The sequence below is a fragment of the Cinclus cinclus genome, chromosome 13 (genome assembly GCF_963662255.1).
Source record: "Cinclus cinclus chromosome 13, bCinCin1.1, whole genome shotgun sequence".
Lineage (NCBI taxonomy): Eukaryota > Metazoa > Chordata > Aves > Passeriformes > Cinclidae > Cinclus > Cinclus cinclus.
In genome coordinates, this window is record NC_085058.1 from 4,295,006 (window position 1) to 4,437,054 (window position 142,049).

The 142,049-nt window shown below is 47.8% G+C and overlaps 4 protein-coding genes and 1 pseudogene across 8 annotated transcripts in view; 1 reads left to right on the top strand and 4 right to left on the bottom strand.

The window, feature by feature from the left end:
• Window positions 1–1,189, bottom strand: part of DUOXA1 (dual oxidase maturation factor 1) — a 5,543-nt gene extending 4,354 nt beyond the window's left edge. Inside the window, exons 1-2 of the mRNA XM_062501506.1 lie at window positions 1,043–1,189; window positions 116–173 (exon numbers count right to left, since the gene is read on the bottom strand). Coding sequence (XP_062357490.1) covers window positions 116–173; window positions 1,043–1,189 — 205 coding nt within the window. The remainder of the gene's footprint in view (window positions 1–115; window positions 174–1,042) is intronic.
• Window positions 1,190–14,527: 13,338 nt separating this feature from the next.
• NMB (neuromedin B) lies at window positions 14,528–16,289 on the bottom strand. The gene is made up of 4 exons (XM_062501481.1): window positions 16,157–16,289; window positions 15,451–15,653; window position 15,224; window positions 14,528–14,598 (listed from the first exon to the last, which is right to left on the bottom strand). Exons 1-4 carry the CDS (start codon window positions 16,287–16,289, stop codon window positions 14,528–14,530), a joined length of 408 nt encoding a protein of 135 aa, XP_062357465.1.
• A 9,515-nt stretch (window positions 16,290–25,804) lies between these two features.
• Window positions 25,805–32,879, bottom strand: SEC11A (SEC11 homolog A, signal peptidase complex subunit). 5 transcript variants are annotated; one of them, XM_062501362.1, is made up of 6 exons: window positions 32,617–32,879; window positions 32,393–32,502; window positions 30,640–30,789; window positions 26,923–27,042; window positions 26,410–26,467; window positions 25,805–26,265 (listed from the first exon to the last, which is right to left on the bottom strand). In XM_062501362.1, the coding sequence occupies exons 1-6, from the start codon at window positions 32,674–32,676 to the stop codon at window positions 26,215–26,217; spliced, it is 549 nt and encodes a 182-aa protein (XP_062357346.1). In that variant the 5' UTR covers window positions 32,677–32,879; the 3' UTR covers window positions 25,805–26,214. The 5 variants fall into 5 exon arrangements, with proteins under 5 accessions (XP_062357346.1, XP_062357349.1, XP_062357348.1 ...); XM_062501365.1 differs by lacking the exon at window positions 30,640–30,789; XM_062501364.1 differs by lacking the exon at window positions 26,923–27,042.
• Window positions 32,880–33,223: 344 nt separating this feature from the next.
• Window positions 33,224–71,715, bottom strand: ZNF592 (zinc finger protein 592). Its single transcript, XM_062501316.1, has 8 exons — window positions 68,927–71,715; window positions 53,978–54,156; window positions 49,467–49,643; window positions 48,523–48,682; window positions 40,971–41,249; window positions 39,834–39,946; window positions 36,256–36,391; window positions 33,224–35,004 (listed from the first exon to the last, which is right to left on the bottom strand). Exons 1-8 carry the CDS (start codon window positions 71,294–71,296, stop codon window positions 34,486–34,488), a joined length of 3,933 nt encoding a protein of 1,310 aa, XP_062357300.1. The 5' UTR covers window positions 71,297–71,715; the 3' UTR covers window positions 33,224–34,485.
• Window positions 71,716–96,396: 24,681 nt separating this feature from the next.
• LOC134049334 (ras GTPase-activating-like protein IQGAP1) lies at window positions 96,397–105,176 on the top strand (annotated as a pseudogene).
• The last annotated feature ends 36,873 nt before the right edge of the window (window positions 105,177–142,049 follow it).

A 142,049-nucleotide genomic window follows, 5' to 3' on the forward strand; every position in this document is an offset into this window, starting at 1 on the left:
ATTAACTCATCCTAAGGGCTGGACTTGGCCTTTGACTGATCTATTCACCCTCCCCCACCTTTCCCCTCCATTTCTTGGGCATCCATGCGTTTCCCCCCAGGACCCCAGTACTCACTGAGGATCACTGCTCCCATGAAAAGTCCCAACACCCACCGGAGGAACCAGAAGAGTCTCTGTGAGGGGTGAGCAGAGTGGAGGGAGAGGTGTCAGCCAGATTTCACCATGGGGACTTCAGCACCAAGCACGTAATTTAGAAACATGCTGAGGAATAGACCTGTGCCCTCCCTGGGGAGTCATCCCATGTGTTTTGTGGGTGGGTGGCCTGGGGTATACCTGTGGCTGGGGCATCCCTGCTGTGGTGTGGGGGGAGACAGCAGGAAGATTGAGACAGAGGAAGAAGATCAAAAGAACCCATTTGAGAAAGTTGTGACATCCCTTTTCTTGGGAAGGAGGGTGGAGACATTCCCTCTAACAGTCTTCAGCTGCAGTTTCCACACTTATCCAAACCTCATGTGTTTAGATGTGTTGACAGCTGGCCACAGCTGTAGGAAAAAGGAGTGGCCAGGCATTTGTAGAGTGACAGAAGCCCCTCAACCAGCCCTGCTGCAAGACCAGGCACACAACAAGCACCTGATGTGGCTCACAGCAGGGTCTGTGGGCCACACAGAGCCCGGTGAGCAGTGCTGGGACATGCCCGGTACACACCTCCTTCTTTTATTGATGTTTCTGGGAAGGTGGGGTGAAATCTTTGAGCCTCACCCTGCTATTCCACTCTGGTGAAATCATTTAGGCTTGTTCACAGAGCAACCCAGCCAAGATCAGATCTAGCTTCCTCAGCAATCTGGGGTGGTGGAGTTTGGTGTCTCTGGGATGAGTGTTCATGGAGCTCAGCCCCATGGCTCTCTAAAGATCCCAGAGCCCCGGCCATGAGCCTGTGGGCAGGTTTGCTTCCCAAGTCCATTATGGAGGCTGGGAAGGAGGAGGAGCATGGAATGCACAGGCAGAGACCAGAGGTCTGAACTGCTCCTACCCCTCCACTTACCCCCCTGCCCGGGATCCCTGGCAGGATGATGATGAACGTGACCAAGATGGAGAGGAATATGGTGACAATAACAGCCCGGGTAGTGTCAAATGGGAAGCAGGCATTGGGTCCAGGGTAGAAGGGGTAGGAGCCATCCCACAGTGTCATCTTGCTGCCTGGAAGGATTCAAAATTGGCACCCAGAGAGACAGTGGTGAGAAAAATCATCTCCACGCATCCACTCCAACCAGCCTTCTCCACAGAACTATCTCCTGCCCCCTTGCCAGCACTCTGCTTGTCCCTGGCATGGCTGTGTGTGCATCCCAGTGGCCGTGGACACAGAAATCCCACACCGGGCATGCACTCAGGTATCTCCCACGGGAGATACCCTTCATCTTCCCAACGTACAGCCCACAGCAAAGATGGGTTAGAGCCACCAGGGTACCTGCTGCAATACTCGGGTCGTCCCCAAAGAGAGACAGGAAGACATGCAAACAAACACCCCGGGGCCACTCACTCCCTTTCTCTGTTTTCCATCCCCGAAGTCTTCCCTGTGCTCCCGACCTCCCTAGTTCAGCTCTTTATCCAACAGCCTGGCCCCGGTGTGGTGCCCGCTGCGCTTGGGGCTCTGGGTGAATCACTGCACAAACACAGGCTGAGCCCTATCGGGCTGCTCCTCGATGAGCCCCGGCGAAGTTAACTCCTCATGGTCCAAGGAAACGGGAATAACCCGGAGGGCACAGAAGAGCTGTCTGTCCCTGGCAGCGGTGTGCCAAGCACTCAGGTGCCAGCTGGGGATAACGCTGGGACGCTGCCTGGGAGACGAGATGCTGTTTTTACCACAGCACTTGACCAACTCACTTTGCTGCTGCGAAAGAGCTGCTCAGCATCCCCCTGGAATGGGGGCCATCCCTGCAGCAGCGGCATAAACACCCACATCCCTTTCCCCACGCCGAGCCTACCTCCGCTGCAGCCGGTCCCGGGCTGGGAGCTGCGGGGAGCGCCGGGATGCACGGGAATGAGCCCTGGTGCTGCCTGCCCGCCTGCTCGCACTTCCAGCCAAGGCTGTGGGCGACGAGCCAGCCTGCCACGGAGTCACGGCTGTGTTTCTCCCAGTGTTTCTTAGAGCGCCTGCCTCCAAAAGTGGTTGGGTCCTCCAGCCTAACCCACAGCGGAGCAGCCGCTCCCGCATTCCCGCAAAGTCCCAGGGCACGCAGGGGAGCTACGGGCTGGCACAGTCCTGGGAAGGGTTTGCCTTCATCCCCTTGGCTTTTCTTGCAGAACAGTAAAACGTCCAGCTCCATATGGCATGAGGACACTGGAGCTGCCAGGCCCTTCTGGATCCTGGTGGGACCAGAGCTCTTCAAATCCTTCATCTGCACTGCCTGGTGAAGGTTCCCATCACTGAGCACGGGGCTGTGGCTGCGTGGCTTCCTTGACGACCCTGCTCCTGACTCCATCCCTGGGGGGGTTTCCCTGAAAAGATCCTGACTGAGCTGTTGGTCACCAGGCAAGGTATCAAGAGGTGCTCCCAGCCCCATAATGCAGAAGATGCTCAGGTTTGTAACCTGGCCATGACATGGAGATCATGAAAATTCAAGCTTTTGGGGTTTGCTCCCGTACTTTGGCTTTTCAGTTGGCTGAAGAAGGTTGTACTGAGAAGGACCAGCGTGACAAAAACACTCCTCTGACCCATGTTTGGAGTCTCCCCTCTGAAACTGGCACAGCCATCCCCTGGATATTTCTTTTTTGCATCCCAGCGAATGGGCTGGCTGGGTACCCACCCCCTTGGCAGAGGGAAACAACAGAAAATAAAGGCATTTTTAGGGCAAAGACTTTGCCATTTCCCCTCAAATCCCAAACTGGTCTGACCCAGTCTGAACACTGAATCCCTTCCCAGGAGCTGTTTAAAAAAAATTAAGGGTGGCAAGGGTGATGTGGCTGGGAAATGTGTGTGCAGAGATGTGCTGTGGAGCTGTCTGGTGGGGACATGGCACCAGCTCCAGCTCTGACAGCCTCTGCAAAGCAGAGGGAGATATGGACTTCACAGTGAATGGAGCAAATCCTTAGGGGTGATCACATGGACACCTGTGGGGCTTTGGACCTGTTGGAAAGGTGGAACCACCTCTCCCTCCAGTGTGGAAGAGGATAACTGAGGAGGTGGCCAGTAAATGACAGGATGAAATTAAGATGGGGAAGATGAAGTGATGTGTGGGATGAGGGCCTAAAGCATCCCTTGTTGCCCTCCCTGGAGCTGGGAGAGGCAGCAGAGGGATGAGCCCTGAACTTGCTTGGATAAACCAATGCGTGGAGTTTGCCTTCAGAAAGGATTGAGGTACGGTGGGTTTGGGGCTATTCAGACAAGCATCACAAACGTGTCCTTTGGGGGGGTACCCTATTCCCAAAATTGAAAACAAGGTGGAAGGAGTTTCCCTTCTCCTCTAAAGGTGACCAGCAATACAAAGGTTTGTGTGCAAGGACGTCAGGGAGCTCCCAGAAATGCTCTGGCTCTTTCACCTGTCCCCAGCAGTGACAGAAATGGGGCATGGTTGTGGCAGTGGGATGCTCCCCTTCCCTGGAGTGCTGATGAGATCATATCCTGGGAAGTGTGAGAAAACTGCTTGATTTACCCCCCCACCCAGCAATCTGCATATAGGAAGAGGATATTATTACAACTGGGTGTTTGTGTTTTCCTCCTTTTTAAATTTTAAATATTCGGAGTATTTCTGCAGGTAGTAAAGGTGTGTATTTCATCACACCGTTTCCAGGGAACATAACACATTCTCCAAGGAGTTTCTTCTCCCACTGTCAGCACTCTGCCCTTGGTGGGGCAGCCCTCTTCCTTGGGCAGCTTCTGCTTCACTCCCCGCGGGGAGATGGATCCCCCGATTAGAGATGAGTCATTTCATCCAGGTCACCGGAGGGAGGTGGGGGCAAGGGGAGGGGCACCCATCACCTCTTGTGCAAGCGGATGTTGAGTACTGCATTAGCTCGCCTCTCTCGGTGTTGGATCAACCACCTCTCCCAGTGCTGGAAAGTGCAGTGAGGAAAGAGTGGGTACATGCCTGGGCAAGGAGGTGATTTTGGGGATGGAGCAGGAAGATTTCTGCCAGACCCACTGAAGCCAGAAAGACAGATGGGATGCTTATATCCAGGAGTCACTCTACCCCGTAGCTGTCCCCATCATCCCTCTGTCTTCTTCCCTGACAGGGACACGATGCTGCAGCTAGGCTTGAACTGGGGCTCTGTTGTGATGAAGCCCATCCTGTGGATCTTTGCCCAGGAATCTTTGCCACAACTGAATGGCCTATGATGGAGGAGCCTGAAGGGAATGACAGGAGGAAGGAAGGAGGGACCCCCTCTGATCTGTTCCACCTTGATGAGCAGAGAGGTTGCTGTGGGGTTGATTTGGGTCTAGATATATTTGCAAGAAGGATCTGTTTTTCCAGGTCTATTTGGAAGTTACACATTTTGAGAGAAGGAGAAGGTGTTGCTACCCACTACACTGACCAGTGGGTTTCATATCTTGTGGTGGAGACAGCTCAGGGTCAAGTGAAAGGACTGCAGGGAGATGGAGGCAAAGCTCAGCAGGAGCCATGTATCATCCTGGTGGGAACTGAAACAGGAGGGGTTTCAGCCACATTTTGAGGAAATCCTCTCCTAAAAATTGTGTTGTGTTCAGCCCTCTGACCCTTCCAAGAGCCAAGACAGGAACAACTCTCTGGATGTGTTCTAGACCTTCTGTAGCACATGACAGGAAGAGCCTCTTGCTTTGGGTACTTGATCATCTCTACTTCTAGTCCCAAACAGCTCCTTTCAACTCCTGCCAGTGTTACAGGTTTCCATGTGTTCTCAGAGATACAGGGGACAGAAACCTAGCTGTCCCATTCCTTCCCTTGCTCCTTCCTGGGGTTACCCAGCTTGGACGAGGGGCTGCAGGACCAGCCCTCCTCTACTGTTGTCAGACCCCAAGTGCCCCTCACAGGCTGCCCTAACACCAGCTCTGCAACAGGGATATGGGGAGGGATCGTGAGAGGGTCTAAGCTGATACCCTGGGAGGTGGGAGGAGAGGGGAAGAATGTCACTTCCCATCTTGCATCTGTTACAGGTGTTTCATCAGAGAGCAGATGGATTTGCCACCTCCCGAAGTGACCCTCCAGACTCATCCCAGAGTGTCTCCCTCATCTAACAGAGCTCTTCTGCCCTGGTGTCAGTCTCGGGAAGTGCATTAGCTGTGGGATGCATTTTATCAGAGATTTTACTGTCCCAGTTTGGGGAACCTTGTCCCCACAGATGACAGCCCTTCCTGCCAGTTTAATGTAACCATCAGGGAGTTGAACTTTTCCCAGCTTTGCTGGGTACTGTGTGGTAATTAGCATTTTCGTCCCTGGTTGCATCTTAGAGAGCTTTCTCTTGTAATCCCTGGCATTAGAGGCAAATTTTAAGCAATAAACGTTTTTCCATGGAAACTCCTCTGTCTTTTATCTCCCTGACAGCCTTGGAAACCCTTCACACCATCTCCTGAGGGGTGTGAGCTTCCAGATCTCAGATCAGCAGAGTGGAATTGTGGTGGAATACATCCAAGGCAGATTAGGGGTTGGCCAGGTCATCTATGTATGTTCTCTACCAGCTCTGGGTTTCTTTGATGGAGGATGGTCTTGGTTCTGGAGATAAATTTCAGGATGAAATGCCCTGGAATGAGTATTTCCTCTAAGGAGAAAGGGCTTCAATAACTCTCTTTTCTTCTGCCAATGAGAGAAATGGATACATGGGCATAAGTGAAAAAAAAAATAGAACTGTTTATTAGCAAAGCAAGATACCCACAAAGTACACACACAAAAAATAAAATTGAATCTCATACCCCCACCTTCATCTCGCTGTGTGGCTGAGAGGCAAAGATGGGTGGCTGCCCTTTGTCTCTGGGAAGGGGGGAGAAAAAGATTCATGCAGCAGCTGGGAACCTGTTGGATTTCTGGCATGGGTCTTCTCACAGCAGCCAAAGTTGGTGGATTTTAAAATCCTTACTCATATTGGTTCAGCTCCTCCAAGGTCCCCTGCTGCCTCACTGGAAGGGCTGAAAAGAAAAACAAACCAAGCTGAAAACAGTTCAAGGGAGGAAAAAAGGCTGAGAGGATTCCTGGTACAGGGGAAGGGAAGGGAAGGGAAGGGAAGGGAAGGGAAGGGAAGGGAAGGGAAGGGAAGGGAAGGGAAGGGAAGGGAAGGGAAGGGAAGGGAAGGGAAGGGAAGGGAAGGGAAGGGAAGGGAAGGGAAGGGAAGGGAAGGGAAGGGAAGGGAAGGGAAGGGAAGGGAAGGGAAGGGAAGGGAAGGGAAGGGAAGGGAAGGGAAGGGAAGGGAAGGGAAGGGAAGGGAAGGGAAGGGAAGGGAAGGGAAGGGAAGGGAAGGGAAGGGAAGGGAAGGGAAGGGAAGGGAAGGGAAGGGAACCTTCTAGCTTCAAGCTAGTTAACAACTAATCCCACAAAAAGAACAACGCAGCATACCTGGTCCACTCCAGAGAGAGTTTGAACCAAAATCACGCAGGCGCCCAAAGCTCACCAGCCCAGCCCCAGGTCCCTCTTAAAGCTAAAGTAGCCATTTCCTGCGCATAAAGCAGTTAGAAAATAAAAAATCATTATAAAATCACCCCAAGACAACGATGCTCATAGTTCTACTCTCCCAGTGGTCCTATCCCACCAAACATTACCCTGGGATGGTGTCTTGTGGCTAGTGACAGTCCTGCTGTGAGTGAGGGGTTGAACCAGAGGCCTTCAGCAGTCCCCCTCCAGAATTTATATGAGATTGAAGGCTCTGTTCCTCCCATCATAGTCTCACAGATCTCCCAGCACAGCTGGTTCCCTGAAATCTTTCAGTATATGTGTCTCCCATCCTTCCAGGGAAAAGACACATGGCAGGGAGTTGGGAAGCTGGCCCTTTATGAAATAACAGGTTCTTCTAAGGTCTAGGTCTGCCATGCAAATGTTCCCAGGCAAGAAAAGCAGTCCCCCTTTTTCCAAATCCCAAGTAAGTATTCCCACAAGTCTTCCTGCCCTGCTGGGAGCTGCCTTATCCCTTTCCATGGCACTTGTATCCAGGTTCTGGAGCAGGTTGCTGCCTCCCACACCAGCAACATGACCACGCTGGAGCTGCTTCTTGTGTCCGTACTGGAGGCTGGTGGTTCTCTTATCAGTGCCACCACCCTGGATCAGTTTTTGCTGGTTTTAACTTGAAAACCTACTTGGAGTAGGTACAAATTCACTCCTTAAGGGAAAGCTGTTCCTTTCATAGCCAAAACATCCTTGTGTTGTTGACATTACTCTTGTGCCAAATACAAACCACAGCACTGGACCAGCTACTGAGAAAAAGAATTTACTCTATCCCAGTAAAACTAGGGCAGTAGCCACCCCTTGCCCATATCACTGATGGTATGCCAGGTTCCACACTTCCCAGGACCCCATCACCTTTCCTGTGCTCTGATGGATATACACACACACACACACACAGATCCCTCCCTCAGTTGATGGACTATGCCTGTAAAAGTCCATTGAGTTCATTTTGACCATGAAATTGGGTTCCAGCTGTCTTTCAGGGCAACAAAATTTGTCCCATGTTAAAGCTAGTTCTTGTTCCATCAGCACTGCATTTGCCCAGTTTCATCAAAGTTCATCCTTTGCTAATGTGATGATCAGAGAGGAGTCAGCTCCAGATCCCCAAATCCAGACAGTGCTGTAAGGTGCCTGGTGGGATGAGGAGTGTATAGAAGTGCTGTACAAGTGGTAATATGCAGCATTACGTACAAACTAACTTCATACAATTGAATTTATTGGTTGTTCTCACCCTAGATCAAATTGCCTTGAGGCACACATTGGGCTTTCCCATCCTCCAGTTTCACCCACAAAGTGCACTCAGGTCCTTGAGTAAAAGGAATCCCACAGATGGGCTTGCCTTTGCCTGAGGCAGGAATAACCCAGATTGTTTTCTCCAGCATATTCTTTATATGCACTGCAGGAACTTTATTCCATTCTACTGCACCTGAAGGTTTGGATCTGCCCAACAGGCAGATTCCCTGTTGTTGACTGAATAGTAGTTGGCCTTGGTTAAATGCATATCCCGATGTTTGAAGGTCCCATCACCCTCTCAGGGTCGTCTTTACGAGTTTGGTTTTTCCAGAGGCTGGTGAGTGATAGGGAAGAGTGAGCTGGTGGGTCATATCATAAGGAAAAGGCCTTTGAATGCCTTGTCACAGGATCATTGAGGTTGGAAAAGTCCTCTAAGATCATTGAGTCCAATATGTGACCAATCCCCACTTTGTCAACCAGACCAGAGCACTGAGTGCCACACTGAGTTGTTCCTTGAACACCTCCAGGGATGGGGACTCCCTCTCCTGAGCAACCCTTTTCAATACCTGACCACCCTTTCCATCAAAAAATTTCTCCTGATGTCCAACCTGAACATCCTCTGACACTGCTTGAAGCCATTTCCTCTTGTCCTGTCCCTTGTTCCTTGGGAGCAGAGCCCAACCCCACCTGGCTGCACGCTCCTGTCAGGGAGTTGTGGAGGGACAGAAGATCTCCGCTGAGCCTCCTTTCCTCCAGCTCCCTTTGCTGCTCCTGGTGCTTCAGCTCCTTCCCCGGTTCCATTCCCTCCTCTGGACATGTTCCAGCCCCCTAATGTCCTTCTTGGAGTGAGGGGCCCAGAGCTTCCCCCCAGGGCTAGAGGTGCTTCAGCAGAGCACAGCACAGACACTGTCCTGGGCTGTGGCCACGCTAGTTTTGCTACAAGTCGGTTGCTGTTGGCCTTTTTGGCCGCTTGGAATCTCTGCATGGCTTGAGATCCTACACTGCATTTAGCCTCACCTCCTCTGCACTAGGATGCTCTTCTCCCTGGAAATCGTTTGGATGCAGTGCCAAGCTCTGGAAACCCACCTCCTCAGGTTGTTCCAGCCTCTGTCCTGGCTGGATTTACCTTGGTCAGGTCAGGGTTTGATGTTCATATCAGGATATGAAGAGCTTTCCCTGGAGGACCATGGGGGATGGCAATGGAATTTGACTATTTTGCTTCCTGATTGCAGCCTGCTCCCTTTCTGCTTCCTTCCCTCCCTTCCTCACTGCCTGGCTTGTGGGTCTCCTGTGGAAGAGATGTCTCCAAGCCCCTCAGAGGAGGGAGCACCCCAATGGGGGGCCTGATGTCTTTGCAAGAACAAAGCAGAAGGGTGTCCTCTGTCAGTGAGCACGACAGGGAGCACTTCAGTAAGCCTGGGACAGCAATGACACCAAATGGTAGCAGTAGACTTTCACTGACATCCCTCTGAGCCAGCTCCTCCTCTGAATCAGTCCCACAACCAAAGACACCAATGTCAATCGTGAAGGTGATTTGTGTCTATTTGTCTTACTTCATGAAATAAAACTTCCAAGTTCTTTTCCCATCCCTGGGGTCATGCCACAGCCTTAGGTTGTGGGGGAAGCCCAGGAACAGCAATGGTCACAGCTGTTAATAAGCTCTCAGGCGTCCAAAGAGACGTTTCACAGGTCTGAACAGCCCAGGAAAGTCATCCCAGTGATCCTGAGGGGCCTTGTGGCATCTCTGCTTGCAGTGCACAGAAACAGCAAGTTCTGCTGTGAGCAAGGACTTCAGCACCTGTGGCAGCGTGGCAGGTTATCCTCAAGCCAGAGGAGCAACAGGAACAAATCAGAGCTGGGGAAAAAAACAAAGTGAAGGATGTACTCATTTTCTAAGCCTGGGCACAAAGCTTTGGTCCTGGAACTTTCCAAGGAACATGACCTGGGAAATGATAGAACATTGCACTGAGCCTATGCATGCTGTAGGTCAGCAGGTAAATGTCAGAAATGTGGATGAAAGGGCAAAGCCAGAAAATTGCAAAAAATTATGAGCTTCCTCAAAAACTTTCCTGACCCTCTCAGTTTGTAATCGAAATTCAAGAGGGAAGAGAGGTTTAGGGCTTGAGTAGTTGTTTGCCTGAGGGAGAAATAGAAACATTGAAAGAGCTGAGCAGTGGACCAGCCCTCATACATGGAGGTTTTCAAGCCCTGAGTAACCCAGTCTGAGCTCAGGGCTCATGTTGCTTTGGGCAGATGGCCGGACTACAGGTCTGATGAGGTTTTCTGCAGCCTGTGCCATCCTGTGCTTGTAGGATGGTGTCCAAGGAAGGTACTGGGCACTCAGGGCTCGGGAGCCCACCATTGCCCCAATCTGTGCAGCAGTTCAGAGGAGGAGGATGAAGAGATGCTCCCCAGTGGAACACGCACTCCTTGAATGGACCACTGCCTGTGGAAGACTCATCCATGAAAGCAGGTATATCCCTCCTGCCTTCAGCTGTTGCTTCTACAAGGGGACTGAGTGTCACCTGCAGTGACAACAGGGAGGAGAAAAGATGCTGAGAGTGAGCCTGGCAAAGGGGAGGGGAGCTGCCTTCCACAGGTGTGAAAATGCTTGGGGGGGTTGTTTCTTCCAAAACCTGAATCAAATACTTAAATTAATTGACAATAAATTAACTTCTATTCCCCAAGGCAAGCCTGTTCTGCCCATGGCAGCAGTCAACAAGTGACCCCACCCTTTTTTATCTCAACCTAGAGGAGAGTGATTCTAGGCTGGGGACACACAGACACAGAGGCAGCTGGACAGGTTCTGGCTGGGTTAGAGGGAGAATGAGGATCTCACCTGGGTACCTCATGGCCAGGAACCTGCTCCCCGCCTCCAGTGAGCTTGACAGAGTGGTCTCAGGACACATCAAGACAGGAATACCATTAGGCTGTCAGTCCCTCACACTGCTGGCTCAGGGGCATCTGGTTTTCTCCAGTGTCAAACACAATTCACAGTGTCATCATTTTTCTTGCTAATAATTAGTTTTAAGTCAAGGCTTTACTCCAGCTAATGAAAAGGTGAGCTGGGGGTCATCCACATTCCAAAACACAGCAATGAGTCTGGGCAAAGGAAGTAGACATCAGAGGAAGGATTCCTGCATCAATGATTGCAGGACAGTGGAAAACCTTTTGAGCAAAGCTGGTGGGTAGGAGACCATGAAGTACTCACAAAGGGAACAGCTACAGATGGGCTGTTCACCACCAGGATGCAGAACCTGGGAGGCTCAAGGTGCTGCTCTTCCGAGGGGCTGCAGCCAAGAAGCTGCCCCAGTGAAGAAGAGGAGGCTTCACATGATCTGAACTATCCTTGAAGGAATAGAGAGCAGGTGGGAACGTCTTCCATGGCTTTGATCCCTCTTCTGGTTATCAGCATTGTCAGATGCTGGATCATCCCTTGGCTTGGTGTGATGTGGCCCTGAGGTTCCTGCTCTTGGGCAAAGGGCTCTCCTCTTGTGGGATCAAAGGATCAGCTTGAATTTATCATCAGAATTGTAGGGAGCAGAATGTGGAAGCTAATAGTTTCATTTATGGCATCACTTTGGGCTCTGCAGCCAGGTTTTGCTCTTCCAGGGGACATGCCCAGGGCCATGGAGATACTCAGAGGAAAGGCTGAGACAGTAGCAATTGCTCAGCTGTGAGGAGAGAAGGCTCAGCAGAGACCTCAGAGCCCCTGCCAATGCCTAAAGGGGCTCCAAGGGAGCTGGAGAGGGACTTGGGGCTATGGCCTGGAGTGACAAGACAAGGGGAAATGGTTTCCCATTGCCAGAGGCAGGTTTAGATGGGATATTGGGAAGGAATTCCTCCCTGAGAGGGGGATGAGGGCCTGGTGCAGGCTGCCAAGAAGTGCTGTAGCTGTGCCATGCCAGCAAATGTCCATGGCCAGGCTGGACAGGGCTTGGAGTAATCTGGGATAGAAGGTATCCCTGCCCCTGGAATATGGCCACAAGGTGTGCTTTCTAACCCAACTCATTCTATGATCCCATGACCCCCACAAGTGGCTGGCAGCCATAGGGTACATCTGTGAGCAGCACTTTCAGAAGGTATAAAACCAGAGTCTACTCATGGGACTATTCCATCAGCCCTTTCAGCTAGGTCCCAGCACCCTTCTTCAGCCATCCTGCACAACAAAGGGCCCTGGGGCTGCACCTCTGTCCCTGTGAGCGTTTGACTGCATGCACAAGGTGAGGGTGCACTAAGCCATCGTCACAGAGCAGCCTCATAATCAGACTGAGTGTTTGATGGCCATGGCAAATGAGCCTGTAGTAAACCTGAGCTGCCACAAGACCAGGACTCTGAGCCAGAAATCCCACCCCTGCCAGGACAAGATTTTGCTGGGAATAGTTGCAGCAAAAAGAGTCACAAAGATGCTTCAGTGGTGAGTGGTGTGATCAGCTCACTTAAGTGTGCTGTTTTATCATGTCAGGGTCTCCTCCAGTGAGCAGAGGCTGCAGGGACTGAATCCAACCCCTCTGAGCTGTTGAGATCCAGGCACCTCCCTCCCCCTTCCCCAGGGTTCTCCCACTTGTCATTCCCGCTGCACAAGCTGTGGGGTTTCTGCCTTCCTACCCCCACATAGGAGTCTCTGCAAAGAGCCAGTTTTATTCACATGGGCACATGAGACGTCAAGAAAACACAAAACATACAGGAACTATACAGGGAGGCTCCACTTTTCACACACACCATCATTATTAACAATATTTCAGAAAAAATAAATAAAAGTGATGTTGCTATAGAAACCCACAAGGTCAATGGTCTCCTCTGTTCATCACACATAGCCGACCTTGCAGACCTCATCCTTCCCAGCTGCACCTCTTCAGTTTGAAAAGTACTTCTCCAGCACCTTCGTTAAAAGCCCTGTCTCCTACAAAACAAGACACAATGGTGAGACGTGAGGTCATGCACACAACCACCACCATCACCACAGATCAGACAAACATCCCATGCTGGAGCATGATGGCACTTTCAGGGATGGCTTGGGATGGCACATGAGAAGGACAGAGCCAGAAGCCTCCCATCCGTGCTCCAACAGCTGAAACACAACTGAGATGTCAGAGGGAAACTTCATCCCAGTGAGGCAGCAGCCACCGGGCTGAGCTTCAGGGGAGAGCCTCATTTAGCAGAGAATGTGAGAAGGCAACGAGAGACAGAGAGAAGGGAAAGAAGGCAGGGAAGAGTCACAGAGGAGTTTGTGGGATTGGCACTGACCACAGGTCCCAGAGCTATGCAGGACAGCACCTGCCTTCAGGCAGAAAGGCTCTCCCCGTACTACTGGAGCTGTTCCATTCCACGCACGTGGTCTCTGCATCCTGGGGAATCAATGCCACATACACAAGGAGATGACAAAGGATGGGAAGGATCCTCCTCTGCCAGCTCAATCTTTGTCAAACCGAGCAACATGACAGCACTGTAAAGTCCCAGTATGCTGAAAGCCAAGTCCTGCCTGCCACACATGGCTGGATAGTTGAGATGGAAACGAGAGATCCTGAGCAGGGCCTGGACCGGGGGTTTCACAGGGCAAAGTTATGAAAAAGCCTGTGAGGAAGGTGGGAACGTGTAGATTAGTTCAGGCTGGGTGCTGACACCTGGTGTCCGACAACAGTCATGCTGAGGGAGAAAGCTGTCAGGGTGGCAGAAGTTGGACTAGCACTGTGACAACCGTAAGAGCAAGAAAAAATAAGGTCACACAGAACAGTATAACATGGACAGCACTCAGAGGCACTGGGAAGAAGCAGTTCTGTAATATCCACAACAGTGCGGATGTGAGGATGCCCTGGGGATGGGTGGGAGAAAGGAGGAGGAGGGCAGGAGTGGGAGAAGTGAGGTGCTCAGAGATGCCCAAGGACCAAAACCAGAAACAGCACCCAGCAAGGTGACCAAGGGGACCAGGGCACTGCCAAAGGAGAGGCTTCAGGCTTTGGGAAGACAAAGTGAGGAGCAGGAGCCATTTACACATCAAGCACTCATGTGGGCACAGAATCCCACCTTGCCCTACAGAGGCACCTGCACGGCACACCCTGCAGCAGCAGAGCTTTGGCACCCAGTGCCATACCTGGCCAGGACCCACCCCTGAGCACTGGCCAGGCTCTGGCACCCAGCTGGAATCCGTAGCACAGTATCAGCACTCAGGGCAGCCTTTGCACAGGCACATCTGCAACACGAGCAGCAATCTATGAAGAGGACAGCCCCAGGGAGCATCTTTACCAAATTCATACTACACGCTCAGAAACAAGGCAGGGCAGCACATCCACCAGCTCTCCCATCCTCTCAACAAGCGTCCTCTTGCACAAAGGTTCTTTGGGCAGCATGGGGAAGGGTCCAGAACCTCCATAGCCCTCATCTCTTTTCCAGCTGCACCTGACAGGCAATCACTGCAGCAGCACAGCACAGCACACTACAGAGAGAGTGGGGTGGGCTGGTGCCTTCAGCCATGCCCAGCTGTATCTGCACTGTGGAAAGCCCTCTACCTAATGGGAACAGCCCTCTGGGATGCATCAGTTTACCTTAATCTGCTGAAAGTGAGTCCAAAAGGGGTTTGAACAATCTGTAGCTCTCAGGCTCCAAGTCTTGCAACTCTGCTCCACCTGTGCCAAAGAGGAGCAAGCCCTGCCTAACCCTGCTTAGCAGAAATAGCTTTACCTGCATGCACTGTTACTGGACAGCTCCTCAGACGTCTGGCTCAGTGGGACAGCACAGGCAGGACTGACTTAAGAGGATTTCATCCTTTTCAGAGTCCCAGTTACTTCCTGAAGTGACTGGAAAGGGCAAGACCCCAGGGAAGTGCGCAGGAGACAACAGACAAGCAGAGCCACACAGACTAATTCCATCTATGAATGCAGAAATTCCATGCCTGGAGTGAGCAATTCCATCTCTGCATCCTGCCTGAGGATCTGTCTGTGCATTGCTCCCAGGGGCAGGTTTTCCACTAGGAGCCAAGTGAGCTCAAAGGTAAAAGCCACAGTAAGGCTGAGGATCTGCTGATACACAGTGGAACCAGTGAAGCTCCTGCCCTCTCCCTGCTCCCCAAAACCTGCTCTGCAGCAGGAGGACAAACACACCCTCTGCAAGGCTTTGTGTCCTCAGCATCAAGGAATCCCAACCACGCTGACACAGAGCCAAAGCACTTTGCTTGACTGATGCCTTTCACTTCACATATTTTGTCCCTCTTGATCTCCTGCTGTGGAAACAAGAAGGAGAAAGGATTTCTCTGTCCTTGGAAAAGGCGACACCATCCTCTTCTTCATCTGAGAAAGACCCAGGTGCTTATTAACAACCCCTGGAGACCACCTCTGTCACAGCTCCATCACAGTGTTACTCACTCATCCTCACACCCTTCCCAAGCACCTGGGACTATTTGTCCCTGCCCAGCTAGACACAAGCCTCAGGACACTTCTCCTCTCTCCCTTTATGGTTGGTCTTAAGAAGTGGTTTAAGGAGGGTTAAAAGGAAGGTAAAGAGGGAAAAGGACCTGTAGCAGCTGCGCAGGTGCTCCCATTTCCAGCACAGCTCCTCCACCTTTCTGCTCTGAGTATCTCCCTCCATCTAAGTCAATATTCACCTGGTCAGTGAGGTCATATTTCCCTTGGTTCTCATCCAATAGCCTTTCTTGCAAGAGGATTTTCAGGAGCTCCCGGGTCAGCAGCTCCATAATGTCCTCCATCAAGGCTCGCAGAGAGGGACTGAAGACCATTGGCATTGCAGGCTCCTCCGGAGTCTCCAGGTGTGGGGAGCCCGTGACGCTCTTCTTCCCCATGAAGTGACCTGCAACACCACACACGGTGTGTCTGGGGGGGACACAGGGCTCCAGCTGAGCTGTCACTCCCCAGCAGGAACCAACAAGAAGCACCAAGTGACCTAATGCCCAAAACGCATGAGTCAAGAGAAACCCAGAATTCCCAAGCCCTCACTCCACATGGGATTTTTGGAAAACTTCCCTCTCTGTTCCTGTTGACAAGATCTCTGGGGTTAGAGATGTCACCCAGGGATGCTGAACCTCACATTCCAGGGATGCCGAACCTCACACTCCAGGGATGCCGAACCTCACACTCCAGGGATGCCATACTGGTCAGCCTGCTGGAGACGTCGGACCCGCTGCACAGGGATGCAGGCGGAGGTGACTTCACGCCTACCTTGGCCTCCCCCTGCCCACGGTGGTGCTGCCAGCATCCCCCTCCCCTCGTGGGAGCGGGGGGCCCCGCACAGGCAGCCACAGGACAGCGCAGGAGGTGGCCGTGCCCTGTCCCGTCCCCGCTCCCGCCCGGTACCTGTGGCCCAGAGGTTGCCGCGGGGGTTGACCTTGATCTTGGCGGCCTGGCTGCGGTGCTCGGCTAAGTCGAGGTGGACGGCAGGTCCCAGCGCGGCTCCGCAGAGCAGCAGCAGGAGGCAGCGCAGCGCCATCGCCGCCGCGGGACCCGCGCCCGCCGCCGCCGCCGCCCGGTTATACCCGCGGGGGCGGGACCCGCTGCAGCCCGCCCGGCCCCGCCCCGGGCTGGCACGGTCCCTTCCTCCGCTCGTGCCCGTCCTGTTCCTCCGAGCGCTCGGGCGGCGCGGGAGACGGGAGCGGTGACGGACTCAGCACTGAGTCTGATCCCCGTTCCCAGATTTCTCCGTCACGGCCTGTCCGTGCTTCCACCTTCTCCGTGCTGTCTTTTGGCGCTGGAGCTCAGCCACGAACTTCATTTCCAGTTTAGCTCAAACCCGTCTCCCAGTACATGTACCTGCGCACCTGATGATCGGGATGGATAATCTGAGGATCCTGTCCTTAAGGACCTGCCAGCTCTGCCCAGCTCCTTCATTTTCCAGAGCAGCTTCCCAGAGGATCCCACTTACTGCAGAGCATGAGCACCGGAGCTCATCACTTCTCACCTTCTCCACTTTTTTTGAGATTTTGCGGACCACTATTTCCTGATTACTACGCCCAAACCTTCCGTGGATAATCGTATTCCCCAAGAGCTCCTCCTTTTCCATTAACGGGATGGAGCTGTGACCAGCCATGCCAGGGACACAGACAGTGGGGGCCTGGGACACAGACAGTGTGTGCTCAGGGCTCAAGTGAAGTGAATTCCAGGTGAAACTGGAAGCATTTGATCAGAGAGCTCCAAGGCACAGGGTTGTGCTGTTTCTTCTTGTCCTTTGCCTGCAGCCCACAGGGATTCCTCCAGGTTCTGTATTTACACAGGGATACTCTCAGGGTCTGGACCACAGTAGGTTGGGGTGAGGTCTGGTGGGATTACCAGGGTCAGACAAACTCCTGGAAGGTCCATAGTGAGGACGAGGGCATGGGGCCTGATGAAGCCAGGCACTGCTGAGCTCCCACAACACAGATGAATGACAGACTACAGGCCCAGGGCTGAGCTCCAGCGCTTCTGGGTCCATGTGGATAGAGGGAAGTCCCGGGTGAGATCCATGAAAGCTAATTAGTGTCCTAAAGGCCCTGACAGCTTCTGCTGGATTTACAATTCCATAACTTTGCAAGGAAGTGCTGGTTTGTGGAGATGAGATGACCCAGTTCTCCTGGGAAATGGCAGAGGGAATTCATTAACAATGCCCTTCTCAGCATGTGCTACTGTTCAGGAGAACAGGGATGGAGGTGACATGTTCCCCTTCAGCAGCAGAGGACTGCAAACTCAACTCTAAGTTTACAGGAAGAAAAAACCATTTCCAAAGTGTTCCTGTGTTACCAGGCATCCTCCCAAACTGTGTTAAGTGTCCCCTTGGGTGGCCAGATCAGCATGGGCTCCCTTACTCTCCCAGAGATGTGCCACAGTGATGGACAAGGTCTTCTCCTCCCTCACCTATCAGGTGTGACACCTCTGCCAGCCTTGTGTCCAGGTGTGCTGGAGGTCCTGGACTCAAAAGGGGATCTCGTTCTGCTCTCTCACCATGCTCCTTCCCTGTGTACAGCAGGAGAATGGCTGAACAGAAAGTGCTCGGCTTGCCACTCAAGGAGGTGACGCTTTAAGGGCCCACAGGGTACATTAATGCAGTGCTCACCCCAGATGTGGCATTTACAGCACTGCAGCTCCAACTCTCACATTCACATCATGGCAGCTTTGTCTCCCCCACTAAATCAGCAGAGAGAGGAGACCTGAGGCCCCTGGTCCCAGTGGTGGTGGTGGCTGGGACCACTGCTTGGGCTCTGGTGTCCCCTCCCAGTACCCACATGCCAGTGCTACATCTGAACAGACAGAAAGACCCCTGTACCTTCACTATTTCCTCTCTCAGTCCGTGTCCCTCCCCCAGTGTCCTGCACTGCCATTGCACTGACAAAACACAGCTTGAAATGGATGGGTATCATCCCAAGCATTTTCTTCAAAACGGTTCTGAATTTAGTCATGGTCAAAGTGATGGAAATTTGGGTGTCTGGAGAAGGTGGGGGATGTAGGAAGGGCAGGAGGAGGAGGAGGAGGAGGATGTGAGGTCTAGAGAAGGCGCTGGATGTGCAGGAAGATCCTGGTGCTGCCCAGCACTGGCACAGCTGAGTCTAGCTTCTCCTTACCCTGGGGAAGGGGTGTTTTTTGGATAGCTGAGCAGCAATTCTCCACTGTGGGGAACAGCAAGCTGAAGGGTTACCTGTAGGATTAGGGAAGATGAGGCCAGGGATGAAGTGATCCCAATTACAGAGGGCAGATAAAAGAGCCATGGGCAATTATGGCATCAACTGAAGCATGACATGGTTAAGTCCCACTCCTTCAGTGCTCCTCACAGACAGGCCCAGGGGACAAGGGATAAGCAGTGGGAAGCTGCAGGGTTTTGAAAAGGATGAAGGCTTTTGCACTGCTCTAATTAGATGTACAACCAAATGCACACAGATCTTCCTTCTTTTTCAGCTGCTGTTATCTCAGCCAAGGTGGGAGCAGAGGATCAGGTATTTTCCATCCCAGCGGCACTGCTAAGCAAGCTTGGGAAAGGCTGGGAAATCAGGGAGCTCCTGCTCTTTTGCAGTGCCACCATAAAACTTCAAAAACTGACGGAATGTCAGATTAATTGCTGAGTAGTAAGATTTGACCTCATGATGTGTGTGTGGGAGATGTGAGCCCATAACTCTGATTTCAAGTCTGTAAAGAGCACCAGAACAGCTACTCAGAGACGTGTTGGAGACTAGAAGTGGGAGCACAGTTCAGGGCAGCCAGTGGGGCTTTATTGGAAAACAACTGGTGAAAGGACCCCAAGCTCAGCACTCACTGAGCAGCAGCAGCAGCAGCAGCGCTGTGATCCAGTCAGGGCTCCAGGAATTCCTGCCTCCACAGCAGCCTTGGTAAATACCAACCCCAGACACCAACAGAGACACCAGTTTTTTTCTGGATTTTCCAGTCTTCATAAAGAAGTTGTGGAAAATAACTGGTACCCAGGACCTGCTTGGGAAGGGCACCAGGACCTGAGCTGCAGAACCTGGTCACCAGCCTGGTGGGGTTTGTGGTAGATTTTCTGCATCTCCCGTTTTCCCACTTTGGTGGGTCAGAGCAAGACACCCAGCCTGGAGCCTGCTGAGACTTGCAGCATTCCAGGTAGGAATTGACACTGCAGTGCTTCTCTGCCACTTGCTCTCCAGCTCAGCAGAGATTCACCTTCCCAGCAGCTACCAGCCACCGAAGAAATCTTCCCAGCTTATGTATCAAAAAAAAAAGCTTTAGAAATTCTACTTTATAAATCAGTTTTGCTAGCAGAGGTCAGCACACCAACTTCCACAGGTGATGCAGGAGATGGGGCTGTTGGCAGGCCCGAAGTGACTCCTTGGAAAACGGCAAGCTGCCGATGGTTACGTCCTCGAGGCAGAGGAGGGATTGCACAGAGCTCCCCCTCCACTCTCTGTAGGATTTACCCTCCGGGGCTGGGTAAGAGGAGCCCTGCATAGCCCTACACCCTCCAGGAATGTCCCTTCCCACCCAAAACAAGTCAAAGCTCCAGGTATCTTCAGCTTCCCCAGATGCTTGCAGCCAGAAGAAGCAGGGGTTGTTTTGTTCTGTTTTCCCTCAGCAATCGATACACACAGTTTACTCTGGATGGCTGCTGACCACAGAACTGACATTTTCACAGCACAATCTGTAACAACCCCGAGGTTTCAGATAGTAACACTTAACTTGGAACCCGTTGTTTTATAAATAGAGTTAAAATTGGTTTTTCTCCCTATGCACCATTTTGTATTTATGTACATTTAAATTTAATCTTTTTTATTACCCAGCCTCTTCCCTCTTCCCTTCTGTTCTTTACCTTTTAGCAAACAATTTCAGGATCTCGCCTCCTGTTCCAGGGCTGCTTCCTTCAGGAGCCTTTGCTGAGGGACCTTGACGAATACCTTTGGGAAATCCAGGTGGATGATCCCTGTGGGTTCACCTTGCCCATAAACCTCCAAATTCCTTCAACAAGTTCCAAGTCTACTCTTAGGGTGTTCTGTTCCTTACCAAACTCCTGTCCAAGTAGGGATGAGATGAGCAATAACAGACCTGTGAAACAGGCACTAGTAGCAAATCCTCTAAATGCACCTGGAGATGAAGCAGGATTTCACCAGATAAAGAAAGGAAATCACAACTAAGGAAAATAAATGGATGCAAAAACTGCACAGCCAAAAGGACCTCACTAACAAATGTAACAGACCAACCTGAAAATACCCTGGTTCAAGGCCTTTAAAGCAAGGTCCATCTTGTTTTTTTCTCTGCTTTGCATCCAGGTCTGGCGTCCTCAGCACAGGAAAGACATGGACCAGCTGGAGCAAGTCCAGATATGGCCACAGAGATGCTCTGAGGACTACAGCACCTCTGCTCTGGCAGAGCTGGGAGTATTCACCTGGAGAAGGATCCAGGGAGACCTTAAAGTTCCTGCCAGTGCCTAAAGGGGCTCCAAAAGAGCTGGAGAGGGACTTCAAACAAGGTCCTGGAGTGACAAGGGGAAATAACTTCCCACTGCCAGAGGATAGAGTTAGATAGGATATTGGGAAGATACTCTTCCCCTGAGGTTGGTGAGGCACTGGTACAGGTTGCCCACAGCAGCTGTGGCTGCCCCATCCCAGGAAATGTCCAAGGCCAGGCTGGACATGGCTTGGAGCAACTAGGTCTAATGGAAGGTGTCCCTGCCTACAGCAGAAGTGGGACTGGCTGGGTCTTAATGTCCCCTCCAGCCCCAGTCATTCTGAGATTCCGTGCTTCAGTACCTTTGGCACTGATTCTGGACCCCAGAGAGAGGTAGCCAGGCTGGCAAGGGAGAGAGAGACTCCATGCTGTGGAGTTCACACTTCCCAGGCCCTGCAAATATCCACCTGGGCAGGCCAATATGTACTCAAACTGATGGCTCTAATAAAAAGCAAATACAAAGAGCAAAGGCCTCAAATGCCCCTATTTGTCACCTTCACAGAGCTCCTGGTGCTAATAAAACTTTTAGCAGCAGTTAGGTTTCTTCAGCCTCCTCTTCACCATTTTTCCAAAGCCAGGTCCTGACACATGCCTGAGGGTATATTTTGATGCATTTTTCTCTTGTTTACAAAGATTAAATCCCTCGGTTACATCCATTCGTCCACAGGCAATAGCTGTTTTTTATAAAAGATAAAATTTGAAATCTTACACATCTTGTTTTCAACTCATTTTCAATTTTCATTTAAGCTGTAAATGAGTTGTGGTTTTCCCTAAGGTCTCCCTTTCACTCCACACTGCTGGAACATATACAAATAACTGCTCTGCAAGAAGACTTAGGGAAGAAAATCGTGTTTTCTTCCAGGCAAATCCATGCCCAGCTCAGAAGTGTCCCAGCCAGAATTATATAGCAGAAATCCAACATCCCAGTTTGAATTAATCAAGATTCAGAGAAGTTAATTTCCTCCATATTATTTTTCCTTCAGGTCTGTTGCTATGGGGAAAGGGGAGATTTAAAAACAAAGGTGATACCAAGACATTCAGCAGAGAGAGATGCAGGAAGAATTTTTGAATTGTTAAACAGAAAGAGCACAAATAGTCAAAAGATGAGGAGCAGAAGGAGCAAGAGACTGAGAGCATCTGCTCCATCCTGGATCACAGAGGTTCTGAATCACAAAAGGTGAATTTCTAGTCCATCCCTATTTAGATTATTCTTCTCTGTGAAGATGTTTATTTCCCCTGAGGTGTAGGAAACTCTGCTAGATAGGCATTCACAGGACCTGCTAGAACTGAACAAGTGTATGAATTTCCCCATGAGCTGGAGTAGGTTTAATAGACAATGTGCTCAGCTAGCATGCCACCACGTACAGCCAAGTCCTGCTCCATGGAGAACCAGGATTATGTGTGATGGAGCTGATGGTTTTTTACAGAAACTGAGGGATAAGCAGGGTAAGCAAATGTAAAGAGGGATTCTCACAGCTGGGCAGACTAGGAAACCACAGCAAAGCCACCCAAGTAGGGCAAAGTAGAGCAACCAAAGCAGATTTCTCAGGGAAGTCCCTGTGTACCATAGGAATCCAACATGCTCGGGCTGGTAGATCTACTCCAGCAGAGACCTGTGACTCCTGACAGGTGATAATCTGGGTGCAGATGACAAAGGGACAGAAGTGTTACGAGGCTGGGAAAAGGAAGAAGGGGGAGGAGGCTGGCTCAAAGCATAGTGTGGGTGCTGTTTCTCTTCTCCCAGCGATGAGAGAGTCAGATAAGTCACCCACCACACGTCAACTCCCACCCTGAGCTGCTGACACTGTGGAAACAGATAGGCTGGGCCCTTCTGGCATCACCCCAGTGCACCTTCCTAGAGAATGGAACCAGGACATTCCTCATCTGATTCAGCCATTGAGTCACTAGGACCGTGCGGGTCATACAAACAGCTGCTTTGCACTGCCCCTGCTCTGGCACAGGAGCCATCCCCAAGGGATGTGCTCTAAGCACCTCCTCTCTTCCTTCTCTCCTCCTCTGTCTCCTCTATTTCTGGCTGACTTTTGGGCCATCCGGGGATCTGCATGTTTTGTTTGCATTGTGCATTTCTCCAGTGGAGAGTGGTCTTCATGCATGGACCAGGTTTCTTCTTGAAGATGCTCCTTGGAAAAAAATACAGTTGATCTGTTCTGATTTTATGGGCACAAAAATCACCATGAAATCACCCAAACTCATTAAAGACAGTGGGGAACTGATCATCTGACAAAACCTGAGCCCTGTGAACCCCTTCAAAGCAATAAGCAGCAACAGATCTGGATGAACCACAGTGATGCTCATTGCTATTCAACCAAAAACCATGCATTAAAGCATCATAAATACACAAAAACAGCCTCTGTCTCACAGAACTCCAGCTTGCAGCACATCACCCACCCCTCACAGCTCACTTCCCAACCATCATGCTCTTGCTTATGCATTTAGCTTTGATACAAAAAAAAAAAAAAAAATATCACCCACTAGAATTCCAGCAGCCATCAGACACAGCCCAGCATGGCTTTGCTTCATGAAACAGCTCCTGCTCATGAAGGAAATCTGTGCCCTGAGCTGCGGATGTGACTGAACTGTAATTAAGTACTGGAATTGCTACCAGAAAACCTGCTCTGTTTGGCTGTAACCAACCACAACAGAGACAGGAGCAATCAGCCCTGGCAGACTTTTCCCTTCATCTTTTTCTCCTTTATAAACCAGACCTTTCAACACCCACATACTTTACAAGCAAATCCCATTCCTGTGGTGACACAAAGGTCTCCATCCATTTCCAAAGCCTCCAGTATCACCGACTGCTGGAGCTGCCCAAACAGTTTCACCTTTAAAAAAAAGTAACATAAAACTGAAATAAAACACAAACACATCAAGTTCTACCACAAACCATCCTGGCTTTGTGGGAGCTCAGAATTGCTCCCAAACACCTCAGCATCAGCACCCAGCCAGCCAGAGATCCTGCTCACTCTGTGCCTTTTCTGCTCAGCAAAACAGAATAAATTTAGTGGGCATGGAACCAGCAACAACTCGGTGTCATCCTGCCCCCATATCCCCAGTTTCCAGCCTATGAAGGCTCATCCCCAATATTCCCTCATCTCACTGTGGCAGGAAAGGTGCTGCTGGAAGGCAGGTGATGTGAGAGGCCACACATAAGGTGGTGGGTGTTGGAGCTGTGATGGGGTTGACTGCTGAATTTTCACCCTAATTAGAGTTTACTCCCCATTTCACAACTGCAGGTACAGAACCACATTCTCAGCTGCACAGAGCTGAAAACAGGCAGAAGAGGGGCTGCAGAAATGCATTCTCAAATGCCACATGGCAGCCCCTAGTTTAGGACAATTGTTCCTGTTCAAGCACCTGCAAACCCTGGACAGAAGCCTCCGAAGCTGGGCTGCAACAGGGGCTCCAGCCACCCCAACCACCCTGCATTTTTAAGCACTTCCTGTTCCAATTCCTTCACACAGCAACAGGCAAGATCAGGGCTCATCCTGCTGCAAGAGCTCACGTTGGTCCTGTGTCCCCCAGCCCAGGGACTCCTGACATCAGCTGCCACCCTCTGGACACATCATCCTGCCAAAGAACTGCATGCTCAGCAGTTTGAGAGCTAAACCTTGCTTTATAATCCTTTGTGGTTTAGCCCTTTTTTCGTTAAATTAACTCAGTGACGGGAACACAACTGCTTTCACACACTCAGAATTCTGGAGAAGATCTGAAAGGGAGAGGACTTGGAGAGCAGCAGCAGCACTTCCAGCAAGTGCTTATGGGGGAAGTGTTGATTAGCAGCTTTCAGACAAGCTCAACTCAGCCCTTTGTGTGAGCCCAAGTCTAAAACTCATTTGTGCACAAAAGTTGTTTAGGCTTAAGGCAAAGCAGAGACAGACTCAGGCTCCACGTGAGCTGCAAAGGCAGAAATGCCTCAGGAAGGTGCTCTACACTGATAGCAGCTCTCAAAGATTGTCTGCTCTCTGTGCTGCCTGGGTTTGACTTTTGACAGAATATCCCATCCTTAACTCAAGAATTACAAAGAACCTTTATCCACATTCTCCTCTCAAGGGGAGAGGCAAGAGATACAGATTTTACTACCATTTTTATTATGAAGTTATCATTACTCAGAGCCACAGGCCTGAGGCTCAGTGCTGGGGGTTGGACCTGTTCATACTCTTTCAGTGCCTTTACAGGTGATGTTTGCTTTATCTTACATAGGGAACAAAGCACCTGGTAACATCAAAACCAGCAAAATGGCACAGTTCACCTCCAGAGATGGGAGAGGCCTGAAAAACCCAATGAGAGACATATGCAAGGAACTGCAAACAGCCATAAACTTCCCAGTGGATTTTTTTCCATGCTCTTCCTGACTGGTTTTGCTTTATACAAGCTGTGTGTGTAGCTGCAGTGGCCATCTGCAATGATTCCTGTTGCTCTGGAATCCTGGAGCAGTCATAGAGAAGAGCTGAAAAACTGAAACATCGCTGCCTTGCACCTCTTCCCTGGGCTCTTTGTGACAACATCTCCACCAGCAGGATCACAAGCCTGAATGACAAGCTCAGAAAAAACAGCTGCTGCACATGGTGACAAGTAGGTATTTTATTTCCTACCCCAGGGCAGTCTGTAGCTTTCAGGTGAGCTGTGAGATGTGGCCAGTTCACAGGACGATTGAAACCCTTTTCCAAAACTAAGCAATTTTTATTATTGCACCGTGCTAAATCATCCCTGTCAAAGAGCTGAGTGTATTTCCTATCTCAATCCTTCTATTACCTAGTGCCACAATGCACAAAGTAACCCTTTGCCATCTTCTCCCCAAACACTTTGAAGTGTTTAGGCAGATTATTTCAGTGCGATTTACAGAAACACAGAAATATTGAATGATCAACAGCTCAAGACAGGTTATTCTCCAAAAAGAGGTGACAGGAGCAGCTGCTACTGCTCTATGAAGAGAGAACAAGTTAGATGGTAGCTCTAGGAGTGTAACAGCCTAACAGCAAAGCCCTGGTGTCCCCCAGAACCTGGGCAAGGAGGCTGCTCTCTTTAGGGCAATAACAAAAAACGTGGTAAGAGGCAAAATCTTTATTCCAGTTCTGAATTGGAAAAAAAATGTCGTGGCAACAACTCACCGTTGGACAGTTCAGTAAGCACAAGGGAGGGGGCACCTGGCCCAGCCAGGTACAGACTGAAGACACGGTCCCAGAGGCACTTGGAGAGGAAGCTCAGCTTCAAAGTACAAGCACTAAACACTTTGGCTCAAATTTTTAATATAAAAATTCACTAAAAAGGCTAAAATGTGACAAACCATTTGAAATACTGTGACAAACATTCACCCTCACGCAGTAAAAAACAAAACAAACCCAAACTGGCAAGAAGCTTTGAAATGCATGCTTTCTTCTTTCTCCTGGCACATTGGACCATCAGCTACTTATCTAGAAAATCCATGGCACCTTCATGTCGTAGTTCAGTGCAAGGGACTACTCTCGATGGACCAGCACAAATAAACCCAGTAAAAAGAGGACTGCATACTGGAAGACAGAGCAGAGGAGACACAAGAGTGCACACTGGTATCTACAGCAGCAAATGTGCAGGGCACAGGGTTCTGCCTGTGCTCTCGTGAAGGAATTACAGCTGGGGTGGAAAAAGCAGGCAGGAAATAGAAGAGCTCTTACCTTAAATTTTGGATAATCGTTCATTAAGATAGTCACTATTCCAATATAGGGCACAAATCTACAAGAATAAAGGTTTTCTTAAAACAAACACTATTCCAGGGTGCAGAGGGAGTGTCACTCAAGCACCCCGAGGGCTGCAGTCAATGGGCTGGTGACTTCTTCTTCCCTTTGGCAGTGGGGCTGAGTGACAACCAGCCCCAGTGTGTGTTACAGCCTATGCCTGGTGCAGATATCACTTTCCTGCAAATACTGAGCCTCCCAGGACGAATGTGATGACAATTCTGATCAAGTCTGAGCCCACACTACCCTTACATCTGTGTCCATCCAGCATCAACATCCAGGATGCAGCTCACAACTTGATGCCTTTGCTTAAGCCAAACTAAGAACTGAACTTTCCACACTCTCAGGCAGGTTACAAAACCCAGCAGGGATAGCTCAACACGACGGGGGATTTACCAGATGGCTTTTGGGGACAGCAGTGTGAAAAGCCCCATCATTTTCAACTGCACTTACCCTCTTGCTCGTCCTACTACATCCTTCTTCTCCAGCCAATGCTGCCCCTGTTTGTAGAGCCCTCTGTCATCCACAGCATTGTTGTCTCCCTTTGTCAGAAATTTGATGTCTCCATTTTGCCTGGTAAAGACAAGGCAGGTAAGGCAGGACAGAAACCTGTTAAAAACTGTTCTACAACAAGCATGGAGAGACCAACACAAGGGTACTAGAAGCAACCATGTCCTACAATTCAAGAGGGTAAAAGAGGGAAACTCTGTCAAATGCAGCAGAAAGCAGATGGTTTGGAAAAAACTGTCATGGGAAGAATGAATTCTGGCCCCAGCCAAGCTTTCCAGCAGAGTTTCAGAACAGAACCAGCAGGACAAGCCATTTCTAGTGCAGGTGCAGGTATTGCCTCTTGGCTTTTGACCCATCTTGTGTTGATGCTTCTCTTGCTTCACACAAATGTTGGATTCTGGTCTCCCTGCCACCACACGAAAGGAGAGGTTGGGATTGAAGCTCTACTCAGCAGCGGGCAGAAGCAAGCTGAAACTTAGAACTGATTAGGAAAGGGGGACAGAAAAAAAACCAAATAATACCATGTTGACACTGCATGAACTCACGATGTGCCTACATCTGGAATGCTCTGGGCAGTGCTGAGCCCCCCAGACCCTTTTCTGCAATGGAGAGAAGAAGTGGCAAAGGTTGAAAAATGGTTAACGGTTAAAGGTCTTAAACCACTTCCATACAAGAAACTACAGACCAGCCTGGAAAAGACAGAACTGATGGGAGACATAACATAGTCCACCACAAATGACAGCAACAATCAAATAGCTTTTAACTGTCTCTTCCAATGCAAGAGCCAGAGGGTACCAAAAGGAGCTCAGAAGCAATGGGTCAAAACCAGGCAGAGAAGGTGGTATGCAGAAACAGCCACAGCACAAACGAAACCGTGTCTCTCTGCAAGGTATTTTGCCTTGCAAAAAATTAAACTGGCTCAAAAACTGACCTGATACTCCACATAAAAGAGGAAATTAGGCTATTCAAAGAACTAGGACTTTGTGCTTGAAACTATAACCTGCAGAAAGCAGGAAAATTATCACTACATACTCTGTCAAATCTTCAATTAATCCTGAGATGAATTAGCTTGTCAGAAATGGGTTCACAGAGCAGATTAATCTTTCCTTTGACTGGGGAATAGCTTTATAGATTGTTTCTCATCCATTCCTGTTCAGATGCTGGACAGCAGCCCAAACAGTGGCACTACTCAGGGATTTGTCACTGTCACCTTCCTGTGGCACGTGCAGGCAGGTGCTGAGAAGGAGCGTCCTCAGTGCTTGAATCTCAGCTCTCACAGAAATGACAGATGGAATGCAGAAAAGCAAAGCAGGCAGTTCTTTGGAGCTCAGGCTGTTTTCATCATGCCTGAACACCCACAGGAGAAGCTTAAAAAGGAAGGGAAAAAACCCATAGCTTTCTCCAAAGCACATCTGGCTTGTTGTGTGGGAACAACAAACACTCTGGGAGCTTAGAGACACTGTCTGGGAAAAGATAAAGATCCCCAAAGGTGCTGATAATGTCGTTTAGGTCTGAAGAGTGGTGGTGCAGGAGTGCAGCACCTTACTGTGAGCAGAGTCAAGGCTCTGTCACAACATGGCGTGAAAAGCCCATGGTGAACTTCTCTGCTGTCTGAAGTGAGTGTATACTGGTCTGGCTACCCTGCTCCAAAACCACTAAGTAAATTTTGACTGCAGACTCTGTGTTAGTAACAAAGAACAAATTCAATTTTGGGCTGAAACAATAAGAAAAGGCCAGGAAGTAACAGACATTTTCTCACTGACACAACATTGATGTGAATCTGGGCCCCGAGTTGCCCCAAAATCATAGAGAACACCATTTCTGTTTCCCTACATTTTGACAATCCTGTCAGCTTCTTTCTAAAGAGACTTTTCACTTCCAAACTGGCACTAGAAAATTATTCTTTAAGTAGTGAAAGAAGCAACTGACACCCAAATCCTGCCTCCAGCTCCCAGGTTCAGGTCGCAGTATAGGTTTTTCAATTTATCTCTCCTAATAAAAAGATTACGTTTATGTTTGGTTGTTTCAGTTAAATGAAACCTAAAATACTGCACAATGGTTTCACCTTCCCAGAATTGGCACTATGGCCCTTTTATATTTAAACAAAAAATAGTGCTGGACACCCAAATATCGAGAGATAGACCCAGGCAAAAAAGCAAGATGGGCAACACCTGGAGAGAAAATGCTGCACAGAACAGGAAGGAACTTGAAAGAGTTCCCACAACATCACAAAAAATGCTCATGCAACATTAGGTCAAATTCGGCCCATAAATTGACCTTATTTTTAAATCAGTGCTATCAAAGAACAGCACTCTGAAAACTGACGTTATTCAAAGTTCAAGATACAGAAAAAATCTGAACAAAAAATGTGCTTTGCCTACTGTGAGAAGCATTGTTTTGTTATCTCAGAGTCGGGATTCTAGCTGCATATTTATGTGCACAAGGCTGGTGATCCTCGAGTAGGACCAGACAACTGGTCTGGATATTACAAGAGCTTTGGGAAAGGGACCCTCTCCATCCCATCAACATGTCAACTAGAGGAATCCTCAGATGCCACCCAATACAGCTCCAGCTCACACCAGAAAATGTTTACTCAGCAGAAACAGATGCTGGGATCCCAACCAGCTGTTGCCTCTCAGAGGTGCCTTGAAGAATCAATGATTCAGTTCAAGATTCAGTTTTCACTCAAACAACTCACACGGTTGGCTTCTATCCCCACAGACTAGCCAGGAGAGGCCACAGTTCCATCCAGCAGAGCAGGAAAGCTCATGACTGCAGTGGAAGCCTTGGTTGGAAAACTAAGCCCTGTTCAGCCATGAAACCAATGCCTGTTCCATTCCTGCAGACACACAACCTCCCCAGTGCTGAGTGAACAGTACACAAAGACTCTGAGGATAACAACACAACTTACTAGAGAGATTAAAGACCCTGAGTCTGCATGACAGCAAAGACCAGGACTATAGAGACAAGCTCTAAAATAACACATGCTACACACAAAATACCTTTCTGGCACAGCTCAGCCCCACTAACAAGAATCACTTCACACACAAATGAAGCCATGCTACAGCAGACAGCACAGCAGCTCGGGACAGAGAGGATGGCACAGGAGACAGTAAGTGGTGTCAACATTCCAGTGCCTAAAGGGGCTCCAAGAGAGATGGAACTTCAAACAAGGGTCCTAAACAGGACAGGGGCAAGGGTTAGATGGGATATAAGGATTAAATTCTTCCTTGTGATGGTGGTAAGGCCCTGGCACTGGCTGCCTAGAGAAGGTGGGGCTGCCCCTGGATCCCTGGAAGTGTTCAAGGCCAGACTGGACAGGGCTTGGAGCACCCTGGGGTAGAGTTAGGTGTCCTTGCCCATGGCAGGGGGTGGGTGAAATGAGGGACTTTAAGGTCCCTTCCAACCGTGACAATTCCATGATTCTACAGTTTGGAGTGTCCAGAGCACTGGCATAGGCTCTCAGCTTGTGCCTTCTGCTGGATGATCTTTACAAGTAAACCAAGTAGGACAGATTTTGTCTGTCTGAAACTTCTGTGTTACTTCCTACAGCACCTGGATATTTATGATTATGACATCCCACCCACTTAGTTACCCAAGCAGATGAAGAATATCAGATAGGGAAACATCAGCAGTAGAACCCCTAGATTCCTAACATACTTCTCATGGATTTTCAGGACACGGTGGACTATAGGAATTTCCCTTCCTTCTATCCTAAAGACAACTATCTCTCCCACTCTGATTGGATCTTCAATCCGGTTCGTGAGGAACAGGAGATCTCCTCTGTGGAAAGCAGGCTCCATACTCCCACTGAAAAAGAGGAGAGAAACAACTGAACAATATTTAAACACTCAGTACCAGGTTTTGGAGTTCACGGCCCATTAAGAAAAATCTCACAAGAACCTCATGAGAAAGAAAAGCTGTGGATACCCCATTCCTGGAAGTATTCAAGATGAGGCTGAAACCTTGATGAAGAGCTTCTGAGAAAGCCACCTTAGAGACTGGGCAACTGTGTAACCTCCACTGCAACCAGGTTTTCAATCATCAGTTTACCAGTAGTTTGGATATGTTGGGAAAAGAGCATTGCCAGTACCTGGTGTTACAAGCACATCCAAAGAGAAAAGCTTTTTTTAATAGCAAAAAGCTGATGACAAACACTATCTTTTGATTTCTGAGCTCACCGTTGGCAGGGCAATGCTGGCAGCTCTGTAATGATGGGATGCTTTTTTTTTTTTAATTCATTTTTTAGAGACAGAGAGATTATCCTCAGGAACAAAGCACTGAAAGCATCAGGCTCTTGCATTCCCATCTGAAACAGACAAAGGGACTTGCCAAAAATTTCTTACTGTGATTCATTACCACGTCTCAAGTTATTTTTCTTCTGTCTTGTAAATGCCAATTGTTACCAAATACTTATCCTTCCTAATTCCACATAAAAAAATGCAAGACAAAACAATGAACTTTAAGTACCGCGTGCATTTGTGTTTTGTATTTTATCTTTACAGAGCACAGCAGATGCAGTTCAGAACAGCAGGTCACATCACTGTGACCTGTCTTACTCACTGGGAGGAGCAGTGGAAAACATCTGTCCTGTACTTCACATCAGGAGGGAGTTCTGGTAAGCAGCACTTGGTTATGGCATTACAGCATTTCTACATCATGAACGTTGACGCAGAAACACAGAGAAAAGGGCAATGGGGCCACAGAGCAGGTGCAGGATCCATACCAGCATCCAATGGCAGCCCAGGGTATTTGTCCCAGGCAGCAGAAAGGTGGGAGCAACACTGGTGGTACCCACTGCAGGGCACTACTGTAAGGACAATGCATGACACCCAAAACATACAGTGACAGTGAGAACCCTTAAGCTCAGGACCACCTCTGTAACAGACATTCACTGATGTGTTGGATGGGTTGGAAGGGACCTTAAAGATCGTCCCATTCCACTCCCTTCCATGGGCAGGGATATCTTCCACCAGGCCAGGGTGCTCCAAGCCCTGTTCAACCTGGCCTGGAACATTTCCAGGAATGGGACAGCCACAGCTTCTCTAGGCAGTCTGTGCCCGGGCTTCGTTGCCCTCACAGGGAAATATTTCTTCACACTGCCCTCTGGCAGTAGGAAACGGGACACCTCATTGTCCCGTCACTACCTGCCCGGGTAAAAAGTCCCTCTCCCTCTTTTATACCAGCCCTCTACCAGCCGGCTGACAGAGCGAGGTTAAGATGCTCTTTTTACCCACTCCCTCTTCCCTCACTATTGCTGAGCCTGGATTTTTAAGGAGTTTCTCGCCCGCTTGGGCCGTGGCAAGAGCCTCTGTCTGAGCCATCCCTGTGGGGATCCCCCTCGGAGGGCCTGGCGATTCCCCAGCCCGGTGAAACCACCTGGGAGTTTAAACCCCCGCATCCCGGGACTGACCTCAGTACCACCACGATAGGACTCTCGCTGCCCGTCACCACCATAAGCCCTTTCCAGATCATGAGGGCGGACGACACGATCATGCCGAAGTTCAACACCTGGTAGTATAGCTGGGGAGGAAGGGGGTCGGTCAGGCCCCGCCACCAGCGCACGGCAAGGCGGACCGGCCCTGCCCGCCCACTCGCCTTTCCCCCCTCCCTCCGGCCCCCTGGTCCCTCCGGCACCTGCCGCTTGTTCATGCGCCGCACATCGTCCAGAAAGTCCAGCGACAGCATCATCATCATCGCCGCCGCCGCCGCCCGCGCGACCCCGCTTCCGCTTCCGCCTGGGCGGTTACGTCACTGCCGCTTCCGCCCCGCGCGCGCCGGCGAGGAGGCCCCGGAGCACTCGTCCGCTGCTCACAGGAGCCCGAGAGGGCACCCCACGAACCCGGCACCCGCATCCAGCTCAACACCCCTCCGACGTACACCCACACACACCCCCTCCAACCAACACCCCGCAATCGACAAAACACCCATCCAACTGAAACATCGCATCCAAGCCATGCCCCGCTCAATCAAAAGCTGTCCAACCAGTGCCCAATTCCATCCGTGCCTCTTCCGATCAGTCCCATCCAGTCAACACCCACTGAACCAAACCCCTAATCAACCAACACCTGACACCCCTTACACTTCACACCCCATTCACCAACGTCTCATCTCACCCACAGCCCCATGACTTCCCACCCAACTAACCCTGACATGCTACACCCAATCAACACCCCGCATCCAACCTTTACTCATCCAACCAACACACCATCCAACATCCAGACAGCTCCAATGCGAGACCAGATGGTGATGAGCCCAAGCAAGGAGATAAATAGTTCTTAAATTATTTAAACATTGTCAGAGTAAACAATAACAAGCGGAGTTCTGGCTCAACAGAATGAAAAAAAATAATAGTATAGAAGGTAACTGTATTACACAAAGCATGGGTGTGACAAGGAATGAGGGAGGAAAGAGAGAGTCAATGTGACTACATGGAAAAGAAACATCTCCTAAAGGATGGGTAATGCCGAGCTGCAGAAGGAGAGGAGTTATGGAGCTACTGATGGAGTGCCAGCCCCTGCTGTGCTGTAGGATGGTGGCTCCCACTGGTTCCAACACCTCTGTGAGCTGTGCTCTGCTCCTCTCCCCTCAAAATGAGCTGTCAGGGAGCCCTGGCACTTGGGATACATTGGGAGCTCTGGAATAGCTTCATTCCAGTTGACCCCACTGATGGGATGGGGGATGTTATCCCCTTCTGGCGATGGTGCCAATCTGAGCTCCCCACTGGGATGAACCACTGAGCACTGGGCCTGGCACCACCCACCCCAGGATGGCTTCCATCAGTGCAACTCCACAAATGGCCAACATGTCCCAGGCCCTCCTAAACACTGTACTCACCAGGGAGGACTGGGGCTACAAAATCCTCTTTCAAGGATGATTCAGGTCCAAGACATTTCATTAAACTGCGTTTTGGAAAAGAATGTTGTTATTTGGGCAACTGAAGAATAATCAGCACAACTTACAGCTCGAACCCATCCCATGTAACACAGATCCCAGATCGGCCAGCAAGGTCCTGACAAACACGGTTGGCTGAGCCAGTGTTATGAGTTAAAATGAGTAACACAATGGCAGGATGGGGAGAGAAAAAAGAAGCCATAAATAGAAGGAGAAAGAAAGGGAGATTGGGAAGGCAAGGCTGGGGCTCTGGGCAGAGGCTGAGGTGGTGCACACTCAAAGGAGGAGAGCTTGTCTGAAGGAAACTGCAGCTGAAAAGTGCTCCTGGATCCTCAGGAGCTGGCCAAGTCCCACTGAGGACTCTGGCTCTGCTTTCCCTTTTCACCTCTCTGGGCTGGCAGGGAGTTAGCGCTTAGGATGCAATGGCAGGGTTGGTTTTGTTTTTTTCTGCTTTAAATTTCCCTTACAAATAGGAGTTAACGGAAAGCAACATCCATCCCAAGAAATCAACAGAATATTTCAAAGATCTGCTCCATCCCCACCCTGTATTTTGAGTAGAAACCCTCCAACAAAAAAAAACCCAATCAACCAAAAGGGCTTTTTTTTTTGCTTTTAAGTCTTAAGAGACTTTGAATGATTGTTCTGTGAGGTGCTGTTGGGGCCTTCTGTGCCACACATCTGACTGTGCTCACAAAGAGCTGAGTCACTTTTGCACTCTTTGCATTTGTTGTCCTCTTCCACTGTAGTGTACAACTCGCCATTGTAGTCCTCATGTCCATTCTTACCCATCTCTGTTTGTAACTTCTGCCTTTCATCTTCCTCCTCCTCCTCCTCCTCCTCCTCTTCTTGCTCCTCATCCTCCTCATCTTTGACTTTATGAACAATGAAAAGGTGTCTGTTCAGAGAGATGTGAGAGGTGTAGCATAGGCCACAGAATAAGCACTGGAAGGTGGAGCTGTCGGTCTTGTGCCGAGGTATGTGTTCCTGGAACTCAGTCCGGACGTCCGTCGCAAAGCTGCACTTAGCACATTTCCAAGGGGCTTTCAGTTTTTTGGTTGGTGGCACATCCAAACCCGCAGTGCTCTCTGCCTGACCCAGCTCATCCAGAGCCATCCTCTTTGGAGATTTTGCCTTAAAAAAATAGGATTAAAAAGTTACTTTATAATTTGAACCGACGGAAGAGTAAGTGCTAAAATCCACATGCATGTCTCAAGAAGATGCCTGAGGGTGAAGTGATGCCTAGGGATTCCTGGGGCATTCCCTTCCCTACCTGTACCAAACACCTCACCCAGCAGGATTTCAACTGCTGCTTTGTGATGTGAGATGGGAAAGCTAGGAGAGACTGGCTGGGCAGAAACATGATGGGGAAACAGTTTAGAATCAAGGAATCATGAAATGGTATGGGTTAGAAGGGACTTTAAAGCTCATCCAGTTCCACCCCCTGCCATAGGCAGGGACATCTCCCACTAGACCAGGATGCTCCAAGCCCTGTCCAGCCTGGTGTTGGACACTTCCAGAAATGGGGCAGCCATAACCTCTCCGGGTAAAAATTTGTTTTGGTGTAGGAACAACTCAGACTATGGTGTGGGAAGGAGGAGCCCATTGAAGTGGGCCAGCTGAGGGACACAGGGATGGTCATTAGCCCAGACAACACTTTACAGATTTAACTCTGAACATTCTCCCCTCCACTCAGATTTTGTCTTAGTGTCATCTCTCAGTAACTCCTCCCCTCTATCTTAGGATCCTGGAGCTTCTTCTCCACTGAGAATGACTTGCTTAAATATGTCCCTGCAGTGATATGCAAAATGTGTATTTTTAAAATAAATGGAGCAAAGAAGCCCAAGCAGACAACCCTCCACTCCAAACCAACCCAAAACAAAATCAGTAGAACAGTTACATTTGCTATACAAAATTACACATGCCTACTTAAGAAAAATGCAGTTCTCAGAGGTAATGGATCTAGCAAGTATTTTAAAACAGAAAATAAATCTTTTAAAACTAGCAGAAAAAGTAAGGGAGAAAGAAGAAAAATATGGCATGCTCATGAGTGGGGTACCAGGCGAAAACAAGGGTAATAAAAAGCTTAAATTACAAAGCAGACTGAATAAATGCCAGTAAAACACAGCAAGAAAATCTTGAGAAATGCAAGATGCAAATTCATGTTGTCCTGGTGCTGGTGCAGCCCAGCTGCGCTCACACTGCTGACCCTACCAGAGGGAACCAAAATGGATGAAACTGAGTGAGGGAAGGAAGTCTACCCTATGGCTGGGAGGGTTTGACTGGCACAAGGCCACAGCTTGATGTAGCACCCCAAATTAACAGCTACTCGCCAAGTACATTTAATTGCACATTTAATTTTCCATAAAAAGAGGTATCAGTTACTTCTGCTCTGTCTCTCACTGGAGCTTTCCCTTTGGCCATCTGGGATAAGTCTGGGTTTTTGATGCCGTGCATGAGGCTGATGTGGTTCTCCAGCATGAATGGTTGAGGAAATGTCTGATTTTCATCTGTACAGTACCTTGGAAATAAAAAAAGGAAGACGATTTATTAGAGGATATGCTATTTGTATTGTGCTAAATAGGTGTCATTGGAGACAGACTCCAAAGAGTAATTAACCATTAGATTACCAAAATACACACTTAAAGCATAATTTTAGTAATAATACATTACCCTTAGAGAAATCTGGAACAGTTTGGAGTTTGCCACAGTACTCATGAATAAGAGTAAGGCATGTCCTCTTAACAGTGCTAAATAAATATAGGGACTATTGGGGATCAGGCATCCTGTGACAAGTGCCAAAGAGGATAAATTATCAGGACGTAAAACATATGGGAGAACAGCAAAGATGGACTCTCAGAGTTCTCTGAGATGAGAGAACTACAGAGAGAGAGCTGGTGACTCATGGGACACCTAGGAGAGCTGTGGCACAACCCAGTCCTGCACCCAGCACTCCCAAGCACCAAGGAGAGCCAGCATTACATCTACCAGACTGTACCACAGCACAGTGGTAACAGTTAAAATTCCCACCAAACGGATGAAATTCCGACTTTTATACCAACAGTCTAGGCAGAAACACTCACGAACATGTCACTTATACATAACTCTTCATGTTCAAACCTGGCAGGACTCCAGAGCTGCTACAGAGCTGGCTGACATCTCAAAAAAGAATGGTGAAGGGGATGTGTCATCTGTACCTTCACTCCTGGATGACTGAGATCTCCTGGACTAAGTGCCAGGCCCTGCAGACATAAACCAGGCATCCAGAAGTGCAGAGAGCTGTTAGCAGTTGAGAAATTGAGAAAGCCAAAATTGAGTGTCTGTGCTGTTCTGGTGCTTGCCAGCACAACATCGTGAAGGTCCGTCAGCTACACATGGACCTGAGCAAGTACAAGTGACACCAGAGTCCCATGAAATGCCCTAATTGTATCTCAGACAGGCAGCATGGGATTAAGGGCAACAGAGGGGAGCTGAAGTGTTTCTGGGTAACAAAGACAGAAAAAGAAAAAATCATCTAAAAAGACAGAAAAAGAAAAAATCATCTAAAAAGACAGAAGATGATTCCTACTGATCTTACCGTAACTAGAGGGAAATTAAATAACAGTCAGCAATGATGTGAAAATGCAGACATGCTCACTGAATACTTCTGGGTTTTAACAGGAATTGCTCAGAGGATAAATCAATATTTAATGATGATAGAATTTTTCTTCTTTGTGGAGGAAAGCTGAGAAGTTATTAAGTGGCATTTATCAAAAATAAATGTTGAAAATCAAGTGTTTCAGACACTTTGTACTTAAGACTTGAAAAAGAAGAGTAAGATCTTATAACAATAACCAAGTAAATTGTGAAAGAAAATACACAATACATCCCAATATTTTGCAATTTGCCCTAATTTAGAATTCTTTTCACGTGAGCAGGGAAAGATGCTTGCCTAGCCTGAATTACTCCAGTGACAAGCATGGCAGGAGGGTGTTCAAGTAAGTCCTTCATTACTGATTTCTCCCTACAAATTTATCCAAAGCCAGAGACGTAAGCCAGGCAGGGGGAGAAAGGGGAAATCACAGCTGGGAATGTTAGAAGCCAGAAGAAGGTCACCTACAAGCAAGCATGCTGGAGTCACAAAAATGGTCAGTGATCAGATCCATGACAGATTTTATTCACATTTCAAATGACAACCCAGGAGAAGAGGGTGGCATGAAGCTAAGGCATCAAAATCCCTGAAAAGAGTAACAGGTGAGAGTGATACAAAATGCCAAACAGGAAGAAGGAAAAGAGACATCAGAACCAGAAGAAACAAGGAGCAGTGGACATGTGATGCCTTACAGAGTGCTGAAAAGAGTCAAGGAGGAATTCAGAGACTGGAGGGTAAGATTTCCAGAGCAGTGCTCTACAAGCTAAGAGGGATCAAACGGAAGACAAGAGACCTCAGATCCAAACAAAGAGCAGCTCTCGGAGATGCTGGGACAGTATTTCAAGGGAGAGTGCTCTGATTTCAGTGAGTCTGCACTACAATGATTGAAGAGAGCACAACCGCTGTCCAATTAAGACTTCATCAACAGATTTTGAGAAAGAACAACTACAAGATGGAGAATTAAATGTGACCACAATTTCCTTGGACTGCTAGCTGTGTTTTCACTGCTGGCATAATCATTGCTCCTTGGGTGAACCAGTGGATCCACGGCTGTGTGTCCTAAAAAGTAACAAGGTAATGCACAGCAGGCTGGCATATCTTAGGCTGTCAGGAATTTCCACACAAATCCTTCTTCCCAGTAACATCCTATGCTCACTTTGATCCTGAAACATTCCACTTTAAAAACAACTGATCCAGAAAGAATCAGATTTACACAGATCAGGTGAGCATAGCACCCAAGACCATCACCCACAAACTTAAAGCTGAATGAAACACAATAGGAGTCGACATTTCATTTCCTGCAGAGGTTCCAAGTCAGAGGAATTACAAGAAACGGAAAGTTTAGAAGTCCTGGATGAAAAAATGTCTCAGGAATGTATTCCAAGTGGTAATACCTATGCTGTATCCCTTTACTAAAAGCTGTTGTGGCTCACTAGATAGTCCAAAGAAATACAGTACTTGAGGAATGTACTTGTATTCTTCAGATGAGGTTTCAGCAGCTTGAGTGCAGTGAAGTGAAAACACACGTCAGAAATGCTGGCATTAAACCAAAATTTTAGATAAATTGGAAAAATCCCCCAACCTACATCACTGCAAACTTCTTTTCCAGCCCAAATGTGCTTTAATCCTGTTTCAAAAGGATGTCTCTGAATGAGACAGGAAGGAATTATGCACGGTCACTCAGCATACAACTTTCTCTGCAGCAGTTACAGAGGTAGATTCATAGGCACTAGGCTTTGTCCTGAATTGAGATTGTATGCACAGTTGAGTATGTTGACCAGCAATGATTTTTATTCACCACTACTTCCATAACTTGTCTGAAGTCTCCAGATCCATTTTCCAACTTTGAGGTGTGACTTCCCAAGCAATTCTAGCAAGATTAATTGCTCTATTGCCCTGCAGCCTGTGCAGTCAGATCTGCCCTTCTAAAGCAGTGGCAAGATCTGGATCATTTATTAGAATTTTACATACATTTTCCACCCAAGGAGAAGCCACAAGAGTGATGCATGACCACACCAACCACAAAGCAGTGAAAGACTGGCCCAGTATTTTACTGGCTGTTTCACAATGATGCAAAACATAAATCTCATTTATCACCTGCAGATATCAATTCACACCTTCCCTTACGTTTCCAAAAGACATTCTCTGCACGGTCCAAAGCAAGGTCTTATTTTAACCACTAAGTGTTTAACATATTCTTCTCCTCACTTTCCTTCAGGAACTTACAGTCTGGAGTAGACAGGAGCAGCAGACATGAGTTATTACAACTTCCAAACTTGAAGGATTAGACTGCTGCTGAAAAGCAGTTTGCAAAGTGGTGTTGGGTACGTACCAGCAAGTGTAGACTTTCTTTGCTGTGTCGTGGTTATTGCGGATGTGTCTGCGCAGGCTGTTGGAGGCATTGAACGAGCGCTCGCACTGGCGACAGGGGAATCTCTTCATGGACTGGTAGAAAAAGAGAAACAGCTTTCAACAGCAGGGACATGGAAAGTACTGACTGGAATTCTAATTCCATGCTTTTCACCTGGACATTACCACTCAGATGCAAAAAAATCCCATACATATATGTAATTCTGCTGATAGTGATGACTGAGATTTTGAGATCGCACTTAGATGCAGCCTAACAGCTCGATAATACAAGCACTGATCTTATAAAACCAGGACTACTTAAAGCACATGCTTGATTTTATTGATGTTTTTAATAGGAATTACATATATACTTCTCCTGTGGGTTCATTTCACTTCTGGACCCCATGCAGAATTCACTCAGTGGAAGGTCTGTTCAGCCCCAGAAGGCAGCAGGACCCCAGTTAAGTACAAGTTCACTTACCCTTCTCACTCCTCGTAATTCAGCACAGGGCAAGATGCTAAAAAGCATCACACAGGCCCTTCTGTAATACATGTATGATATCCACATCCCCTTAAGAAAGTCTGTTCCATAACCAGCCTCCTCCAAAATTTTCCTACAGCCCTTTATATAACCTGCATGCACATTCCAGTTAAAATCTTCATAGACTTGTTTAATGAAATATTTGGCCAATTTCCTACTTCTGTGACATTCAAATGGGAAAATCCAGCACTCAGCCTGTACTCATCTTCTTCTCTTGAAGTGAGGACATCATCAAGTGGGACAACCCAGCCCTCCTCAAATCAAGCTAGAAGGACTCAAACACCATGATCCAGATTCCCATTCATGGCTGGGTGACTCAGGCTATCAAATAAGAAGCCCTGATGCCAAAGTACTGAGAAATCTGGCTGCATACAGCATCTTGGCCCAGGTTCTGCCAGTGACAAGGCTTTAGCTTGACAAAAGTAGGTCAAGGCAACGCAAGGCTTGAACTGGATGAAACACAGAAAAAAAATGAGATTTGCAGTTCTTGTAATGACGGCCCTGCAACGAGGCCTGGAATGCAGGAGACTGGTATTCTTCCCTGGTTTCCTAGCTCAAGTATTTCATCCAAGTCCTTACCCTTCCATGATTTCTCTTCATGTGGGACACATAGGTTTCCCGATCAGGGATCCACTGTGAACATTCCCTGCAAGTCCAACCAGTTCTTCTCAGTCTGGACTTGGATTCAGGATTATGTCCTTCCATCCTCATCTCTTTCCTTGTCAGAGGAGAGGGGGAAGTCCCATTGGCTACCAAAAGCTCCTTTGGTGAGGTATGAACCTGGTTCCTTGAAGCCTTCTCAGACATCTGCTGAAATTTTGAGAGCTCTTCGGGATTACGAGGGACTCCATGAACACCCTGTAAAACAGTAATAGTGGAAAAGCACATAACATTTACATGTAATTCACAGTTCACACCTTTATTTATAAATAAATACCATTTACTATTTAAATACATAATTTAAATCCCCACTGGCCAAACAATGTGTTGTCTTGCTCCTGTAGGTTTCCCCATTTCTCCTAGGAGCTGCTGCAGTGCTTCCCTGACAAGAGATCTTCCCAAGAAACATGAAGCTTCTGTTTCCTGCACGACAACAGCCACTCCTTGGTGCTGCCTGCTTAGCATTTTGGATGAGCCCTGGGAACTCTGGCTAAGCAGGGAAGATGCGATGGAAGAAAAATTTCAATTGTCATTATTTCAAGAACCTAAGCACTAAAAAAACAGAGCTTTGGTAAGCTCTGAATGAAATGTTTGCTGGTATCTGGGGCTCCAAAGCTACTTCATCTTTGGGATGAAGTAAGGGATTCCCAAGGGATGGGAAGAGAAAATGTTGAGTTTCTCCAAGTCTATTTCCTTCAGTTCCACTCCATCTATTGATATTTTTACATTTTTCATGGTTCAAAATTTTGCTCCTGACATACAAAATGAAGCAGCAAGCCAGGAACCAGCTTTATAAGGAATATGGCTTTATGCTCTTTGTTATTCAACAGGCCAAAATCCAAAAGTCCCCTTGAAAATTATTTTAACAAAGGAAATTGAACATAAAGAAAAGAATCTAAAAATGAAGAGCTGTGGGAAAGCAAAAGCAAGAAAAACAGCAACATACCAAAGAAACCTCAAGAAATTCCCCCAGGAACAACAGTTCATCTGTTGTTGGCTAATTTACAGGTTTAATGGTGCACAGTAATTAATAATGGGTGAAGTTTCAACACATTAAAGCCCCAGGCATTTGGAAGTCTTTCTGTGGGTTAGACACCAAACAAATCTCCAAACACAAGGTCTCAGCTGAAAAGTCTCTGTGCTTTGCACCTATCCCAGCTGATAACCACAGAAGTCATGGCACTGCCAGCTCCTCAAGAACACAGACACATCACCTTTCTCCCCATCTGGAAATCTCTGCAGAGTTTCAGTGCCCATTACTCCATTGTCACACCACTGGGGTAAAACAAATGAGGAGCATGGAAAAATGAAATTATTCCTCTGCAGAATCAATACCAGGAAGAAAAGTTAACTCCTGCTCTGCGATGCTCTAAACCTGAGGAAGATGAGGAGGCACGTGGATTCTTTATTTTGCATGTAGGCACACACCAGGCAGCACCTCCTAAAAACTCTACCACATGAAGGTGATCTCAGAGGAGATGGGGGATTGCAATTGCTACCCTGCCACAGCCAAAAAGCCTTCAATTATCTCAGAGGTTAAGAGACAAAGTTTTGTGGCGAAGATCTTGGGGTGTTGATGCACAAACTGCTACAGGCAGGTCCCTGGGATGGGATCTGACAATCAACCACATGGTGACAATCTCAGCTCCAGTTTTTTAGCACTGGGGATGGACACTTCTTTGAAGATCCTAACTGTGGCAGTGCAAGCTGCTTGTAAATAGGTATTTGCCATGGAAACTCAGCTCAGTACAATGGGCTGGCCCTTGAATGCTGGAAAGATGGAAGATTCAGCAGGATATGGCCAAAAGCAGCAGGATGTTGCTGCAAAAACCCCAGCAGACAGCAGTTGCCGCGTGATTCCAGAAACCCTCTAGAGGACTGGAACCGCTTTCAGGACCATGGGAGCGTGGGTTTCTACACCAGAATACCCCACTCTGAAGGTATGGTCTTTCTGTCTTAAAAAAAGAGAGATTAATTACAATGAGTGAGTTTAACTAGCCCTGCTCACGTGGTGCAAAAGCCATGAACTAGACTGTCTTGGTTTAAAAGACAGGTGTTTGTTAAGAAAGGAACAGGCCTCTCTTGAAATGGACAATGCAAACCCCCTCCCTCCAAATTATTACAGTTTTGAAATTAAGGAGCTCTCAGGCAAAGATGTGGGAATAGGAATAACAGTTCTTCACTAGGAAAACTAAAATAAAAATACAGTAATACAAAAAACCCAAAACACTGACAGATTTTGAATATAACCTGACACCCCATCAGCCAGGGTGTTGGCAACAGTGTGATTAAATGGTGGCTGCAGTCCTCCTGCAGTGACAGAAGTGAGACAATTGAAGGAGTGATCCTGTAGAAGGCTGCAGGTTTCCTCCAAAGGTCCAGTGATGATGTAGAAGGGTCGGTTTTCCTCTGGAATCCGCTGGAAAAAGGCTGACTATGATGTTCCAAATCTCAGATTTTATCTAGGTAGGAAATGCTTGTCTCCTCCCCCTGGGTGGAGCATCTCCCAATGGGATGATGGAATTTTATCAGTCATGCAGTGTGACTCAATGGCCCATTAACAGAAGATATCTCCCTGGAGGAAGGATGGGTTGTGGAAAAGACAAAGAACAGTGCCCCACCTGGCTTTAACAGATGGTCCATAACCAGAAGATATCTCCCTCTGGAGCTAAAGATCCCTACCCCACCTGGTTTCAACAGATGGTTATAGAATACATACTTTTGGTTATATCCTGCTTTGCAAGCTAAGACAGAGATGTAGCCGAAGGGGCCTCCTTAGACTTATTAACTTGGGAGAGGACTGGCAAAAACACACTTGCTGCAGCGTCTGACGGCAAAAAAATCAATACTATAAAACCACAGAGGATCATCCTGGACTTACTAAAACAAATAATGAAAGGGGGAGGAAGTCAGGCAGAGCAGACACAAATGGCTGCGAAACCCCTGCGCAGAAACAAAAGACCTTTTCAGACAAGTACAGGATGCTGGTTAAGCATTTTGCAGTTGTGCGGAGCCACAGGACGAGCCCAACCATTTTTCTATAACCCCAGCACCAGCTTCAGCTGGCCATGGCTGCTGCAGGACCGTGCCCTGCTGCTGTGAGACCGTGATAGCCTGCACAGGCATGCTGCCACTTCTGGCAAGCAAGCCATGGCGCTCTGCTCTGCAGGACGGGACCACACAGCAATCACTCCAACACTCCCTATGCTGCAGCTGAAAGAGTCATTTTTAGGCTCCGTGTCCAGTAATGCACCACAGAGACAGCCCGCAGAAGAGCAGCCACCACATGCTTTGGATGCAGGTCACCCAAGATGGTGGTGAGTACATGGCTGCTGGCAAGAAAAGAGAAGCCGCATCTCCTCTGTGAGCCATGGCTCTGCCTCTGACCCATCCTTTGGGGGGGGGCATGGCTCCAGCACCGACCCAACCTCTGGGGTATGTGGCTCCAGCACCGACCCAACCTCTGGGGTATGTGCTTCCACCACCGACCCAAACTCTGGGGGGTGTGGCTCTACCCGACCCAGCCTCTGGGGAGCATGTCTCTGTCCCTGACCCAGCCTCCACAGGCGGGTGTGGGAAAATACATCACCAGGAGCTCCTGGAAACATAATACCCAGGAAGATCAACGCCGTTGGCCGGAGCGCACCACCCCTGCTGGAGTTACAGCTCTCCCTGGATTATATACTGACAAGGGATGCAAGGGATACCAACGGAGAATGCCAGAGCCATTGTCCTCCTGTCGAACACCGCAATATTGCCACAGCCAATCCTGTGAACTGACGAAAGGTGAAAGAATCGTTCCTGAGACCAAGCGGGTGAGCTTCAAAGCCAAGCCTTTGAGTATGCCTCCAAGCCTTTCTACACCTCCAGCCAACAACTGTAAGTTTATCAGGGCAGTGGGACGAGACCTTCAATTCCCTGATTCAATTGCGGGAGGGCCCATGCAGTCCTAAGCCACGCAGCGTCGGTGGGAGCCAGGGGAGCCATTTCTAGCGGCCAGTCCCCTCTCCGCATGCCTGCAACTGCATGGCACTCTAAAACAACCCCAGCCACACAAAAAACCACTGCCCTGGGGTGGGGGCCCACAAGCACCTGCCCCCACACTGAGACCGAGGATTGGAGCATGGGAAAAGCCCCTGCAAGGGTCGGGCCGAGCGAAAAGCAGCGGAGGGAGGACTGTGGGAATGTAGCTCCACAGAAGTGGTAGTGAACGAGCCACCCTGAAAAGATGTCACCAAGCACATAGAAAAGCTAAAATACAGCAACAGAGGGCAGTCCATCCTCTCAGTGAGTGTGGTGGGATGTTGGCAGCTCCCTGCCTGTGGGCAGCGAGGAGGCAAACCAAAGAACTCAGCAGTGCCAGCCAAGGCAATGCAGACAAAAGTAATACCAAGCTTCTACCCCACACAGACAGCAGCATTTGCCTTCAGCAGAGTCCTACAGCTGCCCTGCCTGCCTCTACTTTAACTCTGCCAAAACTTTCATACTTTGCAAACTTCAGTATGCCCATACTATCTTTGTTAACCAAGTTCTTTTGCAGTTGTAGTGGAGATGTCATGCCGGTGTTACAAATATGGATTGCAGTTTGCTAAATTATGTCCTAGGGTTTGTAGTGCAATGTTTGTTATTGTTGTTTACATGTGCTAAAACCAAAATTAATTAACATAATGCTTCTTCATTAACCAATTCTTTTGCAGTTACTGTGAAGATATTACACCAGCGTTGCAAATACGGACTACGGTTTGCTGGATATGTACTAGGATTTATGGTAGAATGCTTATTCATTTTGTTCTTGTGCACTCTGCAAGCATCATACAAAATCAACATGAAAAACTCAAAGATCTTGCTTATTCTAACATTTTAAGTTCAGAAAAGCAAACATATAAGGATTAACTTAGTAAAAGGGTGTCTCACTAGTAAACTTTTTGCAGAGTTTTTTAACGGTCATTTCTGTTTACCATGTCTATAAAATAATTTTCATCTAGATCTTGCCCTTACTTTATCTCACACATTAGGAGTCACAAAAATTTACCAAGTTTCATCACAGAGGGAATTGCCAGAGCAAATACATATCACAAAAACCATGACATTTCCTACAGCTCTGGGGTGTGACACACCACACTGGTATCCCCAAACTAGCAACAGGACAAGCCATAGTGGAAAGAGCACTTAACACTTTAAAATGTAAACCTGAAAAACAGAAAAGAGGAATGGGTGGTGAGACCACACAGAGCAAGCTAAAGCTCTCTATACACTAAATCATTTGAGAGTCTTAAAAAAGTCCCAGAACCCAGTCATTATAAACCATTTTTTATCACTACAATCACTAAAACAACCTGTTTACCTATCTCATAGAAATCCACGACTCCTGAAGTGAAAGTTCATTTACAAATTGTTGTTCTACTTACAAACTGCTTCTATATTCTCATTTTAAAAGTTTGAATGTTTTCTTGTTCATAGAGTTAAGGAGGGAAAACCTCTTCCAGCCAAGTTCTTGGCCCTGATCAAGCCAAGAGCCTGACTGATAAAGGAGATATACCATAAACCCCAGGCATTTCTATTAAAAAATAAAAGCAGGTCATTTTTGACCTGTTAATTTGCCTTTGCAAAACCAAAACCTTTTCCTTTGAGATAAACAGGGAGGCCTCATCCAGAAGAGCTTCCCCAAACCTAATAGGAAAATCAAAATTCTTAGCAGATCCTGGGAGATAAAGCATAAGTTTATCTTACTAATTTTCTTCAAGGTGCACAAATGGTTTTGAGTTAAACTGTTGCTTGTTTTAAAAGTTATTGTAACTTGTAACTTCTAAACACTGAGCTTGTGATAAATAGTTCTTGCCTAACAGCTCCTCAGACATGAATGCTGCAGCTCCAGCAAGAAACATCTCAAAATGAGACCTCTGATGTCTTCTGCCACCCTGTTTGCAATGGGCCCTTGCAGATAGGTAACAGAAAGTGGTTTGCAATTTTAATAAAAAAGGAAAGTTCTTGCACTGCAAGCTGCTTGTACTAGGCAGTTGTGATGGAAACCCAGCTCAGTTCCATGGGCCAGCCCCTGGGTGGATATTCACCCAGTCAGGTTCCACCTAGGCTGCAGACAAATCACTGGTCAAAGGAGATGGGCAGCACCAGGACCTCGACCAGTGATATGGTCTGGTGTGCAAATTTCGAACCCCTATAAAAGAGAGCTGCCATGAATAAACTGACACTGATGTCCTTGAACAAGCTCAGGAGTGTGTCCTGTTCTCTCACTGACCCCCCCCCCCCCACCACGCCTCAGCAAGCATGGTTACACTAACCTTAATCTCTATTTTCCTAGTTATACTACACCAAGATTAGCAATCATCAGCTTCACAGGAAGGCTTCAAATTGTAATTCATTACTGCATGCAAAGCACTTCCAGATTTGCAAATTAAAGACATGGGGGAGAGAGCAAAGAAGGAGGTTTGAATGGGTTTTGCTTTCAGGAATGAGCTAACAAATCTTCTGGCTTTCTCAGTGTTAGTATAAACAAAATAAACAAAATAAAGTCACAAAGTTTATAAACAAAATAAAGTCACTGATTTAAAAAAAAGCGCTTTTTTTTTCCCCTCCTCAAAGGGAAAAAGAAGACTGCAAGCCTTCTTCAGAATGCCACTGAGAAATCTTCTGAGAGGATTTTCGTAGACTGTGGTTAGACACTGAACATAAAAACATTCTGAGTAAGATAACAGAAAAATGTAGCCCTTTTACATTTATGGGATAATCAGACCTGTAAGGGCTGGTACCTCCAGGGCAATAATTTCTGTCTCTCTCAGTCCCCTCTTGCAGTCTGGGGTGGTTCAGAGCAGCAAGGAATCGGGCTGTTAAATGCCACATAACCTCCCACTGAGGCAGCTGCAAAGGGGCCGAAGCTCTCCAGGTGAGCACCCAAAACGGTACATTCAGCTTTCACTATATAAATTCAGTTACACTGTGGGCAGAGATTAATTATTCCTATCTCCTAACTGAAGAAAAAGCTGCCACATGAATTTAATTACTTTCTTTGAGTTTAAGATGCTGGGGACTTCCCACCCCTGGAAGTGTTCAATAACACAGTGGATGTTTCCCAAAGCAACTTAGGATTGTGGAAGGTGTCCCTGCAGGGGGTAGAATGAAGTGGGCTTTAAGGTACCTCCCAACCCAAACCAATCTATGATTCTGTGGTTCTGTGAAAATAGAAGAGTTAAAAATCAAAGAGATTTACCTGTAAAAACAAGTTTTTGTCACACAACTAAAATGCATCTAGATGAGAGGAACTGCCAGCATTAAGACTGACTAACACAAACCATTCCACTGACATTTCCTGTAAATCACTGTGGTCTGTATTTTCTGCTAAGATATTCCTCAAGAATCTTCCACTTCTTGACCCACGTGCCTCACACTTTTGATCTACAGTCTCAGCAAACTCAAAAAATAAGATTGTGCACCAATAAGGGAGAGAGTTACCTACCTTAACATGCTGCATTAGCTGCTGCTTCTGCATATACACCAGCTGACATTGTGGGCACTTAAACACTCCCACTAACAACTTGGTGGTGTTCTGCTGGAAGTGCTCTTGGAGCAGCTTCTTCTTGTTAAAGACCATCTCACAAGAGCATTTGTAGATCACCCTTAAACAATGAAAGAAAGTAAATTGAGTCTCTCTGCCTCAAGAAGACAATGTAAAAATAATAAAAGTTATCTCAGCAACTCCAGAAAGGGATGGACTTCTGAGGAGAGCTGTGCTCTCCATGTATTGTCAATACACATCCACGTGGACAACTGAACCAGTAACTCAACTGGGAAGAACATCAAAATGCCTCAGGCACATACCACAGCTTGCTAAAAATAAGTTTACTTCTATGCATATGCATAACTCTGTGTGTGTGAGCACAGACAGATGGGAGCAAACACAAAGCATACAAGCCAGCTACACACTGCTTTCAATCCCACCTTTCCATAGTTCCTCCCTTAAAGCACAGATTTTTAGCACTAGCTCAAGCCTTGGAGGGAAAAGCTACAGAGTGGAAAAATTAAGAGGCTTCTCTCTAGTGATTTTTGGGGCCAACACTGCCTGGGATAACTCTCCTCTTCCCTTTGAGTGCCAGATGCAGCAGCTGCCCTGGAGCCATCTACCAAAAGGTGCCACTGGGGGTCCTGCTGGACAAAGAGCTGGTAAGTTAAAGTTTCTTTTATGGACGTTTAGCTCTTGCCTGACCAAAATCCTCTCCTCCTACCCAGAAGACCGTGTTTGTACCAAAGCACGCTCTGGTTTGGAACAGACCCCTGCTGGCGGACAAAGCAGCAGATCATCTTATACAAGGACAAAAACTAAAACCAGAAAAAAACTGTGAAGGAAAGGGGGAATCCTGGAGCAACCCAGTGAAGGAGAAGACATAAAGCCAAAACACTTACTGAGTAGTCTTGTGAGGCTCTCCTGGGTGCTGGCTGGCCACGTGAGCCATGGTGCTTTCGGCAGACTTGAAGGCCTTTGGGCAAAAAGAACACTTGTGGAAGACTTCACAATGTTTCTCGTGGATGTGCACTTTGAGCATGGCGAGGGTCATGAAGACAACTCCACAATGGATGCACCTGGGGGAGGCATGACAAAGAACTGAGTTACAGTCACAGCACCACTTCCATCACACCTGTGGAATGGCACAGATGGAAGGGCCAGGCTGTGGTGAGTCCCTGATTCAATCGGTTCAATCTCTTCCATATTAATGTGGAAGAGTCGAGGAAGAATATGATACAGGAATTCTGGGCGGAACTCACAGCTAAATGTTAGCAACAAGCAAACAAGATCTATAAAAGAAATCTTCAGAGACTAAAACAACCCGGAAAAGAAAAAAGATGTGGTTCAACAGAATGACAGCCCTGTACCTGTGAAAGCAAATTCCAGCACAGGGCACAAGTGAAAGACTAAAGTAAAAGTACCTGATGAGATCAAAAAGCAGCACAAACACCAGTTAGTTCCCAGCACAAAATAAAGAGTATCCAACTGGAAATCTTTAGCAATTGCAACTCCACCGAGCTCCAGAAAAATCACAACAGCAACAACAAAGATACTGAAAACAGCAAAAGAAATACCCAAGGAACTGATAAAGCTCATTAAAATCATTAAGATACAGGTGCTGCCTAGAAAGTGCTTGTCTGGAAGGGCTGTCTGGGTGCTCAGGGAAGAGAGAGGGAGAAGTAGAAAAGGATTCCTCTCAGCAGCTGAAAACAAGGCCAAGAGGAGAACAGGGCCACCCCACTGTTCCCAGCCTGCCTCTCCTCCACACACCTGTGACAGGTCTTGCCTAATATTCCCACAAGATGGCAACAATCAGTAGCCTTACTTCATTTAACTTTAACACTCCTCTCCAGATCTGCCTGCTGTGCTCTGAGAGATGCCACACTCCAACTTACAAGGGCATGTGAGGATGCAGCCACCTGTCCTCACCTGCCTCGAGCACATCAGCTGCAGAGTTTGCTATCCCATAGGTGGACCTCTGCTGATCTGGGACCAGAACAGCCTCTCCCAAGGATATTCCATCAAAATGACACCAGTGGAACTCTGCTTAAACCTGCACTGCATGGACAGATGTTAGAGCAGGGGAGCTCAGCCTAGTAATGCAGGGGCCAACCTTGTATTCGTGGGATGTGAGAGATGCACAAGGGATGATGCACCTTCTCACCTTTATAAACAGGTTTTCCCTTAATTTCCCTCCTTTCCCTGAGGGCTGTGTCTGTCCACAGTGCTGTTCAAGGACTTGTGCTCAGCACTGCTGGCACAGATGGACCCCAGCTATCATGCACTGGAACAGCTCCAAGCCCATATCAAAAACAAACAAGCTGCTGGAATATTCTTCCCTCTGAATCAGCCTCCCAACAGCATTTAGGAAACAAGCCCAGGCTTTGAAGTTGCACTTCAAAAGATTCTTAGGCAGAAGCCAGCCTGAAGGAGCCAAACCCTCTCCCCCCCACTTTTAAGAAAACATAAAATTGATGCTTTCTTAAATTTTGAGAGGGAAGCAGTGACAGAAGCTGGTGTCAGTTTTGGGGAAGCACGAAGATATTCTGCTGGGGTAGTTCTGCCTTCAAGCCTGATTCTCAAACACATGAGACGGGGAGAGAGACTTCCTAGTACAGTAACACCAGGAACCAGGTTATTATGAAAGAAAGCATTCCCCAATTATAAATGGAAGAACAATCCTAACTAATCCTGGCAGTAAGGAATGGCTGGCAAATCCTGGAAAATCCAACTGGCTTCCTCCACAAATACCCCCTGAACTAAAAAGAGATGGTTCTGCCTGATGCTTGAAGTACTTCATTAAGAATGAGGAATGAAACAAGCACTAATTCAGGGTCAAACAATCACAGGTAATTTAATTTACAGTAGATGGAAGTATAAACAACAGCCACATTGTAATTAAGAATCCCAGTGCCAGAAAGACAAGGTCTGATAAACTCATTAGCTGAACAAAGTAGATGGAGGATGTCAAGGGGCTTGCCATGTAATACCTGCAAATTGCAAATCCTGCTATCATCCCCAGCACTGTTGGATCCCTGAGGGCAAGGAGGGCTGGCTAGAAGTCTTGGAAAGCATCCTGTGAGAGGAGATAACAGCTACAAGATTTTATCTTAAACCTCAGAACACTTACTACACCATCACCTTCTAGCCCCTCAATTCTCCAAATGGCACCAAGCAGAAAAATTAGTCCCATATTGGACAGCTGGAAGAGGCTTGGATAAAGTGTGGAAGGTGACACTTGGAGCCAAGAAGAAAGTAGCATTAAGGACAATCTTGCTGAGTTTCATTTTTAACTGCAGAAGACCATTCTAATTTTCAGTGCAATCACTAGCCATGACTCAACTCTAACTAAAACAACTATACCCCAAATTTAATTGAAAGCATAGGGATATGAGCAGAAAAGGAGACAGAATAAGGACTTATCACAAAACCAAACCTGTGCTCCAGAAATTCAAGAAAAAAAAAGGGACATAAAGAGAAGCAGCGAAAGTCAAGCTGATCCCAGGAGAGATTTAAAGAATTCCTTTTCAGCTCTGCAAGTAAGAAATGTGAAAGAAAAGAATGTAGTCACTCCATGACTACAGGGCAGATGCCACAGATTATCTGGATATGGTTCTGCTACCAAAATTTATCTCTTCTGTTTTCAACAATGTCAGTGACATCAGCCCTGCAGCAGAGACAGTCAGGATAACAAGGATGGCACAGCCAGACATTGACCAGTCTAGTGGACTCAGCTTTCACAGATGAACTTCAGTAGATGTGAATCAGAGGAGAAATCAAAGAAATTCAGCTTTTAGAGAAGCTGGGTAAAGCTAAAAAATCCATAAGTATAATTTGTGAGCTTTGCCTTTGTTTAGATCTTCATTAATGTCCCTGGCACAGAAAGGAGGTATCTGCTAATGACATCTGTAGACAGATGGAAGCTCTTGTTGCTGGATTCCCAGGTGCCACTGAAGTCCCAAGAACTGCACCAACCCAAGTTAATTTTCTCACGTCTCCATTTTCATTTTCCATCTCACAGAAAACATTTTTTCCTCCAGCTTTCCTCCTTCCCAGATTAACTCATTTTCAAACAGCCCCAGTGTCACAGCCATTTAATATGTGATGGAATTAATTCTTTGTTGTGAGCTGGGTCTCCTCAAATCAGATCCCACATTAAAAATCCTTATCTGTATATAATTAAACTCAGAATCAGTTTGTTATGTGCTTCTTGTCTTCACAGTTGAAAGAAAAAGCCCTTGAAAACCTCAGTGTGATTCAGACAAAACCACACAGCAGAGTTTCCTGAATTTGCAGACATCTTAAAAGAACATCTCCAAGAGCAGAAATTGCCCTGTTTGCTTGAAAACTCAGAGCATTTAATGGCAAGCAAGAGAAAAAACCCAACTTTAAGCAAACTCAAAAGATCACCCAGTCTCATCTCCCAAGCAAAAATCATCATGTGTTTAGAGCTGTGCTGCAGCTCAGGTGATCAAACATGCCAAGGAGGGAAGGCTTGTAGGGAAAGGAATGTCCTATTAGAACAAGCAGTTTAGTTGGAGAGAAGATATCATAACACATCCAGAACCTTTGGAGCCTTCTCCACCTGACTCAGCTCATGAAAAATGTCTGGAGAGTTGCAGGGGCATAGGAGGAAATAATCAATGCCCTTCTCATAAAGGCACACATCCTCAGTCCATTCAAATTGACATAAATATAAATTAAAGCCTTAAGGAGATTTACAGGATTAAGATCTGTAATCTTTTTGCTGTATCAATCCTGAGACATCCAGCTGCAACATGAATTCAATACAAGAGCTTTTCAGCTCAAAGACGCCACAAAATAATGTCTGCTCTCAGAAACCTCCCTTAAATCCAGTTAGCAATTATTTCCCATTTCAAATGTGTTTTGTCATGCAGAAAACCACGCCAGGCTCCAGCTACATCCACTTTCATTTCAGCTGTAAGACACAACTCACAGTCACAGAATGTTCTGGGTTCAAAGGAACTTTAAAACTCATCCCATCCACTCCCTGCCATATGCAGGGACACCTTCCATTATACCAGATTGCTTCAAGCCCTGTTCAGCCTGGCCTTGAACACTTCCAGGGATGGGTGTCCTGATTTCAGATGGAACAGAGTTAATTTCTTCTCAGTAGCTGCTACAGTTATGTGTTTTGGATTCAGAATAACATTGATAACACAGTGATATTTTGGTTTTTGCTAAGAAGTGTTTATGCCAAGTCAAGGATGTTCTTTTTGTGTCTGGGTGTGTGTGTGGGTGTGTGTGGGTGTGTGTGTGTGTGTGAGAAGGCACACAAAACAAACTGGGAGGGAGCACAGCCAGGACAGGGACAACCACAATCCCAAAAGCACAACCAAATTGCAGAGGTGTAAATCCCAGCTTCCCAGGTAGCCTGAGCTGCACACACCTGAAGCCAACTTTGCGGGAGTAGTGCAGGCAGTTCTCCTTGACGTGGGTCTGGAAGTAAGCGGAGCGGCACACGGCTCCACACTCCGGGCAGCAGTACGGGGACTTGTGAGCGTGGATCCTCTGGTGGGCACAGTAACTGCACTGGTTGGGCAGCATCATCTGGCACACTTGACACGTCTGATGGAAGAAAGGTTACATTAGTTAGTTATTCTCTACTTGGGTTTTTTTTTTTTCCTCCCATATTCACCCTAGAAAACTTCCAGGTTTAAAGGAAGCACAAGCATATTCCTCTGGAAGCAGCATCAACTCCACAAAGCTCTTTAACTAGTCTCCTTATCATCTTTTCCCAACATCTTCCACAGTTAACCATTCAAAATAAAAGTTCCATATTTAAACCGTATCTTCATCAGTTTATTTCTTTTTTTCCCCCATTAAAAATAAAAAGAAAGCAAACCCTTTCACCTCTTAGCTCTATGTTCTGAATGCTCAGCACTTTCATTTCCTGACTTGAGGAGAGCCCTTTTCTCAACAAGTGCCCATCTCACACCAAAACATCACAAAAAAGAAGGAAAATTATAGCCTGACTCCAAACATCTGCTGCTGAAGACAGTGCCATACTGACGTGCACCTTCCCCATCAAAAACACTGCTGTGTCTCTTGCAAAATTTCTTTGTATCAGACGAAATTTGAACTTGCCAAGACCACAAACTATGTGTTTCTCTTACAGAAACTTCATGATGACTAGAAATAATGCAAAGCCTCTTCCTCTCCCTGTTTCATCCTTAATGAAATTCATTTTTACACTAATGCTGACTATCGAAACCTCTTTGCAGAAGCATAATTTACTTGTCATGTAAAGTTTTTATGTGGATGTATCATCCCATTTTCAACAGCTGTCAAACCTGTGCTCCTTTTCACAGGTGTTTCAACTCTGTACTCCTTCAAAGCCCAGGAGCAGCTACTCAGCCTCTGTAGGATACACATTACTGGATGCCTGAGCAGGAGTAGAGCTGGAGCAGATCCAGCCCACTCTGAGCCCTCCAGGAGCAAAAACTGTCCTCCAACATTTATCATCCCATGCAAAATCACTCCTGTAACTTAAGAATGAACAACAGTACGCAGCCAATTGTGGATTATCAAATAAAGTAATTTAACTAAATAATTTCTGTGGACTTAACTGCTGGCAGCCAGGGTAGAAACATGGGACAGAAGCCATGCTGAGAGTCATGACAGAGGCCAACTCTCTTTTCTGTATCATTGCTATTTCATGCAGCACCTCTGTGATGCTCCACTACATAACATCCACCAGCAAACTGTCAAATACCCTGAAGGTAAGCAAAAGCATCACTTAAAATAAAATGCAAAGCTATGACAAATCTGAAAGGTGCATGGGATGAAAGGGAATAAAAAAAAAAGTCAAAAGTGAAAACTGCAGAAACTGCCAAATACATGACAAGCTTCAAACGTGATTTGAGATATGTCGCAACTTAAATTTAAGGGAGAAATGGTTTCTCCAGGAAGGAGAGAAATGAGTGGAAAAACCACATGGCAGGACCCCCATGTACACACCCATACACAATTAAAGGAAACTCAAGAATACTGCAAATGCTGCAGAAGTCCCCTAATCTCAGCAAAGAAAAACAGTGTGAATGGGCCATGGGAATGGGAAAATGAGAAACAGAAAAGCCCCTAGGATCTCTCTGCAAGAAGCTGAGCAGGACCTTTAATTCTCCAATGCACTTTCAAATCCCCAAGTAAGAGCTACATGAAGTAAGTAATAAGCAGTAAATTTGTAGTGGATAAGAGCAGTAAGTAGTAAGTACAAGGAGTTTAATTGTGGTTAAGACATTTTTTTCTAACTGGCTTGAGATTTGCAGTGGAAAATTTATCTCCCTGGCATTGTTAAAATGGGACTCTTCTTGTTGTGATCTCAACTAGAATGTAAGACAGAGTCAGCACAACCACAAACTGAAAGCACCTTTGCTCTAGCAATGCACTGAGAAACATGCTCTCCAGATCCTGCCTTGTCAAAGTCAATTTAGTTTTGATTTTAAGTCAGTTTGAGGCTCACCTCTTCCTCCCCTGCATGTCATACCCACTGCTCTCAAAATCCATTGGCATGTGTTGAAAACCTGAATTTTCACCACCCTGCATGTTCTTGTGCTAGATCTAAATTATGCCAAAACCACTCAGTATTTGATGAACTCCATGCCTGCTGCCTGGGGATGTCAGAGAAGCAGCTAGCTCCTGTCACCTCCTGCATTATGTGAGAAGCTCCACAGGGACTAAAACCATGCTAACACAGGGCAGAAAAGTTTGGGGACTGTGAGCAAGAGGCACCAAAATTGTGGTTATCTATTTTATGCCTTGCAGAAAGCCTGCCAGAAAGTGTGGACACATGATATGGGAATAAAAAGCAAGACTCAGTGAGGATAAGGCTAAATTAATTCATTGCTCCTGCAGACACCATGGAAGAAGGAGCTAGAAGGATTCCTACACTGACACCACACACCGGGGGGAACATAAACCAGCCCAAGCCTCCAAATTCAGACTGTCTTGTGGAAGAATAAAGACACTGGGCAGTAAATAGACAAAGAAGAGAGATGAGACAAGTATAAGGAAACTCTCATCCTTAAGCAGTGTTACTACTTCTGGACTTGGGAAAAGTCAATGCAGCTTCTCCCTTCTGGCCACATGGAAGAACCCAGGCTCTCCAGAGGAGCCAACAACTACATGTAAGGTAGGAAGGTAAGGAAGATCTAAGCTGCAATGGCTCAGGCTACCTGGACTTCCCAAACACCTTTGCAAAATCCTTCACTACAGGATTTTGAGGAAACTAAGGTACCACCACATAGGAGATGGGAGTTTGCTTGAATAAGTAAACGGTTAGAAGAAAAGAATAAGCAGTCCTTTAACAGAGCAAAGTCCCCAGGAAGTTCTGCTGGCATTTGGGCTCTTCAAAATAACCTCTAAGTATCTGAGAAAGTTAAACAGCAAAGACTGATGATCATAACTCAGTAACTCAGCATGTTACAGATAAGGGCTGACCATGAGGGCTGGCTACAAAAAGGATGTGCAGAGCTGAGGTAATAAAATGAACCAAGCAAGGAACATACTAGAGCTGAGGTAACAGCAAGAGAAAAAAAAAAAACCTAACTGGTATCTTCCTGCTCACACTCAACCTTTTCTCAACACCTGCAGAAGACACGAGGTTGGACATCCTGCTCAGGAGGATCACAGGAGGTTCTGCTCATCCCTTCTGCACCAGGAGCTGCTGCACTTGTCAGGAGCCAATGTGCAGCCATGCTGGGCTCCCCACCAAAGCTTAGTCTTGGACACAGAGTGGTTCCTCCTTTTGCAACTCTTCTGCTTCATATAAGAAATTATAACTTTGTTCCAGATGTCACATTTTTATCTCTGTCGTAGTTTTCCATGACTTTTCAAAGAAGTCTGGCAGCAATTTGAGACATTCATTAGTCAGTTATTTCTAAAACATGTTATTTCTAAACCAGGACAGAATTGAGTTGTGTAATGTCTGTGTTTTTCATATACTCCCATAGCCTACGCTTTAATCAAGAGTTATTTATTACAAATTTTCTTTAATTCTGGTTTGCCTGCCACATTTCATTTGGGCTGTTCTTCCACAAGTCACATTCACACACAGACAAATGCTCAGAAACTCAGCCATTTTGTAATACTTGAACTGATTCCCATTTTTACTTATTAGCTTCTTCAAAAGGGGAAAAAAATTAAATATTCACTGAGATATAGTGCATAATGAAAAAATACACTACTCAAAAAAAGTCTGTCTGTTAAACCCAATCCTGCGGCCACAGAGGTGTCTGCAAATCAGAGCATTTACAGTAACACACAATTTGCCCCAAACAGTGCCTGTGGAAAGGGAACTGGCATGAGCAAAGAAACATTCCAGCAGTTTTAGTCTCTTTGCTGTTCCAGAGTTAAGTGATGAAGTCCACATCTACTTAAGAGCTGCCCCAAGACTACAAGTGTCCAACTTGACATGATCATCATGGAGCTTCATTTAAAAAAAAAAAAAAGTATTACTAAGGACTCAAAGGTAAACAGTCATAGGGGAACAGAAACTGTATTTGCAGAACTGTTAATATTTTAAAGAATGCTTGCCCCTAACACATTCAAACCAAAGATCCCCTGACAGCGGTGCCCTAAAGCCCCAGTTCTTCCCAAATCCAGCCTTTTGCAAGCTGTAATTTTTCTACCTCAGGCAGAGCTGCAGGGACAGCCAAAGGATCACAGACAGAGATTATTAGCAGGATCCTCTTGCTATTAAAAAAAATAGTGACCAATTACTACTTAAAGTTAACCTTTAACTTCTCAGTAGCTCTCCCTTAGTGGGATCAATGCCAGCAACCTGCATCCCTCAGCAGGGATGCTTTGACTGTAGTGGTGTACAGTGTACAATGTACTGGTTTTGAGAGGACAGCTGGCATGCCTTCATCTCTGCCTCCCTGTGCTCCCCCTTCCCACATCCTTCCAGGGTGACTGTGGGCCACACTACAGTCAAGCCCCAGAGGCTTGGAGTGCTATTTTTGACTTATTTAAACCATCCAGGTTACAGCACTGCTACACAATGTTTTACCAACCTGAGGAGAAGCAGTGGGCAGAGAACTGAGTCTGCTGTCACTGTGATAACTGAACTATACTCCTGCCCAGGTTCTCTCTAAATGACCACATATCATTGCATTAATGTATTCAATTCACAGATGAAAAACACCCCTTCAACAGAAACTCAAGATCATTCATTTGAAGAAGAAAAACCTAGAACCCTAATGTAGAGATTATATCCTAATTAACCATTAACCATCCTAATTAGCACAACAGCTATTGTTATTTCCTTATGGCTGCAATTTTGTCAGCCTAAGGAGCCAATGCCACTGAGGGAGCCTGCCTCTTCAGCCAAAGGATATGATCATGAGACACCCTTTAATCTCAAACTTCTCCCATCCATTCTCTCTTCTACCTTCAGCTCACTCCCACCTCACATCAATTCATCCTCAGCCTCACTGCTGCATCCAACCTCCTCCCATCGACCTTTTGTATTTGTATCCCTGAACCTCACTAACTCTTCAACACTCCCAAATCCAGTGTCCTTCTCAGACCTGCACCAAGACCAACTCCTACACACACATCTCAATCATCCCAATACAGCAGGATACTTAAGCTTCAGTAAGCCACTCCAATAAAAACTTACCTCTGGAAACAAAGGCTATCAAATAAACACAAAATGTATTTTTTATGCATGGAAAAATCTCTGGTTAAGGCTTTAGTGTAAATCTGGAAACTTGACAGCTTAGAGAAACAAAGTGGAATTGCAAAGGAAAAAATCCACTAGTATCACAGATCTTAGACAATACTGCATCAAATCAGCTTACTTCTGAATTTGCAAAATGTGGATATGGGTAATGCAAATGAGACTGATAGTACTGCAGACTTAATCAGCATATGCAGCTTGATAATGAGGATGCCATGGAAAGAGCAAACAGAACTCTGACTGCAAGAAGATTGAATTGAGTCTGGCTTACGGGAAATAAGATTTTACTAAGTCGAAATGTAAAGTTTGTCTATGTAATGGTTAACTAGATGACTGTAGTAAAGTATTACCAGCCTTCCTCTAAATGGTATATAAGCACATGTAGTGCTCAGTAAAAACTGGATTCTGATCACCATTCAGTGTCCCCATCTCTCTTTCATCGTCGGTAATTGGTGCCCTGTGTGAGGAAAAGCACCGGCCAAACTGGCAGCAGTCAGTGAGCCCCTGGAACTGAGAAGTGTCGGTGACAGAACTGCATTTGGGCCCACAGTCATCTGTTCCACAGGATGTGACAGGTGAGACAAAGGAACTTAAGTATGGGACAGGATATGTCCACCAAAAGACACGTCTATAAAACCATGCTCACTGTTTTAGGCAAGCATGGCTCCCCCCTCCCCAAGCAAGACCGTAAGTCACTTCTACGATGGGTGTCACGCATGTTTCCTGACATCATCCCCTCTTCCATCTTCACCCTCTGCTACTGGGGCAAGGCTGGCATTAAGCTCTACGATCCGGCCACTCTGCCTGGCCACAAGCGAGAGCTGCAAACGCTTCCTGCACGGAGGGCGGTTGTGGACGCGGTTGAGAAGCGGGAGTGGAGCGAGGCTGCCTGTGAAGCTACTCTGAGGTGGCTGTAACCACTGTGCCAGACCTAGACCTGTCCAGGTCGTGCTCCCCATCCCCTGTCTGCACGCCCTCCCCGATGAGTGCCAGGGGTTAGAGCCCAGTTGCCACCCACAGTCCCACCGCTAGATCACCAGCGACCCCAGAGCTGCCGAACGCCTACCGCTTACACGGTGGACACTGACTCTAGCAGCGAAGGGGAACTCAATCCCTTTGACCCTGGCTACACAAAAGATCCGGACTTGTTCTCTGTGGGTACACATAATAATTGGTTACAGATAAAAAGAAAGCCCTTAAGGACAGAGACTTTGCTACTGCTGCTGAAATCTTTGTTGCCCCCATGCAACTCGGCCCAAGGGGGGAAACCCACAATGGGAGCCTTCGGGATGCTCTGAAATTAAGGCACTGCATCATACTGAAGCAGAATATGGCTTGGGGTCTCCTTACTTCAGTAATTTATTAAGAGCAACGTTTACTACTCACCTCACGGCTTCTCATGATGTTAAGTTTTTAGCAAATCTTTTGCTTACACCGATGCAATATGCAATATTCATGGCATAATGGAAAAAAAGACTGGAAAATTTACTTGTAACATATGCAGGGCACTCTACCAAGCCCTGGCTGCCTTAACTATTGACCACCTAGCAGGGGAGGGGCTGCATACTGATCCTAATGGCCAAGCTGCTTTACCAAGAGAAGCTCTCGAGGGTATCAAGGAGGCCTGGCTTTTCTTAAAATTCCTGATGCCAAAACCCCGCATCAGTCTTTCATAAATATTAAACAGGGTCCCCAGGAGGCTTATATGCAATTTGTCGACAAATTAAAACAAACACTGGAGAGACAAATTGATAATGAACTAGCAAGGGAGGTTATACTCCTTAAGCTGGCCATAGAAAATTCAAATGAAGACTGTAAGCACCTCTTGAAATCCCTGCCCCCTGAGCCTGAGCCCACATTGATTCAAATGACAGAAGCCTGTAATTGTCTGGGAACACTGCAGCACACCACAGCAGTCACCTAGCAGGCTGTGGGGCAGGGCGTAGCTGATGCTTTTGCTGCCCTGAAGTTAGTGCCTAGAAAGCAGTGGGTTTGTTTTGGTTGCGGGGAACCCGGGCACGTTAAAAGAGATTGCAAGAAAAAAGGGATATGGATATGGGATACAGAAACCCAAGACCCATGAGATGTGCCCTCGCTGTCAAAAAGGCCCTCATTTCACTAACCAGTGCTACTCTAAGTTTCACCAGAACTTCCCAGAACCAGAAGTTTCAGCCAGCCTTTGCAGCAGGGAAACTTCCCTCGGAGCACGGGGCTGCGACGTGCGGACACAGAAATCCCACAGCAACCAGGAGCAGCCTTCATCTTTCAACCTGCCCGGCCTCCACTTGCCAGACCATCGCAGAACTACGTGCAGCCACTCCAGACAGCACAGGACTGGACACATCAACAAATGACACAGTAATGTTGTGCAACAGCAGTGTTTTCTCTCCCTACAGGCGTCTATGGACCTTTGGCACCCGGCTACCACGCACTGCTCATGGTAGCAATGGTAGCAAGGTAGGTCACCTACCTCGATAGCAGGATTGTTTGTGCTGGCCTTGAACACTTTCAGGGATGCAGCAGCCATGGTTTCTCTGGATTGGAGATTGTGTTTATTGTCCGTGGTGTCTGTGGCAGCATTAGACACTTCAGAGGGCGCCTTCTCCTCACAGCAGAATTGAGCAGCCCATCACCACTACCTGGGCTCTCATTCCCCCGCCTGCCACCCACAGAGATCTCCAGTCACAACTCCAGGTTGCCTGGGGCATCATAGGTGCCCAGAAGGAAGAAGAATGCAGGAGCAAGACTCTTCCTTTTAGTGCTATGAGACACAAGCTTCCAGCCCCATTTCCATTCCACCCAGGACAACCCCCCTGTCTCCAGCTGTCCTCTCCTTACTCTCAGCCATATCCTGGCCTGCAGGTCACAGCCCTGCTCCTTATCCTCTTCCCTCCAGCTGTTCTCAGTCCTCCAGGGCCTGCAGGAGCACCAGGGCCAGGCATGGGTGGGGAAGGAGGAGAGGGTGGGATTGTGGCCTCATGGCAACAGATCAGAAACTGATTTAAGCAGACCATGGAGCTGCATCCTGGCTTTTCTTCCTCACCAGCCTCTCCTCCCTCATCCTGATGCTCTGGTTTGGCCTCGGGTGCAGGCTCTGCTATCCTGCCACTCTGTCTTCACTCCCAGCGATCCCCGTCATCCCTGCCTGGAGCTCCATTTCCCCAGCATGCTTTCATCATAACATCTTCCATCCCTTTGCTTCTAGAAAATCCACAGGGAAAATTTCCATATAAAACAAAATCCATCCTCGCTAGTGCCTAAGGACTGCATTAATCACTTTTGGTTTGGGACAGGGAGAAAACAGTGTTTTATAAAGCCAAGGGAATTTTTTGCTGATTTTCAACCCTCTTGTTTTCTAAATTAAAACATGAACTTGAAGGGGGAAAGGAAGAGAAAAACAGGAAAAATACAGCTGCTGCCTTTCTTTTTTTTGCTGCTGGGAAATTATCAGGGCCGCATGTGGTTCTACTAGCTCCTGGCAAATTTTATCCAATAAATTATAAAGCATTGATTTAAGACAGGGAAGGAAGAAGAAAAAGAAAAGGCAGCAATAAAACTGCTTTTAAATTACTCAAGTAGGTGGTACATAAACAGGACACGTGACAACTCACTGAAAATTCTTACTGGACCAAAAAAAAAAAAAAATAGAAAATAAGAAGGAAAAAAGTAAGGAGAACAAAAGGTTCAAGAAAATTCAGAGGTCCCAAGTTTATGTTTTGTACTTTATTCGAGTTGTTGGCTACCTTGGTGGATTTTGGGTAATCAAATCAAGGAAGAAAGGAAAAGAAAAAAGGATTAAACATCTCTGGTTACTAGTAGATGGACAATTAAGCCTAAGAGGGCCAGGAATTACTTTTAGTTCTTGCACATATTATTTTGCACTAGTCTCTTCTTGCCAAGAAAATAAGTAAGTTCCATCTTAAAACCAGTTTGTGTCTTTTGTTCCGTTACTTCTGCTGCAAAGCTCTTCCAGAATTCATTCCTCTGATGATTACAGACTGTCCTCTGATTTTCTATGTAAATCTATTTCAGTCTGTTCTTCATCATTATTGCCCCTAAATTTAAAAGTTCCTTTCTACAAAGATCACACCAGATACAGGGTGAGAATGGATACAGAGGACACTGTGTAATGAAAAGCACATCCTAAATGCAGGCACCAGGAGCTTGTATGGGTTTTGTTCCTCTTCTGTAATTTGAGCCCTGAAAAATGTCTGATGCTGATGAATTGCCTAGAGCAATTCCTGTGAGTACAGGAAGTACTTCTTGTGGGCAGATTTAGTTTCTGGTGAAGGAAAAAAGTGCCACTGTACTCACCTTAATACTTTGTCTGCTTCAGTGCTGAAGAAGACCTACACTCATTTACCAAGCCTTTGCCGAGCTTAAACTCATAAAAGGGTTTTAATTGCCCCTTAAGAGATCATATTTCCATTTCTGGTCATTTGCCCTTCAGTTATTTCAGTCTATCCTGATAAACAAAACAATACCCTCCTCTCCAGCTCGGTTATTTCTAGCAAGAGGGACACAGCCCTGACTGGTGCTGCAAATTGACATAAGTCTCCTGCACAGTTGTGTCCCCTCAGTCATTCAAAGACTTCTCAAGACCAAAAATTCTGCCTTTGGTTGCTTTTCATACCATTCCTACTCAGTCTTCAAGATCATCTAGATCCTCCTGTAAAATACTCCCCATTTTCCCTGACTTACTTTCTTAGTTTGGTTCAGCAATTTTTTTAAGACAGTCATCCTCAGAGGTCTCCGTAACACAAATATTGACTGCACAGATACCCAAAACCATCCCTCAGGAGATCTCATAAAACAAGTGATCCCAGTTGCAATTATTTCTGGGAGTTTGCCTGATTCTGCTCCAACCTCACAATCCAACTTCCCCAGTATATCCATTCTTCATGAAGTACTCTAACAACCATCTCACTGAACATAAAGGAGATGACGATAAAATAATTTCCAAAAATAAAGACTAATTTGGCATAAACTACACCTACTTAAATATCCTTCCCCCCCCACCTTGCCCCCCAAAAATCTTGCTGTAGAACACACCACTGTATCACACCAAACAGACCTGAAGTTACATGAAACATCTGGTACCACCTCTTCAACATCTGGACAAATATAATGCCTACGTAGAGCACAGCTTCTGGTTTGAACAAATCCAACCTACCAGCTATTCAAATTCCCATACTGCTTCCTTCTTGCATTTCAGTGATAGAAAAGCAGTACACAGGCCCCACTGAGCAACTTGATTCACAAGCTTGAAAAAAATTGCAGAATTGGCCTCACTAGTTGCCAAAAAAAGGCAAAGTCACTTGGACCCATTAAGATGATCCATTCAAAACATACATCTAATAAATCCAGTCCTTTATGTTTCTGAAGTGGATGATTTAAACCTGTATCCTGCCCGCAAAGACATGGAGATCCTATCCCACCATGGTATTCAGCTGGGAGGAACTGCCTTCATTCTACACATACTCTGCATCAAAATAAACCCTGCCGTACTCTGAGCAACTGCAATCATGTACATGTTTAAAAACACAACATTAAGGCCAAGCTCTCCATCTTTTTTTGAAGGTCTTTCCTTTAGAAAACCACAGCACCTCCTCAACCACATCATCACTCCCATTTCTTCTTCCCGCTTTCTCCAAATCTCCTCCTTTCCCTGCTGTACAGACCACATTTCTTTCTTCCTTCCTGCAACAGAACTGTGACCCAGCCATGTCATTCACATTTTGGCCACACCTAGGAATGTCATTCACCCATTATCCATCCCATTTATGTGGGATTTACCCACAGCCATGTAGGAATATAACAACAGCTATTTCCCAAGCCATCATCTGGAAGAAAGAGAAAACCCAACAATCCCCTTTCAAGCAGCTCTGGGAAACCTGAAAATGTCAGAGTAATTCACAAAGTCATGGTAAGGAATTCCAATTAAAGTGAAAAGTCTTAAGTATCAACACAGAGTATGTTTTCTCATGGAGCAGAGCCAGCTCAGGCTCTTCCCCCTCTCCAATCCAATCATTCGTGTCTCTTATCACAGGGTGCTCATCCTTCAGCTCCTGGAAACATACTGAAAATAAGTCTCCCTCCTGCTATTTCTTTCCTCCATCAACCCCGTTGGATCAGCCCTTCTTTCTTAGCAAGGTGCCACACCAAAACCATATCCAAAACAGTTTTTGACTTAAAAGCACCATACCTAAGCACTTCAAAGCCCATTTGGTTTCACAAGTTACAGTCACACTGGATGTGCATCCAGATTTGGTGTCATTTAACATAAAAGCTTCCAAGAACATGGATCAAAAATCACCTGGCTTATTTCCCACAGGTCTCCACCTTCTAGTACTAACCCAGGTGCTGCAGATAAATTGCTTTTACCCTTTCCCTTCAGCTGAAGTTGCTCTTCCCATAATACATTCATCTAGCCTTTCCAAGCATCCTCAATTTTTAGGGACAATCTGGTATCAAGAATCTGAATAGTCACAGACTAAAAGCTTTAGGCCATAATACAAAGTGGACCTGCCCTGCTACTTCTTGAAGCTCCTTAGAAAGCATAAATCAAGCCATGCCTTTATCAGAAAGCATCAGTACTTCCTAGTTTCTCAGTGAGACATGGCAAAGAGTTTGTGCGTGAATTCTGAGATTGAATAAGAAATTTAAAAATACAAAAAATTTCCAAATACAAAAAATTTCCAAATTATCAGAGTGCACATTTTTGCCATCTTTAAGAAACCATGACAATCACACCCCATACCACCACTTCTAAACCAGCATTTCAACACAATGAGACAGACATCAGGTATGGAGGAAGAAATACACAGCTTTTGTTCAAAAGACACAAAACTGTGATAAAACTCTAGATAATTAGTCTCTTGAGATAGAGGGATGTGCTTCATAGCCAAGTTTGCCCACAACAATTAGTACTACTTCTGCATCCTGACAGATTGTCCCACCACTGCAGCGTGCTGCGGATCAAGCATGACAATTGGTGTGGACTGTGGTTTTAATTAGATGTACCAGTATGTAAATCATCACCTTCTGCCCTGTGGACATAGTGGTTTGGAACCACAACCAGGGCACTAACATGTTCACTACATCAGTGTTACATCAATGCCTTCCTCAGCAACGCAATTTCAGAGAATCAGAGAATCCCAGACTGGTTTGAGTTGGAAGAAACCTTGAAGACCATCTTGTTCCACCCTTTGCCATGGGCAGGGACACCTTCCACTAGACCAGGTTGCTCCAAGCGCCATCCAACCTTATCTTGAGCATTTATCATGATGGGGCAGCCACAGCTTCTCTAGACAACCCATGCCAGGGCCTCACCCCATCACAGGGAATAATTTCCCTACACTCAATTTCTACCACTGCACCAAAAAACAAGTGTCCTGGCACAACTCTGCAGATGATCAGTAACTTGATCCTCTCCTGCTTATACCAATATTTCTCTTTTTTTTTCTGACCAAAACAGAAAGAACAATCCAAGGAATTATATTCATGCAGAGTCAGGGTATCATCTCGGAAAGGGGTGGCCATGTTCTTCTATTCCAGGAGTTTATGACACACATTCCAACAGCTTCACCTACAACCTTCTCACACCATGACTAATAGCATTACATTCATTAATGCCCTATATGCAAAAGCTTCAGCTTCTCAGACCTCAATACTGCTGGGAGCTACACTGTGTTATCCACGTCACCCACACCTTTTCACTCGGACAGCTCAGCGAATCAGGGACACCTATGAGACCACTGAATTTCACCCATCCTTTTACCTCTCAGCCCAGTGACACCAAACACCTGGGCTCTGGTAAAAGGCAGTGGGATGGTTTCCATCAGCTACTGCTAAATCCAGACACACGATTACAGGCATGGGGCACAAATGCTTATTTCCCTTAGAAATGTAACTTTATTGAAACAGATGTTCTGGGAACAGCATGGAGCACCACTGGGCAGCCTGGAGGACAGCAGAAACAGTGGAAAAGGACTCTCAGAGCAGCGCATGCATCCTGTGGAGTGTAGAGGGAGGAACTGGTTTCAGAAGCTCAAAGGTAGCCTCTTTTTACAGTGCTTCTCTTCAGAAAAATAGCACAAAAATAATCACACATCTAGCAGAACTACTTGAAGTGAGAGGTGTAAACTCTGTTCTTGGTTAAGTTACAGAATAAATGATTTGATTAAAAGCTAAAAATACTATCACACATTCTTTTCCTCTTTAAGGAGCTCTTGAATTGATAATCCTACAACAGAAATAGGACGTACATTTTTAATGCCACTGATTAACATTTTAGCTCACTTTGGAACAATCCTTTCTCCTGGAATTTTTAATGCCAGACTGCTGACATTTCCTAAAAAATAGTTGAATAATATTTAGCTGAAAATTATAGTTGAAATTATAGTTGAAAAATAAGTTAGGGTGTTGACAGAGCGCAGTGCTTACTTGCCTGCCTCAGGAAAGAAACCTGATTATGTGGCCACACTGCCATTTTTTACAATATCAAAACTACTCAGCCATAATCTATTTCTTTTTTTTGTTGGCTGATGAATTTAAGATTCCAAAGCATCTAAACTGGACCACAGCAACCTCAATACTCCTGCAAGCCATTGAAGCAGCACAGGGAGGCTCTGAGGAATGCAACAGTGTTCTGTCACTGTGTCAACAGTGTCAGAACAGTGGTTCTGACAGCCACAACAGAGATGTGGTCATCCTCCCAAATGATGGCATGGAGTCCTGTTTTTTGTGGTCCTTGCACTGGGAGCCAGCTGAGCTGGCAGCCAAACTAAGCTGGAAAGCTTTCACCTTATCCAAAGAGATAAGAAGAACGGAGCCCTCCTCCTCTTCAACTGCAGGTTGGTTAACACTTGAACAAGACCGACCATGTCTTCCAAAATAAAAGCCATAAACAAAGTGTATGGTCCTGGTACACGACAATAATCATCTTCTCTTCATCAGGAGAAATCTAAGCTGGAGTTTAATTTAAGGGGATTCCAACCAGGTCCATAAAGGTGGTGGAGACCTGAGCAGGGCAGCACAGGAGAAGGGCAGGAAGCCACCAACAAGGCTTTTGAACCCTGCTATGCAATCATGGCACCCACTCACCCTGTTACCATCCAAAGGGCAAAAGTAGCGAGAACCAGCCTTCCACCCCATATACCACAGCAAGCCTGTCCAACACACAGCTGACCTCACCAACAGCAACAATAACACCCGATGTACAGTGTGTTACAGGGAAGGTTCTGGCACCAGTTCCAGGAAAGGCAACATTAAACCGTGCTAGATCTCTTCCAGCCACGCTTACAGCACAAAAACCTGTTTCAGGTAACGCTCAGCTGATCCTCCCCTACAGCTTTTTTGCACACCTCATCCAAGCGACCTTTCATCTCCATCACCTTTCTCTGATACTCAGAAGATCTCCATAGTCTCCTTACTATGCTCTTTTAACTAGCAAAGGGCAGAAAGAAGGCAAGCAAACAACACTAAACATCTCTTCACACACGCACACATCTGGGCTAGTGTGCATTCCAAATCTGTACCACAGGCACTTTCTCAGGCAAAGCGACTCATTTGCCACCACAATGCTACTTTTCCCCTTGAGGACAATCTCTTTAAACTTGGAGAGATTTAACTAATAACATTAAAATGATGACTTACCAGTCTCTCATTATCTTCTGAGGTTCTCTGGTAATGAGCTGCTAAAGAAGTGTAATCCTGCTCCTGCTTGTTACACTCCAAACACTTAAGTCCATGACGGATTAGCCTCTGTGGGTCTGTGTAGAGAGGCAAGGCTGGCTGAGTGTTCACAGAAATCCCTACCCCGCCTCCTGAAGCAGCACTGGACTTAGGTGGAGGAGAGGACGAGAGCAAAGTCTGAGGAGCTGGAGAGACTGAAGAGCTCGTAGGAGAAGGTGAAAACATTTGGTCTATGGAAATTGGTTTCATAAGCAGCTGAGAACACTGCATGATAAATCCCTTGCTCTTATGATCTCGTGCATGTTTAAGCAAGCTACACTTATTAAAAAAAAGGAGCATAGTTGAACACTGAGTGCACATGACTTCAATGTGAACGCTTCGCCTACTATAGTGTTGAGTCAGGCTTTTCTCTAAGGCAAATGAGTCCCCACATTCCAGGCAACAATACCCAGAAGCAGGTAAATTAATACTAGTGTCAGGTGGGGGGCTGAGGTTTGGAGTATATATCGGCACTGGATTGGCACTGTGTAGCACTTTATGGAATGCCTCCATGACAACGGGAGCAGCTTTCTTGACTTGGTGCACCAGTGGCACTGACATCTGTGTCACTTGAGGCTGGTTTCGCCTCTGTGCCGATGTCTTCACTGTAACAGATGCAGCAACACTGTGGGGGACCAAGTTGAGATTTGCCAAGTGTACAGCTTTGGGAAGAAGGCTGGAGGTGTTCGTGTTGGATGGTTGTATCATGGTACCCTGCTGCTGCCTCTTGACCCCCACTTTTATGGCACCGCTGCCACAGTTTGGCAGTGGAGACAAGGACACAGTACACGTACTGTTCGCAATATCTGTTTTCATACTGTCTGAGTAAGGACTCATCACATTTGACAGCTGGATAGCCACAGCAGCCCTGATTTTGGTTGAATTCCTGCCAGCCTCACTTTCTGTAACTGCACTAGTGTCAGGGGATGGGAAAGATTTGATAAACTCTTCGGCAGAAGAGGTTTCCACAGGTGACTCTTCTGAAGATTTTCCCAACTCATAATTTTCTGGCAAAATTCTAGTTACAGTCCTTTTAATTTCACCAGAAGATGTCTTGATAGTCTTTATTCTAACTTTGGGAATAGCTGGTGGAGAGCCAGCTGCCATGGAAGGAGAGCCTTTCTCACTGCTGTCGCTGCACACACTCCGAGGACTCTCAGGCTGCTTGCTAGCCTTCCTCACCACCTCCAAGGGGCTTCGAGGACTCTTTGGCGACTTGGGCATTTTTGGACTTCCCTTCGTCCCGTCTTTAAAAGGGCCAGGTTCCTTGGTAAAATTTGGCTGATCGCTTTTTGGAATGCACACAGCCTTTTTGGCCTGAAGAGCTACTAACGCTGCCACACAGGATGACAACTTGGAATGAGTTGGCTTTAACCTCTGCCGAGGTGGTACTGACAAAGACATGTTTAGCTCAGGCACAGACCCCTTGCTGTCTCCTGAATTATTGTGAGGGAGGTCTCCAAACACCAAACCTTCTCCAAGAAAGCTGTTGGTAGCTAACAAGTCCTTGCTTGACTCTGCAAACCTCTCCACTGCTCTGTCTTGCTCTCTCCTGCTTATTTCCAGCCTATTCTGTGTCTGGCAGTGGACGTCCATCTTCTGTTCCTTTTTACAGTACTGATCAAACATGCTTAATTCGGGCTCTGGCACCTTCCTAAGATGATCTAGGACTGAAGCTCCTGTTGGTACATATATTGAAGGCGGTGGAAAATAAGGAGTTTGGGCATGTTTGGGTTTATCCCCAATACTGTTCTCTTTGAATGTATCTTCTGGTTCAGGGCTGGAAATGGGGCTAAACTGACTAAATGTTGGCAAAGGCTCTGACTTGGACTCGTCCAGTTTATCAGAGTAACCTCTTGAGCTGTCACCATTAATAAAAGTTGAGTCAAACTTGCCATAATTATGGACTAAAGCATGAGCCTCGGCTGGCAGATCGGAGCCACGAAACCCATTGTGTAGCAGACCAGTTCCAAGGTGATTCCCCTCCTTTTCTGCCTCAAAAGACTCCTGGCGACTTGTGTTCTTCACTATCACACTCACAACAGGTGCATCAGAGGGAGGCAGAGAGTGGGATAAGGGCACATTCTCATCGATGCACATTCCCGATGACTTCAAGTGATTCTCACTCTCCTCCCCAGCTGATGGAATGGTCTCCTTAGCATCGAGACTAGTTGGATCAGGGATGTCAAAAGCAGCCAAGAGGTCATCGAAGTCAGGGGTTTTCATGTCCCCCATGATGAAAGCTACAATTAAAAAGCACAAAAAATTCTTTGTCATGTACATTTCCCCCATGAACAAACTTCCTAAGACTCATGTGCATCAACATCTTCTGTGACAAAAATCAGAGCTGCTCAAAGCCCGGGATGTGGGCAGAGCTGCTCCTCAGAGGTGCTTCAAGCAGCATGGTGTGAGAGAGCAAGCATCCCCTTATCCCAGGATTCCCGAGAACAAAGCTAGCACAAGCACGACCTTTGAAACGACACCCAGCTCATACAGGGGACATCTTTTCAACCGGCCAGGTGCATCACTAGTCCAAAGCCAGCCATCATCATGAGCCTCAACAGAAGGTTCTGAAGTACATTAGCAGAAGGGGTTTTTTTTTGTTTGGCTGGGGTTTTTGTAGAGCTAATAGGAGCAATCGCTGCTGATTTCTCAACAGATTGTCACATTTGAAGAACTCAGTCCTTCCTCAAGGAAGAAAGGCAGGGGCAAACAGGTGGCCCAAGAGACACAGACCTGAAAAGTGATATGACTCCCTACACTAAGCAACTTAAATAATAGAAATATTCAGTAAGTATTTCAATAAAACAGTTCCAAGAAGAGTTATATGAAACAGGGGCAATCCTTAACTAGGATGTGAAGCAAAAACTGCCCTAAGATAGAATAAGATATAAGATGTAACCAAATTGTAAGAAGAAATGGTGTTCCCAGCCAGCTCTTTTCTTTCTCAGCTCTTCAGCAAGGAAGTGGGGACTTGGAACACTCGACACAGCAACCTACAACAGGAATAATCAAGCACTGATGAGATGCATGAAAACTGACAGCACAGAATTAACAGAACATTTGTGTTCACTACTCTCAGGGATACTGGATTTACACTGTTAAACCAAAATATTTTCAAGTTGATATACAGAGACTTCAGAATAATTTCAGTCATTCTTTTAATATATTTTATTTAAACTCCAAATTTATGTGAACTGGTGCATGCTGCATGTGGGGGAGGGGAAAAAAAGCCCAAAATGTGTCAACAGAACTAGCAGGGAACCACTTCCTGCTTGGCAAGGAACATCCACAGGCAAGGTAAGTCCTGCCACACTCAACTTGGGCTGCAAGAGTGCTGCTAAAGTCAGCAGCAAACAAGGGAGACTTGAGGGGGTGGCAGGATTCCAGGACAACAGGGAAGAACTGGGAGGTGCAGGCAGAGAGAAGGACCACAGGACAAAGCAGAGGGAGAGAGAGAAGCCATCTGATGCCTTCTCAAAAGGAGCCTGATTTAAAGCTGTTGTCATTATTGACAATTCAGTTTAGAAGTTTGTCAAGCATCACATTCAAACCAAACAAAGCTCAACGCTTCTGGCCAGGCTGCTGGACTGGGGAACAACTCCTGGGCCAGGAGAAATCCCTTCAGAATGGAGCACAGGGACACGGTGGTCTTTGAGCTTTAGTTCAGCTATTCCTCCAGACAAGTCCCAGAGGTGCTGCTTCAGTTAATCTACTGCAAAACATTCTGCAGAGATTTACTTGGCTTAAAAGTGGTTTGATGGGGCTGAACTTAAACTCGTTCTTAAATTAAACCACAAATATGAAGGTCCACAGAGGGCTATGCAATAATTTACAACCACATCCCTCAAGGAATCACAGCTGGGCATGAAATCCCTGGAAGCCCAAATTATCCCCATGCTCCACATCCAGCTCTTGATAAGGACTTTGGAAACAACACAGATTACTGTAGTTGGCAAAGGCATGGACCTGAAACTTCCCGTTCCTTTAGGTGGGAAAACTTGTACCAGCTGGGAGAGAGGTAGGCACCACACAGCTCCCAAAATTTCTGGCACACATATCCTCCCAAAGGAAGACATTTCATTCCATAATCTGGCATGCTTGACTTTTGTACAGAGAAAAATGAGCCTGCCAATCATTCTAGACCTTCCCTTTCCCACTCTGGAAGACCTCTCTGCATCTGTGTTTCAAACTGCATGACAAAATAAATCCCATATATCTGCAGCATCTCAAAATATCCTTTTCTTGGATGAAACCTTGCTTTTTCAGAAGCATTTGTGTTCATCTTTGAGTCTTATAAAACACCATTTTACTGTCTTTGCAATCATGAGAGCACAAGTCTCTTACCCAAGTATTTCTCCACAAAACTGCACCTTAAACTTGTTATACACAAAGCTACACTTTCTCAGAATAAACTAAGTTTTGACCCAGATTCTAGAGAATAAGTATATTACTGACAGAAGTGATTTTTAAATAACATAAATTTAAACTTTAACAATGTTTACCTCTGATCACAGATAACAAACAGTAAAAGGGTATTAAAGAAAATTATGTAAACTAGCTTGCGAGGAAAGCTAAAAAACCAGACCTTTATCCTTACTCCATCATTCTTGTGCAAAGGACTGCAAACCCAAGCTTGGGATCCAGTGAAAACATAAGAGGCTGAGATTTGCAAAGCAGTAGGAGAGGTGAATAAAATGAGCAAAGAAGGACTTATGGAGTAAAGGGTGTATTTCAGTGTGCGAACTCAGCCTCACTACAGCACTTTTCTCCAGGAATCAGGAAAGCTAGAAGGCTCCAACCCTGGGGAAGGATGTGAAATCCCAGGGCCATGTGCTATGGATAAGCTTCAAAGTCAAGGAGAGGCACCACAGGACCCACATCCTGCACTCACTCCATACAAACCTTTTGCTAGTGGTGCTATTCCCAGGGACTTCTGGAGACTGGAAGTAGGTGCTCTGCAGCTTTCAAACTAGGGAGGAGGTTTGAGATTGCCACTTAATAGTGAAGCATGAAACCCCAGATATACCAAGGAAATTAATCTCAGAACAGCTTGGGCTGGAGGGGACCTTGATAACCATCTAGTTCTAATTCCCTGCGGTAGGGAACTATTTATCACGCACACTGCCATTACCAAATATTGGTAATTCTGCAAAACAACAGTGTACACGTGAAAACATCTGCCAAGGACTGCTCAAGCCGGGCTGGCGTCTCTGGGAGCGATGCAGAGACTGCATGACACTGGAATCCCATGGGAAGGCAGGGATAGCGGGAGCCAGAGGCGCAGGGAAGGCAGGGGATGGGGGAAGCAGCCGCGCAGCGGCTGTCAGGGTTGCGGAGAAGCCACGGGGCAGCCGCAGCTTGCGGAGGGCTAAACCGGAGGGCGGCTCAGCGGCAGGCGGAACCCGGGGCTGTGACACCCGCGAAAGTTTCATGAACCCGGGGCGGTTCTCAGCGCCAACGGGGCCGCTAAGCTGGGGACTCGTCCGGCCCGCGGCACTCCTGCACACACAGAGGCACACCCCCACGCACACATCCACACACACATTCCCCCCCATCCCACGCCGTCCCCACCCGAGACAAAGGCCGGCCCGGCCGCCCCCCGCGCTGACAGTCCGGCCCGGCCAGGCCCCGCCGCACGTGGGCCGCCCGCCGAACTTTGTTTGTCGCGGCGCCGCCGGGCCGGGCCGGGCCGGGCCGCCGCGGGCACCGCAGCCGATCCGGGGCAGGGACCTGAAAAACGGGGAGAGGCGGCGGCCTGCGGGCCGGAAGAGCCGATGCGAGAGCGCAGCGCTCGGTGAGCCGCCGGCGGGGCCGCCCGCCCTGTCCGCGGGGCGGCAGCACCGCCCGGCCGCGGGGCCGGCGGGAGGGAGGGAGCGCGGGAGGGCGGAGGGCAGCGGGAGGGGCGGGCCCGGCACGGCCGGGCCCGTGCGGGCGGGCAGGACTCACCCACGCAGGCAGCTCCTCCGGGCCCACCGGGCCCGCGCGGCCTCACCCCGCACCGGGTACCAACGGCCGCAACATGGCGGCGGCGGCAGCGGGTGGGGCCGGGGGCGGGCCGGGGGCGGGGCGGGCACAGCGGAACCGCCTTCCCTTCCCTTCCCTTCCCTTCCCTTCCCTTCCCTTCCCTTCCCTTCCCTTCCCTTCCCTTCCCTTCCCTTCCCTTCCCTTCCCTTCCCTTCCCTTCCCTTCCCTTCCCTTCCCTTCCCTTCCCTTCCCTTCCCTTCCCTTCCCTTCCCTTCCCTTCCCAGGCCCGGTCCTTCTGCCGCCGAAGCCCCGCACTCCCGCTGTTCTAAGGTTTCCTCACCAAAACCTGCCTCACGTACGTACGGCTCCCGCTTCAGTCCCCGCTCCGTGTCTTCATTCAGCTCTTTCCTCGCTGCGTCCCACACCCACCCTGACCCGGTTTACTCACTAGTACACTGATCGACCCACTGATCTCACATAAAGGTGAGAGCAAAGATGTGTGGAGCTCCAGGCTGGTAAGCCTCACCCTGATCCCTGGGAAGGCGACAGAACCAGTAACCCTTGGAACTGTTTCCAAACACGGCGAGGACAAGGAGGTGTCTGGGTTCTGCCAGCACAGGTTACTTCTATCCCCGATAACTTGATGCCTTCTGCATTGAAACTGCTGGAATGATAAATTTAGATTAGAGGTTAGGGAGACATTCTTTCCTGTGAGGGTAGTGAGACCTTGGTTGTCCAGATAAGCTGTGCCTGTCCCATACCTGGGACTGTCCAAGGACAGGTTGGATGGGCCTTGGAGCAACCTGGTCTAGTGGAAGGTGTTCCCACCCCTGGCAGGGTCTGGAACAGGGTGAACTTAAAGGCCCTTTCCAAACCATACCAATTCTGTGGCAAGTTCAGGGGATGAAGAGAGAGTGGTGGATATTGTTTGTTCTCCACCCGTGTCCAGTTCTGGGCTCCTCAGCACAAGAGAGGCATGAAGATACTGGAGAGAGTCCAGGGAGGTGCCATGGAGATGATGAAGTGTTTGAAGCACCTCCCCTGTAAAGAATGGCTGAGAAAGCTGGGGCTGTTCATCCTACAGAAGAGCAGACTCAGGGAGGGCTCATCAATGTCTACAAGTACCTGCAGGGAAGGTGCAAAGAGGAAGGAGCCATCTTCTTCCCAGTGATGCCCAGCGCCAGGACCAGAGGCCATGGGCACACGCTGATCCACATCAGGAAATACTTTTTCTCTGTGCTGGTAACCACAGGCTGGCAAGGTTGCCCAGGGAGGCTGTGGAGTCTCTGTTCTTGGAGGTGTTCAAAAGCAGTCAGGATTTTCTGAGCACCCAGCATTAGCTGGCCCAGCTTGAGGCTGGACCAGATGACCTCAGGAGTTCTTTTCCAACTTCAAGTACTCTGGGATGCTGGAAGTACTGGAAGTACTGCTGGAAGCACTTTGCATCGAGGTGTGGATATGCACACTCGTATCATAATAAATAAATCTTGAGGTTATCTTCCCATGAACTGACATTTTAATCATCTACTCCCAGTACCAGGCGTACAGCATTGCTCATACTACATTTGTTTCTCATCTATTTAAATAATTAATTTTTTTGGTCCCCATGGGCAAAAAAAAAAAATCCTTTTTTTCTAACTGACACGTGTAGCTTCACATCCTTGATTTCTGAAACAGTGTCATCACTTTTCTCCTTTGGAGGTGATAAGCAGTTTCCCAAATTGAGCAAAAGGACAAAGGGAGTCACAAAGAGAAAACATTTTCAAAATTGCAACTGTTGCCTCTAATTTTAGCACAACTCTATGAAAACCTCTAAATTGTATCTAGTAAGAGAGCTGACCTTTGTTACACAATTTACTAAAAGCTGTCACAGTCCTGAACAACTTGCAGCTTGTGAAAAAGCTGTGGTAATTTGAAGGATTGTGATAATTAAGAAATGTAATACCAATGGGAATTTAACTGCATCCCTCAGATGGCCAAGGAGGAGAAACAGCCCTGGAGTGGCTGGGGTCCCTTCCTCAAGACAGCAGATACACAAAATGCTCTAAGGAGAGTCTATGTCTTTCAGCATGACCTAAAAATTATATTCCTTTTCTTATGTTTAGCCCAGTGTGGTGATTTGACAAATCTGGAAACACAATATCTTCCTTCTCTTTGCTTTTCTTTTAAAGTTTAAATTTGTCCCTTTAGGCTTGTTTTGTAAAAGTTGTGGAATCCCCATCCCTGGAAGTGTCCAAGGCTGGACAGGTCTTGGAGCACGCTGGTCTAGCCGAAGGTGTCCCTGTTCATGGCAGGGGTGTAGGACAGGATGAGCTTTAAGGTCCCCTCCAACCCAAACCAGTCTGGGATTCTGTGATTTGATGTGGAAAAGACAAAAGCTGGTGATCCAAGGAGACAATGTACAGAGCAGCCCTCTGCACTTGGGAGGTGCTCAGGCCTGAGCAGGGAGCAACATTGGTGGGACCCACTGGTGGCAGCTCAGAGACGGAAGCCCCTGGATGAAATACTCTTAAGCTACATCCAGCTACATGCGAGAGTTTAACTTTTAATTCTTAACCTGCATGGGGTTGTTGGTGCTTGCTTTTTAGCTGGGGGAAATGGTTCTTCCCAGGTGCTAGTGCATTGAAAAGGGTATGGAGGCAGGCAGGCTGGCAAGGACAGTGAGACCCCATGCTATTTTTAATAAAGTCTTGAGCATTCATGTCTAAGCAACTGTCAGTCTTCACATCAGCGATGCATTTGTTTCTGCCAGAGGTCTATGTTGTAGTGAATTACCTTGAGCTGGTTGCAAAACTTGTGTGTTTCAAAACTATAATTAATGTTTCAGAAACTGCCTGGAAGATTTGTTATTGGCAGGGTGAGTATAGATCCCCAGACACAACCATTCCTCTAAGATAACACTGTAGCCCTTGGTGTTACCTACACACACACACAAAAAGTGGTGTAACTTAAATCAGGGTAATTAATTGCACAGGTGTCTTCTGTACACATTTAAAACCATTTCTACCTACCACTTTGGCTTTTTGATCTTACTCACTCCCAGGGCCTGCCCTCTTCATTGCCTCAAACTGGTTTTTTTTCCATCTTTTTCCTTATTGACACAAATATTGATGAGCTGATGCATCTCTTCAATGAAGATCACTCTTTACAACCACTGATCCACCATAAACACAGGAAAATCTACCTCTGCTCCACATTCATGCTCACTCAGCACAGCTTGTGGTGGTTGTGATACTCTCTTGCAGTGATGGAGCCCTGACCTTAAATTCTTTAAAGTCAAATCTAAGAGAACAAAGCCATGTATCCCAGCAAGTTTGGGAACAGAAATAAGAACCATAATTGGCAAAATCCCAATAGAGAAGGACTGCTTCATATCCTGACATGCTTCTGTATCCCATTTGTGGGAATTTGGTGACTTCCCAGTTGGAGACATGATGAGATAGACAGATTTCTTGCTAAAATGCCAAGGATACACATTGCCTGTATCAGCTTTTTCTGGTGCAATACCAAACCCTTTCTACTACTCAACCAGAAGACTAGGAGAACAACTTCCAGACAGCCAGTTTTCTTCACCCATGAGAACTGCAGGCTTCAGTGCAGTACAGACACTCTCCAAGTTCTGAACAAGCAAGGACCCTTTGTGCAATCCTCTGTGCTGACAGCAGATCCCTGGGCTCCGTGTTGCTCTGCCTGAGTAGAGCTGATGTGCCCATTTGAGGGGCTCCCCATGACTGCTGAACATGAATATGCTGAACATATTTACACCATGGACTTCCTGGCTGGACTGGTCCTGGTATTGCTGGGCAGTGATACCTCCAGGGGTGGAGACGCCACCACTGCCCTGGGCACATGTGCCAGTGCCTGAACATCCTTTCGGTGAAGAAAATTTCCTTAATATCAAACCTAAACCTTCCCTAATGCAGCTCAAAGCCATTTCCTCTTGTTGTCCTGGGAGCAGAGCTCAATCCCCACCTGGCTACACCCTCCTGTCAGGGAGTTGTGCAGAGCCAGAAGGTCCCCCATGAGCCTCTTTTTCTCCAGCCTGAGCCACCCCAGCTCCCTCAGCTGGTCCTGGTTCTCCAGCCCCTTCCCCAGCTCCACCCCCTGCTCTGGACATGCTCCAGCCCCTCAATGTATTTTTGTCATGAGGGGCCCAGAACTGCCCTCAGGATTCAAGTTCAGCTTACACATAGTCTGACAAGTGATTGTGTAGGCAAAAATAAAGACTGAGATTCTTGACTCCCATGTGGGATCCAGCTGAACAGAGAGATGCTGAGGTAGAGTGACCAGCAGCATTGAGCCACCGCCCACATTGCTCCTGGAAACTCTCCTGAATTTTGGTAAAAAGTTTAAACAAAGCTTGAGAAAATTGCAGCAAAAGTAATTCCATAAGGGTTCTCTGTCTTAAAGTGTCAGTAGCACACTCCTAGCAGTATCAGTGCAGTTGTATTTTAAAAAAAAAACTTCCCAAGAAAGCTCAAGAAATTGCTTTGCACACTCACAAGAAGAGGGGTAGGACTGTAGATGTTGGCACAAGGTCAATACATGGTACAGGTGTAGCTGAGGGGTAAGTGACATGTTTTTCCCAACAGGAGGAACAGGCAACCAATGTGACCATGCTTAAGGTAAGGTAGGAAAGAAGAGGTCAGTAGATTAAATTATCCTGCTTCAAATTATCTCACAGAGTTAGGACAGGCATTTAGGAGAACATATGAATATGTTTCCAGATGTTAAACAAAGATAAGGGTAAAATAGCTCCAAAACAAGGGGCTAATGTACAGAAGCTAATTCCACTACTAGAATAAGGATAAATAACTCAGAAATGAGACCATCTAGTGCACAGGCCCCTCCCCCAACACCCCCCCCCCCCTTTCCCCCGACCATGCCACTTCTACCCTGGCCCTTACATACTTAATTACCCTTCTTTATGCTTCTGGTTGTCGAAATGACCTCTGGCACTTGCCCGGGTGCTCACAAGGACCTGTGCTGATCCTCCTTGTGGCATAGTGAAAAGGTCACGGGGGACTCTTTGAGGCATCTGAGCAATTTAATGTAAAGCTGGGTGCAAGTGGGGTGGGTCCAGCCCCAGGCAGGGTGGCACATGTTGAGGCTTTATCCCAGAAACGGTGCTGAGGAGCTGGATTTCAAATTGTTCCCAATCTGGGGCAGAGGCTTTTCTTAATAACTAGGGACAAGAGGATAACTGGGAACCAGAGGATTTTTCTTCTTGCTTTCCAAACCTTCAAGTTTCTAGGAATCCCACAGGTGAGGCAAAAAAATCCTTTGTGTTTGACTTCCACCCTGCCATATTAATAACATATTAATGTCATACTAATGGCATACTAATGCATTTGCATCAGGAGCTGGGATTGACCTGGGTGGTGTCCCAATGCGTGTCCCCTGAGGAAGTCAGGGTGTGCTCCAGGGCACTCTGCTGCTCTCACTCGTCCTGGGTAATCTTTCCACCAAGCTCTCAGCCAAGGGAAAGACCAGCACCTTGGAAAAACTGCTAAATTTTCAATTTGGCTTCAATTTTGTTAACACAATTGTCTTGCCTTCAGCTTTGTGTCTTGCATTGTTTCACAGATGAGGGCAGAGCCCCCCATATCTACTGCAGGGGGATAAATGTAGACAAGTCAGTGCAGCTTCAGCCTTCTACGTGTCCTATGCCTCCTGCATCACCTCTGTCTACCTATTTCACCTGCACCTCCTCTTCCTCCTGCATCTCCCGTGCCTCCAGCATCTTCTCTCCCTCTGTGTTAACTCTCATTCCTGCCTTGCTTTTGGCTCTTGTACTACCTTTAGTTCTGCATCCTCTGCCCAATGGGGCAGCCCATACTGGTGCCACACAGGACACAGTTCCATGCCCCTGTGAAAGACTTACTGGAGACTGACTGGAATTAATCAGCAAGAATTACTCCCCTGGAGAGGTCACAGCTGTCAGCCAAATGCTGTGGAGCTGCAGCTCCTGAGAAGCAGTATCAGATGCAGTATCAATGGCCTAAAAGTTAGAAAGTCATAGAATCCCAGAATGGTTTGGCTTGGAAGGACCTTAAAGCTCATTTTGCTCCACTTGCTGTCACAGGCAGGGACACTTTCTACTAGACCAGGTTGTTCCAAGCCCCATCATCACACAAGTTATCGTAAGAAGTGCAGTGTTCTGAATACTTCTTGTTCAAACTGAGCTTTGAGAGAAAGAAAAAAGATAGGAAACTATAAGGGGGTGTGACAAATGGGCTTTTCAGGAAAGAAAAAAAATTAAATAATTGGAAGATTTGTTAAGAAGAAAATTATTTTAATGCCTTAAAAACATGACAGTGCTGACAAAGCACTGTAATAGCACAGTCAAAAGTAATCTGAAAATGAAGTTTTCAAACGTGGGCCTCCATTGATCCCACTAACTGCAGACATTAGAACTTTTCATGTCCTTTTTTTATCCTGTTAGGCATCCATGGGGCCTCACTTAAGCTGGGCTGTCACTCAGGGTGATGTGCTGTGGTGGCTCTGATGTGTCAGTGAAAGATGTTTAACTGTAGGACAAACAAATGTCTCTGGCCTTCAAGAAACAATTTTCCAAAGGTTGAACTCATATTGACTCATGCCAGCTCAGCAGAGAAATACTCTCATTGCAGCATACTGGGAAACAGCAGCATTTCCTGTAAGGGAAAATAGTGGAAGGAGCCAGGAATGAATAAGCAGACTTATTGCATTGTGTGTCATAAAACCTCTTCCTATGAAAGGGGTGAGTAGGGTTTGTTAAAGCATTGATGAAGTCAAAGAATAAAATTACAATGAGGTATATAGGATAAAATTATAACCTCCAGGTAGATAAGTAGGTTGGGTTAGGAAGGAAACAGGTAATAAAGGAATTGGCCTCTTTGGGAGGTAGCATGTGTCATCTTCTCCCAGAGCATCCTTCCATGTCATAGAATGCCCAGTGAAGAAATCTCACCTAATATCCAACCTAAACCTCCCCTGGTGCAACTTGAAGCCATTTCCTCTGGCCCTACTGCTTTATGTCACATTCCTTGAGAAGGATATGCATCACACAGGAACCTCAGAAAGAGCTTCTGCACTTCTGTCCATGGCAAAAGGACCATGTGTGTCTGGGACAGTCTTTTTGTTCCAACCACTCAAGTGGCCCAAAGGAAGCCACTGGAGTTTGCTGATGTGCTGAGGGCTCGTGACATTTTTCTGAATGTCCTACAGAAGGAGTTCAGATGGGCTGACTGGGGTGTTTCCAAATCATGGCAATGGATGAGCATTAAATAGGGACTTACTTTGTCTCCTGGAGCGTGTGTTGATTTGAAACAGCCTGGTTTATGGCCTGGGGGAGGGCCATGAGGGTGGCTTCTGTGAGAGGCTGCTAGAAGCTTCCACCATGTCCAATGGAGCCAGTCTCTGATGGCTCTGAAGATAGACATGATACTGGGACAGTTAGAGAGGTTGGTAACTCCTCTGTGATGACATATTTAAGAAGAAAATCAAAACAGCGCACAAAGCTTTTTTTTTTTTTTTTCCAGGGGTGGCGAGACACTGCAGCTGGGGGCCATCCCTAGTGCAGCATGCAGTGATGCACCATGGCTGCCACCATTTTGGTGCAGCTTGTGACAAGCCTTGCCTGCCTGGCTGCTCCTAGCCAGCTGCGTCACAGGCAAAAGGGCAGAGCCAGTGGCAGCGTCTTCTCCTCCTGGCACACGGCATGAAGAGAGGTGTTAAATAATGTCAGTGCCACAGTGGCTGCCACTGCCCACGCAATGGCAGCAGGGTCACATGGCTGGCAGCAAAAACATGGTAAGTACCTCCCCAAGCATGGAACCTAGACCGAGATCGACCTCTCAACGCTGCGAAATCCTGCAAGAATCTTTGAATTAGTGGAACTTGCTGGCAAAGGTACTTATGAGCAGCAGTTTTTGTTCTAGTCAGAGAAGAAGAGGAAGTGAAAATGTGAGGAAAACAACGTAGCAACCCCAAGGTCGGTGGGAAAAAGGAGAGGGAATAGGTGCTTCAAGCATTGGAGCTGAGATTCCTCTGCAGGCTGTGGTAAAGACTATGTTAAAACAAACTGTTGCCCTGTAATGCATGAAGACTTCTAAAATCACAGGCATATTTACATTCCTCAGGAAGTTTCCACAAAAAAGCAGTCCAAGGACTTCCCAGAGGATCACCTGAAAAGATGCAGAAGCCCCAAATACCTGAAGGTAAAAGCAGTCATTAAAAAGGCATAAACAAAGGGCATCATGATTGTTTTGCCACATCTCCAGATTTGAAAGGAGGCTGAAGTAACCTTTATATAATGCCATTAGCATTTTCCAGCAAAAAACAGAGGCATTTTAGGAGGCTGAACAATATCTTTTCTTATCAACCAGAAAGGTTAGAGGTATTTATCTGATTTAATATTTTATAATTTATATGAAGTGACACAGAAGAATAAAGCAGGCTGGCCTAGAGGTGGCTGCAGTGACAAAGCAGAAGCCACCCTCTGCTCTTCTAGCAATGCGCAATGGCCTGGGTGTGAGCCAGGTCTGGGAACAACATCCCTTGACCATCAGCTCTTCAGAAAAATTGATTTTGTGTTGTGCCCTGCTGTGATGAGGACCCCAGATGCCAAAGTCAGCTGCCCCACACTTACAACACTGCCACTTGACCCTATTTCAGTGTCACATTTGCAGGAGCTGGCACTCTACCATCGCATTCGCAGGGGATGAAGCATTTTACAGAATCATAGGATCATGGAATTATCTAGGAACAGAGTCCAGCTTCCAGGTCCACCACTAAATCATGTCCTCAAGTGCTGTATCCACATGTTTTTTTGAGCATTTCCAGGGATGGTGACTCCACCACTGCCCTGGGCAACCTGTGCCAATGCCTGACCACTTTTTCTGTGAAGAACTTTTCCCCAGTATCCAATCTAAACTTCCCCTGGTACAACTTGACTCGGTTTCCTTTCATCCTATCCCTTGTTCCATGAGAGCAGTGCTGTAACCCCACCTGGCTGCACCCTCCTGTCTGAGAGTCATGGAGTGCAAGAAGGTCCCCTCTGAGCATCTCTTCCTCTCAGCTGCTCCAGAGCCTTTCCCAGCTCTCCTCCCAGCTCTGGACACGCTCCAGCCCCTCAATATTTGTCTTGGAGCGAGGATCTCTTGCACTGACTGTATCTTCAGCCTGCCTGTCCTCTGTCCTTTCCCTTGTCAGGAACACAGCCTTGACTAAACTGTTGCATCCTCCACAGAGGGAAGGAGTGAGATGCCCCTTCTCTGGAAGAGGGAAGGACAGTAAGAGAAGAGGGAAGATATAGGTTTCAAAATTAGGTTCCAAATCCCAGGAGGACCCAAGGCAGTCAGCACTCATGTAGTCGGGCACCAATGTTCTCCACAACAGTGACTTTGAATCTGGAGGAGCAGCAGGTCAGGATCAGAACTCCTCTCTGGGACCCCAAACTGCCCCATCTCACATGCCCTGAGGGCATGTGGGGACTAGGGACCTATGGGTGCCCCATTGCTCTAACCATGCAGGCCTTGAGTAACTATTGCCTATTTTTCATCTCTGGCAGGGAATGGAAATGAGGATGTTATTCTTTGCTGAAACATTCTGGAAAGTCATAGCTGAAATCCCTCACTTGTCTCTTTCATCTGTTTATTTTTACCACTTAATAACACGTCTGTCTTGTCAACTACTCCTGACACTGTGGCAAGAAAATCCAACTCAGTGAAGACAGCTTTATCAAAGAGACATTAGCTCTTCCTTACTGTGTGACACCACATCAGTTCTTCTCCTGTGCATGAAGTCTGGTCGATAATTTCAAAGTGTGTCTTCTATCTGTTTGAGGGGGTGATATGACCAATATATTTGAAATTGTTGCTTGTTATGCAAAAGGTTATCCAAACTGTGAAGATAAGAAGCAATTTCAAGCGCCTCAAGGAGCCTCCTTTCTTTGATGATGTGTTTTTCTTTTCACTGCCACATGATGTAACAGACCTAATTTCAAGAGATTAATAACAATGGCAAAACAATCATTGAAATAAACTGTGATAGAGGACAGAACTCTGGGACAACATGAAAAGTCTGTGCTATCAATAATTTCTCACCATTAATAAGAAAATCGTGGTCTGAAAGCTTCACTGTGACACCAGACCTGCTTCTGCCTCTGCTTTCCAAAGAGGTGCCCCAGGTCTCTGCAAAGGTTCCCAAATGAAGGACAGAAGTGCAAATCTCCTTATGAGTTATCTTGGGTTTATTAGCTTGACAGTGGATGGCTTCACTCACCCTTTTTGTTTCAAACTGTGCTCCTGGTTTCATTCCTGAACCATCCCCCTGATGGAGAGGCCTGGAAGAACTGAATCTGAACCATATGACATTTTCAAATGAACTGTTTTACCACTTTTTCCTTATTTTCTTGCCCTACCATGACAGGGAGAAGGGTTATTTCACTGAAACCGAGTCTTGAAACTCCCAGTTGGGTGTTCGGAACCACTCAGAACACATGCACTCTCCTGGGCATATTCTGGTATCACAACCACAGCATTGATTGGGAGGGAGTTAGAGGCAGGACAGTTGCCAGCACTGGGAGAGAGGAGAGCAGTGGATGACTCCACGTGCAAAACATGATGGAAAAAGGCCATCTGTGACACACTGGCTGTGACAGCAGCACCTGGATTTAATGATTCCCTCCTCACTTGTACTGAGCCCATATCTCTCATTACTGTCTTGTGCATGGTCCCGTTGTGCTCAGAGGAAGCTGACTTCCAGTACCTGGTGCTCCAGAAGTAGTCCTCAGCTAATGAAAGCAACCCTCAGCATTTCAGAAAACAGGTGATTCCCATATAATATCCATTCACAAGATCATTCTCTTCACTCCTTGTCCACATGAAAGGCAGTATTAACTTCTAGAGAACACAACAATCTGCCCTTTGGGGAGCTCCTTCCTTCTCTGGGAGTGAACAGCCCTTGAATGCCTTCAGGATCTCTCCTGCCTGTAACAGAAACTACTTCCAAAAACTAGGCAAAGACGACCAAAACTATATTGTTGAATCTTGGAATTTCCCTGTCTGTCCCTCTACATGTTTTATTACACTTTGAGCATATTCCATCAACAGCACTATGCACTCTGCTCTGTAATGTGCAGTAGGAAATGATCTTGCAGGTTTTGTACATCCTGGAAAATCTCTTAATGTGGAAAATAAGAGTAAATTCAGATTTACTCCTGTGACGGAGAAGGATTTGTTCCAAAAAGATGGAAAGAGTTAAGTGAACTGGTAAATGAAATTACTCAAGGTTGCCCCATAAAGAATTTTTTCCCCCAGAAATGACTCCTGAAATGAAGAACCTGTCTTGTGTTTCCTTCTCTCTTTTGTTGGGGCTGGAGTGTGGCTGATGTGAGACAAATCCACCTCTTCCTTCCATTAATCACAAAAATGCCAACTGAATATAAACCTTCAGGAATCTGCTGCCAACAGTAGGGTGCCAGGCTGGGGTGGATCTGCCTATACACATATAGCACACCTCTTGACTGCACTTGGCCTCAGGACTTTCCAGTAACAGACTGAAATGACATTTTCAAGACTCCCTGATTTCTCTGATTTTCACTGCCCTGTTTTCTCAGTCCTTTTGGGTACACTTGCCTTGTTTTGTCAGAATCGCCAAACCTCAGCAAAGGAGCCAAGAACTGCATCCCAAATGAATTCTGTAGCAGAAGAACACATCAGGCTGTTGTCCAAGGTCCTTCCCTTTAACATATCTGCCCTAGCAGAGAGGAAAAGAAGGGCATCTATCTAAAAATAAAATTATTGAATATTTAGGTGCTGCTATTTTTGTCATATATTGCTTTAAAGCTTCAGTTCACTTGGTGCATTTTAAAGACTTGAGTGAAGGAAAGCACCTGTATTACTTACAAAAATGGTTCTAAGTGCTGTTTGTAGCCCCTGGGCACAGCCTGGCCCAGAAACAGAGGAAGTGGAGGGCAGTGGCTGTGGAAGGTAAAGAGGCAGAAAGAGACTATAAACTGGAGCTGATGTCTTGATCCAGCTTTGTCTGCTGCTGCCTGAGCACTCCTCCCTTTCCACCCTTCCAGCTGGCCCAGCAGGTTTTAATAAATACCTATTTGATTCTTTTAACTGTCTAGTCTCTGTTCCAGGTCAGACTCTCTAGGCATCAGGTCCATAGTTCCATCCCCTCTTACAAGGACTCCAGCTGAGGCCCAGGACACAAAGTCCACCTTTGCAATTCAACAAGTTCCCAGACATGGCAAACCATCATCTCAGGGAATGAACCACCATGGGAATATGGTGGTTACCTTGGGCTTGGCTGCACAGTCTCCTTGGAGAAGCAGAACTGATGACAGGGACAAATGTTGTGGTTTCCACCAAGACAGGAGACCACCTAAGCCACCAAAGAGCCACACTTACAAAGCAAATGGACAAATCACAACAAATGAGGACTTTTTTTTTTAATCTACGTGTTTCACCTGACATAATTTCACTAATCATTTGATCCGCCTTCTAAATCCAAACTTCAGTATTGTTAGTTACCTAAAAAAAGAAACAGTGCTCACCCAGAAGAGCCTAGAAGCTCAAGCTGGAATCATGAAACCCCAGCAGATCAATATTAAGTTACATGCTGGCAATTAGAGAGAAAATAAACAGTTAACTCAGAGCCACGTGAAGCTCCATGCATTAAAAACACCAATAGTGTTTTATTCAGAAAAAATAAACAGCCTTGCTTTGAATGAGACAAACATTCACATTAGATGACATTTGGCATGATGATGTGAGCCAGGAACAAGCTGTGCTTCAACAGCACAGGTGGGTGTGAATAATCCTCACAGAGGCAAGGAGACCTCCAGCTCCTCCCAAATGCCTGCCAAGCCATTCCCACTGACCTGTCCCCAGTGGCTGCTGGTGTTGAGTTGATCTTTGGTTCTTCCTGAAATTAGTTTATAATTTTCTGGTTTAGCTTCTCTATCAGCCCATCTTATTTAAACTACATCCCCTGAATTTTTTTGGTTTTTTGAGCTTTAGATTCTTTTTCTAGGAGACTTTCTAGTCTGCAGCCAGCTGGGGCCTCTCTTCTTTCCCTTGGCTCTATTCACTGTGAGAAGAATAAAAGCCTCCTCTGTTCTCTTTGGACAGCACTTGTAGAATGGTTTATCTGGAAGCAATGCTTCAGATTTTTCTATGCTGCAACTGACACCACAGACAGGGATGTATCTTCACTGTTGAAGGAGAACAAAACTGAAAAAATTCTGCCTCCAAACCTCTTTTAAAGCAAGACAGAGCTCAGGCATTCTCTGCACCCCACTGCCCTTGACCTCTCAAGAAGTTCTGCCCTCCAACCTCTTTCTTCCACAGAACCACAACAGACAGAAGAGAACTTCAGTGGTCTCTTGTCCAGCCCTCAGCCAGCTTGGATCAGGTCATCAGCACCTTCTGCAGTCCAAAGTGAGCTGTCCTCCAAGGATGGAGACCTCACACTTCCCTAGGGTCACTGGCTGCTGCTGAGCAATCACCTTTATCAAACATTTATTAGGGAAGCAATCAAGGAGGGGCCTGTGCCCACCCAGGCTGTCCTTAGGGCCCTGTTCACCTGTGGCTCTCCCTGGACAGCTCGTTCTCCATGTAGTGCTTGAGGCTGCCCACAGCACAGACAGGCACACAGACAAAACACTTTGAACTGATAATAACTTTTTTGAGATTATCCTTTCTCAATCTTGGTACATTCTATCTCTCCTGTAGGACATTCTGCACCTCTGGAAGAGCTCAGAACTGCAGAGGGCTGAACACCTTTTAATGACCTTGTACCATGCAGGAAGGGGCAGCTGTCGGTGCACCTGCCTCGACTCTGTTATAACACCTGTCTCCAATGTAAACACACACTGAATGGAACATCTGACATTCCTTTTCCTGGCAAGCTACTGTCTCCCTCCCCTCTTATGTTTCAGAAACACATAAAATGTGTAACGTAACACCTGCTTTGACACAGGCATGGGAAGGAAACCACACTGGGACTCCGTGGAGAGCCTACACTATTTCACTTGGTCCCTTTGGTGCAGCCCTGTGTTCCCTGCACAGGTTGGTGATATCCAGCAGTCGTGGCTGGGATTTGAGCCAGAGGGGTCTGTAGTGTTCGTGGGCTTCTCATCACATTCAATGCATCAACATTTGTTTTCAGGCAGAAAACATCAGCCTGTGCCTTTGCCTTGCAGCAACGCCAATTTTGCCTGGTAATATTATGACTGGTGGGTGGCCATGTCCTCTGCCAGACACCACAATGACTCCCTGCTGATCCTGATGCTCCCATGGGACAGGAATACTCCCAGAGGGAATTGAGACCCTGCACATCACGGGGTGAAGATAGGAGAAACCTTTCTAAAAAAGCAGACTTGGCCTCATTCAGACAGGGCAATGCCAAGACTGGGAAGCAGCTGATTGATTCTGACAGATTTAGCACTCAAATTGAGGCCTCAATTAAAAGAGCAGCTCCCAAGGCTGAGGCTCAGGGCCTGTCCTGCCCTGGGCCAGCCTGAAGCAGTGCCAAGCAGAGCTTGCCCAGGTCGCTCTCGTCATTCTCCTCGGGCTCGCTGCTGAAGTTGGAGGGGCTACTGCTGGGCAAGCTGTGCCCAGAGCCTGTACTCAGGGATCCCTGGCCTTTTGGGTCAGTGCTTGGCGTCAATGCATCTTGCAGGCACACACTGCCTGTGCAGGCAGGAGCTTGCTGGGAGTCACTCCTCTGGCTGAAAAACTGCCTTAGCAGGGATTTCTGGAGGGTCATTTGCAGGCTTTCACAAGTCTTCTGTTTTGTGCTTGGATGGATGTAATGCAAATCCAACTGCAGGACCACATCTGTCTGGAAGGGGGGAAAAGAAAGCAAAGTGAATGGGAGAATTGGATTGGAAGCAGAGCTTTCCTACTGCTGCTGCCAGAAAGCAGCCTTGTCTGGCTGCTGTGCAGGCTCACAGCCCCATGCTGTGGCATGATGGAGCAACACTACTGCCAGAGAAAGTGAGCTGTACATACTCATACAGCTCAGGATGCTTGCAGGCCTCAGCCATAGATTTTGGATTTGATTTCTCCTGAAATCAGGTCATGTGGGATCTCATCAGCTCCATCAAGGCACTGTCACTGCAAGCATCACCCCTGGGATGTGGGCACAGGGGAGCAGGAGCAGCTGCACCATGGCCAAGGCCAATGCACATGGGAGAGAAAAGCATGAACCACTTACAGCCCTGGAAGTGTTCAAGGCCAGGTTAGATGGGGCTTGGAGCACCCTGATCTAGTGGAATGTGTCCCTGCCCACGGCAAGGGGTGGAACAAGATGAACTTTAAGATCCCTTCTAGCCCAAACCATTCTGAGATTCTATGAACTAAAACACATCTCACACTTCAAAAGCCAACAACTTTAACCAGCAGCGCTCCACAGGGATCTACTCACAGCCTAGCACTATTTTAGAATTTTATAAAAGAAATAAAGAGAATAAACACATTTATGGCAATCAAACCTCTGAAAACAGACCCCCAGCATGGCACTGTGCCTGAAACACCTGTAAAGAGCAGGGAGATGTATAATGGAACAAGAAGATTTTGGCAGGCAATGCCTGGTCCAGGTCTCCTGTCTGCACTTGAATGTAAAGCAGAACAACTGGGAAAGGTTCAGAAAAAAGCTCCAGAAACAATCAAGAACTGAAAGCACTGCCATATGCTGAAGCACATCACGTACAGAGCAAGCAGAACTTGCTGTAGGCAGATCCAGGCAGCTGCTTGAGAGCAGCTCTTGGTGTAAGATCCACTGGCTGTGTGTTAGGGAAGGAAGAAAAATCCAAGTATGAATAAGGTGTATACTGCTATCTGAGGAGACACAAGCCAGGGGACAATCAGTTCTGTTTCTCTCATGGTCTTTAAATAGTTTGAGGGTGTTTTGAAGTGTGCCAAAGAGGCACAGCTTGGATCAGGCATGGCAGTGCTACTCTGATGACTGGAGATCCTGGCCAGCCCATGAACTCATCTCTCAGGCAAGCACACAGCCTAGTGAGACATTCCACCACATGAAATAACTGGGCAGGTCTGGCCTCCCAGTGGTTGATGGGGGAAAGAGCAGCCTCCCTAGCCAGGCAGCACAGAAAAATAAAACAATCCATGACCAGTGATGCCTTTCTCCGCTCTCAGCAGAGGCTGCTGTGCATCAGCTTTGATAGGAAGATCAGGCAGGGGAGACAACACAAAAGCAAAGAGCATCCACGCTCAGGTTCTGCAGCCTGATTGTAAATCAGAAAGATTTTGCTGAAGTGGAAAAGGTGAGGTGAAAGGACAGTGCTCTTCTATGGAAACATGCTGGGAAAGCTATGCGTGTCCAACCTGGAGAAGAGAAGGATCAAAGATGACTTTAGAGTCCCTTCCAGTGCCTAAAGGGGCTCCAAGAGAGCTGGAGAGGGACTTGGGACAAGGGCCTGGAGTGATAATACAAGGGGGAATGACTTCCCACTGCCAGAGGACAGGGTTAGATCAGATATAGGGAAGCAATTCTTCCCTGTGAGGGTTGTGAGGCCCTGGCACAGATTGCCTAGAGGAGCTGTGGTCACCCCATCCCTGGAAGTATCCAAGGCCAGGTTGGACAGGGCTTGGAGCAACCTGGTCTAGTGGGAAGTGTCCCTGCCCATAGCAGGGGCTGGGATGAGATGAGTTTCAAGGCCCACCCCCAACCCAAAGTAGTCTGTAATTCTGTGATTCTGTAAAAGAGGGTGGCTTTTGTGCATTGAAGATCAACAAGCTCCTCTTCAGTCTGGATGTGACACTGACACAGACATGTGGTCAGAAAGGCATATCCAGCTCCAGCCATGCAGATGGGGACACCAGTTACATGAGAGTGCAGAACTGTGGAAATTTTCCTATCAGCTACTCTCTACCTGAATTTTCTGCAGTGCACAGAGCTGGAAGATGCAGTCCAGCTCCTCTTGCTTGTACACAAAGGCAAGTAGAGTCTCCACATGGTCCAGACTGTTCTCCCTCTGGATTGCCACGTCATCCATGTCCTGGGTCAGGAAAACAAGAGGAAATGCAAGGAAATATCAGCATCAGCATGAAGCATTGAGGCACAACTGCCCATCAAACACATGCTCAGGTCTTGATTAACACATTGGCTGGTGGAAATGCTGTGTATCCTAAAGGAAGTACTATAGAAAGTAAAAGGAATGCAGAAGTTTTACCCACTTGCCTTGTGCATATCAATGAGAAGACCCTGAATAGATCTTACTGTGAAAAATGGGGTACAGTGGGATTTTCAGTAGAGCAGGAAGCAGCACCAGCTGGTATCACAAACACTGGTAGTGCCAACAGGGTGTCATGGAGGGAGCAAGTTTTCCAAAGGCACAGCTGGAAGCTCTGAGTTGTGCTGAGTGCTGATTTATCCCCCCACCACCTACAGAACTGCCAATTCTTGCTGAGTTACTCAAATTTAACCAAAACAGCACCACATCTATGAGAGCCTCTTCAGTACTGATTGAATCATGGAGCCACTAATAATACCACAGGAAGAGACAAGGGAATAAAGGCCTTATAAAATCATAGATCATGGAATATCCTGAGTTGGAAGGAATCCACAAGGGTCATTGAATTCAAATCCTGGCCCTGCACAGACACCCCAACAATTCCACCCTGTGCCTGAGAGCATTGTCCAAAGGCTCCTGGAGCTCTGGCAGCCTTGGGGCTGTGACCAAGTCCTTCTTGCTTTGGATTTGAGCCCTCCAGTATGGGTGACAGACCACCCTGGCCTTCCCTGAACTGCTGCCTGCAAGCAGCCAAAGCGATTTAGTTCTGGCCAGGAGAGTATAAGGAAAAACATTGGATTCCAAATGCTGGCTGGGATCTGAAGGCATCAGGTTCACCCCTGCATGCAAGGCTGGTGGAACACAAGTAGCACCATTGCTGATCCAGTAGGTCACTGGAGGCTGAGGAAACACCATTTATCTCTGTGCAAAAGAAAGCCAAATCCATCTAATCCATCTCTGCACCTGGCAGCTTATTACTAGAAAGATAAACTGGAGGGAGTTTGGGGAAGATCAGGCCGGTGAATGGAGACTAAACCTGGGGGCCAAAGAGGCAGGAAGGAGATGAGCCAGATGCTGCTGACGCAGGGCTTGGGCAGCATAGCTGCAGAAAGGAGGGTGTAGCCCTGCCATGTCCAGCCAGCTCGATCCTCCAGCACATGCTCTGACCTGCAGAGCTGCCTCCAGCCCAGGGGTCCAACAGCAGAAGGATGTGGAGCTGCTGAAGCGAGTCCAGAGGAGGCCACACAGATGCCCTGGGGGATGGAGCCCCTCTGCTCTAGAGCCAGGCTGGCAGAGTTAGGGGTGTTCATGTGGAGAAGAGAAGGCTCCAGGGAGATCTTAGAGCCCCTTCCTATGCCCAAAGGGGCTCCAAGAGCTGGAGAGGAACTTCGGATAAGAGCCTGGAGTGACAGGACAAGAGGGGAATGGCTTCCCACTGCAGGGGCAGGGTTAGATTAGAGATTAGGGAGAATGTCATCTCCACTTTGGAACTTCCTCCCTGCAATTCAAACCATTACTTACTTCCATGTTGGAAACAACCTTATAGATTTTGAGGCCTCGTAAAATCAACATTTTTGCTTTTCTTGCCTAAACTACAGTTGCATTGCTCCTTGCTTTCATTACTTTGTCTGTTTTAGTTGGCACACTTTTTTCCAGGAAGCACAGACCCAAAACTGGACCCAGTGTTCCAGCAACAGCCAGAAGAACCAGACAGGATCTCACACAAATCTCAGAGTTCTAGTTTGCAACCTTGACATGGTTTTGTGCCCTGTTTTTGTCACCTCAGCTGTTTTGGGCTCTGACCAGATCTTGCAGTCTCATCTCCAGCTCCCTCAGCACTCATGGGTGCACCCATTAGGGTCCTGGGTGCTTGTGAATGTCCAGTTGGTTCAGTGCTCCCTGACCTGGTCCTGTTCCTCCTCCAAGTGTCTCTCTTGCTCCAAACCTTCTCCTTAATTTCAGGGTTCTGGGAGTCCTGAGATATTTGTAGAAGCCTTTCTTGCTGTCCTCAGATCCAGCTCCACATGGGCTTTGGCTTTCTGAGCCCCATTCCTACAAGCTTGAACCACATCTCTATAGTTCTCCTACATTACCTGCCCCTACTTACACCTCTCACACACCTTTTGACATGTGAGCTCAGTTAGGAGCCCCCAGCAAATACACGCAGGCCTCCTGATGCCTTTGCTTGATTCCCTGTTCATCAGGATTCTTGAAAATCCACCAACTCTCCAGGGCTGTGTCCCACACACACGTGGTTCTCCAGCCTAGTGATCTTTAAGATATTCACCTGGGCAAGGAGCAACCTGCTGTGTCTGCTTTAGCAGGAGCACTGGACTGGATGATCTGCAGAGATCCCCTCCAAAACCAAACACTCCATGATTCTGTGATCTCAAGGGATTAATTAAAGCCATGACACATGAGATTCAAAGCCCGTCAGCTGACAGCAACTCATTATCCGCAAGTATCTGCAGTCTGTTAAATTCCCAGCCTCCACAGCCTCCTGTTCCACAAACTAATTCCCAACAATACTCTCCTTGATAATTTCTGACTGTATAGGACAAAGTGGAGAAAAGGATTTTCTGAATTAATGTTTTTAGACAATTCATAATTGTTTATAAACCTTTCCTTATAAACATATGGTGGGATATGTTTTGCAATGAAGATGGTGCCAGGAATTGGCAAGGCCAGATTTTAGCTGGCCCAGAAATAGGGATATTCTAAATAAATGGGGGAAGGTCGACTCGCAAGGCCATTATGTCAAGCAGCTCCAGATCAAGTGTCTGGAAAACAAGGAAATCCAACATAAAGTTTTTTAAAAAGTAAGGATTTAAACAGTATCAAGAAAAAAAAATGGGAATGCCTTGGATTCATATGCTAGAACAGCCTCTCCCTCTAATGACAGTGCTTGTCAGGTAAAAATGAAAGTCAGGCAAGACACAGTATGGAAGGGAATATGAGATAACTAAAAGAAATGGATCAATGCTAGAAAATTCTATCGTAAGTATTCCTGGCAAACCCACAGCAAGCCCATTTACGTCCCTTTGATAATCACAATGTGGGCAAATGGTGGGAAAACTCCCATTTCCTACATTTCCCATTTCCTCAATGAAACAGCTCTCTGTTCAACAGCTCTGGATCATTCCCCAGGGCTTACAGCTTCACATTCAGCTTGGTGTTGTTGGCCTTCAGCCCCCAGCTCCTTCAGCTCAGCCATGCACATGGGGCTTTGTTGTAATGCACATTTATGGTTTTGTGTTGCACTGAGGATGGTTTGTTCTGTTTCCCCTCTCGGTTTGTAGCGTGGTTCTCCCCTTCCCTTAACCCCTTCTCTTTCCCCCTGGCCAGCCCTGAGTGGCTGTGACCAAGGGTTCCTCCACCTCTGCTGGGATTGAAAACACCCCGCATTTCCCATGCTCTCTCTCTTCTCCTTGGAACTCTTCAGGACAATAAACTTGGATCATCCCGGGAAGGAGAGCCTCCTCTAATCTTTTGCCTTCGTCCATGCCGGATAAAAATCCCCCATCTCTCTGACCCCAGCTGGTTGAGGCAGGTCAGAGAGACCAGGGGGAAGATCTGACAGGCTGTCGCTCCAACGTGAAGGCTTTCTCACGGAAGTTTGAGAGCCTCATGCTCTGGCTGAAGTCCTATCTAAGGATTCATTAAGCCTTTTGGATTGCTCAGCTCCTTTCTAGCACGAAATTTCTTTCTGCTCAATATTCTGCTAGAAAGGGACAAACTGGTTGCTTGTTTTTGAGCCAAACAAGTCAGTCTGGGACAAAGGACTTTTCTTTGCAGCAGTTTGGATCACCCAAGCCTCCAGGAAGGGGTGAGTGACCCTTGCAGCAGGCAGGGACCCCAAAAGGACCCCAGTGTTGGGGTGGTGCAGCCGGTGCTGCAGCAGAGCAGGGGGATCAGCCAGTCCCTGTGCGTGGCAGCAGAGCCAGCACGTGGCCCCTTCTAACCCAGGGTTAGGGGGGAACAGCTGCCTGTTTTCCAGTTTTCCTGACTGCAAGAAAAGGTAGATTGTTTGCGTAGTTTACATTTAACAATATGGGTTCTCAATTGTCTACGCAACAGAGGAGTTTATATCCCCAAATTCGGGAAATTTTACAGAGTGGAAATGTTAGAACTTCTAAAAGATGTTTGAAGCATTTTTTTGTGTTGGCTATCTATTCAGTTCCCTCAGTTTACCCTGCAGAATGTAAATGTAACCTTTTGTCAGAAGGTTATATGTGTTAACACAGTCTTCGCTTATGCACTGTAGTTGTCACACAAGCAGTAAGGTTGGAAAAGACCTTTAAGATCAAGTCCAAACTGCAACTGTTTTGAGCCACCTTAGTTTTTAGCGACCAGCGGGGATGTGCACGCTAAGTAATTTTTCTTGTTGTTGTAGACTAACCCAACCGACTTGGCCAAGTTGATTTTTCAGATGCCTCAAAACAAATCCACAAAATTAATGGATTCTGTCATCTTCACGCTGTATAACTATGCATCCAATCAAAGAGAGGAATACCTGTTGTTGTGACTTTTCCAAACAGCACTGCAGGAAGAGATCAAGTATGTGGTAGCATATGGCACATTTTTGCTGTTGAATCAGTTTTGGCAGTTCCTGAAATTGAGGCCACTTTCATGTTAAGTCTAGTGCTTATATGCAGATAATGCTAATCTGTACCTTCATTGTCCTCTTCCCATTTCATATCTGTTAATGTAGTCTATAAAAGGGGAATCAAATATGTCCACTGAAGATGAGGGCTTTTCACTTCAGTCAAGATTTCACTGCTCAACATGGCAACTGCTTTTGATCTGATGCAAAGTCATGCTAAAATTCAGTCTAATCTCAATTCTCATCAATAGATGTCTGATTATAAACACATCCAACAACTGAAAATTTAGGCTTTACGAGACAGGAAGAGAGCTAAATCTAAGATCTCTGGATTTCCAGAAGCTATTGAGGAGTCTGAAATCTCTGTTGTTTGGCATTTCTATTTCCTGTCAATTTTAGAAACTCCGGCTGTCCTCATACATGTTTTATTGGATTGGATAGGCCTTAGGAGCTCAATGTTACATGACTTTAGTTCTTTACAATGCAGAGTGGCACAACTTACTGTGAGGAAGAATATGCAATGAACTTTTTGAGGAACTACCCTTAAGCATTTTTTGGGAATGCTTTTTAAGCATTCAGGATAATATATGTCCTGAAACAAATAACAGCTTCTAAAAAAGGTTACCCCGTCCCCCCCACCACCCCACAGTCATGCTTGGAACAGTAGTCCAGGGAAGTGTAGGCAGAGTTATGCATACTTCAGATTTCATATATATTCTTTCTTCTTCAGATCAAAAGTAGACCAGATACATGAAATTGTGACTGGGAATCCTACTGTTATTAAAATGGTGGTAAGTTTCAATCGTGGTGCCCAAGGTCAGAATGCCCTGAGGCAGATCCTTGCACCAGTTGTGAAGGAAATAATTGATGACAAGTCACTTAATATCGAGATGGATCCTGTGGATATTTACAAGTCTTGGGTTAACCAGATGGAATCTCAAATGGGAGAGGCCAGGTATGGGATCTGTTAATACTGTATTTTTCTAAACATGGCATAGCTGCTTTGCATTGCTCAGGTAGTCATTCAAAACCATCCTTGGCTCCACTGCATGCATATGTCCAACTGATTGTCAAGACAGCTTTCATCTGAGAGTTCTAAGTTCGTATTCTGTTTATGGTGCTGAGAGTATTGAAGCGGAACGTCATTAGGTGATGGAAGAAGAAATGCTCTTTTGTGCTTTCCTGTGTTAACTTGATAGCTAGCTACGAGATGCCCTCTAACCTAAAAGAATGCATTGTAAAAAAATGTATTTGGGAGTCTCTTCCATGTCAGTCCATATTCACGTCATGCATGACCTGTGCAAACAGGTACTATTCACATGCACACAAAGCAACTCTTGCTGGCAGAAAGCATTATATTGCAGTTCTCTTGATCCTAACATCTTTCTAATTAATAACAGCCACTGATGACCCTGATGATATATTGAGCTATGTGATTTGGTGTCATTCTGGTTTCTTTTTCTTCAGTGGTTGTGATTTGCTAGAACTGGTGGATTCTGTTGTGTTATTGGGGCTTTTTAATGCACTTTTAAAAAAAGGCAAAAGCCATACAGATGAATGAATTCCTCCATATCTAAAGCAATCTGCAGTCATACACCTTTGCACACTTTATGCAAAATTTTGAACATGTTAAAAATGGAAGTGAAGATGCATGTTCAGGTTCTTCTCTATACATGAGATCTAGGATACACCTTTATGAACTACCAGCTTCATCTATCTTGTGCTTACTGGCATACTATGCAAGAGTTTCAGCTGACTGAAAAAAAGATTATTCTTTCAGCAGCATGTTACATTGATTTTATGGATGCTGCTCTATCTTCTGCTTATATCCAAGTTTTCATCATCTTAATAAATACCCAAATGCATAGTTTTCATTTTCACCAGTTTGCAGTCTGAAGTACCACTACGTGTTATGGACGATGCTTTTCTTGCCTAGTGTGCATGCTGTAAATTAGATTCAGTTTTGAATTGGCTGGGTCTTTCTCTCAGTGGCCATTGCAAGGGAAAGTAAAGGAAGTAAAAACAAAATAATTTCAGCTCTAATGGTGCCAAACAGGTTAGTTAAAGGTAGTGGATAGCTTTTGGCAGTGAAGCGAATGTTTCTGTGTCGGGCTATACGTTCTTGAAGTCCTAGCTTGAGTAATATTCTCCTTTATATGTCTGACTTTTTCAAATAGCAAACTGCCGTATGATGTTACCCCTGAGCAAGCCCTAAGTCACGAAGAGGTGAGGACACGCCTGGATGCCTCAATCAGAAACATGAGGACAGTGACAGACAAGTCCCTGTCTGCCATTATTAGTTCAGTGGACAAAATCCCGTGAGTCTGACGCACCAGTGTCATCCCTGAGAAGTTGCTGGTGTCCTCGTGCTTGCAGCAGTCTTATCTGACCTTTTATTTCTCTTAGTTATGGGATGCGTTTCACTGCCAAGGTCCTCAAAGACTCCCTGCATGAGAAGTTTCCTGATGCTGGTGAGGATGAGCTTCTGAAGGTGAGGATCTATACAACTTTGTGAATAATTGTCAGCCAAACTGGCTGTGGCAAGCCCATCTCATTCTTCTGTTCTTATGTGTATGTGTGGAGAGGAGTGCATGTAAACATATTCATTTACCTCTGCAGATAGAAAATATTTCACATCAGGCTATTGATGTTAGCTTCATACGCATCACTTGAGATGCAATACATTGTTTAGAAGGAAGTATCCTGATGCTTCTGTTTTGCTTTTAGTATCTTGGACATTTGGACCTTTAGGTTTTTTGACCTGGGTTTACTGTTGCTCCTAGAAAGTAAACCTTGGGTTAACTAGTGTGATCACAGCCCACTGTTCTCTCCTTAAAGAGACAAGTTAAAAAGTCTGTATGCAAAATTCTGATACTTCTAATGCTTCATCTATAACACACTAGGATATTTTGGTGGCACTATGTAGAGTCATTTGCCATGATGCCTAGTCAGTTTTGTACTTTGCATTTCAGTTGGTTCAGAGAACTAAAAGGTTCCTAATATTAGTTGCTCTTAGATGACTACAGCATTGGGGTTTTCACTGACATTTCTTTGGTTTCGTGACTTTTGTTAAATTGTGAATTTCTGCCCAGGAATGCTTTACTTCTTAATACAATATAGTTTGGTTATTAGTATACTTGACGACACCTCTTTAAGCTTCTCTGCCTCTGCTTCATTGCAAAATAATTGCCAATCTGAATGCTGTTTTCTTCTCTCTTCTAGTTCTGTGCTTTCCCATTCTGAGACATCGGTTCTTTCTATGTAGGTGAATTAATTTCTTCCATCTGTAAATTTAGGTGGAAAACGGCAGGTTTTTTTAATCCTCATGGAAACAATCTAACTGTCCGCATGAAAGTCAAAACTGCAGTTGCGTGCAATAGCTACTTGTAGATTGATTTTTAGAAACCAAAGATACCCATATAATATACTGTTCTTTTTGCCCTGCAAGTTCAAATGTCATTAACTCAATTTCTTTCATGGATTTATTTTTTTTCTTTTTACTGGCAGTAAACAGTTTGACTGTTAATGGTCAGCAGACTGTTAACATTCCACCGTATAATTTGTGAGAGTACAGCAGAGTCTTGAATAAAAACACTCGTCAAAACATGATCTCACGGAAACCAGTTACTAATTTCTGGGACTGCTTAGCAATGGCTAGGTTTTTTCTCTGTGTTTTCAACTGTTTGTTCAGACCCCAGTCTCCTCCATGCATTTAAGTCACATGGCAAGCAGGTGAACCCAAGATTCAGTGGTGTAGCCTTCTGCAAATGAACATGTGGTGAGAGAGCTTTTTTAAATCAGCATGGTGAGTTATTACCTTTCCATTGCTAGAATTACTTTTGGCAAAATATCAAATACAGGGTCAAAGAATATTGTGAGCATATGGATAATGTGATAGTCTCTCATTGTAGTTCTTTAAAATGTACTGCTGCTCACATTTGACTAGGTAAATTGGATTTTTGAAGCATCAAATGCCATTTGTTTTCTGGACTTCTGATTTTCTTGCTTCTGGATTAAATTGTTTCTCACTAATTAGGGGTCTGTGCCTGAATATGTAGCTGGCTTATAGAAGAAAGCTTTTATTCTGAAAGAGAGAAGGGCTTTGGACAAGAAATGGGAAGTAGTCTTCTCAGTTTAACTTCTTGGTGTGCCATTCTTCCTCCTTATTTTCGCTTTGTCAGAGATGGCAGCCAATGCTGCATGCTTCTTTAAAAATTTGCTCTTGTTCCATACTTAAACTTCATTACCAAATTAGTCTGTACCATGGTTGCTCTGCCCTCTGTTAGGCTAACTCAGTTGCATTTAATTCTTCTGATAGACTGTCTCATGCTCATATCAGTAGTTCATTGGTAACTTGTAGTATCTCTTGTCTGTACACTTTTGTAAGTTGGAGTTCTAAATCTTTACACATAGTAAAATGTACTGCTGTCTAGTCCTGTGATTGATAGTACTCAGGCTTTCCTCTGTGTTGACTGCCCTATTGCATCTTTATGATACTGGTTTTTTTTTTCTTTTTCTTTTTCTTTTGGACACTGTAGATTTTTTGGGATGGTATGTGCTTCTATACAGCAGAACCTCTGTCTTGGAAAGAGGCTTACAAGGAAGTAATTTATCAAAACACAGAGTAGTTTTAATAAAATTTGGTTGGGTCCTGTACTGTTGTTTATTGATGTATTATTTCTCTCTTCCCCAGATTGTTGGCAACTTACTCTATTATCACTACGTGAATCCAGCCATTGTTGCACCAGATGCATTGGACATCATTGACCTTTCAGCTGGAGGTCAGCTGACAACAGATCAACGCAGAAACCTTGGTTCCATTGCAAAGATGTTACAGCATGCTGCATCCAATAAGATGTTCATGGGAGACAATGCTCATCTAGGCATCATTAATGAATACCTATTGCAGTCAGACCAGAAATTCAGGTAGAAGACTGTAGCTGATTAAGCTGGGAAGTTTGGCATAGGGTAAAATTGCAAGTAAAAACGGAAAATACTAAATTTAGAATATGGAAAATTCTGTCTCTGTCAAATATGCAGTCTGTTAAAAATAAAAGAGATTTCACTCCAGACTGCCACAGGCATCAGTGACAATGGTGGATAAAATGTGTACCTGGAATTTATGAACAATGCATTGTGTGTTAATGAGATTGCAAAGTCAAGAGTTTAGAATATTTTTCGAAGAGTTTTTGTGTCCAAAATAAAGGTGGTTTTTGCACATATTGTTACGGTACTTTGGATGTGGACAACCAGAATGGACATATATTCTTCTGTCCTATGTGACCCCTGGTTCCACATGAAAATCTAGTGGTGATCAGGAATAAAGCAGGTGGGCATTTACCTATTCATGTAGTTGAAGTAAGCTTTTGTTCAAGAATCGTCGTATCTCCTGTGTTTTGGAAAGAGGGTAACCACAGATAGTTGGGGGCAAAGGATGACAATGCAGTGGGGGCAGGAGAACAAGGTCACTGAAGCCAGTTCTGTCAAATCTAAAAATGGGCAAATATCAACATGGTCCGTATCAATGATTGAATTTACTAGTTGCTTCTGATTTGTTAAACTAAAGCTGACAAACTGTAGTATGCCATAGTGTACCATAGTTTAAAGGGGAGACTCTATTCTTGAGACTGTCATGGGGAGGTAATACTCTTCACATATCACATGACTCTCAGAGTCATACTGATTGTTTTCTCCTTCTTTGTTCTGAAGACGTTTTTTTTCAGGCTGCCTGTGAGGTTCCTGAATTACAGGATAAATTTAATACTGATGAATATTCAGACTTGGTGACTCTCACTAAACCAGTAATTTATATTTCTATTGGTGAAATCATCAACATGCACACTGTAAGTATACGCCAGTCACATTTGCTCCTTATAAGCATTGTTTACGACGAAAATGCTGCTTCATTCTGAAACACGAAGGCACCAAATACAAGGCTGAAAGTTGTCATGATTGTAATTTGCAAGAGCTTGTTGATTTACAGAATGAAGTCATTTAGGTATGGCTTCACTAAGTTTTTTCTGAAAGCATTTGAGTATGTGACATTGGCACAGCTCTGAATGTTGACATTGCTACTTTGGAGTTCGGTGATTTTTTTTCTAGAAAATACAAGCCTGAAGTAATGAAATTCTACTATCTAGAAAAGGATGTACTGTTAAAACATAATTGTTTTTTCTGTTCATCTAGTTGCTCTTAGACCATCAAGATGCAATTGCTCCTGAGCACAATGATCCAATTCATGAGCTGCTGGATGATCTCAGAGAGGTTCCTACAATTGAGTCCCTAATAGGTGGTCTATTTGTTCTATTTGGTCCTAGTTTGTTCTGCTAAATTAATACGTGATATTGCCTTAAATGACCTAAAGTGCAGTAAAGAAACAGTAAGAAATCATTACAGGTCGTTTAGGAGGATGTGCTCTAAAGAGCAGCAGCAGATTCATTGCATTATATTTTCTCTGCATAATTTACTGCCCTGAAAAAAAACAGGGGTTCTTTCTCTTCTCCCCACCCACCTCACCTCATCCCACTCTAGAAGTTTCTAGAAGACAGATGGATATTGATGTATTTTCTTTCTTCCACTACACTGGAGCAATTTCTCTGTGCTTGTGTCCCTGTTCCAGCTTTTGTGCAAAGGTCTGTCCTCCTTTCTGGAGATGTGTAGGTGTTCCTTTCTGAGTGCAGTAATAAATGTACGAAATAGCATGTGTTCCTTAAGAGTCTTAGGCATCTGGACAAGTAACATTTTTCTCCTCCTTTAGAGTTTTTTTCCATAAGGAAAATAGAATTTTATCCTTTCCTGGTTGGGGGAAGAAGGAACTATCACTACTAATCTGTGAAACTCTTCTGGAAACCTGAGGCACAGTTTACTGCTTCAGGATATAACACATACTGGAAAGATTTTTCTCAAATTTTTCTCCATTGGTTTCTACGTTGCAGTTATTTGAAGTTTCTAATCTGTGGGGGGAGGGAAGCAAACCAGGCACAGTTTTTGGAGAGGATACTCTGACAGCAGAAACTTACCTTGAAATTGCCTAACGAGAAAGGTCGGAACTTTCTAAAGGAGTGATTGCAACCACACTTTCTTCCAAGCACTGGCAGAGAACAAAATGTAAGAAGCGTTATGTGGATGAGCACAGACCATGGGTTTAGCTAGTACTTGCCCTCCTTCCCCATTTCATTTCTCCTGTGTGCATAGTGTCACTGTGGCTAGCATGTCAAGAGTTCAATCTTTCTGCAGGCCTTTAAAAAATGGGGGGAAAGGTACCAACAGTTGTTCTGGTGAAAGTTCATATGCAATTAGAGCAAGAAAATTTCTTTTTGATGGGATAGCTTACTTTGTTCAAGGGATGATGACAAGCTTGGACGCTAACAAGGGCTTTGTACTTAGCTTGAAACGTATTTTGTTGAGGACATGAACATATGGGCATCATCACATTTTTGTTTCTAAAGTACTTTAGGCAGTTGAGCCACTCTTCTCAGTGAGATACTGAGATATAGTGTGGAATACATGTAAATCTTTAAGGCGTGCAAAATGCTGATTTTGTGGTGCTTTTCTGGCCAGTGCATTCTCTCAGATTTGTTACGAGAAAAGTCTGTATTCTATATTCAAGACGATGTCTTTAAAAGTTGGTTTGGGTGTTGAAGTGTCCTTTTGATAGTATAGGAAACAGTCTGTTTTTTCTGTGATCTGTTATGTAGGGAAAGATTACGAAGTCCTAACAGTCAAGAAGGTAAAGAATGTGATTTAATCTATAAACACTCTGCTTGGCAGGGGAAGATACTGGCAATGTTAATGACCCCAACAGGGAAATGCTAGCAAAGACTGAGGTTCCTCTCACACTCACTAATAAATTTGACGTTCCTGGTGATGAGAATGCAGAGATGGATGCATGGACAATTCTGTTGAAGTAAGTAGGGGGTAACTACCTGGTACGTTGCTCAAAAGAAGAAGCAACTGGAACTTTAACAGTTAATCTGCATGTGAAAATAAGAGAATCGAGGCATAATTTAAAGAAATGTGTGGGGACTGCTACTCTAAGTACTATGAGATTGTAGCCATGTCCTTTTCCATGCTGTGGCATGACTTTTAATTGATGAAGACTTAAGAGCCTTTTTGAGATGCATGGGTCTTACTACCTTAATGGAAACAGAACCATGGACTGTCAGGAATTTTATTATTGTCAGAATCTGTATTCTGGAAAACTTTTTACTGATAGTGGCTCTTGGCCAGTTTTCAGTAAACCCCTATTGCTGAGATATATAGAGCAGTGACCTGACATTCAAATGCATGTTTACCTCCTTTGATGCATTCATGGTCAGATGCTAGACAGTTTAATTGAAAAATCTTTGGTCAGCATGCACTTGGCCTAGGCAGACAAGTGATCTCCCACAAGAAAATTTTGTCTCCAAAAATAACTTTAACCAGACTTCTTAAAAGAGACATCAGTATTTTCCTACCCACCAGACGAAGGTGACATTGATTTCAAAAGTAAAGATTTACCAGTTGCACTGGTAGCCATTGAAGTTGTGGATGATGAGGAAGGTGCCTGTGTGATGCGGTGTGTGTGACTCCTAAAGTAATTCCAGCCTGACTGCCGAGATGCTGTTTGGTTTTGTTGTGTGGCTTAAGGGCAGAAATGATTCAGAGTGGACACCGACTGTGATTAAATCTCAGCTCAAATCATGACCCCCAGGAAATGACCCTGTCTGTCACCAGACTGGAGTTGAGATCTACCTTGTCTCCCATGCACATAAGAAAGTAATCCTTCGGAGTTTTCTGATACCTGCTATAGATCACTAAAGCGTGCTTGTGGATGGATAATATTACAGAGCTTTTCTGCTTGCACAAATGGGCTGTGGCTGCTACCTGCTTTATTTTTCACCTTGAATGCAGTTTCTGTGGTCCACGTGGCAGTACTGGGGGGACCTTGTAATATATGGGGTAGCATCCTTGCTGTTCGAGGGAGTTTCTGGGAGCAAATTGTGCATATTACAGAGAGGAACTTTTTGGGTGACCAATAATAATGTTTCCAATAATACACTGTCCAAAAAGTAAAATGCTTCTCAGGGTTCTGGTCTGGTTTAACCTATGACTACTTGAGTGCTCATCTAGTAATACTCTGACTTTAAATAAAGCAGTAACATTTGTATTGTTGCATTTATTACATTATTTATTTATATATATATATATATACACATATATACACATTATTTATTACATATATTACATTACAATTTTAATCTGATATAATTAATATTATAATATTAATACATTTATTTAAAAATATATCTTTATATATAATCATATAGTGGCATATAAATTTATAACTATGGAAATATAAATGTGTGTAAGTATACATATAAATATGAAATAGAAATATAAGTATAGAAAAAATTAAAAATATATTTGTATGAATATAAATTGCAGAGATGGGTAACATATTTCTATCAAATATACAGTATATAATATGAATAATGAAAATATATAATGTATAAATGCAAGTTGTAAATAGGAGAACAGACATATAAGAATATTAAAATATAGTTTAAAATCCATGTTTCACTGGTTTTATTTGGTTAGAGGTGGGTTTCTTTATAAAGAATATCAACCAAAATAGAAATATGCAAATAGACACTATATATGTTTTTCTTAAATTTATTTCTAAAGAGATTTGTACTGCTAATCGATTCTATTTCCAATATGAAGATACAGTATCAATATATTGATACATTATAATTTTAATCTAATTAATCTTATATTAATAACTAAATTTATTTGTAAATCTATATAATTGTATCCAGACATAAATTTATAAATATAAATATGCAAATTTGAATATGTGTAAGTATACATATAAATATGAAATAGAAAAAAAATACAAGTATATATGCAGTATTTAATATGAATAAAATTATATACTGAGTGGTTTATAATGTGTAGACTATATGGATATATGAATGCCAAATATAAATAGAAAAATGAATTGAAATATAGTTTTAAAATAAAGGGGTTTTAATTTTCTGCTTTGTTAGAGGCCAGGCTTTTCCATAAATGATATAAAAATGTGAAGATATAGAATATATAAATGTGTGTGTGTATATATATATATATATATATATATACATATATATATATATACACACATAAAATACAAACAAATATTAGTAGTATAAAGATTTCTTAATAAAAATAATATTGTACCCATGTTGTAATTTATGACAATATAAATTAAATTCAATATCCAAAAATAGGTATTGATTATGAATATAAATTAATTTTTAACAAACATATATATATTTTTATATATATATATCTAATGGGTTTGGGTTTTCTTTAATTTGTTCATGGCAGGGATTTTTTAGTTTGGGTCGGGGTTTTTTGGGGGGCATTCGTTTAGTAGGATTTTTTAAAGGGAGGGACCTCGATGTTTTTTGGCCCCTTGTCTCTGTGTGTGTGTATGTGTGTCTCTCTGTGTGTGTGTGTCTCTCTGTGTGTGTCTCTCTCTGTCTGTGTGTGTGTCTCTCTGTCTGTGTGTGTCTGTCTCTCAGTGTGTGTGTCTGTCTCTCTGTCTGTGTGTCTCTCTGTCTGTGTGTCTCTCTGTCTCTCTGTCTGTGTGTCTGTCTGTCTGTGTGTGTCTGTCTCTCTGTCTGTGTCCCCCGTGTCCCCAAAGAGCCGCAGCCCCGGGCTGAGCTCGGCCGCAGTGCTGCCGCCTTGTGGGAAGAGATCGGTACTGCAGCCGTGCCCGGAGCCGGAGCCCGGGCAGTGCTGCCGCCTTGTGGACACAGCGCGGTACTGCAGCCGTGCCCCGAACCGGCGACCGGCTCCTCCTCGCCGGAGGAGGCGGGGAAGGGAAGGGCGGAAATTGCGTCACGCCACTCCCAAGATGGCGGCGCGGCCGTCACTGGCCAGACCGTCTAAACAGGGCGGTGAAAAGGGCGGGAAAATGAGGACCCTCGGTGAGTGTCTACTGCATTGCCTGCGCGAGACGCCGACACCGATCTCCCCCGGCGCGATTTTGCGCTGCGTTTCCCATCGTGCCCACACGGTCTGTGGGCTCAGCGGCGCCGCGGACGCGCGGGAGCCCGGCGGGCGCCGACAGGCAGCGGCGGCTCCGCCCCTCTCTCTGCCGGGGTCCTTCCCCGGCCGCCGTCGCGGAGAGCGACTCCCGTCCCGCCGCGCCACCTCTCCGCGCTACCCGGTTGCGCTCTCGCCCGGGGAACGCATCGACGAAGGAAGAGCGGTCGCCCAGCTCCCGGAGCCATCGCCCTGCCCGCAGGAGGAGGCACCTGCTCTCTCTGCCGGAGAGCTGAGAGGGGCGCAAGGATGGGGCGGGGTGGGAACGCGGGCACGGGAGAATTCCCAGGCACAATTCCAGCTCTCCCCCCTTTCAGCTGGCAGCAGCCCGGTGTCCTCTGCGTGTGGCAGCAGCTGCAGCGCTGGTTTGGAGCAAGTTTCCATGGCATTTTGTTGCAAAGGTGCCCCTTCCAGCCAGGTGCCCCGGCTGGGTTCCCTGGCTGGGAGAGCCCTTGAAGTAGCCAGAGGGAGCAGCTGCTGAGAATTCCGAGCCCGCTGTTCCTGTGATTCTGGATACAATGTTTCAGTAGTGTGTGCTTCTGTCCTATGTGCTGCTAGATGTACTTTGGAACAAGTTGACTCTTTCATCCCTCCCCACCTGCATTCTTCCTAGGTGTACGTTTTATTCAGCAGCATTCAGATGAGAGAGAAGAGCTCTGTTCCCATCAGCACGAAAGGAAAAAGTGTGCTCACACAGACCTAAGTTGTTTGGTCAAAAAATTCTTACTTTGCTTTGGTCCAAAAAATGTTATTCCTGTGTGCCAGCTCACGTGGAAGATTTTATTCAACAGCTCTCTGTGGAACATCAAAGCTCCACTTTCCCTTTTCTTGAACAGCCTGAGACCCAATATTACTTGATATCAATTTTATTACAGGCGTTTGGAACTTTTTGAAGAGCCAGAAGGATTGTTTGTGCATACGTGTGTCACTAATATCCCTCCTCTCTCCAATGCAGGATGGGGGAAAAAAGGCTGCAGAGCTTCCTGCAAGGGGCTGTAAGTGCAAATAAAGAGGAGCCAGAGGTTTAGTTGATATGAATCACTGTTTCTGAAAAGAGCCTGATGGATTTCCTGATACCAAAACCAGTAGGAATAGGAGACTGAACTCGGGCATCGTAATGGTCTCCTTGGCTTTAAAAAGCTTTAATGGCTTTAAAGGGCATTTCTATCAGACCTGGTTTATTTTTATTACGTCTCATTAAATTTTAAAATAAAAAAGCCCCGCTCCATCACTGCTGCTGTGATGTGTGACAAAAGCCCATCTTCCCTCCCCTGGGAACAGGTGAGAGATGGAACTAAACCCCAAAGGATTTTCTGCTCACTGATGGCACGTGAGTTTTCTTGGGAATTCTCTGCCAAATGTGGTCAGTTGTTCTTGAATGTGGCCATGCAGGGAGTCGAACGTGCCAGCCCAGATCTGCAAACATGCAGTGCCAGAAGGAGAACCTTTGAAATGTCACCTGGGATGTGTTCCACTGACTCACAAGTGGGTGCTGTGCCCAGGTCCCCTGTCCAAATCCTGGGCGGGCAGAAGCCAGGACTGCACATTGCTCGTGATATGAATTCAGTTTTGGGGAGGTTAAATACAAATGAGATGCCAGGGAGGGAATGGCTTCTAACTGTAAATATTTTTGTCCTAGAGGAGCCCTGCCCAGTCTGACTGCTGCCCAGTGCTGCTCCCTGACTGCACGCTCTCTTGGTGAGCCTCTGTCCTGCTGGACGTGCCTTTTCTGTCCCCGTCCCCGTGCCGCTCCGTGCCCGTCTTTACCCTCCTGAGCACGTGGCGTGGTCGATTCCTGTCTCCCGGTCCTGGTTTCCCATTTTGTCTCTGTGTCCCTGCGTCCTTGCTGTGTGTTTGGGACTCCGTCTTTTTGTCTGTCCTTCTCCGTGCCTCACTCGTGTTCCCGTTCTGTTCCCTGTGGCTCTGTGGTGCTCACCGTGCCATTGTTTCCCCCGGGATCCTTGTGTCCCGTTCGCTGCCCCTGTTCTTTTTTAATCCCTCTCTCGTGCTGCCCATCTAGCATCCCTTTTTTGTGGTTTTGTTTCTTATTTTTTTTTTCTCCATTTCAGCCTGCACCCCGATCTTCATTTTCTTTCCTGTGTCCTCTCTGCTGCCACTCTCTGCCTCGTGTCCTCTGTGTGTGCGGTGCTGGGGAGGAACTTTAGCCCTCCTGGGGGCTGCCCCTCCCCCCCCCCCCCCGTGGCGTCACAATGCATCCCTCGCCCTTTAAGACCCCTTGATGTCACAATGAATCATTCGATTCTTGGCCTCCATGGTGTCATATTAATTCCTTGCTTCTATTGGGCCCCATGGTGTCAAAATTCATCCCTGGCCCTTTTAGGCCCCCTGGTGTCACAAGGGATCAGTAGAATATTAGTTTCCATTGGGTCACAATGGTTCCTTACTTCCCTAACCCCTGTGGTGTCACAATTCATCCCATGTCCTTTTAGGCCCCCGGGTGTCACAAGGGATCATTAGATTGTTAGCGTCCATTGGGTCACAATGGTTCCTTGCTTCTCTTAACCCCTGTGGTGTCACAATGCATCCCATGCCCTTTTAGGCCACTTGATGTCACAATGAATCATTTGATTCTTGGCCTCTATGGTGTCATAATATTTCCATGTTTTTATTGGGAACCATGCTTTCACAATTCATCCCTGGCCCTTTTACGCCCTGTGGCGTCGCAAAGGATCAGTAGAATATTAGCCTCCATTGGGTCTCAATGGTTCCTTGCTTCTCTTAACCCCTGTGGTGTCACAATGCATCCCATGCCCTTTTAGGCCACTTGATGTCACAATAAATCGTTTGATTCTTGGCCTCCATGGGGTCATAATAGTTCCTTGTTTATATTGGGCCCATGTTGTCACAATTCATCCCTGGACCTTTTATGCACCCTGGTGTCAAAAGAGATCATTAGATTGTTAGCCCCCATTGGGTCACAATGGTTCCTTAATTCTCTTAACCCCTGTGTCGTCACAATTCATCCCTGACCCTTTTAGGCCCCTTGGTGTCACAATGAATTATTAGGTTGTTATCCTCCATTGGGTCAATTCATCCCATGTGCTTTTTGGTGCCCTGGTGTCACAAGGGATCATTAGATTGTTAGCCTCCACTGGGTCACAATGGTTCCTTGCTTGTCTTCACCCCTGTGTTGTTACAATTCATCACTTTTAGGCCACTTCATTTAACAATGAATCATTTGATTCTTGGCCTCTATGGCCTCATAATATTTCTATGTGTTTATTGGCTATTGGAAGAATTAATGTAGTTGGGTTCTATTTGCGGGTTGAAGCACAGGTGCTAATGGGTCCTGATAATTGTCGGGAAGCTATGGTTGTAGCAAGGAGTGCCATGAGCAAAATTAAAAGTCCAGGAGGAGTACCTATTTATATGGGCATAAAATAGGGAAGGGAAGAACCACTAGGAGCTTTTGTAGATAAGGTCATAGAAGCAATCGAAAAAGCCGGGGTATAGGATTATATGCAGGGGGCCCTATTGAAACAGTGTGGGTTAGGGTTAGGGTTAGGGTCAGGGTTAGGGTTAGGGTTAGGGTTAGGGGTTAATGTTGGGGTTAGGGTTAGGGTTAGGGTCATTGTCAGGGTCAGGGTTAGGGTCAGGGTGAGGGTGAGGGTGAGGGTTAGGGTTAGGGTCAGGGTCAGGGTCAGGGTTAGGGTGACGGTCAGTGTTAGGATTAGGGTTAGGGTCAGGGTCAGGGTTAGGGTTAGGGTTAGGGTGTGGGTTTGGGTTTGGGTTAGGGTTAGGTTTAGAGTTTGGGTTAGGGTTAGGGTTAGGGTTAGGGTTAGGGTGGTTAGGGTTAGGTTTAGGGTTAGGGTTAGGGTTAGTGTCCTGGTTTGAAGGACAGGTGTTTGCCAAGGAAAGCAGAAGCTTCCCCTTGGACTGAAAGAAAATGCGATTCTTCCGATTATTATAATTTTGGAATTAAGAGAGCTCTCAGGCAAAGATATGGGGGTAGGAATAACAGTTCTTTACTAGTATATTTAACAAGACAAACAAGAACAACAACAGCTATGAAATTACCCACAAACAGAACAGTAACTCAGTCCCAGTGTTTTTTGGCTGCAGGCACCTTTTCCCTGAGCTGCAGTTCCCGGCGCTGGGGACGGGCGGCTCCCACAGAGCCGCAGGAGGGCTGGGGGTGATGGCAGCGCTGTCCCAGGGGGAGAGAGAGATGGAGAGAGCCTTCCACTCACAGTGTGGGTCCCGGTGATCAGTAGAGTGCTGCATGGTGGTAGTTCACAGCGAGAAGGCAGCCGGGCAGGGTCTGATAGTGGTTTCCTGACGCTGGGATGGCGGAGGTGGAGGAGAGGCAGCGATCGTCCTTCTCGTCCGAACTCCGCGGGGGAAATGGGCCGAGACCCAGCCTTCCGCTTCCTCTTCTGGCTGTTTGAATCTCGCGGGGCTTGCTTCTTCCCTCCCGTCCCCTCCCCCTTGTCACCAGGGCCCAGTCAACAGGTATCTTAGCATGACAATGGGGAAAATTCCACAGAGGGAAAGAAAGAAAAAAAAAAAAAGAAAGAACTAACCCTCAACATTATCCACCCCGAATTTTCCCCTACCATCATGCCAAATCAAATTAAAAATCTTCAAATTATAGACATCCATACAGTTACAGATACAGGCACAGTATTGTAGGTAGTTCACCCTAAAACAAGGTCTCCTTGGGGTATGCATCTGGTCTTTCCATCCCTTTGCATGATCCACCAGGTACACCCTGGCCCTTGAGCAAAAACCACCCCCCGAATTGGATTGTCTTTGCTGGAGGCAGGGTTCACCCAAACAGTTTTTCCTAGCATACCTCTCATATGCACCACTGGAACCTTGTCCCCATCTGGTGTTCTCAAGGGCTCAGACTGGGCAGGGCCTGCTCGATTAGTGGAACCTCGGGTGTTCACTAACCATGTGGCCTTTGGTAGATTAATCTCCCAGTTCTTGAAAGTCCCCTCACCCAGTGCCTTCAAGGTGGTTTTAAGCAGCCCATTGCACCGTTCCACTTTCCCAGCCGCTGGTGCGTGATAAGGAATGTGGTACACCCACTCGATGCCGTGTTCTCTGGCCCAGGTGCTTATGAGGCTGTTCTTGAAATGAGTCCCAATGTCTGACTTAATTCTCTCAGGGGTACCATGTCTCCAAAGGACTTGTTTTTCCAGGCCCAGGATGGTGTTGCGGGCAGTGGCATGAGGCACAGGGTAGGTCTCCAACCATCCAGTGGTGGCTTCTACCATGGTCAGCACGTAGCGCTTGCCTTGGCGTGTCTGAGGCAGTGTGATGTAGTCAATCTGCCAGGCCTCCCCATACTTATATTTGGACCACCGCCCCCCATACCAGAGGGGCTTCACTCGCTTGGCTTGCTTGATGGCAGCACACATCTCACAGTCATGGATAACCTGGGAAATACTGTCCATGGTGAGATCCACCCCTCGGTCTCGTGCCCACTTATAGGTAGCATCTCTGCCTTGGTGACCTGAGGCATCGTGGGCCCATCGAGCCAGGAACAACTCTCCCTTGTGTTGCCAGTCTAAGTCTATCTGTGACACCTCTATCCTTGCAGCCTGATCTACTTGCTCATTGTGTTGGTGCTCCTCATTAGCCTGACTCTTGGGGACATGGGCATCTACATGACGGACCTTTACGGGTAGCTTCTCTACCCCACTGGCAATGTCTTTCCACTCATCAGCAGCCCAGACTGGTTTTCCCCTACGTTGCCAGTTAGCTTTTTTCCATCTTTCCAGCCAGCCCCACAGAGCATTGGCTACCATCCATGAATCAGTGTAAAGGTAAAGCTTTGGCCACTTCTCTCTTTCAGCAATGTCCAGGGCCAGCTGAACGGCTTTGAGTTCAGCAAGTTGACTTGATCCACCTTCTCCTTCAGTAGCTTGTGCAACCTGTTGTGTGGGGCTCCATACGGCTGCTTTCCACTTCCGGTTCATCCCCACGATGCGACAGGAACTGTCAGTGAAAAGAGCGTAGCGAGTTTCATCTGCTGGCAGTTGGTTGTATGGTGGGGCTTCATCAGCCCGGGTCACTTGTTCTTGCTCCTCTTCATCGGCAAGACCAAAATTTTCACCTTCTGGCCAGTTTGTAATTATTTCCAAAATCCCAGGGCGATTTGGGTTTCCGATACGGGCGCGCTGTGTGATGAGGGCAATCCACTTGCTCCATGTGGCATCGGTGGCGTGGTGGGTAGAGGGGACCTTCCCTTTAAACATCCACCCCAGCACTGGTAGTCGGGGTGCCAGGAGGAGCTGTGCTTCTGTGCCAATCACTTCTGAGGCAGCTTGAACTCCTTCATAAGCAGCCAAGATCTCCTTCTCTGTTGGGGTGTAGTTGGCTTCAGACCCTCTGTAACTTCGGCTCCAGAATCCCAGAGGTCGGCCTCGGGTCTCACCAGGTACCTTCTGCCAAAGGCTCCGGGACAAGCCCTTGTTCCCGGCTGCAGAGTAGAGCACATTCTTCACCTCTGGTCCCGTCCTGACTGGGCCGAGGGCTACAGCATGAGCGATCTCCTGCTTGATCTAGGCAAAGGCTTGCTGCTGCTCAGGGCCCCAGTGGAATTCGTTCTTCTTCCGGGTGACCAGGTAGAGAGGGCTCACGATCTGGCTGTACTCAGGAATGTGCATTCTCCAAAAGCCTATGGCACCTAGGAAAGCTTGTGTTTCCTTCTTGTTGGTTGGTGGAGACATCGTGGTGATCTTGGTGGGTTAGGGTTTAGGGTTAGGTTTAGGGTAAGGGTTAGGTTTGGGGTAAGGGTTAGGTTTGGGGTTGGGGTTAGGGTTAGGGTTTGGGGTTAGGGTTGCTGTTGGTGTTGGGGTTAGGGTTAGGGTTAGAGTTAGGGTTAGGGTTAGGGTTAGGGTTTGGGTTCGGGTTAGGGTTAGGGTTTGGGTTCGGGTTAGGGTTAGGGTTTGGGTTCGGGTTAGGGTTAGGGTTAGGGTTAGGATTAGGATTAGGATTAGGATTAGGGTTAGGGTTTAGGGTTAGGGTTAGGGTTAGGGTTAGCGTTAGCGTTAGGTTTAGGTTTAGGGTTAGGGTTTAGGGTTGGGGTAAGGGTTAGGGTTGCGGTTGGGGTTAGGGTTAGGGTTTGGGGTTAGGCTTGGGGTTGGAGTTAGGGTTAGGGTTAGGGTTTGGTTTAGGGTTAGGGTGTGGGTTTGGGTTTGGGTTAGGATTAGGTTTAGGGTTTGGGTTAGGGGTAGGGTTAGGGTTAGGGTGGTTAGGGTTAGGGTTAGGGTTAAGGTTAGGGTTAGGGTTAGGTTTAGGGTTAGGTTTATGCTTAGGCTTAGGGTTAGAGTTAGGGTTAGGTTTAGGGTTAGGGTTAGGGTTAGGGTTTAGTGTTTGGGTTAGGATTAGGGTTAGGGTTAGGGTTAGGGTTAGGGTTAGGGTTAGGATGGTTAGGGTTAGGGTTAGGGTTAGGGTTTAGGTTTACGGTTAGGGTTAGGGTTAGGGTTAGGGTTAGGGTTTAGTGTTAGGGTTAGGGTTAGTGTTAGGGTTAGGGTGGTTAGGGTTAGGGTTAGGGTTTAGGGTTAGGTTTAGGGTTAGGGTTAGGGTTAGGGTTAGGGTTAGGGTTGGGGTAAGGGTTGGGGTTGGGGTTGGGGTTAGGGTTTGGGGTTAGGGTTAGGGTTTGGTTGGTTAGGGTTAGGGTTAGGGTTAGGGTGAGGGTTAGGATTAGGGTTAGGGTTAGGGTTTAGTGTTAGGGTTAGGGTTAGGGTGGTTATGGTTAGGGTTAGGGTTAGGGTTATGGTTTAGGGTAAGGTTTAGTGTTAGGGTTTGGGTTGGGGTTTAGGGTTAGGTTTAGGGTTAGGGTTAGGGTTAGGGTTAGGTTTTGGGTTAGGGTTTGGTTGTGTGTTTGGGTTTGGGTTAGGGTTAGGTTTAGGGTTTGGGTTAGTGTTAGGGTTAGGGTTTAGTGCTAGGGTTAAGATTAGTGTTAGGGTTAGGGTTTAGGGTTAGGGTTAGGTATAGGTTTAGGGTTAGGCTTAGGGTTAGGGTTAGGGGTATGGAGAGGGTTAGGGTTAGGGTTAGCCTTAGAGTTAGGGTTAAGTTAGGATTAGTGTTATTTTTAGAGTTAGTGTTAGGGTTATGGTTAGGGTTAGATTTGGGTTAGGGTTGGGACTAGGGTTAGGGTTAGGTATAAGTCTAGTTTTAGGGTTAGGGTTATGGAATAGTGTTAGAGTTAGGGTTAGGATTAGCTTTAGGTTTAGGGTTAGGGGTAGTGTTACGTCGAGAATTAGAGGGAATATTTCTCCGAGACCAAAGCTACACCCTCCTCCAAACCTGGCTGCCATCGGAGGCCCAAACACGCCCCACAAAATGACATCAGCCAAGTGGGCTCTTGAGTTTGGCTTCTTGGGGAAAAGTGCCTCCTTTCGAAGCCAACTTACCTGCGGCCCTTCCTGGGCTTTTGCCTACAAAAATTCCAGAAGGACGAGGATTTCTCCCAGACCAAAGCTGCCCCCTCCTCCAAACCTGGCTGCCATCGGAGGCCCGAGCGTGCCCTGCAAAATGACATCTGCCAAGTGGGCTCTTGAGTTTGGCTTCTTGGGGAAAAGTGCCTCATTTCGAAGCCAACTTGCCTGCGGCCCTTCCTGGGCTTTTGCCTACAAAAATTCTAGAAGGACGAGGATTTCTCCCAGACCAAAGCTGCCCCCTCCTCCAAACCTGGCTGCCATCGGAGGCCCAAACACGCCCCACAAAATGTCATCTGCCAAGTGGGCTCTTGAGTTTGGCTTCTTGGGGAAAAGTGCCACCTTTCGAAGCCAACTTGCCTGTGGCCCTTCCTGGGCTTTTGCCTACAAAAATTCCAGAAGGACGAGGATTTCTCCCAGACCAAAGCTGCCCCCTCCTCCAAACCTGGCTGCCATCGGAGGCCCAAACGCGCCCTACAAAATGACATCAGACAAGTGGGCTCTTGAGTTTGGCTTCTTGGGGAAAAGTGCCTCCTTTCAGAGCCAACTTGCCTAATTTGCCTGCGGCCCGTCTTGGGCTTTTGCCTACAAAAATTCCAGAAGGACGAGGATTTCTCCCAGACCAAAGCTGCCCCCTCGTCCAAACCTGGCTGCCATCGGAGGCCCAAACACGCCCCACAAAATGACATCTGCCAAGTGGGTTCTTGAGTTTGGCTTCTTGGGGAAAAGTGCCACCTTTCGGAGCCAACTTGCCTAACTTGCCTGCGGCCCTTCCTGGGCTTTTTCCTACAAAAATTCCAGAAGGACGAGGATTTCTCCCAGACCAAAGCTGCCCCCTCCTCCAAACCTGGCTGCCATCGGAGGCCCAAACGCTCCCCACAAAATGACATCTGCATTGAGGGCTCTTGAGTTTGGCTTCTTGGGGAAAAGTGCCTCCTTTCAGAGCCAACTTGCCTGCGGCCCATCTTGGGCTTTTGCCTACAAAAATTCCAGAAGGACGAGGATTTCTCCCTGACCAAAGCTGCCCCCTCCTCCAAACCTGGCTGCCATCGGAGGCCCAAACGCGCCCCACAAAATGTCATCTGCATTGAGGGCTCTTGAGTTTGTCTTCTTGGGGAAAAGTGCCTCCTTTCAGAGCCAACTTGCCTGCGGCCCGTCTTGGGCTTTTGCCTACAAAAATTCCAGAAGGATGAGGATTTCTCCAAGACCAAAGCCGCCCCCTCCTCCTAACCTGGCTGCCATCGGAGGCCCAATCGCGCCCTACAAAATTACATCTGCCAAGTGGGTTCTTGAGTTTGGCTTCTTGGGGAAAAGTGCCACCTTTTGGAGACAACTTGCCTAACTTGCCTGCGGCTTGTCTTGGGCTTTTGCCTACAAAAATTCCAGAAGGACGAGGATTTCTCCCAGACCAAAGCTGCCCCCTCCTCCAAACCAGGCTGCCATCGAAGGCTCAAACGTGCCCTACAAAATGATATCTGCCAAGTGGGCTATTGATTTTGGCTTCCTGGGGAAAGTGCCTCCTTTCAGAGCCAACTTCCTGCGGCCTGTCTTGGCCTTTTGCCTACAAAAATTCCAGAAGGACGAGGATTTCTCCTGGAACAATGCTGCCCCCTCTTATAAACCTGGCTGCCATCGGAGGCTTGTGCGCGCCCCACAAAATGACATCTGCCAAGTGGGCTCTTGAGTTTGGCTTCTTGGGGAAAAGTGCCTCCTTTCGGAGCCAACTTGCCCGCAGCCCGTCCAGGGCTTATGCCTACAATAATTCCAGAAGGACGAGGATTTCTCCCAGACCAAAGCTGCCCCCTCCTCCAAACCTGGCTGCCATCGGAGGCCCAAACGCGCCCTACAAAATTACATCTGCCAAGTGGGTTCTTGAGTTTGGCTTCTTGGGGAAAAGTGCCTCCTTTCAGAGCCAACTTGCCTGCGGCCCGTCTTGGGCTTTTGCCTACAAAAATTCCAGAAGGACGAGGATTTCTCCCTGACCAAAGCTGCCCCCTCCTCCAAACCTGGCTGCCATCGGAGGCCCAAACGCGCCCCACAAAATGTCATCTGCATTGAGGGCTCTTGAGTTTGGCTTCTTGGAGAAAAGTGCCTCCTTTCAGAGCCAACTTGCCTAATTTGCCTGCGGCCCGTCTTGGGCTTTTGCCTACAAAAATTCCAGAAGGACGAGGATTTCTCCAAGACCAAAGCCGCCCCCTCCTCCTAACCTGGCTGCCATCGGAGGCCCAAACGCGCCCTACAAAATGACATCTGCCAAGTGGGTTCTTGAGTTTGGCTTCTTGGGGAAAAGTGCCACCTTTCAGAGCCAACTTGCCTAACTTGCCTGCGGCCCTTCCTGGGCTTTTGCCTACAAAAATTCCAGAAGGACGAGGATTTCTCCCAGACCAAAGCTGCCCCCTCCTCCAAACCTGGCTGCCATCGGAGGCCCAAACGCGCCCCACAAAATGTCATCTGCATTGAGGGCTCTTGAGTTTGGCTTCTTGGGGAAAAGTGCCTCCTTTCAGAGCCAACTTGCCTGCGGCCCGTCTTGGGCTTTTGCCTACAAAAATTCCAGAAGGACGAGGATTTCTCCCAGACCAAAGCCGCCCCCTCCTCCTAACCTGGCTGCCATCGGAGGCCCAAACGCGCCCCACAAAATGTCATCTGCATTGAGGGCTCTTGAGTTTGTCTTCTTGGGGAAAAGTGCCTCCTTTCAGAGCCAACTTGCCTGCGGCCCGTCTTGGGCTTTTGCCTACAAAAATTCCAGAAGGACGAGGATTTCTCCCAGACCAAAGCTGCCCCCTCCTCCAAACCAGGCTGCAATCGAAGGCTCAAACGTGCCCTACAAAATGATATCTGCCAAGTGGGCTCTTGATTTTGGCTTCCTGGGGAAAAGTGCCTCCTTTCAAAGCCAACTTGCCTGCGGCCTGTCTTGGCCTTTTGCCTACAAAAATTCCAGAAGGACGAGGATTTCTCCTGGAACAATGCTGCCCCCTCTTATAAACCTGGCTGCCATCGGAGGCTTGTGCGCGCCCCACAAAATGACATCTGCCAAGTGGGCTCTTGAGTTTGGCTTCCTGGGGAAAAGTGCCTCCTTTCGGAGCCAACTTGCCCGCAGCCCGTCCAGGGCTTATGCCTACAATAATTCCAGAAGGACGAGGATTTCTCCCAGACCAAAGCTGCCCCCTCCTCCAAACCTGGCTGCCATCGGAGGCCCAAACGCGCCCTACAAAATTACATCTGCCAAGTGGGTTCTTGAGTTTGGCTTCTTGGGGAAAATTGCCACCTTTCGGAGCCAACTTCCCTAACTTGCCTGCGGCCCTTCCTGGGCTTTTTCCTACAAAAATTCCAGAAGGACGAGGATTTCTCCCAGACCAAAGCTGCCCCCTCCTCCAAACCTGGCTGCCATCGGAGGCCCAAACGCGCCCCACAAAATGACATCTGCATTGAGGGCTCTTGAGTTTGGCTTCTTGGGGAAAAGTGCCTCCTTTCAGAGCCAACTTGCCTGCGGCCCATCTTGGGCTTTTGCCTACAAAAATTCCAGAAGGACGAGGATTTCTCCCTGACCAAAGCTGCCCCCTCCTCCAAACCTGGCTGCCATCGGAGGCCCAAACGCGCCCCACAAAATGTCATCTGCATTGAGGGCTCTTGATTTTGGCTTCTTGGGGAAAAGTGCCTCCTTTCAGAGCCAACTTGCCTGCGGCCCGTCTTGGGCTTTTGCCTACAAAAATTCCAGAAGGGCAAGGATTTCTCCAAGACCAAAGCCGCCCCCTCCTCCTAACCTGGCTGCCATCGGAGGCCCAATCGCGCCCTACAAAATTACATCTGCCAAGTGGGTTCTTGAGTTTGGCTTCTTGGGGAAAAGTGCCACCTTTTGGAGACAACTTGCCTAACTTGCCTGCGGCTTGTCTTGGGCTTTTGCCTACAAAAATTCCAGAAGGACGAGGATTTCTCCCAGACCAAAGCTGCCCCCTCCTCCAAACCAGGCTGCCATCGAAGGCTCAAACGTGCCCTACAAAATGATATCTGCCAAGTGGGCTATTGATTTTGGCTTCCTGGGGAAAGTGCCTCCTTTCAAAGCCAACTTGCCTGCGGCCTGTCTTGGCCTTTTGCCTACAAAAATTCCAGAAGGACGAGGATTTCTCCTGGAACAATGCTGCCCCCTCTTATAAACCTGGCTGCCATCGGAGGCTTGTGCGCGCCCCACAAAATGACATCTGCCAAGTGGGCTCTTGAGTTTGGCTTCTTGGGGAAAAGTGCCTCCTTTCGGAGCCAACTTGCCCGCAGCCCGTCCAGGGCTTATGCCTACAATAATTCCAGAAGGACGAGGATTTCTCCCAGACCAAAGCTGCCCCCTCCTCCAAACCTGGCTGCCATCGGAGGCCCAAACGCGCCCTACAAAATTACATCTGCCAAGTGGGTTCTTGAGTTTGGCTTCTTGGGGAAAAGTGCCTCCTTTCAGAGCCAACTTGCCTGCGGCCCGTCTTGGGCTTTTGCCTACAAAAATTCCAGAAGGACGAGGATTTCTCCCTGACCAAAGCTGCCCCCTCCTCCAAACCTGGTTGCCATCGGAGGCCCAAACGCGCCCCACAAAATGTCATCTGCATTGAGGGCTCTTGAGTTTGGCTTCTTGGGGAAAAGTGCCTCCTTTCAGAGCCAACTTGCCTGCGGCCCGTCTTGGGCTTTTGCCTACAAAAATTCCAGAAGGACAAGGATTTCTCCAAGACCAAAGCCGCCCCCTCCTCCTAACCTGGCTGCCATCGGAGGCCCAATCGCGCCCTACAAAATTACATCTGCCAAGTGGGTTCTTGAGTTTGGCTTCTTGGGGAAAAGTGCCACCTTTTGGAGACAACTTGCCTAACTTGCCTGCGGCTTGTCTTGGGCTTTTGCCTACAAAAATTCCAGAAGGACGAGGATTTCTCCCAGACCAAAGCTGCCCCCTCCTCCAAACCAGGCTGCCATCGAAGGCTCAAACGTGCCCTACAAAATGATATCTGCCAAGTGGGCTATTGATTTTGGCTTCCTGGGGAAAGTGCCTCCTTTCAAAGCCAACTTGCCTGCGGCCTGTCTTGGCCTTTTGCCTACAAAAATTCCAGAAGGACGAGGATTTCTCCTGGAACAATGCTGCCCCCTCTTATAAACCTGGCTGCCATCGGAGGCTTGTGCGCGCCCCACAAAATGACATCTGCCAAGTGGGCTCTTGAGTTTGGCTTCTTGGGGAAAAGTGCCTCCTTTCGGAGCCAACTTGCCCGCAGCCCGTCCAGGGCTTATGCCTACAATAATTCCAGAAGGACGAGGATTTCTCCCAGACCAAAGCTGCCCCCTCCTCCAAACCTGGCTGCCATCGGAGGCCCAAACGCGCCCTACAAAATTACATCTGCCAAGTGGGTTCTTGAGTTTGGCTTCTTGGGGAAAAGTGCCTCCTTTCAGAGCCAACTTGCCTGCGGCCCGTCTTGGGCTTTTGCCTACAAAAATTCCAGAAGGACGAGGATTTCTCCCAGACCAAAGCTGCCCCCTCCTCCAAACCTGGCTGCCATCGGAGGCCCAAACGCGCCCCACAAAATGACATCTGCATTGAGGGCTCTTGAGTTTGGCTTCTTGGGGAAAAGTGCCTCCTTTCAGAGCCAACTTGCCTGCGGCCCGTCTTGGGCTTTTGCCTACAAAAATTCCAGAAGGACAAGGATTTCTCCAAGACCAAAGCCGCCCCCTCCTCCTAACCTGGCTGCCATCGGAGGCCCAATCGCGCCCTACAAAATTACATCTGCCAAGTGGGTTCTTGAGTTTGGCTTCTTGGGGAAAAGTGCCACCTTTTGGAGACAACTTGCCTAACTTGCCTGCGGCTTGTCTTGGGCTTTTGCCTACAAAAATTCCAGAAGGACGAGGATTTCTCCCAGACCAAAGCTGCCCCCTCCTCCAAACCAGGCTGCCATCGAAGGCTCAAACGTGCCCTACAAAATGATATCTGCCAAGTGGGCTATTGATTTTGGCTTCCTGGGGAAAGTGCCTCCTTTCAAAGCCAACTTGCCTGCGGCCTGTCTTGGCCTTTTGCCTACAAAAATTCCAGAAGGACGAGGATTTCTCCTGGAACAATGCTGCCCCCTCTTATAAACCTGGCTGCCATCGGAGGCTTGTGCGCGCCCCACAAAATGACATCTGCCAAGTGGGCTCTTGAGTTTGGCTTCTTGGGGAAAAGTGCCTCCTTTCGGAGCCAACTTGCCCGCAGCCCGTCCAGGGCTTATGCCTACAATAATTCCAGAAGGACGAGGATTTCTCCCAGACCAAAGCTGCCCCCTCCTCCAAACCTGGCTGCCATCGGAGGCCCAAACGCGCCCTACAAAATTACATCTGCCAAGTGGGTTCTTGAGTTTGGCTTCTTGGGGAAAAGTGCCTCCTTTCAGAGCCAACTTGCCTGCGGCCCGTCTTGGGCTTTTGCCTACAAAAATTCCAGAAGGACGAGGATTTCTCCCTGACCAAAGCTGCCCCCTCCTCCAAACCTGGCTGCCATCGGAGGCCCAAACGCGCCCCACAAAATGTCATCTGCATTGAGGGCTCTTGAGTTTGGCTTCTTGGGGAAAAGTGCCTCCTTTCAGAGCCAACTTGCCTGCGGCCCGTCTTGGGCTTTTGCCTACAAAAATTCCAGAAGGACGAGGATTTCTCCAAGACCAAAGCCGCCCCCTCCTCCTAACCTGGCTGCCATCGGAGGCCCAAACGCGCCCTACGAAATGACATCAGCCAAGTGGGTTCTTGAGTTTGGCTTCTTGGGGAAAAGTGCCACCTTTCAGAGCCAACTTGCCTAACTTGCCTGCGGCCCTTCCTGGGCTTTTGCCTACAAAAATTCCAGAAGGACGAGGATTTCTCCCAGACCAAAGCCGCCCCCTCCTCCAAACCTGGCTGCCATCGGAGGCCCAAACGCGCCCCACAAAATGTCCTCTGCATTGAGGGCTCTTGAGTTTGGCTTCTTGGGGAAAAGTGCCTCCTTTCAGAGCCAACTTGCCTGTGGCGCGTCTTGGGCTTTTGCCTACAAAAATTCCAGAAGGACGAGGATTTCTCCCAGACCAAAGCCGCCCCCTCCTCCTAACCTGGCTGCCATCGGAGGCCCAAACGCGCCCTACAAAATGACATCTGCCAAGTGGGTTCTTGAGTTTGGCTTCTTGGGGAAAAGTGCCACCTTTCAGAGCCAACTTGCCTATCTTGCCTGCGGCCCTTCCTGGGCTTTTGCCTACAAAAATTCCAGAAGGACGAGGATTTCTCCCAGACCAAAGCTGCCCCCTCCTCCAAACCTGGCTGCCATTGGAGGCCCAAACGCGCCCCACAAAATGTCATCTGCATTGAGGTCTCTTGAGTTTGGCTTCTTGGGGAAAAGTGCCTCCTTTCAGAGCCAACTTGCCTGCGGCCCGTCTTGGGCTTTTGCCTACAAAAATTCCAGAAGGATGAGGATTTCTCCCAGACCAAAGCCGCCCCCTCCTCCTAACCTGGCTGCCATCGGAGGCCCAAACGCGCCCCACAAAATGACATCTGCATTGAGGGCTCTTGAGTTTGGCTTCTTGGGGAAAAGTGCCTCCTTTCAGAGCCAACTTGCCTGCGGCCCTTCCTGGGCTTTTGCCTACAAAAATTCCAGAAGGACGAGGATTTCTCCCAGACCAAAGCTGCCCCCTTCTCCAAACCTGGCTGCCATCGGAGGCCCAAACGCGCCCTACAAAATGACATCTGCATTGAGGGCTCTTGAGTTTGGCTTCTTGGAGGAAAGTGCCTCCTTTCAGAGCCAACTTGCCTGCGGCCCGTCTTGGGCTTTTGCCTACAAAAATTCCAGAAGGACGAGGATTTCTCCCAGACCAAAGCTGCCCCCTCCTCCAAACCTGGCTGCCATCGGAGGCCCAAACGCGCCCCACAAAATGACATCTGCATTGAGGGCTCTTGAGTTTGGCTTCTTGGGGAAAAGTGCCTCCTTTCGGAGTCAACTTGCCTGCGGCCTGTCTTGGCCTTTTGCCTTCAAAAATCCCATAAGGACGAGGATTTCTCCCAGACCAAACCTGCCCCCTCCTCCAAACCTGGCTGCCATCGGAGGCCCAAACGCGCCCTACAAAATGACATCTGCCAAGTGGGTTCTTGAGTTTGGCTTCTTGGGGAAAAGTGCCACCTTTCGGAGCTAACTTCCCTAACTTGCCTGCGGCCCGTCTTGGGCTTTTACCTACAAAAATTCCAGAAGGACGAGGATTTCTCCCAGACCAAAGCTGCCCCCTCCTCCAAACCTGGCTGCCATCGGAGGCCCAAACGCGCCCCACAAAATGACATCTGCATTGAGGGCTCTTCAGTTTGGCTTCTTGGGGAAAAGTGCCTCCTTTCAGAGCCAACTTGCCTGCGGCCCGTCTTGGGCTTTTGCCTACAAAAATTCCAGAAGGATGAGGATTTCTCCCAGACCAAAGCTGCCCCCTCCTCCAAACCTGGCTGCCATCGGAGGCCCAAACGCGCCCCACAAAATGTCATCTGCATTGAGGGCTCTTGAGTTTGGCTTCTTGGGGAAAAGTGCCTCCTTTCGGAGTCAACTTGCCTGCGGCCTGTCTTGGCCTTTTGCCTTCAAAAATCCCATAAGGACGAGGATTTCTCCCAGACCAAAGCTGCCCCCTCCTCCAAACCTGGCTGCCATCGGAGGCCCAAACGCGCCCTACAAAATGACATCTGCAAAGTGGGTTCTTGAGTTTGGCTTCTTGGGGAAAAGTGCCTCCTTTCAGAGCCAACTTGCCTGCGGCCCGTCTTGGGCTTTTGCCTACAAAAATTCCAGAAGGACGAGGATTTCTCCCAGACCAAAGCTGCCCCCTCCTCCAAACCTGGCTGCCATCGGAGGCCCAAACGCGCCCTACAAAATGACATCTACCAAGTGGGTTCTTGAGTTTGGCTTCTTGGGGAAAAGTGCCTCCTTTCAGAGCCAACTTGCCTGCGGCCCGTCTTGGGCTTTTGCCTACAAAAATTCCAGAAGGACGAGGATTTCTCCCAGACCAAAGCCGCCCCCTCCTCCAAACCTGGCTGCCATCGGAGGCCCAAACGCGCCCTACAAAATGACATCTGCATTGAGGGCTCTTGAGTTTGGCTTCTTGGGGAAAAGTGCCTCCTTTCAAAGCCAACTTGCCTGCGGCCTGTCTTGGCCTTTTGCCTACAAAAATTCCAGAAGGACGAGGATTTCTCCTGGAACAATGCTGCCCCCTCTTATAAACCTGGCTGCCATCGGAGGCTTGTGCGCGCCCCACAAAATGACATCCGCATTGAGGGCTCTTGAGTTAGGCTTCTTGGGGAAAAGTGCCTCCTTTCGGAGCCAACTTGCCTGCAGCCCGTCCAGGGCTTATGCCTACAAAAATTCCAGAAGGACGAGGATTTCTCCCAGACCAAAGCTGCCCCCTCCTCCAAACCTGGCTGCCATCGGAGGCCCAAACGCGCCCTACAAAATGACATCTGCCAAGTGGGTACTTGAGTTTGGCTTCTTGGGGAAAAGTGCCACCTTTCGGAGCCAACTTCCTAACTTGCCTGCGGCCCTTCCTGGGCTTTTTCCTACAAAAATTCCAGAAGGACGAGGATTTCTCCCAGACCAAAGCTGCCCCCTCCTCCAAACCTGGCTGCCATCGGAGGCCCAAACGCGCCCCACAAAATGACATCTGCATTGAGGGCTCTTGAGTTTGGCTTCTTGGGGAAAAGTGCCTCCTTTCAGAGCCAACTTGCCTGCGGCCCGTCTTGGGCTTTTGCCTACAAAAATTCCAGAAGGACGAGAATTTCTCCCTGACCAAAGCTGCCCCCTCCTCCAAACCTGGCTGCCATCGGAGGCCCAAACGCGCCCCACAAAATGACATCAGCCAAGTGGGTTCTTGAGTTTGGCTTCTTGGGGAAAAGTGCCACCTTTCTGAGCCAACTTGCCTAACTTGCCTGCGGCCCTTCCTGGGCTTTTGCCTACAAAAATTCCAGAAGGACGAGGATTTCTCCCAGACCAAAGCCGCCCCCTCCTCCTAACCTGGCTGCCATCGGAGGCCCAAACGCGCCCCACAAAATGACATCTGCATTGAGGGCTCTTGAGTTTGGCTTCTTGGGGAAAAGTGCCTCCTTTCGGAGTCAACTTGCCTGCGGCCTGTCTTGGCCTATTGCCTTCAAAAATCCCATAAGGACGAGGATTTCTCCCAGACCAAAGCTGCCCCCTCCTCCAAACCTGGCTGCCATCGGAGGCCCAAACGCGCCCTACGAAATGACATCTACCAAGTGGGTTCTTGAGTTTGGCTTCTTGGGGAAAAGTGCCTCCTTTCAGAGCCAACTTGCCTGCGGCCCGTCTTGGGCTTTTGCCTACAAAAATTCCAGAAGGACGAGGATTTCTCCCTGACCAAAGCTGCCCCCTCCTCCAAACCTGGCTGCCATCGGAGGCCCAAACGCGCCCCACAAAATGTCATCTGCATTGAGGGCTCTTGAGTTTGTCTTCTTGGGGAAAAGTGCCTCCTTTCAGAGCCAACTTGCCTGCGGCCCGTCTTGGGCTTTTGCCTACAAAAATTCCAGAAGGATGAGGATTTCTCCAAGACCAAAGCCGCCCCCTCCTCCTAACCTGGCTGCCATCGGAGGCCCAATCGCGCCCTACAAAATTACATCTGCCAAGTGGGTTCTTGAGTTTGGCTTCTTGGGGAAAAGTGCCACCTTTTGGAGACAACTTGCCTAACTTGCCTGCGGCTTGTCTTGGGCTTTTGCCTACAAAAATTCCAGAAGGACGAGGATTTCTCCCAGACCAAAGCTGCCCCCTCCTCCAAACCAGGCTGCCATCGAAGGCTCAAACGTGCCCTACAAAATGATATCTGCCAAGTGGGCTATTGATTTTGGCTTCCTGGGGAAAGTGCCTCCTTTCAGAGCCAACTTCCTGCGGCCTGTCTTGGCCTTTTGCCTACAAAAATTCCAGAAGGACGAGGATTTCTCCTGGAACAATGCTGCCCCCTCTTATAAACCTGGCTGCCATCGGAGGCTTGTGCGCGCCCCACAAAATGACATCTGCCAAGTGGGCTCTTGAGTTTGGCTTCTTGGGGAAAAGTGCCTCCTTTCGGAGCCAACTTGCCCGCAGCCCGTCCAGGGCTTATGCCTACAATAATTCCAGAAGGACGAGGATTTCTCCCAGACCAAAGCTGCCCCCTCCTCCAAACCTGGCTGCCATCGGAGGCCCAAACGCGCCCTACAAAATTACATCTGCCAAGTGGGTTCTTGAGTTTGGCTTCTTGGGGAAAAGTGCCTCCTTTCAGAGCCAACTTGCCTGCGGCCCGTCTTGGGCTTTTGCCTACAAAAATTCCAGAAGGACGAGGATTTCTCCCTGACCAAAGCTGCCCCCTCCTCCAAACCTGGCTGCCATCGGAGGCCCAAACGCGCCCCACAAAATGTCATCTGCATTGTGGGCTCTTGAGTTTGGCTTCTTGGAGAAAAGTGCCTCCTTTCAGAGCCAACTTGCCTAATTTGCCTGCGGCCCGTCTTGGGCTTTTGCCTACAAAAATTCCAGAAGGACGAGGATTTCTCCAAGACCAAAGCCGCCCCCTCCTCCTAACCTGGCTGCCATCGGAGGCCCAAACGCGCCCTACAAAATGACATCTGCCAAGTGGGTTCTTGAGTTTGGCTTCTTGGGGAAAAGTGCCACCTTTCAGAGCCAACTTGCCTAACTTGCCTGCGGCCCTTCCTGGGCTTTTGCCTACAAAAATTCCAGAAGGACGAGGATTTCTCCCAGACCAAAGCTGCCCCCTCCTCCAAACCTGGCTGCCATCGGAGGCCCAAACGCGCCCCACAAAATGTCATCTGCATTGAGGGCTCTTGAGTTTGGCTTCTTGGGGAAAAGTGCCTCCTTTCAGAGCCAACTTGCCTGCGGCCCGTCTTGGGCTTTTGCCTACAAAAATTCCAGAAGGACGAGGATTTCTCCCAGACCAAAGCTGCCCCCTCCTCCAAACCAGGCTGCAATCGAAGGCTCAAACGTGCCCTACAAAATGATATCTGCCAAGTGGGCTCTTGATTTTGGCTTCCTGGGGAAAAGTGCCTCCTTTCAAAGCCAACTTGCCTGCGGCCTGTCTTGGCCTTTTGCCTACAAAAATTCCAGAAGGACGAGGATTTCTCCTGGAACAATGCTGCCCCCTCTTATAAACCTGGCTGCCATCGGAGGCTTGTGCGCGCCCCACAAAATGACATCTGCCAAGTGGGCTCTTGAGTTTGGCTTCTTGGGGAAAAGTGCCTCCTTTCGGAGCCAACTTGCCCGCAGCCCGTCCAGGGCTTATGCCTACAATAATTCCAGAAGGACGAGGATTTCTCCCAGACCAAAGCTGCCCCCTCCTCCAAACCTGGCTGCCATCGGAGGCCCAAACGCGCCCTACAAAATTACATCTGCCAAGTGGGTTCTTGAGTTTGGCTTCTTGGGGAAAATTGCCACCTTTCGGAGCCAACTTCCCTAACTTGCCTGCGGCCCTTCCTGGGCTTTTTCCTACAAAAATTCCAGAAGGACGAGGATTTCTCCCAGACCAAAGCTGCCCCCTCCTCCAAACCTGGCTGCCATCGGAGGCCCAAACGCGCCCCACAAAATGACATCTGCATTGAGGGCTCTTGAGTTTGGCTTCTTGGGGAAAAGTGCCTCCTTTCAGAGCCAACTTGCCTGCGGCCCATCTTGGGCTTTTGCCTACAAAAATTCCAGAAGGACGAGGATTTCTCCCTGACCAAAGCTGCCCCCTCCTCCAAACCTGGCTGCCATCGGAGGCCCAAACGCGCCCCACAAAATGTCATCTGCATTGAGGGCTCTTGAGTTTGTCTTCTTGGGGAAAAGTGCCTCCTTTCAGAGCCAACTTGCCTGCGGCCCGTCTTGGGCTTTTGCCTACAAAAATTCCAGAAGGACAAGGATTTCTCCAAGACCAAAGCCGCCCCCTCCTCCTAACCTGGCTGCCATCGGAGGCCCAATCGCGCCCTACAAAATTACATCTGCCAAGTGGGTTCTTGAGTTTGGCTTCTTGGGGAAAAGTGCCACCTTTTGGAGACAACTTGCCTAACTTGCCTGCGGCTTGTCTTGGGCTTTTGCCTACAAAAATTCCAGAAGGACGAGGATTTCTCCCAGACCAAAGCTGCCCCCTCCTCCAAACCAGGCTGCCATCGAAGGCTCAAACGTGCCCTACAAAATGATATCTGCCAAGTGGGCTATTGATTTTGGCTTCCTGGGGAAAGTGCCTCCTTTCAAAGCCAACTTGCCTGCGGCCTGTCTTGGCCTTTTGCCTACAAAAATTCCAGAAGGATGAGGATTTCTCCTGGAACAATGCTGCCCCCTCTTATAAACCTGGCTGCCATCGGAGGCTTGTGCGCGCCCCACAAAATGACATCTGCCAAGTGGGCTCTTGAGTTTGGCTTCTTGGGGAAAAGTGCCTCCTTTCGGAGCCAACTTGCCCGCAGCCCGTCCAGGGCTTATGCCTACAATAATTCCAGAAGGACGAGGATTTCTCCCAGACCAAAGCTGCCCCCTCCTCCAAACCTGGCTGCCATCGGAGGCCCAAACGCGCCCTACAAAATTACATCTGCCAAGTGGGTTCTTGAGTTTGGCTTCTTGGGGAAAAGTGCCTCCTTTCAGAGCCAACTTGCCTGCGGCCCGTCTTGGGCTTTTGCCTACAAAAATTCCAGAAGGACGAGGATTTCTCCCTGACCAAAGCTGCCCCCTCCTCCAAACCTGGCTGCCATCGGAGGCCCAAACGCGCCCCACAAAATGTCATCTGCATTGAGGGCTCTTGAGTTTGTCTTCTTGGGGAAAAGTGCCTCCTTTCAGAGCCAACTTGCCTGCGGCCCGTCTTGGGCTTTTGCCTACAAAAATTCCAGAAGGACAAGGATTTCTCCAAGACCAAAGCCGCCCCCTCCTCCTAACCTGGCTGCCATCGGAGGCCCAATCGCGCCCTACAAAATTACATCTGCCAAGTGGGTTCTTGAGTTTGGCTTCTTGGGGAAAAGTGCCACCTTTTGGAGACAACTTGCCTAACTTGCCTGTGGCTTGTCTTGGGTTTTGCCTACAAAAATTCCAGAAGGACGAGGATTTCTCCCAGACCAAAGCTGCCCCCTCCTCCAAACCAGGCTGCCATCGAAGGCTCAAACGTGCCCTACAAAATGATATCTGCCAAGTGGGCTATTGATTTTGGCTTCCTGGGGAAAGTGCCTCCTTTCAAAGCCAACTTGCCTGCGGCCTGTCTTGGCCTTTTGCCTACAAAAATTCCAGAAGGACGAGGATTTCTCCTGGAACAATGCTGCCCCCTCTTATAAACCTGGCTGCCATCGGAGGCTTGTGCGCGCCCCACAAAATGACATCTGCCAAGTGGGCTCTTGAGTTTGGCTTCTTGGGGAAAAGTGCCTCCTTTCGGAGCCAACTTGCCCGCAGCCCGTCCAGGGCTTATGCCTACAATAATTCCAGAAGGACGAGGATTTCTCCCAGACCAAAGCTGCCCCCTCCTCCAAACCTGGCTGCCATCGGAGGCCCAAATGCGCCCTACAAAATTACATCTGCCAAGTGGGTTCTTGAGTTTGGCTTCTTGGGGAAAAGTGCCTCCTTTCAGAGCCAACTTGCCTGCGGCCCGTCTTGGGCTTTTGCCTACAAAAATTCCAGAAGGACGAGGATTTCTCCCTGACCAAAGCTGCCCCCTCCTCCAAACCTGGCTGCCATCGGAGGCCCAAACGCGCCCCACAAAATGTCATCTGCATTGAGGGCTCTTGAGTTTGTCTTCTTGGGGAAAAGTGCCTCCTTTCAGAGCCAACTTGCCTGCGGCCCGTCTTGGGCTTTTGCCTACAAAAATTCCAGAAGGACAAGGATTTCTCCAAGACCAAAGCCGCCCCCTCCTCCTAACCTGGCTGCCATCGGAGGCCCAATCGCGCCCTACAAAATTACATCTGCCAAGTGGGTTCTTGAGTTTGGCTTCTTGGGGAAAAGTGCCACCTTTTGGAGACAACTTGCCTAACTTGCCTGCGGCTTGTCTTGGGCTTTTGCCTACAAAAATTCCAGAAGGACGAGGATTTCTCCCAGACCAAAGCTGCCCCCTCCTCCAAACCAGGCTGCCATCGAAGGCTCAAACGTGCCCTACAAAATGATATCTGCCAAGTGGGCTATTGATTTTGGCTTCCTGGGGAAAGTGCCTCCTTTCAAAGCCAACTTGCCTGCGGCCTGTCTTGGCCTTTTGCCTACAAAAATTCCAGAAGGACGAGGATTTCTCCTGGAACAATGCTGCCCCCTCTTATAAACCTGGCTGCCATCGGAGGCTTGTGCGCGCCCCACAAAATGACATCTGCCAAGTGGGCTCTTGAGTTTGGCTTCTTGGGGAAAAGTGCCTCCTTTCGGAGCCAACTTGCCCGCAGCCCGTCCAGGGCTTATGCCTACAATAATTCCAGAAGGACGAGGATTTCTCCCAGACCAAAGCTGCCCCCTCCTCCAAACCTGGCTGCCATCAGAGGCCCAAACGCGCCCTACAAAATTACATCTGCCAAGTGGGTTCTTGAGTTTGGCTTCTTGGGGAAAAGTGCCTCCTTTCAGAGCCAACTTGCCTGCGGCCCGTCTTGGGCTTTTGCCTACAAAAATTCCAGAAGGACGAGGATTTCTCCCTGACCAAAGCTGCCCCCTCCTCCAAACCTGGCTGCCATCGGAGGCCCAAACGCGCCCCACAAAATGTCATCTGCATTGAGGGCTCTTGAGTTTGGCTTCTTGGGGAAAAGTGCCTCCTTTCAGAGCCAACTTGCCTGCGGCCCGTCTTGGGCTTTTGCCTACAAAAATTCCAGAAGGACGAGGATTTCTCCAAGACCAAAGCCGCCCCCTCCTCCTAACCTGGCTGCCATCGGAGGCCCAAACGCGCCCTACAAAATGACATCAGCCAAGTGGGTTCTTGAGTTTGGCTTCTTGGGGAAAAGTGCCACCTTTCAGAGCCAACTTGCCTAACTTGCCTGCGGCCCTTTCTGGGCTTTTGCCTACAAAAATTCCAGAAGGACGAGGATTTCTCCCAGACCAAAGCCGCCCCCTCCTCCAAACCTGGCTGCCATCGGAGGCCCAAACGCGCCCCACAAAATGTCCTCTGCATTGAGGGCTCTTGAGTTTGGCTTCTTGGGGAAAAGTGCCTCCTTTCAGAGCCAACTTGCCTGTGGCGCGTCTTGGGCTTTTGCCTACAAAAATTCCAGAAGGACGAGGATTTCTCCCAGACCAAAGCCGCCCCCTCCTCCTAACCTGGCTGCCATCGGAGGCCCAAACGCGCCCTACAAAATGACATCTGCCAAGTGGGTTCTTGAGTTTGGCTTCTTGGGGAAAAGTGCCACCTTTCAGAGCCAACTTGCCTATCTTGCCTGCGGCCCTTCCTGGGCTTTTGCCTACAAAAATTCCAGAAGGACGAGGATTTCTCCCAGACCAAAGCTGCCCCCTCCTCCAAACCTGGCTGCCATCGGAGGCCCAAACGCGCCCCACAAAATGACATCTGCATTGAGGGCTCTTCAGTTTGGCTTCTTGGGGAAAAGTGCCTCCTTTCAGAGCCAACTTGCCTGCGGCCCGTCTTGGGCTTTTGCCTACAAAAATTCCAGAAGGATGAGGATTTCTCCCAGACCAAAGCTGCCCCCTCCTCCAAACCTGGCTGCCATCGGAGGCCCAAACGCGCCCCACAAAATGACATCTGCATTGAGGGCTCTTGAGTTTGGCTTCTTGGGGAAAAGTGCCTCCTTTCGGAGTCAACTTGCCTGCGGCCTGTCTTGGCCTTTTGCCTTCAAAAATCCCATAAGGACGAGGATTTCTCCCAGACCAAAGCTGCCCCCTCCTCCAAACCTGGCTGCCATCGGAGGCCCAAACGCGCCCTACAAAATGACATCTACCAAGTGGGTTCTTGAGTTTGGCTTCTTGGGGAAAAGTGCCTCCTTTCAGAGCCAACTTGCCTGCGGCCCGTCTTGGGCTTTTGCCTACAAAAATTCCAGAAGGACGAGGATTTCTCCCAGACCAAAGCCGCCCCCTCCTCCAAACCTGGCTGCCATCGGAGGCCCAAACGCGCCCTACAAAATGACATCTGCATTGAGGGCTCTTGAGTTTGGCTTCTTGGGGAAAAGTGCCTCCTTTCAAAGCCAACTTGCCTGCGGCCTGTCTTGGCCTTTTGCCTACAAAAATTCCAGAAGGACGAGGATTTCTCCTGGAACAATGCTGCCCCCTCTTATAAACCTGGCTGCCATCGGAGGCTTGTGCGCGCCCCACAAAATGACATCCGCATTGAGGGCTCTTGAGTTAGGCTTCTTGGGGAAAAGTGCCTCCTTTCGGAGCCAACTTGCCTGCAGCCCGTCCAGGGCTTATGCCTACAATAATTCCAGAAGGACGAGGATTTCTCCCAGACCAAAGCTGCCCCCTCCTCCAAACCTGGCTGCCATCGGAGGCCCAAACGCGCCCTACAAAATGACATCTGCCAAGTGGGTACTTGAGTTTGGCTTCTTGGGGAAAAGTGCCACCTTTCGGAGCCAACTTCCCTAACTTGCCTGTGGCCCTTCCTGGGCTTTTTCCTACAAAAATTCCAGAAGGACGAGGATTTCTCCCAGACCAAAGCTGCCCCCTCCTCCAAACCTGGCTGCCATCGGAGGCCCAAACGCGCCCCACAAAATGACATCTGCATTGAGGGCTCTTGAGTTTGGCTTCTTGGGGAAAAGTGCCTCCTTTCAGAGCCAACTTGCCTGCGGCCCGTCTTGGGCTTTTGCCTACAAAAATTCCAGAAGGACGAGAATTTCTCCCTGACCAAAGCTGCCCCCTCCTCCAAACCTGGCTGCCATCGGAGGCCCAAACGCGCCCCACAAAATGACATCAGCCAAGTGGGTTCTTGAGTTTGGCTTCTTGGGGAAAATTGCCACCTTTCTGAGCCAACTTGCCTAACTTGCCTGCGGCCCTTCCTGGGCTTTTGCCTACAAAAATTCCAGAAGGACGAGGATTTCTCCCAGACCAAAGCCGCCCCCTCCTCCTAACCTGGCTGCCATCGGAGGCCCAAATGCGCCCCACAAAATGACATCTGCATTGAGGGCTCTTGAGTTTGGCTTCTTGGGGAAAAGTGCCTCCTTTCGGAGTCAACTTGCCTGCGGCCTGTCTTGGCCTATTGCCTTCAAAAATCCCATATGGACGAGGATTTCTCCCAGACCAAAGCTGCCCCCTCCTCCAAACCTGGCTGCCATCGGAGGCCCAAACGCGCCCTACGAAATGGCATCTACCAAGTGGGTTCTTGAGTTTGGCTTCTTGGGGAAAAGTGCCTCCTTTCAGAGCCAACTTGCCTGCGGCCCGTCTTGGGCTTTTGCCTACAAAAATTCCAGAAGGACGAGGATTTCTCCCAGACCAAAGCCGCCCCCTCCTCCTAACCTGGCTGCCATCGGAGGCCCAAACGCGCCCTACAACATGACATATGCCAAGTGGGTTCTTGAGTTTGGCTTCTTGGGGAAAAGTGCCACCTTTCAGAGCCAACTTGCCTAACTTGCCTGCGGCCCTTCCTGGGCTTTTGCCTACAAAAATTCCAGAAGGACGAGGATTTCTCCCAGACCAAAGCTGCCCCCTCCTCCAAACCTGGCTGCCATCGGAGGCCCAAACGCGCCCCACAAAATGACATCTGCATTGAGGGCTCTTGAGTTTGGCTTCTTGGGGAAAAGTGCCTCCTTTCGGAGTCAACTTGCCTGCGGCCTGTCTTGGGCTTTTGCCTACAAAAATTCCAGAAGGACGAGGATTTCTCCTGGAACAATGCTGCCCCCTCTTATAAACCTGGCTGCCATCGGAGGCTTGTGCGCGCCCCACAAAATGACATCTGCCAAGTGGGCTCTTGAGTTTGGCTTCTTGGGGAAAAGTGCCTCCTTTTGAAGCCAACTTGCCTGCGGCCCGTCTTGGGCTTTTGCCTACAAAAATTCCAGAAGGACGAGGATTTCTCCCAGACCAAAGCCGCCCCCTCCTCCTAACCTGGCTGCCATCGGAGGCCCAAACGCGCCCTACAACATGACATCTGCCAAGTGGGTTCTTGAGTTTGGCTTCTTGGGGAAAAGTGCCACCTTTCAGAGCCAATTTCCCTAACTTGCCTGCGGCCCTTCCTGGGCTTTTGCCTACAAAAATTCCAGAAGGACGAGGATTTCTCCCAGACCAAAGCTGCCCCCTCCTCCAAACCTGGCTGCCATCGGAGGCCCAAACGCGCCCTACAAAATGACATCTGCATTGAGGGCTCTTGAGTTTGGCTTCTTGGGGAAAAGTGCCTCCTTTCAAAGCCAACTTGCCTGCGGCCTGTCTTGGCCTTTTGCCTACAAAAATTCCAGAAGGACGAGGATTTCTCCTGGAACAATACTACCCCCTCTTATAAACCTGGCTGCCATCGGAGGCTTTTGCGCGCCCCACAAAATGACATCTGCCAAGTGGGCTCTTGAGTTTGGCTTCTTGGGAAAAAGTGCCTCCTTTCGAAGCCAACTTGCCCGCAGCCCGTCTTGGGCTTTTGCCTACAAAAATTCCAGAAGGACGAGGATTTCTCCCAGACCAAAGCTGCCCCCTCCTCCAAACCTGGCTGCCATCGGAGGCCCAAACACGCCCTACAAAATGACATCTGCCAAGTGGGCTCTTGAGTTTGGCTTCTTGGGGAAAAGTGCCACCTTTCGGAGCCAACTTCCCTAACTTGCCTGCGGCCCTTCCTGGGCTTTTTCCTACAAAAATTCCAGAAGGACGAGGATTTCTCCCAGACCAAAGCTGCCCCCTCCTCCAAACCTGGCTGCCATCGGAGGCCCAAACGCGCCCCACAAAATGACATCTGCATTGAGGGCTCTTGAGTTTGGCTTCTTGGGGAAAAGTGCCTCCTTTCAGAGCCAACTTGCCTGCGGCCCGTCCTTGGCTTTTTCCTACAAAAATTCCAGAAGGACGAGGATTTCTCCCAGACCAAAGCTGCCCCCTCCTCCTAACCTGGCTGCCATCGGAGGCCCAAACGCGCCCCACAAAATGACATCTGCATTGAGGGCTCTTGAGTTTGGCTTCTTGGGGAAAAGTGCCTCCTTTCGGAGTCAACTTGCCTGCGGCCTGTCTTGGCCTTTTGCCTTCAAAAATCCCATAAGGATGAGGATTTCTCCCAGACCAAAGCTGCCCCCTCCTCCAAACCTGGCTGCCATCGGAGGCCCAAATGCGCCCTACGAAATGACATCTACCAAGTGGGTTCTTGAGTTTGGCTTCTTGGGGAAAAGTGCCTCCTTTCAGAGCCAACTTGCCTGCGGCCCGTCTTGGGCTTTTGCCTACAAAAATTCCAGAAGGACGAGGATTTCTCCCAGACCAAAGCCGCCCCCTCCTCCTAACCTGGCTGCCATCGGAGGCCCAAACGCGCCCTACAACATGACATCAGCCAAGTGGGTTCTTGAGTTTGGCTTCTTGGGGAAAAGTGCCACCTTTCAGAGCCAACTTGCCTATCTTGCCTGCGGCCCTTCCTGGGCTTTTGCCTACAAAAATTCCAGAAGGACGAGGATTTCTCCCAGACCAATGCTGCCCCCTCCTCCAAACCAGGCTGCCATCGAAGGCTCAAACGCGCCCTACAAAATGATATCTGCCAAGTGGGCTATTGATTTTGGCTTCCTGGGGAAAAGTGCCTCCTTTCAAAGCCAACTTGCCTGCGGCCCGTCTTGGCCTTTTGCCTACAAAAATTCCAGAAGGACGAGGATTTCTCCTGGAACAATGCTGCCCCTCTTATAAACCTGGCTGCCATCGGAGGCTTGTGCGCGCCCCACAAAATGACATCTGCCAAGTGGGTTCTTGAGTTTGGCTTCTTGGGGAAAAGTGCCACCTTTCAGAGCCAACTTGCCTAACTTGCCTGCGGCCCTTCCTGGGCTTTTTCCTACAAAAATTCCAGAAGGACGAGGATTTCTCCCAGACCAAAGCTGCCCCCTCCTCCAAACCTGGCTGCCATCGGAGGCCCAAACGCGCCCTACAAAATGACATCTGCATTGAGGGCTCTTGACTTTGGCTTCTTGGGGAAAAGTGCCTCCTTTCAGAGCCAACTTGCCTGCGGCCCGTCTTGGGCTTTTGCCTACAAAAATTCCAGAAGGACGAGGATTTCTCCAAGAGCAAAGCCGCCCCCTCCTCCTAACCTGGCTGCCATCGGAGGCCCAAACGTGCCCCACAAAATGACATCAGCCAAGTGGGTTCTTGAGTTTGGCTTCTTGGGGAAAAGTGCCTCCTTTCTGAGCCAACTTGCCTAACATGCCTGCGGCCCTTCCTGGGCGTTTGCCTACAAAAATTCCAGAAGGACGAGGATTTCTCCCAGACCAAAGCTGCCCCCTCCTCCAAACCTGGCTGCCATCGGAGGCCCAAACGCACCCCACAAAATGTCATCTGCATTGAGGGCTCTTGAGTTTGGCTTCTTGGGGAAAAGTGCCTCCTTTCAGAGCCAACTTGCCTGCGGCCCGTCTTGGGCTTTTGCCTACAAAAATTCCAGAAGGACGAGGATTTCTCCCAGACCAAAGCCGCCCCCTCCTCCTAACCTGGCTGCCATCGGAGGCCCAAACGCGCCCCACAAAATGACATCTGCATTGAGGGCTCTTGAGTTTGGCTTCTTGGGGAAAAGTGCCACCTTTCAGAGCCAACTTGCCTAACTTGCCTGCGGCCCTTCCTGGGCTTTTGCCTACAAAAATTCCAGAAGGACGAGGATTTCTCCCAGACCAAAGCTGCCCCCTCCTCCAAACCTGGCTGCCATCGGAGGCCCAAACGCACCCCACAAAATGACATCTGCCAAGTGGGTTCTTGAGTTTGGCTTCTTGGGGAAAAGTGCCTCCTTTCAGAGCCAACTTGCCTGCGGCCCGTCTTGGGCTTTTGCCTACAAAAATTCCAGAAGGACGAGGATTTCTCCCAGACCAATGCTGCCCCCTCCTCCAAACCAGGCTGCCATCGAAGGCTCAAACGCGCCCTACAAAATGATATCTGCCAAGTGGGCTATTGATTTTGGCTTCCTGGGGAAAAGTGCCTCCTTTCAAAGCCAACTTGCCTGCGGCCCGTCTTGGCCTTTTGCCTACAAAAATTCCAGAAGGACGAGGATTTCTCCTGGAACAATGCTGCCCCTCTTATAAACCTGGCTGCCATCGGAGGCTTGTGCGCGCCCCACAAAATGACATCTGCCAAGTGGGTTCTTGAGTTTGGCTTCTTGGGGAAAAGTGCCACCTTTCAGAGCCAACTTGCCTAACTTGCCTGCGGCCCTTCCTGGGCTTTTTCCTACAAAAATTCCAGAAGGACGAGGATTTCTCCCAGACCAAAGCTGCCCCCTCCTCCAAACCTGGCTGCCATCGGAGGCCCAAACGCGCCCTACAAAATGACATCTGCATTGAGGGCTCTTGAGTTTGGCTTCTTGGGGAAAAGTGCCTCCTTTCAGAGCCAACTTGCCTGCGGCCCGTCTTGGGCTTTTGCCTACAAAAATTCCAGAAGGACGAGGATTTCTCCAAGAGCAAAGCCGCCCCCTCCTCCTAACCTGGCTGCCATCGGAGGCCCAAACGTGCCCCACAAAATGACATCAGCCAAGTGGGTTCTTGAGTTTGGCTTCTTGGGGAAAAGTGCCTCCTTTCTGAGCCAACTTGCCTAACATGCCTGCGGCCCTTCCTGGGCGTTTGCCTACAAAAATTCCAGAAGGACGAGGATTTCTCCCAGACCAAAGCTGCCCCCTCCTCCAAACCTGGCTGCCATCGGAGGCCCAAACGCACCCCACAAAATGTCATCTGCATTGAGGGCTCTTGAGTTTGGCTTCTTGGGGAAAAGTGCCTCCTTTCAGAGCCAACTTGCCTGCGGCCCGTCTTGGGCTTTTGCCTACAAAAATTCCAGAAGGACGAGGATTTCTCCCAGACCAAAGCCGCCCCCTTCTCCTAACCTGGCTGCCATCGGAGGCCCAAACGCGCCCCACAAAATGACATCTGCATTGAGGGCTCTTGAGTTTGGCTTCTTGGGGAAAAGTGCCACCTTTCAGAGCCAACTTGCCTAACTTGCCTGCGGCCCTTCCTGGGCTTTTGCCTACAAAAATTCCAGAAGGACGAGGATTTCTCCCAGACCAAAGCTGCCCCCTCCTCCAAACCTGGCTGCCATCGGAGGCCCAAACGCACCCCACAAAATGACATCTGCCAAGTGGGTTCTTGAGTTTGGCTTCTTGGGGAAAAGTGCCTCCTTTCAGAGCCAACTTGCCTGCGGCCCGTCTTGGGCTTTTGCCTACAAAAATTCCAGAAGGACGAGGATTTCTCCCAGACCAAAGCCGCCCCCTCCTCCTAACCTGGCTGCCATCGGAGGCCCAAACGCGCCCTACAAAATGACATCTGCCAAGTGGGTTCTTGAGTTTGGCTTCTTGGGGAAAAGTGCCACCTTTCAGAGCCAACTTGCCTAACTTGCCTGCGGCCCTTCCTGGGCTTTTGCCTACAAAAATTCCAGAAGGACGAGGATTTCTCCCAGACCAAAGCTGCCCCCTCCTCCAAACCTGGCTGCCATCGGAGGCCCAAACGCGCCCCACAAAATGACATCTGCATTGAGGGCTCTTGAGTTTGGCTTCTTGGGGAAAAGTGCCTCCTTTCAGAGCCAACTTGCCTGCGGCCCGTCTTGGGCTTTTGCCTACAAAAATTCCAGAAGGACGAGGATTTCTCCCAGACCAAAGCTGCCCCCTCCTCCAAACCTGGCTGCCATCGGAGGCCCAAACGCGCCGCACAAAATGACATCTGCATTGAGGGCTCTTGAGTTTGTCTTCTTGGAGAAAAGTGCCTCCTTTCAGAGCCAACTTGCCTGCGGCCCGTCTTGGGCTTTTGCCTACAAAAATTCCAGAAGGACGAGGATTTCTCCCAGACCAAAGCTGCCCCCTCCTCCAAACCTGGCTGCCATCGGAGGCCCAAACGCGCCCCACAAAATGACATCTGCATTGAGGGCTCTTGAGTTTGGCTTCTTGGGGAAAAGTGCCTCCTTTCAAAGCCAACTTGCCTGCGGCCTGTCTTGGCCTTTTGCCTACAAAAATTCCAGAAGGACGAGGATTTCTCCTAGAACAATGCTGCCCCCTCTTATAAACCTGGCTGCCATTGGAGGCTTGTGCGCGCCCCACAAAATGACATCTGCCAAGTGGGCTCTTGAGTTTGGCTTCTTGGGAAAAAGTGCCTCCTTTCGAAGCCAACTTGCCCGCAGCTCGTCTTGTTCTTTTGCCTACAAAAATTACAGAAGGACGAGGATTTCTCCCAGAACAAAGCTGCCCCCTCCTCCAAACCTGGCTGCCATCGGAGGCCCAAACGCGCCCTACAAAATGACATCTGCCAAGTGGGTTCTTGAGTTTGGCTTCTTGGGGAAAAGTGCCACCTTTCGGATCCAACTTCCCTAACTTGCCTGCGGCCTGTCTTGGGCTTTTGCCTACAAAAATTCCATAAGGACGAGGATTTCTCCCAGACCAAACCTGCCCCCTCCTCCATACCTGGCTGCCATCGGAGGCCCAAACGCGCCCCACAAAATGACATCTGCATTGAGGGCTCTTGAGTTTGGCTTCTTGGGGAAAAGTGCCTCCTTTCGGAGTCAACTTGCCTGCGGCCCGTCTTGGGCTTTTGCCTACAAAAATTCCAGAAGGACGAGGATTTCTCCCAGACCAAAACTGCCCCCTCCTCCAAACCTGGCTGCCATCGGAGGTTTGAGCGCGCCCCACAAAATGACATCTGCATTGAGGGCTCTTGAGTTTGGCTTCTTGGGGAAAAGTGCCTCCTTTCGGAGTCAACTTGCCTGCGGCCTGTCTTGGCCTTTTGCCTTCTAAAATCCCATAAGGACGAGGATTTCTCCCAGACCAAAGCTGCCCCCACCTCCAAACCTGGCTGCCATCGGAGGCCCAAACGCGCCCTACGAAATGACATCTACCAAGTGGGTTCTTGAGTTTGGCTTCTTGGGGAAAAGTGCCTCCTTTCAGAGCCAACTTGCCTGCGGCCCGTCTTGGGCTTTTGCCTACAAAAATTCCAGAAGGACGAGGATTTCTCCCAGACCAAAGCTGCCCCCTCTTATAAACCTGGCTGCCATCGGAGGCTTGTGCGCGCCCCACAAAATGACATCTGCATTGAGGGCTCTTGAGTTTGGCTTCTTGGGGAAAAGTGCCTCCTTTCAGAGCCAACTTGCCTGCGGCCCGTCTTGGGCTTTTGCCTACAAAAATTCCAGAAGGATGAGGATTTCTCCCAGACCAAAGCTGCCCCCTCCTCCTAACCTGGCTGCCATCGGAGGCCCAAACGCGCCCCACAAAATGACATCTGCATTGAGGGCTCTTGAGTTTGGCTTCTTGGGGAAAAGTGCCTCCTTTCGGAGTCAACTTGCCTGCGGCCTGTCTTGGCCTTTTGCCTTCAAAAATCCCATAAGGACGAGGATTTCTCCCAGACCAAAGCTGCCCCCTCCTCCAAACCTGGCTGCCATCGGAGGCCCAAACGCGCCCTACAAAATGACATCTGCAAAGTGGGTTCTTGAGTTTGGCTTCTTGGGGAAAAGTGCCTCCTTTCAGAGCCAACTTGCCTGCGGCCCGTCTTGGGCTTTTGCCTACAAAAATTCCAGAAGGACGAGGATTTCTCCCAGACCAAAGCTGCCCCCTCCTCCAAACCTGGCTGCCATCGGAGGTTTGAGCGCGCCCCACAAAATGACATCTGCATTGAGGGCTCTTGAGTTTGGCTTCTTGGGGAAAAGTGCCTCCTTTCGGAGTCAACTTGCCTGCGGCCTGTCTTGGCCTTTTGCCTTCAAAAATCCCATAAGGACGAGGATTTCTCCCAGACCAAAGCTGCCCCCTCCTCCAAACCTGGCTGCCATCGGACGCCCAAACGCGCCCTACAAAATGACATCTACCAAGTGGGTTCTTGAGTTTGGCTTCTTGGGGAAAAGTGCCTCCTTTCAGAGCCAACTTGCCTGCGGCCCGTCTTGGGCTTTTGCCTACAAAAATTCCAGAAGGACGAGGATTTCTCCCAGGCCAAAGCCGCCCCCTCCTCCTAACCTGGCTGCCATCGGAGGCCCAAACGCGCCCTACAACA

Coding starts and splice junctions, on each gene's coding strand:
- NMB (XM_062501481.1), bottom strand. CDS start 16,289: ATGGCGCTGCGCTGCCTCCTGCTGCTGCTCTGCGGAGCCGCGCTGGGA. Junction 15,654..16,156: donor CGGCAACCTCTGGGCCACAG/GTACCGGGCGGG, acceptor GTGGTGTTGCAG/GTCACTTCATGGGGAAGAAG.
- SEC11A (XM_062501361.1), bottom strand. CDS start 32,676: ATGATGATGATGCTGTCGCTGGACTTTCTGGACGATGTGCGGCGCATG. Junction 30,790..32,392: donor CCTATCGTGGTGGTACTGAG/GTCAGTCCCGGG, acceptor CCTCTTTTTCAG/TGGGAGTATGGAGCCTGCTT. Junction 26,468..26,922: donor GTAGTAGGACGAGCAAGAGG/GTAAGTGCAGTT, acceptor TTATTCTTGTAG/ATTTGTGCCCTATATTGGAA.
- ZNF592 (XM_062501316.1), bottom strand. CDS start 71,296: ATGGGGGAAATGTACATGACAAAGAATTTTTTGTGCTTTTTAATTGTA. Junction 48,683..49,466: donor GAGCCTCACAAGACTACTCA/GTAAGTGTTTTG, acceptor TCATTGTTTAAG/GGTGATCTACAAATGCTCTT. Junction 35,005..36,255: donor CAGTGAGAGACAGAGCAGAA/GTAACTGATACC, acceptor TATTTTTTTAAG/GCAAAATCTCCAAAGAGGAT.